The following is a 123,784-nucleotide window of genomic DNA, read 5'->3' as shown; positions in this document are numbered from 1 at the left end:
TTCATACAATAAATTGTATAGTCTTTTTAACTTATCAACTCAAAATTCTTTCATGAACACTTGCATATACTGATTTTAAATGAGATAAAATTGACTATAAACTTATCTACTTCTGTTACCTTTTTAAACAGGCCATTAATCAAGTTATCAATCACTTTAGTGCTTAGTACACTCCTGGGGTTTCTATTTTCTCCATGTAGGGTTCTTTGTGACCCCTTTATATCTCAAGAGAGTTAACTACTCCCTCTTTTATGAAATCGACAAATAATCTTACACCTTTGCAAACATCTCTGCTACTGTCAACATTAAACATATCAACATTTGATGTCTCTATAGAAATGTTAAATAAGATAATTGATGTTCACTACTAGAAATATCAATCATCTGAGTGGTGACCGAATTACTATAATTCACATTTAATTCCAGCATACTTGTTTTTCTTTTGACTTTCTGTGAACATTTAATATTTAAAGAATCTACTTCAAAATGTTTTCTTTATGAACTGGAAAGTGCCTCAGTGATCTCACCCATGCTCCGTGCTCAGGGTTTTTTGAAAACTGGACCATTACACAGAACATTATTCAATGGGTTTTGTGAGTGAATTGAGAGGCAAGCCTATGCAGGAAGGCTGCAATTTGCCTACAGACTTCCTGGGGGGGCGATGTTTACAGAGCAAATATTGAGCACACACTACCTGCTCATGTGACTTAAATGACTGGTAGTTAATTCAGGCAAACAGCAATTTGTTAGTCCTGGTGTAAGATGAGCTAACCAATGTCCCTTCTGTTTTTTAAATGAAATAAATAGTCGCTGCATAGGCTGTGGTAGCTTTGCACATATCATGGGGCAACAGAGAGTAAAGAAAACCTACTAGTCAACATTTTCTGGATGTGTTTCTGAGGGTTTGCATTCCAGGGAAGAGCCTTACATAGTAAAATCTGCTCAAAGTTTATTGGAAAAAATAATTGAGCCGCTGAAAATACAATATTAGTAATAATGATGATAAAAATACTGGGGAATGAGGCTTATCAACTTATGTGCATGATGTGCTACAATATAGCATGATGAATCCCAGTACAAATAAAATACACCAAGAAACAATTTTTTAACATAATAATGATGTGTTTTGGAATTGGGTTATCAATAAAACTCACAAGATATGATTAAACTTACACAGCACCAAATTTATTCATCCTTAAGAAAAGGCACAGAACAGGAAGCACCACCTTGCAAATCACAGCATCCCAGGGACAGCAGGAAAGCAGACCTTGCTCGTTGCGCCCTCTCATGGCCGGATGTGATATCGCACCGTTTGTGGAGGCTGGCGTGTGAGGCCGGTCATCCCAGGAAGGCAAAGGAGTCTGAAGATTCTCCACTTAAAGGTCCTGGTAGTTACACAGCCTCTGCGAGGTTGGATACTTCACTCCAGAAATTCAGAATAATGGAATAAACAATCCTGACTGGGATGCACAGTTGGTGAAGGAACTTTCTGGACTCATTAACCGCACATGGCAATCCATGCAGTTAACTTACCTACTTTCAGTGTCTGTGCTGCTAAAAGTTTGATTAGGTTCCAAACATTTAGGCTGCAGGAATAATTCACAACCCAGATTTTAACCTTTTCTGGCCACGAGCAAAAAAGCCTAGCAATATGCAGACTTTGTGTGAAATGAATGGAAAAAACTAACAGGTTATTGTCTAACACATGAGCAATAGCTAATCGGGGGAAAAAATCTCAGCAGTAAAATGTAATGTTCTGCTGCACTCAGGCTTGGGGGTTCTTCTTCCTGAAGCTTCCTTCTCAGGCCAGTACCATCCTTATCAGTGCCTGGAAGCCGCCACGCCGGGCTCACCTGACCACACTTTCTGGTAATCTACTCTTGGTCCCTCCTTAGAGTGCATCAAGCCGTCAGTGATAGTTAATGGGAATAATAAGGTGAATGTCTTCACTTTAGCAAGATCTAAAATTCGGAAAATTAACCAGTTGGCTGAAAGACACATAAGAGCCTGTCCTCCAATGTCAACGTAGGTTTATCCCAAACTCATCATTCTGTCCAGGAAACACACTATTTCACGCTGCAGTCTGATTATAACCCTGCCTCACTAGCCATGCGCACTGTTGAGACTTACAGATTTTCTTCTGACCAACCAACATCCTTGTCCTGGATCCGGTAGCCTAAAAGTGAATTAAACAGTGACATCATGAGTGACGGGCCCCGTGGAACCCATCCTCCATGTGGTCGTGGTAACCTGAGTGCCAGCCTTGCCACGCCGGGTCCCGTCATCTCCCAGGATGTCGTGCTCACGCGTGAGGGTATGGGTCAAGGGCAGGTTCCGCAGCTGTAGTCGCTGGCTAACAGAGGGGACACTCTGCTGTGCACCAGCACTGGATATGAAGAGTGCAGCTTTCCAAGAACTGGCTCAGGGTAAGTGTGGTTCCTTTTATACTTCTCCAGCAAGGACGCTCGGGTTAGCAACGGAACAGGTGCCTGGACCCCCGAGGCACATGCCGGTTTCTCCTCATCGCCTGGAGCAGGGCCTTATCTTCCGTCAAATACAGGCAGCCCAGTTTGAGCGCCAGGTCCGGGGACAGAATGGGCCCGTGTTTGTTTTCCTGGTGAGAGGGCGTGAAGGTATCCAGCAACTGTAAACCCGGGTAGATTAAGGCTTGGGCCTTAATTTTATCTTTGAATTCTGGATCATTCTGTGGCTGAAAAAAAGATAATAAAATATTAATGAGTCAAAGATTTTCAAACTGGAGGAGGAGGAGGCAAATTTATGAAATGGATTATAAATATGGTTGTGAATATTCTGATAACATTTATATCCTATTTTGGAGACGTGAAAAGTTGGCATTCCACTTTTATCAGTAAAGAAATCACACAAGTACACACATACATTCACATATGACCACTAAATGGAAATGTAATTATGAGATTCTTAGAGAAGATGACATGGTATCTATGTTCAAAAACCATTTTCCCTAAATTAAGCTAAATGAGAAGAAAGAATAAATATCATAAAAAAAATACTCATGATAAGACTCACATAGTAACCAACTCAAAAGGAAATGTACCAGATGAAAGGAAATATTCCTGATATACCACTCATCTTCAGGACAAAAGTCCTGCAGGGCGACGGAAAGAGTACTAGGTCATGAAACCTGGAAGACCAGGGAGGAAGTGGAACTGGGTGCATTTGGCCTCCGTCCCTGAGCCCTCAGCTGGGAGGTGGCTCCTTCCTCCTTTCCGGCCCTGCACTCTGGGACTGAACCTAGGATTCGGCTCCAGGGGAAAGGCCTCAGGCCTAGGTCAGCTTCCGTGGCTGGATGGAGGGATGCCCTCTTCATTCTTCCCAGGAGATTTTTAATTCCTCCATTCCTGACACTGAGCCATCATAACATCTACCTGCCTTTCTGTACGTCATCTCTTTCTGTCTTCCTACCTATCCATCATCTTTCCATTTTACCACTATCTATATGGAAAATGCATATATTTATTTTGTTTTATATTTATTTATATGCTATTTTTTAAAAAATCATATATTTATTTTTCATTATGGGGGGGAGTGCCGGGGATTGAACCCAGGGCTCCTTACCCACTGAGCCACATCCCCAGCCCTTATTTTTTATTTGGAGACTGGGTCTCCCTAAGTTGCTTAGGGCTTTCCTAAGTTACTGAGTTTGGCTTTGAAATTGCGATCCTCCAGCCTCAGCCTCCCAAGCCACTGGGATTACAGACATATGCCTGGCGTTTATATATTTATTGATGTTACATAGCATACACATTACATGTTCTATATGGGATTATATATAAAATATGTGGAAGATACATTTTTTATATAGCCTGTATCTGCAGCAATGATAAAAATGAAAGAATAATTTCATTATTCATCCTTCAATTCTTCAAATAGGATAACAGCATATCATCTTTGTAGTCAGAAAAAAGTGTTTGAAAAGCAGTCTCAGACATACGCCATGCAAGTTCCTGCAGTAAATTCCCTTGGCTGCGGAGAAAGCCCTGCCGAGTTTCCCTATTCTGGTGCCGTACAAACCCAAAGAGGACGAACCAACCAGAAGGCAGGGGACCAAAGAAGCAGGGGTAGGACAGGGCAGGGAGCCTGGGGAGGCCCGGGAGTCCTGGAAACACAGTGGACATGCGTGCATCACCCCAGGCACAGCTAGCAAGCCCCTGGGTGCAAGGAGAGGCTCTGCTGGCTGGGGCGCTAGTACGGGCACAGTCAGAAAGAGAGACGCAGCACATCGTGACCTCCCCCTTGTGTTGGTGCAGAACTGAAATTGTTCAGTTCGTACCTCGCTATCTTGTCTCCAGGACACCCTTAGTCACTCTGGATAAGAAGGGCTGATGCGACTCAGGACAGGCCTCCTCATCTTGAGATTCCCTCCAACTCCATCGACGCACACTTGGTGCAGTTCGGCTTGCACGTGGAAGGTCCCTGTGCTGCTCCTCATGGAAGCAGCGTGGTTTTAACCTCTGAGCGATTTGGTTGATGATGATACTACTCAGTCTCATCAACAGTTGGTTTATAAACACTGAGTTAAAGGCTAATCCCCCGTGGGGCTGGCTGCAAGGTTGTGTGGCAAGCACGGTCAAGGGCTGGTGTGCTATTTATGTTGCGTTTGTAAGAGTTTTATCATGGTTCAGTGACGGGGGGGGGGGTTTCTAAAGACACAAAATGACCCTCCTAGAGAAAGGTGACACACACTAGTGTGCTCGGGGAATAATCTCCAAACAGCTAAAATCTCCAGAACTAGCACAGGCAGAGCTCCCACACAGGCCGGGACTGAGCGTGACTAAGTGTCCGACCCCCAACCCACCCTCCCGCTGCTCCCAGCCGGCCAGGCTCTCCTGGGTCGCCCGCCCTCCCCCAGTGCTGGAACCTCTTCTGGACTCCCCGCTTCAGGTTTGTCACTGCTGAAGGTTTGCCCACGAGGCAAGGACAGTTTTAGTCCATGACCCAGAAGACACCGGGTCTCCAAAGCTCAGGACCCAGAGGGGCTGTGCGACGGTGGAAAGAGGAACAGCACTTAGGTGCATTTTCCTCTGCCGGTTTTGAGGTTGAGAAGCGTGCATTGAATGGAGTTTATTTGTCAATATATTACTTAGCGCCAGTTGTTGGTCAACCACACACAGCAAGATTTTCACGTGAGTGCAGTTGCCTCTCCTGTCTCAGTTGTGACGCTTCTATATGAGCATGACATGCCACCTAAGTGCTACGTCATGACACTCCACAGGGCTTAACCCATCAGTTACCAGCATCCCAAATTCCTGGCAAACTTTACAATCAGGGAGAAAAACAAACTCTCTGTCATATCACGTGGTAGTTCCTAGACATGAGTGGGTTTTTTCTTAAAATGAGTGAGAACACTAGAGCCTTCCATAGTGTTACATTTCATCCTCCTGATGCCTTTAAAGCCTTGTCACCTTAGGACAAAATGACATGGGGACAGAAGGTAGTTCTGGGGGTTTGTATTTCAACATTTCACAGTTTCACATATAAGCCTAATGCAGCTATCACAGCTGAAATTAAAAGGCTCCCTAGTGTCGTGAGTTACACAGTTGCATGAGTTACAAGCACACACAACACAGAGGACCTACCAGCTGTGTCACTTTTGTGGCCAACGCGCCCCTGGAACTGCCTCCTGAAACTCAGATTCGGGTGGGATCCACTCCATGTTTTGCAAGAATTTCGTCTTGAAGGAAGAACTTCACCACAGAAATGGCGTCTTCCAGGGAGACTGGGACCCAGTCTGTAGCTGCAGGAAGGGAGCCCAGGGAAGGAGACAGTGGGCTTAGACCCCCCAGGAGGGGGTCCAGGTGTCCCCAGGAACCCACAGAGCCAGCTGGCAGGCCCGGTGTGAACCCTCATCTCACCACCCAGACCTGGGCTTGCTTCTGCCTTCTGCTTAAAATAAGAGCAACTTCTGGGGTGGAGGCCCCAAGCTGCTGGGTCCCCAGAGCCAGGGAACCGGGTGTCCTTACCTCTAAACACATGAGTTTTCAGCAGCAGATCTTTCAGTGTGGATTTCACGCTAGACACGCTCTGGCTTCCATGACTTTCTCAAGTAGCTGACAACTCAAAAATTAAAAAATTAAGTATAGCAAGGTATCATGCTTAGTCGTCTCGAGTTCATTTGTAAGACAGATACTGCAACATGTCTTAATACGTAAGTGTCTGCTGCACACCATCACAGGAGCACAGCTCACTGGGACCTATTTTCTATTTCTATCTATTGTAGTGATCTTAATATTTGTAAGAATTGGTGAATTATTTCCATGCCATGCTGAACACTTAATATTGTCCAGAGGGCCCTGGCAATTTTGTTATGTTGTATCTGTGTCCAAACTGCCCTAAATAAGTGTAATCTACAAAAAGTAACATATCGAAAATGTAGCTGCTACATTCAAATGTTCCTAGGGTGAGGAACAGCAAGTATCAGAAGTCACTAACAGAGGTCTTAACCAGGAACAACAACTATCACCATGTGAAAAGTTTATTTAAAATGACAGAGTGTTGTTTAGTTTAAAGTCATAGAAGGAAAGGGAGAACATTCTTAGTGTCGTAAATCAGAAATTGCTCCGAATCACAGGGCTCTTCAGGTTGCTACAGAACAGTGGTGGGGGTGGACAGCACTGATCCCACCAGAACATTCCGCCTGGCCCCATCACACTCCTAGTCAGCCAAGAAACTCACTGTGTGTTCTTCACCCAGGCAGCTGTCTCTGTTTTGCATTCTGAAATTGGTAGAAGAGGTGGAAAAGTTCTTCGTCCTCAGGGCTGGAATTTCAGAAGTACAGAGTACACCTGGATCAGAAAGTAATGGGCACTTGCTGACCTTTCTGGAAAATGTCTGGAATTTGGGGGAAAGTCATGTGAGGCTAAGCGCTCTCATTTTGAGAATGCTTGAATCTCTCAGGTGGTCCCACCTAATGCTCCTCCAACCAGGAACATCTCAAACTTCATCTCTTTTTTCCACCACCTCAAAAAAATCCCAAACGTGTAAGGGGAAACTGAGTTCCCCCTTTCCAAGTGTCTGAACTGCGGATTAAATGGGTCCTTTGAGAACCTGAATTTTATGTTTCCAGGTTGTCACAGCTGTGCTGGCAAAAATGCTTCCCCTCGGGTGCCCCCAAGAGGTCCACTAAAGTGGAACTGAGCCCCTCGGAGGAGGTGTGGATGTTGTATTGTTAATAAAAGTTCATGCAAACCCAGGTCCCAGCGTCAGCCCCTCCTGAGGCCCGAGCGGCTTGCTTGGCGTGACAGCTGGGTTGTGGGGGCAGGGTGGTGCCCCAGAGGGCAGTCGTCTCTCACTAGGCTCCAACGACAGCATCCAGCTGGTCAGCCATCCATCTATCCAGGGAGTCTTAAGCCAACGGCTCTGAAATGGAAGAAAGGAATTCGAATGTGCACCCCATAAAGGAGGAGCAGTGGACACACCTGTTAGGGCTTGGATGTGAGGTGTCCCAGGAGCGCAGGGCGAGACGAGGCAGGAAGGCTCAGCGGGAAATGACTGGGCTGTGAGAGCTTCAGCCCAATCCTGCACTAACCCCTGCTGGGACTCACCAGAGTGGCGGGGATGGCTCTGGGTATGTGTTTTGTATCTGGAGAGCGGAGACCTCCTCTCTCTACTTCCTAATGGTGTGAGCAGCTTCCCTCTGCCGTGCCCTTCCACCCCGAGGAATGGAGCTTGCTGTCTGTGGATTGAAACCTCTGAAACTGTGAGCCCTACCTAGACCTTCCCTCCTTTACAGCTGTGCTGGTCGGGTCCTTCAGCCACAGCAGCAGACAGCTGACTAGAACGCCACCCGCCTTGTGAAGTCAGAAATCCAGGCCGAGTGGTTGATGGACTCCATCCCCACCTCTGCTGCCAAGTGGAGGGACGCTGTCAGAGGAGCAAAGCCTTCCTCGCCCCCAGCTCTATGCCATCCCTAAGCAAAGTCTGAGAGAGGACATCAGATTGTTCACACTGGGGGAAGAAACCAGACATGCCCCTTGGCTCATGTGGCTTCTGCAGGATACTCTTCCAGGTTCTCTGTCATGCATGCCTCGAAGGATGTCCAGATCTATCGTGCCCTGCTGCTTGCTGCACTGGCTTCACCAGGAAACTGCACCCATTAACAAGAGCGACGGACACATTCCTAACAGACACACTGCACTGTCCCACGGTTGAATCTTAGGATTCTCAGTATTTGCAAAACTAAGGAGAAGGAGAAAGTATGTGCCTTGATACATAACTGATACCCTCATTACCATGGTATCCCACAAAACTGATGGGAATAAGCCAAAACTCTCAAGTTGAAGATGATTTTAGCTCCAGTATTAGGATGTTCATGGGCTCACAGGTTCGACCAGAGTTCATTTTTTCAGGAACTGTTAGTCAGGACCCTTTTCCTTTTCAATAAAGAGACAATGGTTTACCTAATTCCAGGCATACTTCTCAGTGCAATTAAAATCAGCTTTTTTTCTTTATCAATTTCTCTGATATTTACATGAACACGTTCATGTTTAAATATCTTGTATATAAATTTTAAGTTATCTTTCTGGATAGAGGTGAAAATTTAAATTTTAGTCTAAATCAGGTGACAGGAGATGCCTGCTATTCTAATTCCTTATAACGATCATGAACTAAATCTAATGAGGGTGTGCTTAAAGGAATGGAAAGATTGAGAATGTGTAGAAGGGTAGAATGTGGGATAAAATCCAACTAGAAATCAATGTCAAACACTGATTCTATCTGAATTCACTCATTCAAAAGGGCATTAATTGAGCATTCACTGGATAAAAGGTAAAGACGTGATAACTAATATCAAATGGGAAAGGAAAATGTCTTCATCATAGGAAAAAAGTGGGTTCAGAGACAAAGGCTCCTAAGAATGCGGAGTTCAGGGAAGTAAATGCAGTGAGAACAGCCAAAATAAAACTTTAGAGAGGAAGAAGGGTAGGAAGTCAGGTGCCATAGGAAAATAAGAATGTGGGTGTCTAAGCTTGGATGGCAAACTTGAGACTTCTTCGTCAACAAGCGGCGGATATTGTCAAAGTTTGACAATAATTTATATGGTCAGCTTTGCATATAACAAAGGTTTAATCCAAAAGAAGGTGACAGAGTTGAAGAACTGCAGTGAACAAGCAGAGAAGAAGCAACGGAAAGAAATCCGAACGATGAATCATTGACTTCATTTGTGACAGGGAAGAAATCTAGAAAACAGGGTGGGCAGAGCAGGTGATGAGATGGGAGCTGAGGGACCGTGTGACTGAGCTGCCACTGACAGACACCAGCCCATGCGGGGACAGGGTGTGACTGAGCTCCTGCCATGGTGATGGACGCCAGCCCGGAGTCTGGTTTGTGGGGTTTCTGGGGCCCGCACTGTCCTAGATGTTTGTTTGTTTCCTTCCTTTTCTGTGAAGCTCGAGTGCGAGTTAGACGTGACCCAGTCTGAGTGCGCCCGGGCCTGGGCTGAGCGTGCGGTCCCACTGAGCCGCTGACCTAGGGGTTCTGAGGCGCACTGGCCTGCTCAGCCTTGGATTTACTGAATTGGGATTCAGGAATCATGTGATCGGTGAAGACGCGGAGCCAGAAGTCAGCTTCAGGCGCGGGGCAGGGTCTGGGAGGAAAGTGCTGGGGTCAACATGGAAGCACAGAATCAGACCCTGAAGACGGCGCACAGGGGGCACGCCCGTACTGCCAGCCGCTCAGGAGGCCCAGGCAGGGATGGCGAGTTCAAGGCCAGCCTCAGCAAAAGCGAGGAGCTAAGCAACTCAGTGAGACCCTGTCTCTAAATATAATACAAACAGGGCTGGGGTGTGGCTCAGTGGTCGAGTGCCCCTGAGGTCAATCCCTGGTACCTCCAAAACAAAACCCGAAGACGGAATCCTGGGGAGCGTGAGTGTTATGCAGTGGAGAAGGACAGCCCGTTTGTGGGTGGGCAGCTTTGCCTCTGCTTTGTTGACAGAGGAAGAAGGAGGTGGAAGGAAGGAAATGAATTCTGTCATAGGAACCGAAGGAGCAGAGCCCTGGGGTGAAGCAGAGGGCAGGGGCCATTTTCCAATTCCAGCTCAAAGAACTGCTCTGAGAAGCAGAAACGGACCTGCGGTGTGTACCAGGGAGACTGAGGAAAGGAAGAGTGGCAGGCAGTGGACAGAGACGTGGGTCCAGGGAGGTCGGGGTGGAGAGGGCCACGTGGTCCAGAGTCCACCGAAGCGCACATCTGGAGGGGGGAGGCTGAAGGGGACGAGGCTGGAGAGACCGTGATCCAAGCCAAGTAGAGGGCTGACCTTCGCCACAAGCTAAATCATGGCTTTGCCTAAGTCATGATCAAAAAGAAGTGAATCAGTGGCCACTGCGGCGCGGATCCCTTTAGGGAGATGCAAGATGGACGGGGTGCAGGGCGGGGTAGGCAAGGGGCTGACTCTCTGGATTCACATCCTAGATGGCCGATGGGGGCAGTTGGGAGCCTGTGATCATCACACCCATCCCGGGGTGTGCAGGCCTAGCGAGAATCGGCCACCAACTGAAGGCAGTAGCATTTTTTCACATTTTGAAATGTTAGTAGATAAAGGAGCCAAACTTCTGGATATAGGAGTTAGGCTGCAGGTCCTCTCAGGAAAGAATCTTGTTGTTTGTTTCCGACATCTTCTAAGCACGCGGCTCAATGGCCTGCAGACTGTGCCGTGCGCTGACCTCCTGATAGGCATCTGTGGTCTGAAAGCGAGTGTGTGTCGGCCACTCCACTGCATTTCTTGGAATTGTCTTCACATACTGGATGGGCACATGGATTTTAAGAGAGGAGCTGATTCCTCCGTCCTATTTTGTCTTCCCATTTGTCTGTGGCCAAGTCATGCGTTGGATTGTAAGTCAGCATTATTGACGCACCGGAGTCTGCAACGTGAACGTGCGCTCACAACTACGAATCACGCCATTTCTGATTTGACACACACTGGATTCACTTGAGTTTTTTCTGAAAGTGAAGTCAGGTTCTTGGCTAACTTGAAACTTTAGTTTCCAGGTTACCGTTTGAACTTACCATTCCATGCTATCCAGGGAAGTTTATTTGATAATAAACTTTATAAAACCCAAATCTCATCTAATGTTTTTATTATTTCATTTGCCAAACTGTGTATGAAGCGTGTATGAGCCATGATTGTTATAATCCACAATATGTCTGTAAAATGCACCCACAGAGTCACACAAACAAATACTGCATAAACAAATGGTCAGTCAATTTTACATATATGCACAATATGTTTTAAGATAAATTCATTTATAAAGTTCAACCCACGGTCATATAAACAAAATGCATTTACTGCACCTTCCCAAGACAAAGGCACCGCCATGAAGGAAAATCACGCTGGTCTCTGATTTCCGACTTCCTTTCTGGCAAGTACAGAGAACGTCACTAAAGGCCGTGTCAACGACCGCAATGTTTTCATCTGAAATTGGTTTTGTAACATCCAGCTTTGTGACTGTGAAAAATAATTCTTCGTATGTCATAAGATCTGTGCTTTCAAACCATGTAGCCTATCAATACAAAATAAAACGAAAATAGAGAGAATCGTCCTGGAGAAGAGGGCCGAGTGGGCCAGGCAGGGGCCTCGAACCCGGCTCAGTCCAGCCATGACGCAGGGCAGCAGAGCCGGCTGGGAGGTGAGGGACACAGTCCAGGCAGAACTCAAGCCTGGATGGTTAGAGACGTGGGGCATGGAGTCTGGTTACTGGGGCAGAAAATAAGGACAGAATTCCTTGCCCAGAACCCTGAGCAGGACGGGCTATGCGGAGGGGTAACAGAGAAAGAGGGGGAGGAACAGCCCACAAGTCACGTCCTTATCGGTAGCTAAAAGGGAAAGCAAACCAAGTTAAATGGCACAGCAGCAGAGACAACGAGCGAGAGCTCCCGGTCTAGACTGAATGTGGGCTGAAAGCCGTGCTGGGCAGGGCAGTCGTTCTGCGGAGCCCTCAGCCAGCTGGCCTTCCTAGAGGAAATGAGATCCACGCAGCCTCCCCACCTTACACAACGGACACCCTCCCCAGGCACAGGGATGAGCCAGCCCCCAAGAGCAGCAGCTGGGGTGGAGGAGTCTGTGCTGCAGACCCACGGGGGGTGCTGCACCTGTAAAGATAGAAAGAGCCCGCACCTGTGTAAACAAAAGCCTCTTCCCTAATTGCCCTCAAACCCCTCATAAAAGCTGCAAAGAATCTTCACCTCTTATCCGTAAAGGCCAGGCAGCTGACCTTGCCGGTGCCAAGGCAAACTTAAAAGATAATGATAACACTCCTCTCGGAGACTCAGAACTTAAAATAACATCATATATATAATTTTATGTCAGCCAATTAAAAAGAACACTGTAAAACTTTTCGCCTTTCATTATAAATAGGCCTATTGAACAAAAGCTCGGGGCCTCTTAGCATCACCGGGTTACTGTGTGCGCAGAGGACCAGGCTCGAGCTTGCCAATAAATGACTCTTTGTTGCTTGCATTGATCGTGGTCTCTGATGGTCTTTGTGGGGTCTCGAGCCGCTGGGCATAACACACCCACAGGCCCACAGGTGCAGTCAGCCACCCAGCAATGGGATAGCACCATGACAAAGAAGCTGGCAGCGGGAGCAGGTGCTCAGCGTCCCCAGCAGCCAGTGACAGCCCTGAGCCCTGCACCTCCACCCCCCACAGAAACAGCCAGCAGGTGCGCACCCTCCAGACATGGGGCCTGGGCCTCTGCGCTAACAAGCACCATCTGGCGAGAAAACCGCAGCACCCCTGAGCAGGGCCTGCGAGTGCAAGCCCGTAAGGCCTGCGGTGCAGGAGGCCGGCGAGTCAGATGCCAGCAACGGCAACTCAGCAAGACTGTCCCAAATTCTAAAAAAATTAAAAAATTAAAAAGGCTGGGGCAGTAGCTCAGTGGCAGATGCTAGTGGATTCAATTTCCAGGTCAGGAAGAAAAGAAAGAAAACTGTATCAACCAGGGAAGTACTTCCTGTGCCCCAGCACCTCTTGCTTCAGGAAGGCACACGAGACAGCACCTCTAACAGGGAGTAACCTGAGTAACCTAAGTCACAATGAGGGACCATCTCCTCTGACCCTCCAGAAAGCCAGCAGCACCTGGACACATCGAAAATCGAGAGGAGCCTACCAGAGTCATATCAGAGGTGAGCTGGGGTGCTCACTACCTCTCAGGAAAACTTAGAGGAGAAGTGTGCATCTTCTAAAGGACCAAATCCTGGTGAAATCCAGATCGGGAACTCCAGGAAACCTGCCCACCTCAGCAAGGAATGTCAGTATCTCTCACGTCAGTCTTGACCTCACAGCTATGACTTTACAGAGTTGCCAGACGGTCCTCTACCATTCAACCTTGCAGGCCTCAGCCCACTCAGCTGCTTTGCTTCCAACGTTTTAAATGATGAATGGAGCACCCTTCCTGCCCCTGCCTGCGGGTCTCAGGTGCCCCTCTTGGGCCCGTCGGCATTCCCTGTGTCGGCTCAGACACACCGCACATTCTCCTTGGTCTCATCTTAGTTTCCATGACTTCTTTGTACATTTTCTTTTCTCTTTCTTTTGCTTCTTGGCCCATTGCTTCTCTTCCCTCCTTCCCAACCCCTACAGAGCGTAATAGTAATTTCACTCTCTTTAACCACTGATTTCTAACCTATGGAAGAACATTACTACAATTTTACGCTTGGACTAGAGGAATCGTGAAGAAGTCTTCAAGTTTTTCCCCCTAGGGTTTATTAGCATGTGGCTTTGTTCTAAAGTGATTGCAGTTAATCGGATGCAGTATCTCGTCTCAAGTGGTGCTGGATACAGGTCATAGCAGAGGGCACACTTTGGGAGTATTGATATTTGAATATTCACCACTTAAGAGAAAGAAGCTCACTAACTAATAATTGCTTCCATAAAAGTAGAAGAGATCATCATCCAGCACATTGGCATATTTACCAAAAAATATGAAAAAGCCAGGGAACCAGCTGCCCCGGATCTCCCACGATGCTTTGAAAATCGATCCAATCCCAGTGGAGGAAATGTTAGACAAAGAATTCAGAAAGTCCATACCTCACGTGTTCAGTGAGATAAAAGATGGAAGGAATGAACGTAGAATACAGGAGTGAAAGATCATTTCAATAAAGAGGTAGAGATTCTGAAAAAGAACCAAACAGAAATCCTGGAAATGAAAGACTCAATACATCATATTAAAAATTCAAGTGAAAGAATCACCAATAGATTATACCACATTGAAGACAGATTCTCAGGCTGAAAAGACAAAGTACATAATTTTGAAAGTAAAGTTGACAAAAGAGAAAAGATGATAAGATACCATAACAATATTCAAGAAATCTGAGATAACTGAGACAAACTCAAGCAGTCACTGACAGAAGAAGGCACCAAAATGCAAATGAAAGGAATGCACAATTTTCTTCCATGAAATAATTTCAGAAAAAAATTCCAATCCTCAGGAATTAGATGGAAATGCAACTGCAAGAAGCATTTAGAATCCTAGGGATATAAGACTAAAAAATCATTTCTAAAGCACATTATAATTATAATGCCTAACAAGGATGGAATTTTAAAAGCTTCAAGAGAAAAACAGCAGGTTATGTTTAGAGGTAAGAGGTAGATTTCCTTCTGATTGCTCAGCCCAGACCCTAAAAGCCTTGGAATAATATATACCAACCCCTGAAAGAAAACAGCTGCCAACCAAGATTGCTACATCCAGAAAAACTATCCTCCAGAATTTAAGATGAAATAAAAACCTTCCTTGATAAGAAATCATAACCTCTAAGCCAGTATTATAAAACAGATTTGAGAAACAATATTTTATTGACAAGAAGGGAAAAATAAATATCAGAGCCAGCATAAGGATGAATCTCACTTGAACACTAGTCAAAGGAAAATTAAGTCTGAGTTAAATATTAGAAATAAATCAAAATGAAAGGGAATAAAAATCATCTATATAATTGTAGTGGGAAACTGACCCAGGCCTGGATATGAAGTACACTAAGGAAGCTGTCTGTAAGAATGTGTGCCTGAGAGAGGAGAGAGTTCCCCTCCCACCTCTAATTAGGTGGGAATTTTTCAGGAAAACTAATTAGCACCATTAACTCCTTCCTTTTGGAATGTAAAGGACTTTTCCTGGGACTTAACCACGTCCCTTTGAAGTGTAAACGCCCCTGCAAGGCACACAGTCATATATCAGTTTTTTTTGAAACCTTGTGCCCAATTATGTACTGTTTTAGATTAGAACATTTGTGACACTAGACAGCCTATAAATATTGTGAAAAACTAGTGAGGGGAATTTGGAGTGCTGATCTCCTCTGGGCCCACTGGCGCAAAATAAAGTTTGTTTTCTCTCACTCTTTGAGTACCATTTGCACCTCCTGTGTGATTCCCGTAACATAACAACACAGTATAAATGGTCTAAACTCACCCATCAAAAGTCAGAGATTGGAAGAATGGATTAACAAACAAGACCCATTCCTGTGTTGTTTACGAGAAACTCACCTTGCAGGCAAGAACATCTACAGGTTGAAGGTGAGAGGACAGAAAAATACATACCATGTAAATGGAGACCAAAAGTCCATAGGAGTCTCTTCTTTCTTATCTGGGAAAGTAGATCTCAGTCCAAAATTAACCAGAATATACAAGCAGGTCACTGCATACTGGTTAAGGGAGTCACTCAACAAGAAGTAATGATTGTAAATATTTATGACCCAAATGTCGGTGTACCTATGTGTATAAAGCAAATCCTACTCCATGTAAGTGGAGTATGATACAATAATATACATACCTCTCTCACCAATAGATCTTCAGACATAAACTAAGTAAAGTTTCTTCAGAAAAGAACAACAACAACAAATACTATTATTCAAATGGGCCTAACAGACCTCTATAGAAGATTTCATTCATCCACAATGAAATCCATTTTCTTCTCAGCTGCACATGCATCTTTCTCTAAAACAGACCATATTTTAGGACACAATGCAAGTCTTAGAAAATACAAAAAAAAGAGATAATTCCTTGCATCATATTAGATCATAATAGAATTTCTAAATTGGAAATCAATAACAATATAAAATTCAGGCAGCATTTTAATACATGAAGATTTAATAATATATGCTTTAGAATGAGAAATGGGTCATAGGAGAAATCAGGAGAAAAATCTAAAAATTCTTAGAAACAAATGAGAACAGAGATATAGTATATCAAAATCTCTAGGGTAGTACAAAGGCATTTCTAAGAGGAAAGTTTGTATCATTGAGTGTCTACATTTTTAAAAACCCAGAGAAATAAATAAATAATTTAATGTTATACCTCAATACCCTAGAAAAGCAAGAACAAACTGAATGCAAAATCAGTAGAAGAGAGGAAATAATTAAAATCACAGCCTAAATTAAAAAAAATCGAAGATAAAAATTACAAAGGATCAATGCAATAAAAAAGATAAACAAGAAAAGATAAATAAGATCAATAAAAACCTTAGTAAAACTAACCAAAAGAGAGAGAGAATGCAAAGCAACAAAATCAAACATTTCTGAAATCTGGAGAATCTTTGGGGACTATTTTGAAATTTAATAAAATCTAGAAGATATTGACAAATTTCTAAACACATACAACCTACCTAAATTAAACCATGAGAATATAGAAAGCCTAAACAAATCAATATCAAACAATCACATCAAAGCAGCAATTAAAAGACTTACAACAAAGGAAAGCCCAGGACCAGATGGATTCTAAGCTGAGTTTTACCAGACCTTTATATAGAGCTAATGTCAATCTTCCTCAAATAATTTCATAAAATAGAAAGGAGGAGCTGAAAAAATAGCTCATGTCGGAGAGCGCTCGCCAGCGTGCACAAGGGCCGTGGTTCGAATCCCCAGTGCCTCAGAGGTAAAAAACAAAACTAAACAAAAAATCAACCCTTTAAAAAAATAAATAAATAAATAAAGAAAGAAAGAAAGAAAGAAAGAAAGAAAGAAAGAAAGAAAGAAAGAAAGAAAGGAAAGGAACCTTCCCAAATTCATTCTATGAAGTCAGTTCTATCCTCATACAAAAATCAAAGACACATGAAGAGAAGGACACTACATGTCAACATTCCTGATGAACATCAATACTAAAATCCTTAACAAAACACTAGCAAACACATTCAAAAACACAGTGAGAAGGTTGTACACCATGACCAAGTGGGAACCAACCCAGGGAAGCAAGGTTGTTTCAATGTATGCAAATCACTAAATGTGACTCACCATAGACGTAGAGCTAAGGAAAATTAGCACATGATTATTGCAGTAGATGCAGAAAACACCTTTGACAAAATCCAGCGTCCATTTGTGTCAAAAACATCAGAGAAATGAGGGAAAGAAGGAACTTATCTCAACACAATAAAAGGGTATACAAGACAAACCCAAGGGCAATGTCATATTGAACAGAAGAAAACTGAAAGCATTTTCTCCAAAATCAGGAACGAGACCAGGGTGTGTGCCCTTGCCACTCCTACACGCGACATGGCTGTTAAAACTCTAATGGAGTAATCAGCAGGAGAAGGAGGGCAGAGGGCTGCCAAAAGGAAAAGAAGAAGTCGAATTACTCTGCTTGCTGGTGACAGGACCCTACATCTAGAAGGCCACTCAGCTCCAGCAGAAGACATCTAGTGCCGATGACAAAGTTCAGTAAAGTAACAGGGTACAAAATCAGCACAAAATGGTCAATAGCTTTCCTATACTCCAATAACAAATCTGCTGAGACAGAAACTAGGAAAACTATCCCATTTGCAATACTCAGAAAAATAAAATAAAATACTTAGAAGTAAATCTCACCCAGGAGGTGAAAGAACTCTACAATGAAAAGAACCCTGAAGAAAGAAATTGAAGAAGGCCCTGAAAGATGGAAAGACCTCCCATGTTCTTGGACACACAGAATTATATTGTCAAAATGGCCACATTACCAAAAGCATTCTCTAGATTCTCTGCAATACCCATTGAAATACCAATGACAGTCTTCACAGAACTAGAAAAAATAATCCTGAAATTCATGTGGAAGAGTAAAAGACCCCAGGTGGCCAAAGCAATACTGAGCCAGAGCAATGACATTTGTGGGGTCAGAATATCTGATCTGAAATTATACTACAGAGCATAGTAACAAAGCATCAAAAGAGACATGAGGACCAATGGAACAGAAGACAAGACACAGATACAAACCCACATAGACACAGTCACCTGATACTCAATGAGGTGCCAAAAATATATGTTGAAGAAAAGATGGCCTTTTAAGCAAACAGTGCTGGAAAAACTGAGTATACATGTGTAGAAGGATGAAACTAGATCCCTACCTTTCTCCCTGTCCAGTACTCAACTCAAAGTAGATCAGTGGCTTAGGAATTAGAATAGAAATTTATGACTGCTAGAAGAAGACATAGTGTCAATAAGTCAACATATTGGCACAGACACCAACTTCCTTAACAAGAACCCAAAAGCTCAAGAAATAAAGCCAAAAACCAGAAAGTGGAATGACATCGAATTAAAAGTCTTCTGCACAGCAAAGGAAATAAGAGCATGAAGAGAGAGATTACAGAATGGGACAAAATCTTTGCAAGTCTCTCCTATGACAGGAAAATAATATCCAGAGTATACAAAGAGCTCAGAAAACTTAACACCAAAATTGAATAACTCAATCAATTAATGGGCAAAAGAACTAAACAAATATTTCTCAAAAGAAGAAACACAATGACTCACAAATATATTTAAAAAAAAAAAAAACTTCAACATTCCTAGCACTCAGGGAAATGCAAATCAAAATTGTACTGAGACTTCATCTCACTCTAGTCAAAAAGGCAACCATCAAGAATACATTAATAAATGCTGATAACAACGTGGGGACAAAGGTACACACATACATTGTGCAACCACTCTGGAAAAGATGGAAATTCCTCAAAAACTAGGACAGCATACACCATGTCACCTAACTGTACCACTCCTTGAAATTTATCCGAGAACTAAACTCAGCATAGTGCAGTGATACAGGCACATCTGTGTTTATAGCAGCTCAGTTCACCATAGCCAAGTTATGGAACCAGCTCAGATACCTGTCAACAGATGAACAGAAAAGAAAAACGTGGCTTATATACACCATGGAATTTTACTCCGTCATGAAGAAAGATGAAATTATGTCCTTTGCTGGTAAATGGATGGAAATGGGGACTATCATGCTGAGAGAAGTAAGCCCGACTCAAAGTCAAGGGCAGGATGCTCTTTCCTCATATGGGGACTGTAATGTACAAAGCAGATGCTACTTACAATTACTTTACATAAAACAAAGAAGCAAATGAGACCACAGTCAACAGATGCAAACCTCGAAAGACTTTTGAATCACTCTTACAATCACCCTCCATGAGGTAGAGATGGACTCTCGGAGATGAATGAAATAGCAGCTATTCTAAAGAAAGAATTTAAAGGTGTTAAAAAAAATAAAACCAAAAGTGAAAACTTTAGAACTCGAAAAAAAATGTACTATCTAAAATAAACAAATTCACTGACAAGTGCATTCAATAAACGCAAACCGAAAATGACAGAGAGAAGACAAAACTTGAAGACAGAGCAAAAGAAATTATATCATCTGAAAAAGCATAAAATGCTCATTGAAGTAAAATGGAGTGTGGCTAGGGTAGCTAGGTGAGGAGAATCCTGGGTGTACCAGGCATGGATCCACGGTGAGGACTGGGCTTGAGCACAGAACACTGGGCTCCCTTCATGTCACATGAGCACACTCTGTGATGACCCGGTGCCTCTTGGCCTTCCTGGTCCCCAGTAGAAGTCTGCTCTTCCCTGTAGTATGGTATTGTGAGCCTGTAACCTGAGCAGTGGCCTGGCTGTCGCATTAAGATGATTGGTTCTCACTCCATATATAAACCACTGCACTTCCTGAATAAATTGAGTCTGCGTCACAGAACCTGCTCCCGGTGTCTGAGTTAAGGGGCACCGTCCCACTCACTCCCTTCCCGAGAGGCCGACCCTCATCTGACAACAGCTAGGGACTCATGGGGCAACACCAAAAGGCCTGGCATTTGTTATTGCCAAAAAGAGAGAGGGGAGAGATGGGAGAGAATGGTACAGAAAATATACTTCATGAAATAAGGACTGAAAACTTACCAGATTTGCTAAAATAAATATTCAAAGACCCAAGAAGCTTGCTAAAGATCAAAGGATAAACTAAAAAATACACTCAGAAAAATCACAATAAAACGGCTGCAAAACAAAGACTTATGGGTCTCTGCAAGCATGCTCGCCATCTCGTAAATGTGCCATTTTAAAGTTAACCTCGACCTTCACAGTCCCTTCACGGAGCAGGTGCTGATCACCTTTCCACTAAGAAATTACCAGCGGCCTCTCGACATTGTCGAGTGACGTTTGGCAGCACATGCCCTCCTGTTTCATGGCAACCGTGCAATATATGCATTGGCTTCCTCATTTTGCCATTGAAGACACTGAGCCACAAAAAGATTAAGTACATTATCAAGATCTAACTGGTTTACTTAACACCAAATAAAACAAATAACCCAATCAATAAATGAGCAAAGGAACTGAACAGGTACTTCACAGAAGAAATACAAATGGCCAGTATATATATGAAAAAATGTTCAACATGTCTAGTAATTAGAGAAATGCAAATTAAAACTATTCTGAGATTTCATCTCACTCCGGTCAGAATGGCGATTATCAAGTGTACAAGTAACAACAAATGTTGGCAAGGATGTGGGGAAAAGGCACACTCATACATTGCTTGTGGGACTGCAAATTGGTGCAACCATTATGGAAAGCAGTATGGAGATTCCTCAGAAAACTTGGAATCTAACCACCATTTGACCCAGCTATACTACTCCTCGGTTTATACCCAAAGGACTTAAAATCAGCATCCTACAGTGAAGCAGCCACATCAATGCTCATAGCTAAGATATGGAACAAGTCCAGGTGTCCTTCACAGATGAATGGATAAAGAAAATGTGGTACATATGCACAATGGAATATTACTCAGCCATAGAGAAGAATAAAATTATAGCATTTGTGGGTAAATGGATGAAGCTGGAGAATATCATGCTAACTGAAATAAGCTAAATCCAAAAAACCAAAGGTTGACTGTTCTCTCTGATATGGGGCTGCTAACGCACAATAAGGAGCGGGGAGGGAAAAATAGCAGTTCATTGGATTAGACAAAGGGAAGTGAAGGGAAGGGAGGGGAGATGGGAATAAGAAGGAGCAGAATGAACGGGACATCACTTCCTGTGGTCACAGATGAACACATGACCAGTGTAACTCCACGTCACCTATAAGTCCAAGAACCGGGTCCCATGTTGTGCTCCACGTATGTGTAATATGTCAAAATACCCTCTGCTATCATGTATGTCTAAACATATCTAATAAAAGTAAAATCAAGGTCTAACTGGTGTCAAAGCTCGGCTTTCCCCCCTCTCTTACCCTGTCTATATTGAAGGTGTTACTTCAGAGTATTAATTTTCTCCATGCTATTGTATCAAGAACTGTGATGGCTGTTTATCTGACATGTGTTACATTTGATTTCTCCTGGGAGTTGCTCGAGTTATTGAGTCAGGACGGTAACAGACGGCTCGCCCTTGAACAAGTGCAAGCTGATCGACCACTACCATGACCATGTTCGGACCTCTCCATATTTCATTTCCAACACACGCATGTGTGTAGATGAGCACATGGAATCGCTGTTAATTTAGATGTGCCACATCATCCTATTTTGCATTTGTCAAAGAAAGGGTCAAATTCTACATGTTTTCAGAAAATGTGTGTATTGACCAGGAAATAAGTATTGGTCACTTTACAGACTAAAGATGCAGGAGCAGTCTCTCTGTAGGTGACTTTCTCTCCTATTGTCCAGTGAACAAAGTGAGACCCTTGAAATTAACAGAAATGAGCAAACCGTGTCCAGGATGGCTCAGTAACTTTGAACTTCCAGAAGGAGATGCCCAGGAAGGGAGGTGGAGGGCTCTGTGGTCTCTCCCGGCAGCCCGGAGGCAGCCTGTCCTCCTGTGCCACTCTGCTCTCCTCTCTGGGCATCTATTCTCCGTCGCTGTCTTCTCCCTACAGCTTCCTACTGTCGCTATCCTGCAAGTCCCCAGATGGCAGCGTATCCTGGTGTGGTGTCTCGGTGTGGAGTGGACTTCTCTGACACTGCACACACATCATCTGAAATCTAGCAACTGGCTGCTGGAGGTGGGAAGGGCAGCGGCAGGTCTCAGAGTGTGGTCTCCCAGCCCTCGAGGGTCTCAGGCACGGTCAGAGGGCACTTGTCATACCGCCACGCTGCCCACCTCTTAGGAACATCTAATTTCCTCATGAGCACAGCCGGGATGTTCCTGAAGTTCCAGGGCGTGGACTCTCCCCACAGACCAGCTGCAGAGGCAGACAGGAGAACCCAGCAGCCTTCCAGGAAGAGACACGTTAAAAAATCTGAAAGGAGGTCACTGTCTTAAAGTTTTTCCTATTCAAAAAGTACATTTTATTTTAATAAAACTATATTGCTTAGGTTAACTTATGGGTTCATCACATTACCTTCAAGTGAATTAATTCTAATGAGGCTAATTTCTAATGCGTTCATATTGACAAATGTAGCCCACACAAAGAAGCTCTTTTAGGTCCTCGGTAACTCACAGAATATAAAGCATTTCTGAAACCAGAAAGTTTGGGAACTACTTAGAAAAAGAAAAACATTAAAATAATAAAAGCACTAAATGTGCATCCAAATGTACATAATTCATGTATGCACATGTAAGCTTCAGGAGAACATGTGAGAATAGGTTATATCCAAAAGGTCAAATACCTCAAACTATTTAACAGTTTCTCAAAATTTCCTTTCAGACAATATCATTTCTATAATTCTTATGATATATGGTCATAATCTTTAGATACAGATTCTTAAAAATTTTGTCTTCCTTTATTTCATATAGATTCAAATAAACATATTAGTGATTAATTAAACATATTAATGGTTGATTTATTCTTAAAGAAAACCAGTCTCTTTTAAAATGCAACTTTAACAAAAATTCATTTATACTTAAGATAAGGCATCCCAATTCCCCAGGAAGAAAATGGCCGTAAGTGAAATCATTTATGATAGCATCCATGATCCCTACTTTCCAGGGTTCTTCAGTGTTTTCTGGCATGGGTGTGTAAATATAATGAGCAAAGAGAGACAGGACAATCCGAGGCACACAGTCTTGCACCTGTAGCACCAGCTTGAGTGGTGACAATGTTATGTCACCCCACATATACTGAGTGCTGAAGAGCAGGACAAAGGTAGACAGTAAACTCTCTCCAGTAGAATGGACATTGTAGCAAGAGGACGAGCACTCAGTTCCAAGATCCACGGTGACCACGGCGACTGGTTCTGCAACTGTCCTTCCTGAACCTGAATTCACAGTACGTCCACTCAGCTATGCATCCACGCCAACCACACCAGATGCCAGCAGCCAGCAGCCAGCAGAAGCTCTTTCCCCTGTGACGTCAGCTAACACGCTTCACTGGGGTCCTCAGCAGAGCACAAGAAGAAACAGGAAGCCCATTTTTCTGATAATCATTTTGCAAAGATTAATGACAGCAAGTTAAAAACAAAGCATAACCAGTTAGGTCACAATTCATCAACCCCAAGGCTTACGTCTAGGGAACAGATTACTAAGAAAATGAAAATCCACTGTGATCCGTTGAGCTTTAGACACAATGAGTGGAAACTGATGCTCTTGTCCAAATTTCAAGATTAATTCACCCAGTCAAGAAATATTTATGCAGTGTTCATTTTACTTAAGCTTGAAAGTTTTTTGATCTGCATAGTTATATAATCATGTGGAAAGTATGTATTCATTAAGCAAGTATTTATCACATCCTTCAATATTCTAAGTTCAGTATTAGGCAAAAAAGGACACAAATGTGAGTAAAACCAGGCATTTTAAACAATCTTATTTGTTCTGATTAGTTGTCCACGACAGTAGAATGCATTCACACACTTTGATAGAGCTACATACAGGGAGTGTAGTCTCTCATTTTTCCGATCGTACATGTTGCAGGATCACCTGGGTCATGCAGTCACACTGGCGCAGGAGGTAATAACCTGTTTCACTCTGCTGTCCTTCCCACCCATACCCTTCCTCTGTCTTTCTAGTTCCCATCCTCCGAAGGCCACTTTTGCAGGTTTCCTCCTGGACCAGGCTGGAGGCTCCTCCTGGTTCCTCCACTCCGTTTTCAGCAGAAGCTGCGGCTGTTGCCCTTGGTCACTCCATGTTACCCCTGCCATAATTTCTTCTTGCAACACTTCTTTATCATCTATCTGAACACAGACTGCCAGGAAGAAAGGTCACCCTTCTGAAAAGAGCTACATGGATAAAAAGGGATAAGAGGATTCGGAGGCTGAAAACAAGCCGACGACGAGTCATCCGGCGTGTGCGCAATGGAAAGCCAACCCAGTCTGAAATATCAGCCAGCTTTCACGTGCTCTTCCTGCCCTGTCTTCCCCGCACAGGCGGGACTTCCAGGAGCTTCACTGGCCCTGTCTTTCCTCCCATCCAGGCATCTAGACCTTCCCCTCCCCATGTTTCAAGGATAGAATATATCATCAGGAAAGAGGAAAAAAAACCCAAAAAACAAAAAACACCTTTCCTTCTGCCTTCTGAAGCTGATAGTTATGTGACTAGGAAGGGCTTGACTTCAGGAAACAGGGAGCTGTGTGATAAAGGCTCTGGAGGCGGGGAGTGCAGGGCTGCCTCTTGCGTGGCGTGCTAGGGAGGGTGGCGGCCAGCCAGGCTGAACAGCACAGAAGAGTTCACACTCCCAGGGTTTGCCCACCAGGCTCCTGCTGGGAGAGAGTGCGAGACGGCTCAGCTTTAGAAACCAGATGTGCAAGGAAGTCCTCAGCGATGCCACCTGGCCACACCCAGAGGTACCTGCTCAGCTTAGAGCGATCATCCACTTGCTGTAGCTGCAAAACAGGGGTAAGGATGTGCTGTTTCTTTGTTAAAAAAAAAAAAAAAAAAAAAAAATTAATTTATAAGATTCTTTTAAACACAGTGCCTAGTATGTATACACACACACACACACACACACACTAAACCAGAAGCAGACCCACACACAACTCAGATATTGGAACTGATAAGAGCAAAAATATGTTAAAATAATTATTTAAAATATATTAAAGAATTTGGAGAAAACTGAGCCAAGTATACAGCACTGGTGAACTCACCATATGAAGTGAAAGTTAATAAAACAAGCATCCATTCTGATGTTTAAAAATCAAATTGAAATTAAGGACTCATGGGTACACTCACAAAAAAGGAAAAGCATGGATGTGAAGCCAGGAAACACAGGTCACAGGAAAGTACCCCAGTTGAATCCTAGAAAGACAAAGTGATTTCCCAGGTGAGAAAGCCTTAGAAATGAGATAAGTGGCTCAGGGTTGGAGCACGTGCCGAGCACATGTGAGGCATTGGGTTCGAGTCTCGACACTGCATATAAATAAGCAAATAAAATAAAGGCACTGTGTCCATCTACAACTAAATAGGTTTTAAAAACAAGGAAGAAATGAGATCAATGTCCAATGATCTAATACATGTTTGACTGGAGGAGAGAAGAAATGGGGGAGGAGCAATATTGAGAGAGTTAGTGAGTGATTATTTTCCAAAATTGATAAAAGACATAAACCCATAATTCAAGCAGCTCAGTGAATTGCAACCAGTGCAAATGCAAAGTAAACCACATCTAGGGTCACCCCAGCTGTAACTCCTGAAAAATAAAGATAAAGACAGAAATCTCACAGTGAGCAGAATCCCAGGATGCCCGCCCAGGGCTCCTAGCCACCGGTGGATACACACCTTTTCCTATTTATTCAGTTAAGCACCAAGCTAAGTACAGCTGTGGAGAAGCTTTGCAGATACAATTAAGTTCCCTAATAGGTGACCCGAGACAGGGGGAGTATGTGGGTGGGCCCAGCTCATCACGCAATCCTGTTAAAGCAAGGAGTTTTCTCTAGCATGTCACAGAAGGGCTGGCCAGGGATGTGATGGGGAAGGAGACACAGCAGATGGGGAGTCCCCAGTTGCTGGCTGGAGTGCGAAGAGACTCTCACATCAAGGACGGTGAGCAGCCGGGACACTGAGCGGCTCCCAGTCCAGAGCTTGTGAGAAACACAGCAGAAAGCCCTGGGCCGTAAGGCGCCTCCCTCGTGCGACAGAGGGAAGGAATTCTGGAAATGGCCTCGTGCGTTTGGAAGACGGAGCCCGAGAAAGCTGCTGGCTCCAGCTGGCACCCTGATCCAAGGCCATGGAAGCCCCAAGGCCCTGACCTGTCCACATGGCCACCTGACCAAGGTCCCCAGAACCTTTGGAACAACATGTATGCTGTTTTAAGTCACGAGGTTTGTGATAACTTATTCCACACCATTTAAAATGAATAGGAATCTCAAAAGAAACTGGGGGGTGGGGGGAGGAGAAAACCATCATGTTACTGGAGGAAACAACATTAAAAGATGATGTTCATATTAAGCAACAGACACCAAGATAATAAAATGATATCTTTAACGAGAGAAAGCAAAAGGAGTTTCTCATAGAAGACATCAGGTATTGAAAAGAATAGCATCCAAGGAAGGAAAACTAAAGACATTTTAATACAAACAAGACTAAGCCAATTTGGTACCAGCAGAGAACCAAATATAGGAAAGCAAGAAATATAGGAAAAAGTTCTTCTGAAAACAAAAATAACCCCCAATGCAGACCACAAGTGGACCTGACACGGGCCAGAATGGGCTTACGCAAGACAGTTACATCCATTCCCACCACGTTCCTCTCACCTTCCACTGGAGAACTTATTCAGTAAAATAAGTCCGAGAGAGAGAGAGAGAGAGAGAGAGAGAGAGAGAGAGAGAGAGAGAGAGAGAGAGAGGTGGCATCAAGATTGTGTAAACCTAAAGACAGGAAAACCTAAAATCAGGAAAACCTAAAATCGTGTGTAAACCTAAAATCAGAAAAATGAAGTGAATTTAGCAAGCTCAAAAATGGCAAGGCAAAAATGATAGAATTTCAAGGTGAATTAGGAAATCAACTATTATAATTAAGATTTGTAATTTCTGTTAGTAATTGAAATATCTAGCAGAGAGAAAATAAGGATGTGATCGAACTAAACAACACTAGCAATCAAGTGATATTTGTGGAGTACTTCATCCAATAATAGCAAAATACATATTTGTCTGAAGCTCACGTGGAGCATTTACCAAGAAAGACCACATTCTGGGTCATAAGCAACCTTATCAAATCCAAAAGAACAATGGGAGTTATACAGAGTCTGCTCTTGGATCACAATGGAATTAACCTAAAAATCCACAACAGGATGATAGCTGAAAAATTCAACTACTTGGAGATTAAATAAGATGCTTCTAGATGCAGGTGAAACCATAAAACAATTTTGAGATAAATGAAAGGAAAATACAACATCAAAATTATGAAATGTAGCAGAAGCAGTAGTTATTGGGTAACTTGTAGCATTGAGTGCAATGTGGTACAAGAGAAATAGCATTAGAAAACTAGGTAAAGAAGAGCAACATAGGACTAAATTAGCAAGCAGGAGAAAAAGTGAAACAAGAATCACAACAGAAATCAACAAAATTGAAAATCAGAAAAAAATTGAGAAAATAAAGAGAACCAAAACCTTGTGCTTTGAAAAGCTCAGTAAAGTTCAGTCAGACCAACCAAATAAAAAAGTGAAGGTGCAAATTAATATCAGAAATGAAAAGGGGTCATCACTACTGACCCCATGAACATTAAGAGGTCAATAAAGGAAAAATACAAAGAACTCTGTGCCCACAATTGGATAAACTAGAGGAAATGAATCAATTTCTTGAAAGACCTGAACCCTCAAAATTCACACTGAAAACAAAGATAGTATGAATAGGCCTATGCATTTTTATGATACTGAATTAAAAATTAGTTGCTGTCTACAAAAGAGCACTAAACCCAGATGGACTCATTTGTGAATTTTACAAAATATTTACCAAAGAAATGGCACTAAATATTTTCAATCCCATATAAACATGGAAGGAAACTTCTTATTCATTCTGAGTTACCAAACTAATACCAAATACCAAAATCAGACAAAGGAATTATGAAAATAAAATTATAGTCAGCATCAATTATGAACTTAGAAATCTTCAACAAAATATAAGCAAATTAAGTCCAATAGTATACTTAAAAATTATATACCACAAAAAAGTAAAATTTATTTCAGATATGCAAATCTGACTTCACTTTAAAAAATCAATTACTTAAATCCATGATAGGAACAAACAAAAGAAGAAAATTACATAATGATATCATTAAATGTATACATGTTTGATAAAATTTAATTGTCATTTATGATAAATATCTTGGCCAACTAGGAACACAGGGCAACTCTTCAATTTGATAAAGACCATCTATTAAAAAAAAAAAAAAAAAAAAAAAAAAAAAAAAAAAAAAAAACATCTAGTATCTTGCTTTAGTGATGAGACAGTGGATATTTCCCCTAAGACCAGGAAGAAGCAATCATGTCCTTACTCTTGAGTCCTATTTAAAATCCTACTGGAAGAACTAGATAATACAATAATAAATGAAAAGAAAGGTCTTCGCGTCGGGAAGGAAGAAATAAAACAGTCTGTGTCACAGACGACAGGACGGCCTCTGTAGAAAATCCTGGAGTGGTGACCAGAAAAATCAGGAAAAATGTAGAGATTTTAGCAAGCTCCTAAGATAGAAAAAGCGTACCCCAAAATCAAAGCCAGTCCGGCCGGAGTCCTGGCGCTCCCCAGGCCGCCCGCTGAGTCCCTGCGGAGAGCTGGAGAAGCGGACTCCACGTCCAGGGCGATGGAGCCGCCCAGAGCCTGGGTCTCCTCCTCATTTGCTGTGCGGCCTGCCAGCCGCCCCTGGAAACCCCCCGGGTACACCCAGAAGAGGACCACGCTCTGTCCCTCCGCTGATCTTCAGAGCAACGGGCGGGGCGCGCGTTTCTTAGCAGGGACAGGGAACAGAAAGAGGGCCACTCCCAGGGGACAGCGAGGGTCCTCTCGGAGAGAAAGACGGGGCGCTCCTCCTGCCCGCAGAGGCCTCTCCAGAGAGCTGGCGGGTTCACCTTCGACTGTGACTGGCAGCACTGCTTGGGGGTGCCCCAGGGACAGGTGTTGGCGCTCAGTAGATTTTAAGGAGGTCGCGTTCCTGTTTTGCCTCCGCCGTGACCACCAGCCCTCAGCAAACGTGCTCCCTGAGGGTCGAAGGTTGGTTGCCAGGCTGATTGGGGCTTGTGTGAGGTTGTGCTTGTAAGGAAGGGTCCGGGCCACCTGGTGATGTGACACGGTCTTGAAACAACATCTTTCCTGAGGAGATGCAGCTCTGGCTGGGGGAAGTAGTGACCGCCCGCTCCCCATCTTCCAGTTCTGCCGTCAGACCAGCTCCCCTGTGGTCCTCCTGCTCTCACCCATTCGTGGCCAACGGGCTCCCTAAGGTTCTACACAGACTCGCACTCACACATGCTCACACCCACACACCCACACACCTACAAATATGCACGGGCACACTCACACATGCTCACACACTCACTCACATGTCCACACTCACACACACACACACACACACTTAAAAACATGCACTGGCTCACACACTCACACACTCACACCCTCACACTCACTCATATGCATGCACATGCCCACACTCACATACACACTCACTGATGCACATGATCACAGACCCTCACACACACATGCTCACACACTCACACACATACCCACTGACACACACATGCACTCACTGATACACACACTCACACATATGCACACACATGCATACTCACACACTAACACACACTCACATGCGGCTGGACCCAGCTGTGTCTGTGAAGATCTTCTCTTATCTGAGCTTCACCTCAACTAAATACAACGAGAGATGAGTAAGACCTTCAGAAGCTGGACACTACTGGTCCCTTTTTGACTTTTGGTTTATGGTTGTTTAGCTAATTTTGCAGTTTTATCATTTTGGAGTGGAAACCAAGGTCCTCATTTCATCTCCCCCTGCCCAGGGGCTGAGGATCGGACCCAGGACCCTGCACGTTCTGCCTCTGTATTGAACACCTCACTCCATCATTCCTGAAATTTCGTCTTCTCCCTCACTTGGAAATATTTTTAAAATATCTTAAACAATTTAAGATTTAATGTGAATTTGCCAGGACAGTACAGGGAGCTCTGATATACCCTGCTCCAGTAACCCTTTTTATTAATTTATTTGTGTGGCACTTACATGTGATTTAATGTGGAAACCTTAGCATGCAGTGGAGTCCAGACTTTTTTCCAGTCCTAATTTTTACCTAATGTCTCCTTCTGTACCAAGATACTATATAGGATACAATGTTACATCATCATATCTATTAGTTATGTCTTTTCAGACTTTTATTAACTGAGACAGTTTCTCTTACTTTTCTTTAGTTTGGATGGCCTTGCTGTTTTAAGAAGTACAGGTTGGGTGTTTGGAAGGGTGTTCCACCATTGAGATTTTTCTGGCATTTTCCAGAGGAGCAGCTTAAAGGCCCCAACAGCCTGGGATATGAGAAGAGCGAGGCAGAGACAGGGAGATGTCTCAGTTTGCAATTCTCCAGGCTCAGGCCTGACGTCTGTGCTGATACTTTATTCTGGACATGACACATGTGTGACCAGGGTTAATACTGAGGGACAGAAGATCAGCCCCATGGCTTGTGGAAAGCACAGAACATACCCAGGCTCCTGTCTCTGTCAGGGGCCGTCGGAATCATTGACCTTGGACTGAATGTAAGCCTTAACTTGCATTTCTCACTGAAATGAGAGTTCTAAACTGACGGGGTTTCACACACTGTCAGTGTTTTATAGAGCATGAGAACCATCCAGGGCAGGAGGTGATCAGTTTGATAGGCTCAGCTGATAAAATGCCAACTCCAATGAGGGCACCAAGCAATCCGCCAAATCCTCACCACACCTGCCCTCCCCCAGCCAGGTCAGCCCCACCTTCTGAAGTCACGTCAAGCTCTCCTGCGGCCACACCTGTGCTCAGTGAGCTCTCTGCGCCTCCCTCTCCGCCTGGCCCCGATTCTCTGCTCTTAGTTCAGGCCTCACCTCCTTTCCCTGATATCTGCAAGAAATGGAAAGTTCCTAATTTTCTGTCAAAATTATTTTTCATCATAAATAAATTCATCTCTGTGTTTTAAGCTCTTTGTAATCCTAGAATTTCTTCCTTTTAAACCAATCTCCAGTTATGTGCCAATTTTTTCTGAAGAAGTCTTTTGTGTCCCTGAACTGGGCACAGGACTCTCCGGAGCTGTTCCTGGTATTCCGTGATGTGGGTACTGCGGGCAGTTTCTCACCTGCATTCCTTGAGACGTCCAGTGTGTTGGTCTACGTCCTCTTGTGTCTGGGGATACTGGCACTGGGTCTGGAAAGTCACAAAACACCTCGAGACCCAGGATCATGTCCTCTTCGTCTTCACTTTCATTCTGGCAAATTCTCCAATCACCTAATTGACTAGCAGGGACTGACAGTTAATTGAATGTGGGTTCAGCATCTGCTGGCAGCAGTCAGTCGGGTCTTTTTTGCTCCTGGGGCTTAGCCTTTGCCCAGTTTTGGAGCTGTCCCCCAGGGCTGCACCCCTGCAACAGAATGTGGCCCTAAACTTCTGCCTTTCTATACTAGTGAGTAATGCAGTATCTCAAAATGAGCTCAAATTAAAATCTGTAGGGAAGAAAGTTCTAGGTTACTATTGGTTTTCTTCTTCACTTGAATATAGGCCCTGAAATTTGCCAGCACCTCCTTGGCTCTATGACACCTTCTACTGGATTTCTTTAGAACATTGGGCATGTTGCCGCCTGCAGCAAAGAGACCGCGGGGAAGAATCGGAGGCGGACTGGGAATGAACTACTTCAATTTTGGGCTGCTTTCTTTCTTGCTTGCTTGCTAGTTTACAGAGGAAGAGAGGCTTGCTTAGAGGAAGAGAGGCTTGCTCGATTTTAGAGGAAGAGAGGCTTGCTTGCTTTTAGAGGTAGAGAGGCTTGCTTAGAGGAAAAGAGGCTTGCTCACTTTTAGAGGAAGAGAGGCTTGCTTAGAGGAAGAGAGGCTTGCTTGCTTTTAGAGGAAGAGAGGCTTGCTTAGAGGAAGAGAGGCTTGCTCGATTTTAGAGGAAGAGAGGCTTGCTTGCTTTTAGAGGTAGAGAGGCTTGCTTAGAGGAAAAGAGGCTTGCTCACTTTTAGAGGAAGAGAGGCTTGCTTAGAAGAAGAGAGGCTTGCTCACTTTTAGAGGAAGAGAGGCTTGCTTAGAGGAAGAGAGGCTTGCTCACTTTTAGAGGAAGAGAGGCTTACTTAGAGGAAGAGAGGCTTGCTCACTTTTAGAGGAAGAGAGGCTTGCTTAGAGGAAGAGAGGCTTGCTTGCTTTTAGAGGAAGAGAGGCTTGCTCGCTTTTAGAGGAAGAGAGGCTTGCTTGCTTTTAGAGGAAGAGAGGCTTGCTTAGAGGAAGAGAGGCTTGCTTAGAGGAAGAGATGCTTGCTTAGAGGAAGAGAGGCTTACTCACTTTTAGAGGAAGAGAGGCTTGCTTAGAGGAATAGAGGCTTGCTCACTTTTAGAGGAAGAGAGGCTTGCTTAGAGGAAGAGAGGCTTGCTTGCTTTTAGAGGTGCTATGCTTTCATAGGTCTGCTGCCTCTTAGAGGTGCGTCCTGCATCCTGCGTCCAGAGGCACGTTCTAGAGGTGTGTCATAGCGGTGCGACCTATGTCCTATCAGAGGTGCTGCTTATCATAAGTGCTTCCTACAGGTGCGTTCTTTCCCAGCTGAAGAGAATGTCTTAGATACTCTAAGGCAGCCAATCAGCTTAGAATCAGTAGCACAATTGGAGCATGGGTACCAATCACGAATGAGGAACATCTGTTGACCAAAGCACTAAAGAGACATCAACCAATCAGGCAAAAGGTCATGAGATCACGCCATGTTAACACTGATTATGCGCCACCTCTTGGCCCAATGCCAGCCGCCATCTTAGAGCTCTCCTCAGGGCATAGTTTCTAGAGTTGCTTGCGGCAAACGGATTGGTTTTGTTAATGCATTCGGGATCAGTATGAGGTGAAGTTCCCTTCTAGTTCATTACTACATCAAAATCACAGGCTCAGGAAGAAACAGGGAAGGAAGGATATTGTCTTTGTCTCTCTCTATTGGAGGACCTTGTGGTGTGTTGGAGGGCCTTAGTAAGGGTGTCCTCAGACTAAAAACAGTAAGGACCCTGAACAGAATGAAGAAGGGACATTTTGGAGTGGCATCAAAGTGTTTTTCTACTGAAATAAGTAGATTTTCAATTTTATTCAGATACTAACATTAAAATGACTGGTATTTACTAGTGTCTTAACATGGAGATGTTGATTTCTGTGTCCTGAGAGGGAAACAAATCACTTCCACTTATCAGTCCTCACTGTTTCCTACCTTAATATTTAGCGCCAATGAAGTCTACTCATAATATGACATTTTTAAATAAGAAATCTGTTTTATTTTTTAAATATTTGGGAAAGTGTGAGCTAGTACATATCTGAGGTTTCTTAATTTTATACTACATATTTAAGATATGAATTTTATCTCAGTTATATCAATTACCACTATGGATACCCACACTGTGGCTCTTTCTTTTATATGGTGTAGTTAAATTACAAAAGAGTTCTAATCTTTTTCTTGTTACTTTATGTATTTCAGTCCTTATCTGAGAAATCTACTTGGATGCCATAAAAATATTTTTCTATATTTTTTTTATAGAAGTTTCAACTTTTATACCCATGAATTAACTAATCTAAAATCAGGTTTTATGTATGTTATGTGTCCTGTTTTTCTCAAGATAGTTATCTATTGTCTCTGTTCCATTAGAGATTTTTATGACTTATCTGTTATGACTATATCATCCTATATTTCACATAAGAATATCATGCTTCTGTGCTCTCAATTCATTTCCATGTGCCTAAATGCCTACATTTGAATCAATGCCTCAAATTTTGATTAATGTAGCTTTCTTTTGTTTTGATATATCAGGAAGTTCCCCAACCTATACTTAACTACATAACATTATCTTTTCCAGACTTGACCTTTTGTCTCTCATCTAAATTTGAAATAATATTTTTGTGTTTTATTATAAAAATGATTGATATCTTTCCTTAACTTCATTGAAATTATAAATTATTTGGGGTTACATCGACAACTCTCATATTGTTTACCAATCCGTGAACACAGTATGTCTCTGCATTCATTAAGGATTCTTTAATGTCTTTCAATAACATTTTATTACTTTTCCCATAAATTTATATATTAGATTTTGTATTCATTTATTTCTGGATATCCTCCATTTCTTGTTCTCTTTTAGCTATTAAAATGATAGTCTTATGTCTCTTACAACTGCATTTATATTATTACATTTTGTTATCAGAAGATTCTTTGAATTTTTCTGTGAATAATTATGCATGAGAAATAGTATTTCTTCTTAGTTTACTTTTCTTTAGTTTTTTGCCTTAGTGAAAACTGTCTAGCTCAAGACCTCCAAAGAAATGCTGAATACAGAGTGACAGTGAAGAAACTTGCCTACTCCTGATTTCAGAGGAAAAAGTTCTACGAAATCTCTTTTTGGAAATAATAGAGGAGTGCATTTTTTTGCTAGTAATGCTGGGTGGCTTAAATGACCAAAATGATCGTCTCATGATTCTAAAAGATTTGAATCTGAAATCAGAGTGTTTGACAGCCTGGATCCTTTTGAAGATAATGAGGAAGGTCTGTTTCAGCACTCTCTGGATGGTCTTCTCCCTTTTCTTTATATTATCTTACTTTTGTGTGTATTTCTGTGTGTAGATCTCCTCCTTTCTGAAGATGTGGATTTACACTCGTACTGGATTGGAAAATACATGGTGAGCTAACTTCAGCTAGGTTACCTCTGTGAAGTCCCTACCTCCAAAACAATTCAAATTCTATGGTACTGGAGTTAGAGCTCAGAGTAGGTTAGCACATGAATGTCCTTCAGCACTTCAATCTAGTGAGTCCTGTTTCCTCCAAGATACATAGCCTGGGCAGGTGACCTTTGGGGTCACTCAGCTGTGGTGCAGTGAAGCATGTACTGAGTCCATGCTGATGGCTTTCCTAAGCCTCAGGGATCAGCTCACAGTGAATCTCAGGCTTCAGTTGTCCCTGGCTTTCTGTGTGAATAATACACCAGCTTCCTGTAAATCATCGCACCACATGAGCTTTCTGTCTCAGCAGATTCTGACAGGTTGATAACCAGTATGCAGCGAACCTGCTTCAGAAACTGGCCCAACAGTTGGAGTCCTGTCCAAAAGAACAACAAGAGGGATAAAACCAGCCAGCATCTGACCAGAGCAGACACACCATCCCAGAGGTCTAGAAATAGACTATACAGAGATCAGTGATTTATGGAGAAAGAGAGAGACATGAGTCATTCCCCACCATGGATGTGAAAGAGCTGTCTACACAGATTGAGGCAGAAAGAAAGGAATGTCAGACAAAACATTCAGCTTTTGGTTTTTGAGGATTGGCTTATTTTGTTTAGCATAATATTCTCCAGCTCTATCCATTTACCAGCAAATGCTATAATTTCATTCTTCTTTAAAGCTGAATAATATTCCACTAAACATATCACATTTATTTTACCAATTGGATGCTAATCCATAATGGGGGAGCCAGGAAAGAATAGAGTTACTTTAGATTAGGTGGAGGTAAGTGAAGGGAGGGGAGGGGCCACGGGGGCAGGAAGGATAGTAGAATGAAACAGACACTATTACCTTATATGCATATGTAACTGTTTGAATGGTGGAATTCTACATCATGTATACCAGAATGAAAAATTATACTCCATTGTATATGATGTATCAAAGTGCATTTTACAGTCTTGCGTAACTAATTAAACAAACAAAAATTAATTAAAAAGGTGGGAAGGAATGTGTGGCAGTTGGTTGCCTCACTGGTTGCCCCCCTCGTTCTTGAGAGCTGTGTACTCAGATGGCGCTGAAGGCGCCTGACAGGGAAAAGGAGTGGGCAGACCACCTGCAGCATCACCAGATCAACACGTAGGGTGTGTGCCTTCCTGGGAAGGACCCAGGGAGACAGAGCGGGAAGACTGACCACCCTGGTGGCTGGGCCTGCCTGGTGCATGGACCTCGGGGAAGGAAGCAGGACTAGAGTCCAGGTCTCTGGGCTCCTGGCAGAGGCCTGGGACCCTCCATTCATGCCAAGAGACGAGGAGCTCACTCATTTCCGGAGTTCTTGCAAACTGGGGCACACATGACAGATTTCCAGGTCACGCTAAAGGAAAAGTTAAGCTGACAACATTAGGAGTTTGGAGAAGAAAGCAGGCACCCATGGCGCTTATCCACTGAATCGTTGGAGCCCTTGGTCTTTGGGCACTGTGGACATTGGCGTTTCAGCTGCTTGTGGTATGAAACCTCTCCCCTGCCTGAGGGGCATATCCCGTCCCAGCTGGAAATTCAAGCCATAGCCCTGGAACACTTTCACCCAAGCTACCCCCACCCCAGGGGTGGTTCCACAAAACCAGTACTGCAAGCCAGGCAAGTTGATGCGACTGTAATCCCAGCTGCGTGGAGGCTAAGGCAGGAGGATCTCCAGTTTGAAGCCAAAGAAGTGCTCAAGATACAGTCAAGCGAAATTCGCTGGTCCTGGCAGCCCCACTAGTGAGAAGTGGGACCAGCCCCCGCAGAGCCCCGTGGGTGGTGGAAAGAGCATGCGGTCTCCTTCTTTCTGACCTTCGTCAAAGGGAAGGATGCAACCTGCAGCTTTGGCAGGGCTCTGCTCAGCAGGACTTGAAGGACGATCCTCAGGCTGCAGCCTGCGCCTTTACAGCCTTTAGCCGGCAGCCTGATGGAATCACCCGGCCTGCAGGCTCCACGCTGTGGATCGGGGTCCATGGACTCGCCCACCTCTCCAGCTCTGGACACTTGGGTCACCAGAGGCAGCCATCAGATATGTCAGTTTTGAAGGGCAGCTCCATCCTTGCAAGTGGACACTGGCAGAGGGGGCATCATGTAACTGAGGCGCCACCTGCCACTTTAACTGGCCTATCTCGTTTGTAATCACTTGGTGCTTCCAAATCCCACTAACCAGAATGGACGGGTGAACAGAGCTCAGAGGAAATGCCCCACTCAAGATCTGGCTGTGGAGAGCGGTGACAGAGGATGGGAGCGCAGTGACTGAGATTGGGGTCCCTGATGACCTCACGGCTGTGGCCTGCCCGGTTCCTGGGAATGTTCCTGTGCAAGGACACAGGAAGCCTGGCTGCTGTGGCAATGCCCTGCATGAGGAGGCTGTGCAAGAGTCCTATCAGCTCTGACCTTGCTCTCAGGCACACAGCTCCCGGGAAGGAAGGATCTGTTATGCTAGAAACCACAGTGTTTCACCAGCTCCGCTTCTCCGGTTCCTGCCTGCCTTACAGTAACTTTAAACAATGGACGTTCTAGAGAGTAACACAGCTCCTAACAGTACACTTTGCACCTGTGGATTGCAACCGTGGAAAAGCTACACAGATGTCCTGGTCTCTGCAACCTTCCTGTGTACAAAGGATAATGGTTGCACAGTCTTTAACCTGATAATGAGACATATATGAATAAAGATTGCTGGCGTAACTCTTTAGATCTGCGTCTCCATCAGGCTCCACCTGATCCCAGCTTCATCTTCAAGGTCTATGTCTGTCAATCTTTACTTTCCAGTCCCTCTTTGCCCCTTGCTGGACCTGAGAGATTGGTCATGCTAGTCGTGACATCTGACCCTAATATGATCCCTGGGGAACTTGAACTGGGGACTAGGTTGCTGCCAGGGGCCCAGCAAAGAGACACACCAACTGACGATGTGGCATAGTCTACACAGTGCTGCCAAAGACAAGCAGCAGGTCCACAGGGCTCAGGCTCCATCTGGCCAGTGGATGGCCACCTGCTGCTGATGCAGGACATGGGCCTTCTGCCCAATCAGCAAAGCTACGTGCAGTGGACATAGTCATGCAGGTTACCCCACCCCAGGTCTGGCTTCATTTCCACCCACTCAGTGGATACCGCCCACATGCTAGCCAGCTGGCCAGGCAAATGGCAATAAGTGGCTAGACTGTTAAGGGACCTCCTGTGTGGGGACAAAGCTCCTGCTGTCCCTCACTCCCAGTCCATGGATCCTGATCCCGATCGGCACACCTTGCTGTGGGTGCAGGTGTGGGGACTTCGACAATGAGGAAACCAGCACACAGGGAAGAGCTGCTCTCAGCACGGACACTAAGTGGTCCAGGAAAAGGGTGACCAAATGCATCAGGGAAGCACTCATACGCTGAGACACTGCGACACGATCAACACCAGTGACAATGACCCTGGAACACCCAAACAGATGGAGTGACACCACGCACAGGACCAAGTGATGCTGAGTGTCACTGCAGATCTGAGAAGGACCCCATTCCTGAGCACCTGCTCCTCCCGCGAGGCCAGGTCCCGCAATGAGCAACACCACAACACCACTGGCCAAGGAGCATCTGCAGACCACACAGACCGCCTGTGCGAGGCGCCCCACAGGGCGCGGCCACACGGTGGCACGTGAAGTCGGGTCAAGGCCGAGTGTGCACCTGGGAGGGAAGCCAGCCTTGAGCTACGAAGCATTTCCGCTGTGACAGGAGCCGATCGACACTCTTCAAGTACAACGTCACAGTGGATGGAAGCTCACTATCGGCAGCTGTCCCTGCAGTGTGACTGCTCCTGAGCCCAGGTTGACACCAGCGTGTCCAGAAGAGGCCCCCACATGGGAATGACCTCTCCTCATCAGCGCCACCACCCGCGTCTCCTCCTTTCTTCATTCTTCTATCCACACACTGTCCACACCGGGAGTGCCACACCAGGATCAGTTATGATTAAGGGATGGACTGGACACAGTTGTCTACACCAGGAGTGCCACACCAGGATCAGTTATGATTAAGGGATGGACTGGACACAGTTGTCTACACTAGGAGTGCCACACCAGGATCAGTTATGATTAAGGGATGGACTGGACACAGTTGTCTACACCAGGAGTGCCACACCAGGATCAGTTATGATTAAGGGATGGACTGGACACAGTTGTCTACATTAGGAGTGCCACACCAGGATCAGTTATGATTAACGGATGGACTAGACACAGTTGTCTACACTAGCAGTGCCTCACCAGGATCAGTTATGATTAAGGGATTGACAGGACACAGTTGTCTACACTAGCAGTGCTATACCAGGATTGGTTATGATTAAGGGATGGACTAGACACGGTTGTCTTCACTTTATAAATGCAGAATATAAGTTCAGAAAAGTAACTTTCTTTCCCAAGGAATGCAATAATTGCTGCAGCTCTGATTCAAAACTGATTTGGCTGCCCCTCATCCCATCCATCTCTCCACTGTACTCTAAAACGACGATTTACACTGGGTTTCTCTGGATTGCAATCTACTAAATGCACGTCCCACTTATTTGCAAGTTCCCATTCAGCACATTAATGTGCTAATCATCCATTTTTCTTGTATTTAGATGTGATTGAAAGTTCGTGCTGTGATGTGGGCGTTCCACCCAAGCACGCTCTAGCTGAGCAGGAGTAACTGCAGGTCTGCGTTTCGAAGCCCTGCAGCACGCCCATCATCTCTGCTGACGTCATGCTGACAGACGGGATCGCAGCCCAGGGCAGGTGCGTCTGCTGGGGTCATCAGTGTCCAGGATGCTGTCCTGTTACAGGAAGTCCTGGAATCAACACTCTCCTCTCCGTAATCGGGGTCACTGTGGACGCCGCTCCTTCTCTAGTTTTCAGGAGGTGAGTCGCGCTAGTGATCAAACTCAGGGGATATCGCGATCCCACGGGCTTCTGTGGTTTGCACCCCCGTTTCAGGAAACGTTTCTTCCTCTGCCAGTCACCCCTGTGCAAAGCTCCTGCAGAAGTGAGGAGTCATTCTCACTTTCAAGTTAAGGTGGTATCACTTTGGAACCAATTGGTTATAAGCCAAAATAAATTAAGGCTTCTTCCTTAATTTTTTTTTATGAATTTTATGTCTTTATTTTAGGATCACTCTTTACCAGTAAACAAATCACACTTTTAAAAAAAATTACCTAATGCGAATTAGAGATTTTCAAAATACAGGATTTAATTTCATTCTAAGCATGAATAAAGTTATAAAAATTGGTACCATAATAAATACTTTTACACTTTTCATAGTATGTTTCAGGAAGTTGAAAAATATCAAGATTACTTTAATACTACATGAAATTTGTAAATGTATTGAACCAATGTATGAAGTATATATACACATGCATATGTGAAGATATTTCAAGGTATATTTTAGCAATATGATTATAATAAAATGTCCTGGTTACTGCCACAGTGGTTCTCCTGGGGTGTCCTGGTCACGCCCACAATGGTTCTCCTGGGGTGTCCTGGTCCACCCACAGTGGTTCTCCTAGGGTGTCCTGGTCCACCCACAGTGGTTCTCCTAGGGTGTCCTGGTCACTGCCACAGTGGTTCTCCTAGGGTGTCCTGGTCACGCCCACAGTGGTTCTCCTAGGGTGTCCTGGTCACTGCCACAGTGGTTCTCCTGGGGTGTCCTGGTCCACCCACAGTGGTTCTCCTAGGATATCCTGGTCATGCCCACAGTGGTTCTCCTAGGGTGTCCTGGTCACGCCCACAGTGGTTCTCCTAGGGTGTCCTGGTCACAGCCACACAGAGCTGGCTGGCACAGGGCGCTGCACTTGGAGAAGAACCTGGAAGCAACATCAGACTGTGGGCATTTTGGCAGGCAAGGACCAGGACTCAGCAGGTCTGCCGCCATGACATCTTGGACTTCCATCGTCCTCCTTCACCAAAGCCCACTCTGCTGTAGACGGTCTGCTGAGGCGGCAATGTGTCCTTTCCTCCTATCACCGCATATGGGCACCACCCCATCCACACTCGTGTATGAGGGACTCAAACCAGTCCTGCCTGGTTGGCAAGGTTATTGGAAGGTCATATACTGAGCCCTTCAGAGGTGCTGGGGAAACTGTAGCTGCTGATCTCATGGGAGGGCCGTTCAAGGTGGCTTCAAATGGCCTGGGCCAAGTTAAGAATGGGCCTCCTGAGGAACAGGGAAGGAAGTCACTGCCTGGTCCCCATAGAGGGAAGGAGACGGCCACCAGCGCTGGCCCTAGCGAGGGTCACGGGCTGGTCTGCAGCGCCCTGGCTGAGAAGTGCTTCCAGGGAAGTCTCTGATCTGTCAAGAACCCCTCACACCTGACAGTCCTTAGGAGAGGAAGCAGATGCCCTGAGGGGAGCCACGTTAGATTCTTCACGTAATTTGAGAATGCTTCGCCTAAGACCAACCTGGCCTTAGATCCTCAGAACTGAAGAGCTACCGTCGCTTATGATCGACTGAACTGCTGATCCCCCAAGGCAGGCGTGTGGGCTTGGAGGGAGGCCAGTGTGATCACGTCGTCCACGTCCATTCCACTGATGGGAAGTAGCTGTAGATCTTCCAGGCGCGTAGGAAGAACGTGACAGTCTTCTTCCATTTCTGGCGATTGGAGGGCAGAGGATCGGGAGGCAGCTGACCTGTGGCCTGATGCAGCTCAGGCTCACCGGCAGAGCCGGAGAAGCAGCAGCCAAGGTCCCAGCAGCGCATCCTGGGGAGAAGGTCCACCAGCGATGAAGCAGCCTGATCGCCAGCTCCTCCCAGCAGTTCTGGACACTCTTCACATTTCCACCATCTGCTCTCTGGCTCCAAGCTTCCCTTCTGGTCAGCAAAGGGTGACAGTTTTCTGTTCCCACATGACGTTAGTCCTGTCACCTGGCCACTCAGGGCCCTTCCCTGCTTCTCCATCACCCTTCAAGATTCCGGGCTACATTCACCTCCTGCAATACAGAATAGAGAAGCTGCTGTCCAGAACCCCAGGTCCACAGTCTGTCACAGACCTCGGCTTCTGGTGGTCAGTCTGACGGTCTGCAGACACTTCAGAACCTGGCGCATCAGGACTCTTGACGTGTAGGTGTGAAATCGGGCCCATCACTACGTGGCCATGACTCTCCTTCTTTTCTGAACTCCCTACGTTCTTCACTTAGATAACTCTGGGCAACCCTCATGATTTTTCTTGCTTGGTAACTATGCCTGTAATGGACCTTTCTACTCGCTGTGAATTCCACGAACTCTCACAGCGTCTGAGTCACTACTGTGTCCCTCACTGGTTCTATCATTGTGGAATTTTTAAAAAATATTGTTTAAAAAGGATGAATTAAGTTCTTTATATATCCTGGAGATTAGTGCTCTGTCTGAGGTACAGGTGGCGAAGATCTTCTCCCATTCTGTAGGCTCTCTCCTCACGTTCCCGATTGTTTCCTTTGCTCTTCCTGGAACCAGAGAGAGGGAGTCACACTTGTCCTGAAGCCACTTTCCATGATCTCCTAGGACACGGAGCCAGGCTCTGTGCTGCCCTTAGCTGAGTCTCAGGACCTCGGTCCTATAGTCGGCCTGGCCTTCTCCAGGGTAAGGCAACATGGCATGATAATAATATGGTGCAGGGGCCGATTCTTAGAATATGTGCCTCCTGGTAGGATTTAGAGTAGGGTTGGTATTATAAAAATGCAATGAACTGCTTTAAAACATCAGAATTAATTACCAATTTCAATACAAAATCAAAACATTGCAGCTATAAAAATGTCGTAAAGTGTGTAAATGCCACACTAACTAGGACTGCCATTAAATATAATTTTCAGAAAAATGTGAAATTATGACCCTTGTGAAGATATCAAAATGGACATGTGCTGGGGACTTGGCTTTAATTCATTCAACCAGCGACCCAAGTTGATGCTATGATTTCTTTAAAAAAGAAAAAAGGATCAAAATGGCCACTATAAGCAGAGGGGCAAAGAGCTGAAGGTCAGACCCCTGCAGGAGTGGGGTTAGCAGGAGATCAAAGTTGTAGAACTTTTCAGGACAAAACAGGCCAGAAGCAGATGACCTAGGCATGGGTGTCCCAGGCCATGTGTCCAAGCAGATTGTTTTCTTAGTCAAAAGGAGGACAGAGGAAGGCAAAGTTCTCCTCTTAAACCACAGGAGTGAGTTAGTGAATTTACCCATAGATGCAGGAGATGAGTGGATCGACCAGCAAAGGACTTCAGGGGTTCTGTGGTCAGAGCACTGAGAACAGCACAGCACGTGGGGCCGATCTCAGAGGCAGAGCACCGTTTCCAAGGCGTACCCTGTGGCCGGAGGGCGTGTGAGGCGAGCGGGTGGCCTCTGTGTCTGTGCCCAGCTGAGTCCGCTTGCTCACACCGCAGGGTCAGCCAGCGTGCCTGGGCTGCTTCTCTGTTATTAATGTGACGGCCAAAGATCAGACTAGCTTCTTTACAGGAAGCGAGTTCAACGAGGAGAAGAGAATGAGGGCAGATTCGGCCCTCCATGCACTGAGGACCAGGAGCTCGGGAGGGCGGGTCCACAGGGGACCCAGACCCTGAGAGGTGGCCAGGAGCAGGGACACAGGACGCCAGAGTCCTGCAGCCCCCAGCACTCCCGGCTCCTGGCTCAGCCCACATGCCACCTGGCCCAGGCAGCTCTGCCGCCTTCAGAGAGAGCCAGAGCCAGTGGCCTGCTGCAGACTCAGTGAGGGACAGCCTCTCCTGGCAGGGCTGGCGGCTGCTTGCTCTGGCTGGGCTTTGGCTTTGAGGGTGCTGGGCTTGCAGAACTGCGGGATGGGGTGCGACTGGGAAGACCAGGCCTGCGGGTTCTGGGGCTTGGCCGGGAGGTGGGTTTTGGTTCCGAGTGTGGAGCAGCGAGCTCATCCCTGGGCTCTGTCAGCCTCTCCCTCACAGGAGCTGCCTGACACCAGGGTTCCGTGGGTGCTTGGGGCCCCACCAGTGCCTCTTCCCCGCAGCCTCCTCCAGAGAGGTCAGGTGTTAGCTGCTCAGATCGGAATCAGCTTTGCGATGGGGCCACAGAGTCATCCAGGGTCCAAACCAAGGGGGTCCTGGAAGCGAAGGGGTATCTTTCACAGGCCGGGCAGCAGGAATAAACCAGTGACCCAGGCGAAGAGGCCCTGTCTGCGGCGCACACTGCTCCCCAGTCCCTCAGGCGGCCCCTGAGTCCCTCCTTGCCCCCCGCCACCTTGTCTGTGTGTGCACGTGGCGCACCGTGCTGCCTGCACCTCACCAGGCTCTTGGGTTCCTCTGGGCCTTTCATCTGGCCTGGAAGCTGCCACCTATTAACCTCTCTCCAACACACCTGGGGGTCACCTGCTCAGCTTTCAGTTTACTTCTTAAGATGCTCTGGCCTTATCTATGACAACGTTTTGTGATTTTTCTCAGTGAAATTAACAAAACAAAAAAAAATTTTAAAAATCTGCACAAAGACGTACACATGCATGTGAAGTCCTCATATAGCCTCGGCGTCTAGTGATAAGAACAAAGTTATCACATACGCATCACGAATAAGCTTCTGGTCTTTCTCATTTGATAATAACACTGAAATAGAGATTTTTGTTCTCACACTGACATTTGAAAGTCTTCCTATGATTGTAGATTCTGGGTTCTAAATAGTTTCTACCCATTTCAATTATGTTTTCATGCTTGAATTGTTTAGATTTTTACAAGCTTTACTTGCAATATGGCCAGAGAATATGGCCAGGGTGTTTCAGACCTATGAAACCTCTTTCCAATGCGTATTTTTATTAATGATTTTTATCAGTGCATTAGAGTTATACATCACGCCGATGTGTGTAGGTAGGCACAGAAGCCACCTGGTCCAATTCAGTCCACAGTATGTCCACTTTCCCTCTCCTCCCCGACCCTGTTTCCCTTCCTCAATTCTACTGGTCTTTCTTCTATTTGTTTACAAATTTTTTTTTTTTAATAAAATGAGTGCTTTATAGATCTATACGAAGGTGAAATTCCCTGTGGCATGTCCACACGTGTGCATGGGCAAGTTCGGTCAGTTGAATGCACAGTTCCTCCCTTGGCCTGTCCCTCCTTCTCGCCCCCAATCTGCTTGCTCTGCTTCACTGATCTCCTCCTGTCTCCACAGGATCCTTCCTCCCTTCCTAGCTTCTGATTTTGTTCTCACTTCCTCATATGAGAGAAAACATTTGACTCTTGATTCTCTGGTTCTGCCTCCCTTCACTCAGCCGGATGTCCTCCATTTCCATTCATTTAACAGAAAAGGCCCTACTTCCATTCTTTGTTGTGACTGAGTGAAACTCTACGGTGTGTATACACCACGTTTCCCGTATCCATTCATCTGTGGATCTGGGTTGGTTCCACAACTCGGCTATTGTGCAATAAGCGGCTATAAACACTGATGTGGCTGTATCATTACAGGATGCTGATTTTCCATATTCTGAGTATGTACTGAGGAGTGGGATAGGGATCTGAATTTTTTGAGGAATTGCCATACTGCTTTCCAGAGTGGTTGCACTAATTTGCAATCTCACCAACAATGTAGGAGTGCACACTCCACATCCTTTGAAACACTTATTATTTGTGTTCTTGATAATTGCCTTCTGACTGGAGAGAGGAATTCCCAGTGTAGCTTAGATTTCCATTTCCCTAATTGTCAGAGATGTTGAACATTTTTTTTCATATATTTGTTGATCATTTATGTTGTTTCTTTTAAAAACCGCCTGTTTAGTTCTTTTGCCCATTTATTAATTTTTTTTTATATTATTCCACTGATTGATTTTTGGTTTTATTTCTTTCCTTTCAGGGCCTTGTTAAGGAAGTTGGTTCCTGGACCACCATGTGGGAATGTTGAGCCTCTATTCTCTTCTAGCAGTTGCAGAGTTTCTGGTTGAATTCCTATTTCTTTTGTCCACTTTGAGTTGACTTTTGTGCAGGGTGAGAGGTAGGAAACTAGTCACATTACTCAACATATGGATATCCAATTTTCCCAGCGCCATTTGTAAAAATGACTGCCTTTTCTCCAGGGTGCTTGGCACGTCTGTCTAGTATCAGAAGACTGTGATTATGTGGGTTTGTCTCTGTGTCTTCTAGTCTATCCCACTGGTCATCATGTCTGCTCTGGAGCCAGTTTCATGCATTTTTATGACTATAGCTCTGTAGAATAATTTGAGGTCTGGTATTGTGATGGTTTTAGCATGGCTCTTCTTACTCAGCACTGTTGGCTCTTCTGTAAATGAATTTTAGAACTACTCTTCCTAGTTCTGTGAAGAACGTCATTGATGTTTTGATGGGAGTTGCTCTGGATCTGGTTTTAGCATGTTTCTTACTCAGCCTGTTGGCTCTTCTGGTAAATGAATTATTTTAGAACTACTCTTCTGTTCTGTGAAGAGAACGTAATTTGATGTTTGATGGGAGGCTTGCTCTGGATCTGATAAAGCTGTTGGGTGTATGGCATTTGATTTCAGACAATATTAATTGGGTTATCAAGAAAATGTGATGTGTTTCCATTTGTAAGGTCTTGTTATTTTATACCTTTGAGGGTTGTGCAGTTTTCATTGAAGAGTCCTTCTCCTTGTTTTGAGTAATTCCAAGACTGTGGCAGACGGTTATTGTGAGGGAATAGTTTCCTGATTTATCGTTTCTTTTCCACAGATATGATATTAGAGTTTAGGATAGCTATTGATTTATGATATTGATCTTGTGTCCTGCTACTTGCTGAATTTATTTATCAGCTCTAGAAGACTTCTCGTGAAGTTTTTGGGGGTCTTTTAGATAAAGGATAATGTCATCTGCAAATAGAATTTGACTTTTTCTTTTTCTATTTGTATCCCTTTAATTTCCTTTTCTTTCCTGATTTCTCTGGCTAGAGTTTCAAGGACTATGTTGAATAGTAGTGCTGAGAATGTACATCCTCATCTTGTTCCTGATTTTAGAGGAAATGCTTTCAGGTTTTTTCCATTCAGTATGATGTTGGCCTTGGATTGTCATATATAGTCTTCACAGTGTTGAGGCAATTTCCATCTATCCCTAGTTTCCTAGTGATTAAAGATAAATGGGTCCTGAACTGTGTCAAGTGTTTTTTAAAGATATTTTTCATGTTTCTATTTATGCAGTTAATTTCATTTATAGATTTGCACATGTTAAACCAACCTTACATCCCTGGGATGAAACCCACTTGATCATGGTACACCATCTTCCTAATATTTTTTTTTTTAAATGTGGTCTGTCAATATTTTGTTAAGGATTTTTGCATCTATGTTCATCAGGGATATTGGTCTGAAGTTTTCTTTCCTTGATGTATGTTTGTCTGGTTTTAGTATCAAGGAGATATTGACTTCATATATTAAATTTGGCGAAGTTCTCTTATATTTCATGGAATAATTTGATGATAATTAGCATTAGTTATTTTTTAAAGGTCTGGTAGAACTCAGCTGAGAATCCATCTGGTCTTGAACTTTTGTTTTATTTGGAAAACTTTTAAGACATGTATCAATTTCATTGATATTGGCCTTTGAAGAATCAGGATTTTGCTGATCACAGGCCTGTTTACGGTTGGTTATGTTCCTCTGTATTTCCTGTGAGTTGTCATTCAGAACCCAGAGGCTCAATTAGGCTCAGACTCAGTTGCTTTGGCAAGAATGTATGTGTGGAGCTTTCTTTCCTCAAAAATGATACAATTGGTTCATGCTAGAAGCCACTGACTTTCTTAGCGGGATGTGGTGGCACTGCCTGTAATCCCAGTGACTTAGGAGGCTGAGGCAGGAGTACCACAAGTTTGAGAGCAGCCTCAGCAACTGAGCAAGACCCTAAGCAATTTAGTGAGACCCTGTCTCAAAATTAAAAATAAAAAGGAAAAATGGTTGCTGATGGGACTGCAAATTGGTGCAGCCACTCTGGAAAGCAGTATGGAGATCCCTCAGAAAACTTGGAATGGAACCAGCACTTGACTCCTCAGTTTATACCCGAAGGACTTAAAATCAGCATACTAGAGTGATACAGCCACATCCATGTTTATAGCAGCTCAACTCACAATAGCTAAAGTATGCAACCAACTTAGGTGCCCTTCAACAGATGAATGGATAAAGGAAATGTGATATATATGTATATGATGGAATAATATTCAGCTTTAAAGAAGAATGAAACTGGCATTTGCTGGTAACAGATGGAGTTAGAGAATATCATGCTAAGTGAAATAAGCCAAACCTAAAAAACTAAAGGTTGAATGTTTTCTCTGATAAATGCTGAAGCTAATTCACAATAAGGAGGTGGATAGGGAAGGATAGAGTTACTTTATATTAGGTAGAGGGGGGTGAAGGGAGGGGAAGTGGTCTGGGGGAACAGAATGATAGTAGACAGAAACAGACATTATTACTTCATGTGCATGTATGACTGCATGACTGATGTGATCCTGCAACATGGACAATCGGAAAAATGAGAGTATACTCTATTTACATATGACTATCAGAATGTGTGAATGCATTCTACTGTCATGTACAACTAATTAGAACAAATAAAATTAAAAAAAAAAAAACAATTAACAAGGGCAAAAAGTAAATTTAAAAAGCCACTGACTCTCCAGGTATAAAATACTTCAGAGAAATGGCAAAATATTTTAGTTCTATTACTTTGCTGAAAATTTTTATACAAGGTGATCATCTACTTTTCAAAACAATGAAGTCATCCCTGTTAGCAACCAATTGATTTAAAAATAGTGTAAGAATCCAAGGCAATCTTCTTGGTTAATTCTTTATTAAACAGTTGCAGTGTCCCCTCGCTGGACCTCGGGGAGCTCAGCGCTTGCTTGGAGTTCGGCAGGCAGGAGGCTTCTTGCCCTCTGGTGCGTTGGCACTTTCCACTCTTACTTTGTTCACTCCCTGGAACAGATCTGGGATTATCCACTTGTCTGGACATTCCTGCTTCTGTTCATTTACTGTTTCTCTCTAGCGGAAACGGTCTTTCAGTACCACAATCTGAGCGCTGGGTCTTTCCAGTAACCCAAACTAGGAATTTTAGATGAGTGCACACTTTTAAAGATAAACTAACTTTTGTTTCATTCTGATATTTCCAACTCAAATTTGGGATACAGGGTCTTTGATTCTATTTTATAACATTTTCTTTTCACACTAAGAATCCAAGAAACTGGGCTCTTAAGAAACACATAATAAGAAAACGAGGATACTTCCCAATTTCTAACAGACCTTTCTCCTCACCTTACGTAGTTAGTAGACTCAGAAAACCACAGGAATACTGTCATCGCCAGTTTTGATTACTGGAAGCCGTTGAATTGTCTTTTTGCTATTTCCTTTGCTCTCCACTGTTCCCTTACACTTTCTCTAAGCCGTCAGATAACACGGCCCTGTGTGCCCCATCCTCTTCCTCTTAACCGCCATCGGACGCACTGTATCCAGTGGTGTCAATCAGAGCTCTTGTCGAGGTAGCTCTGTTAAATTTGGCTGCGTGAAGCTTTCCCTGCACTGCTCTTTAGGAAGTGCTCTGAACGCAGCACTCGGAGCCGAGCCGCGGTGGACACACCGGGTGTCGCCGGGCTGTTACGTTCCCCACTCTCCCTCAGGATGTATGTTTTATGTTTTTTACTGCATTTCCTGTTGGCGCAAAGCGTAACTACCACAGTCTGACAGTGATCTGATTACTTGCCTCCCTGGACACAGATCTTCCTGCCTGGATATATAAGTAAATTCTTTCATATTTACGTAGCACAGTGACTTTATAAGAAGTTGTCCTGGTGTTGATCATTCTTGTAGGATATTCTCAAATATGCACTGTGGTCTCCCATTATGTATTTCAACTTTTCTTTTAATTTCAGGAAGGTTTCCTATAATGGCTTTTAAGATTGTCTTTCTGTGGCCTATCTTTTGGTTTCATGACTGCTGTTGTCCATATGCTGACTCTTTTTTGCTCACCTTCAAAATTCAGCACTTTCTCGTTAATACTCTATCTCTTTCTAAAGGACATTCTATTTCTTCTTGAGTTTCATTTTCTTTCTATTAATAGTTGGCTGTGCTTATTTGTTCCTTCCATTTATTTTAGTGTTCATGTCTGTGTTTAATTTCATGGTTGCTATGCATGAGGTCCAATCTCAACATTGTGAAATATGAATATGGTTTTCCTTAACGGGTGACTTTTCTGAACAGTTCAGGTACCTTTTCTGAAGTCACAGTCACTTGCTGGGCTTTGTGGTGTCCTGCTCTCAGATGTGTTAAACTCAGGGTCCCTCCTGGATTTATCCGGACCTCCGCTTCTGCTCACTCCCTGGTCCAGATCCTGCTCAGCTTGAGTTTTGCTCACACTGCTCTCTGAGGCAGCCAGGCCGAGTCAGCCAGCCTGTCTTGGCCTGGGCCTGGGCAGAGCCAGCGTCTCACCTCTCGGCTCCACTGCCGTTGGCCTGCGCACAGTCCCTCCCAACCTGCATGCTGCCCTCAGTGCGGCCTGTGTTTCCAGGGACTGCCTATGGGCTGACTTTATTCCCTGGCTCTTAGGCCTATCAGGTGGCCTCTGCTCTGCTCTGCGTTCTCCTTCACAGAGGCTGATCACACGCAATTCTTAGACCTTAAAGGTGTATTGCCACTCACATATATTTTGTTATTTTGGGTGAATACCCTGTCAACTAGTTTCGTTGTAAACTTTGGTGATTTCAATCTACTTTTAATATCTAGTTTTTCCATTTGTTTCTACATAGATACCTGATAAGTTTCCCAAACTGACACTTGTAACATCTTTCTACAATCCCTAATCTTTTTACTTTCTTTTTAAATATTTTATATTTTATTTGTCCGAATTAGTTATACATGATAGTAGAATGTATTTGGACATAATTTCACTTGTATGGAGTGCGACTTCTCATTCTTCTGCTTGAACATGATGTAGAGTTACATTGGTTGTGTAATCACATGTGCACATGGGATAGTAATGTCCAGTTCATTCTATCTTTCCTTTTTCCATTGCCTCTCCCTTTCCTTCATTCCCCTTTGTCTAATACATAATACTTCTATTCATTTTTAACCTGCCCCCATTATTGTGAAATTGGCATCCACATATCAGGGAACACATTCAACCTTTGGTTTGGGGGAACTGTCTTATTTCACTTAACATGATATTCTCCAGTTCCATCTATATACCTTCATATGCCATAATTTCATTCTTCTTTATGGCTAACTAATATTCCACTGTGTATATAGACCACATTTACTTTATGCATTCACCTGTTGAAGGGCATCTAGGTTGGTTACATAGTTTAGTTATTGTGAATTGAGCCACTATAAACATTGATGTGGCTGCATCACTGTAGAAAGGAGATTTTAAGTCTTTTGCATATAAATTGAGGAGTGGGATAACTGGGTCAAATGGTGGTTCCATTCCAAGTTTTCTGAGGCATCTCCATATTGCTTTCCAGAGTGGTTGCACCAATTTGCAGTCCCACCAGCAATATATGAGTGTACCTTTTTCCCACATCCTCACCAACATTAATTGATGCTTGCATTCTTGATAATTGCCATTCTGACTGGAGTGAGATGGAATCTCTGTGTAGTTTTGATTTGCATTTCCCTGATTTCTAGAGATGTTGAAGTTTTTTTCATACAGTTCTGGGTCATTTGTGTCTCTTCTTTTGAGGAGTGTCTGCTTAGTTCTTTTGCTCATTTATTGTTAGTTTTCTGGTGTTAAGCCTTTTAAGCTCTTTGAATATTCTAGATATTAACTCCCTGTCAGAAGAGTAACTTGCAAAGATTTTCTCCCATTCTGTAGACTCTCTGTTCATGCTCTTAATCCTTTACTTTGCTGTGCAGAAGCTTTTTAATTTGAGTCATCCCATTTATTGATTCTTGGTTTTATTTCGGGAACTTCAGGGGTTTGTTACGGAAGTCGGAGCCTGCATCAATATGATGCAGTGTGGCACTATGTCTTCTTCAAGCAGCTGCAAAGTTTCTGGCCTCATTCCTAAGTCTTTGATCCACTTTGAGTTGACTTTTGTAGGGTAAGAGATAGGAATCTAGTTTTGTGTATTTACTCATGTATATCTAGTTTTCCCAGCACCATGTGCAAAAATGGCTTTTTCCCACTATATATTTTTGGTGCCTTTGTCAAGTATCAGATGACTATAACAATGTGGGTTCATTTATGAGTCTTCTGTTCTATTCATGGGTCTCCATGTCTATTTTGATGCCAATACCATGTTGTTTTTGCTATTACAGCCCTGTAGTATGATTTCAGATTGGGAATTCTGTAGCACTCTTCTTGCTCATGATTGCTTTGATTATTCTGGGTCTCTTATTCTCACAAATGAAGTTCACGACTGTTTTTTACTAGTTTTGTGAAGAATGTCATTGGTATTTTGATGGGGATTCCATTGAACCTGCATAGTGCTTCTGCTGGTATGGCCATTTTGACAGTATTAATTCTGCCTATCCAAGAACATGGGAGGTCTTTCAATCTTCTAAGGTTGTTTCCAATTTTTGTGTTCAGTGTTCTATAATTTTCATTGAAGATCCTTCACCTCCTGGGTTAGGTTACATTCAAAGGGGTTTTGCCTCACTTAGTTTTTGAGATTATTCTGAATGAAATATTTCTTTATGTCTTAGCTGAACTGCTGTTGGAGTGTAGGAAAGCTACTGATCTGTGGGTGCCGATCTTATTCCTACTGCACTGCTGAGTGAATTCATCAGCTCTAGAAGTCTTCTGGTGTGTTCGGGGGTCTTCTAGATTCAGGACCGTGTCATCAACAGAACCAGATCACGTGACTTCTTCCCACCTGTATCCCTTAACGTCCTTCTCTTGCTGCTTTCTCTGGCCAGGGTTTCAGGAATCATATTGAGTAAGAGTGGTGAGAGTGGGTGTCCTTGGTTTTTTCCTGATTTTAGAGAAAATGCTTTCAGTTTCTCTTATTCAAGATGACGTCAGCTTGGGTTTGTCACGTGTGGCCTGCACAATGTTGAGGTGGGTTCCTTCTATCCTTGGTTTCTTCAGCATTTTTAATATGCTTGGGATTTTATCAGAGGTCTTTTATGTATTTATTGAGATGATCATATGATCCTATTTAGGTGGTTGATTACATTTGTTGGTTGGTGTCTTTTGAAACCACCTTGCATCCCTGGAATGAAACCCACTTGATCCTAGTGCATTATTTTCTTGATGTGTTTTTGGATGTGATTTGCCCACATTTGATTAAGAATTTTTGCATCTGTGTTTATCAGGGGTTTTAGTCCTTGATCTGTCTTTATCTGGTTTTGGTGTCAGGGTTATACTGACTGTAAATAATGTATTTGGGAGTGCTCCCTCTATTTCAATTTCATGGAATAATAAAAAAAAGATTGGTGTTAGTTCTTTTTAAAGAACTCAGCTGAGAATCCATATGTGTCTGTTTAGATTTTCTCCTATCTTCCTGGTTCAATTTGGGCAGGTCACATGTGTCTAGAAGTTTGCCAACGTCTCTTAGATTTTCCATTTTTTTGGAGTATGATTTTTAAAATATTTCCTAATGACACATGGATTTCAGACGTGTCTGTGGTGCTAGCTCCTTTTTCAGCTTTAATTGTGTTTATTTGGGTCTTCTCTCTCTTTCTTTTGCTTAGTTTGGCTAAGGGTATATCAATCTTATTTATCTTTTTGAAGAATCGATTCTTTGTCCACTATCTTTTCAGAAAGACAATAGATTTTAATATTGGTCTTCTACTATCATATCCTAATTCACTTGTAATTCCAGTGGCTATTTTGCACATTCCCGGGTTTTTTTCTACACAGTCTTATCTTCAATCACTAGAGACAGTTTTATTTCCCCTTGCCAATCCTTATGCCTTTTCTCTCTCCGTTATTGGTGCACCATCTGTGGCCTCCAATGTAATGTAGAATATGACTCTTTTGTTTTGAATTTTATAAGGAAATTGTTCGATATGTCCTCAATACATATGATGTTAGCTGAAGGGTTTTCGTAGCTTTTATCAGATTGAAGAAGTTATTTTTAGTCCTAGTTTGCTGATACTTTTACATAAATGGGTGTTGAATTTGCCTCATGTTTATGATGCATCTATGAACATGATCATGTCATATCTCTTCTTTATTCTTTTAAAGTGGCAAATTGTGGCTATCAACTTTCAAATGTTAAATTATGTTTAATTCCAGACATGAGCCTTGCTTCGTTGAATGAGTTAAAATTTTTATGTATTTCTTATTTCAATTTGATGAAGTTTATTAAAGATTATATGTTTTTGAGATATTAATACTATTATTAATATTTTAAACTCTTTGTCAAGACTTCTACTAGAAAGATTCTACCAGCCTCTTATAGAAGGTTCTTATAGAAAGGTTCTACTGGCCTCTTTAAGTAATTCGGGATCCATTCCAGTTACTGTCTTTACTTTTCCTAGCTGTTTTGAGGTATAGTTGAACAGATGATAATGATTTGATATGCATAAACACTTTCAAATTATGACCTCAAGATGACTAATTGTCATTTCCATCACTCACAGGGCTTCTGGTGTGTTCTGTGAGGACGAGATGCAAGACAGACTTTTTAATAGAATTCCAAGTGGTCAGTATAGTATTATCAGCTGTGATCATCACCCCGCACGTTAATTGTCCTCTAGAGCTTGTTCTTGGAGCGTAACTGAACCTCTCTGCACGCTGAACAGCATCTCCCTGCTTCCCCACCCTCCAGACCCTGGGGCCCTCATTTCCCTCTCTGCTTCCATGAATCTGACTCTTCTAGGAAAGTCTCACGTGAGTTCTATTTTCTGGCCTCCCTTCAACAGTCTGTCCACTTTCATATTCTTCATGCGTAGAGTTCTAGAGTTCTATGTAAATTTTCTTAGGGGAAAATTAAAAGTGGATATCAGTGTTGAAGAGAAGGTTTGCAAACCATTACATTTGTTTATCCCAACTCAGGTTTCTTCCAACCTTAACTAATTTTCTGTGTATTTTCAATGTCTCCTCGTTGAAGGATCTTGCTGGAGCGAGTCAGTGGCATAACTATCCTGTCGTATGGTTTAGAATGAGGTGACTCCCCAAAGCTCACTTTGAGAAAAAGCAAGAATGTTTGAAGGTGAAATGATCAGATGATGAGAGTTGCTGACCGTGGCTAGATCTGCCAGGTGGTGACCCTAGCAGGTGGAGGTGGGTGGAGGAAGTCACCACTGGGCAGGTGCCTTGGTGAGTGGGCCTCTCTGCCTCTTGGTGACCTGCTCTGAGCCACTGTCCTCCCCAGATATGTAATTTACCTCATCAAGATAGAGTTTCAAAACATTGAGAAAGGTTTTACAAGTTAAAAAACGCTTCCTCAAATGCCCTTGTTTAATTTTTCTGCTGTGATAAATTTTGCCACATCTGTGTTGGCTCGTCTTTCCCTGAATCCACCATTAGTTTTTTTTTAAATCTTTAAAATTTTGTTCCTAATGTCTCCTTTGCGTTCACATCTACATGTCATGCTAGGAGGGTCACTACACTTGGGATGCAATTCTGTGTGTTTTGATGTCATGCAGTTTTCCCACAGTGGAGGCACAGAAGAGCTCTGTGCCCCAGGAAAGTCCACGTTTCCCGTTGCGCTCGAGCTATGCCTTCACCTCGACCCTCTGACCACGCGGACCTGTCTTCTCCATCAGTTCACCTTGCGAAACTCTCCCAGGTGGGATCGAGTCGTACGCAGCATTAACTTCCTTTTTTACTTTCAATGTCCTCATTTTCTTGCTGCCTTTCCCTTGCAACTTATCTGCATTCTTTACACCCTTTTATATTGATCATTCTCCTGTCTGTTCTAGTTTACTCTTTTTTTTTTTTTTTTCCCAGTGCAAGTATAGAACCTGGGACTTGTGCATGGTGAAACTTGACCCCTGAGTTATACCCCCAACCCAATCGTTCCATTTTGTATGGATGTCATTTGTTCGATGTGGCCATTGTTCATTGTGTGTTAGTAACTAATTTCTGAGTTTTATAATCCTGGTTTGTGCTACTCTCTCACATTACAGTCCATTCACTTCATGACTTTGGCTAAATTTAAACAATTTCAATATGGTTTTCCTCACTGTGCTTACAAGGACTGTAGGGAGGTCATTTGCTTATTATTGTTTGCTCGTTAAAATCTGGAATGATATTTGAGTTATTATTTCTTGGTGTGTTTATCAGTGCATCACAGTCATACTAACAGTGAGGTTCACTTTGACATACTGACGCAGGCATGGAATATAATCTGCTCCAATTCAGGTCCAGCAGGTCTTCATTTCCTTCTCTCCTCCCTCCCCCGTTCCCCTTTCATGACTGTACTGGTCTTCCATTTATTCATTTATTTTTATTTAGCACTTTATTATGTATAGATATGTGTATACATGTATGTATTTTTATTTAGCACCTTATTATGTGTATATATGTGTATATGTGTATATGTGTACGTATATAAAGGTGGACTTCACTGTGGTACATTCATGTGTGTACATAGCATCAGTTGCTTAATTTCATTTTGCAGTTCCTCCCTTTTCCCATCCCTCCATCCCTCCTCCTGAGACCCTTCCTCTATTTTCGCCCCTCTATTTTCGTGGGATCCATCCCCTTCGTTTCCCCCCTTTTTGCTCTAGCTTCTGCATATAAAACATTTGACCCTTTACTTTCTGATTCTGGTCCCCTTTACTACCTATTCATTTTATGTATATACATGTGTGTGTATATATGTATGTGAAACCTCTCGGCACAGTGAGGATGCACACACACACTCACACACACATGCTCACACATACACACGCTCACACACGCTCACACACACAACACACACACATAGGATGGAAAAAGTAAAAATGGGGGGAATGGGAAAATATTTTAAATGAAAAATTGCTCTTATTTCTGCTGAGATGGTCAAATGCCTTGCTTAGCACCGCTTGGATCGGGGTTGGGGTGGTCAGGCCGGTCCTGCCGTTCTTCCCACCTGCTGCCCGCTGGTGTGGCCTGGGCCTGGAGCTGGTGGGAGGCTCTCAGCTTGCTGCCTCACTGCAGCATAGGACAGACCGGGGCTCTGAGGGCCAGAATCGCGTGCAGACAGCCTGGACTGCTGCGCAGTGGAATGGTCGGCGCTGGCGGCTGGAGTTTGTCCTCTGGCGCTTTGTGAGGTGTTGGGGATGAGCCCCACACCCCCTGTTGCTGGGCGATGCTGACCTCTGCTGGGCGTCTGTGTCTCGGGGTCCTCCGGAAAATCCCACGCACAGAGTGGGGGATCTAAGCTCCCAGCCTCGCACAGTCCCCGCCAGGGACCTGGGTCTCCCAGGCGGACCTGTAGTGCAGAACGCAGGTCCACAGGTTCCTGGCCCTCCCTGGCTGGTTGCAGGAGCCACCAGGACAGAGCCTCCAGATCCCCAGCCTGGAACGCCCTGGGCAGAGCCCTCTGTGCGCAGGTTTGGGCCAGGCACACTGAACTCCACCTCAGCGTGTGCGGGGACAGGCTGGCGCTGCCCTTTGGGAGTTGGGGCCTCCCAGCTGAGAGCCCTCTGCCCCAGCAGGGGGTCTGGTCACTTCTCACCCATTGGCCTCCAGCTGTGTGTGCCTCACACAGGATCAGCCTCCTTCTGCACTCGCCTGCTCTCCCAGACGCGTGCATTCCAGCGCTGTCCTCTGCCTGTCCCCACCCGGCCGCAGTGGGCTGGGCAGCACGTCGGCGGCGCGGTGCTTGATTTCTTGTCTTGCATTTGAAATGCTGCCTTCGTTTCGCTGTCCGAGGCTGAGTTTCAGCGAACCCCTGGGTGTTCGCCATGCTGAGAAGCAAGACGGGAGAGGGCGCCCTGTGTCCCCGCCGTCCCTCCCTCACCCGGGGATTTTCTGTCCACCCCTCATGTCCACTTTCAGAAGGTGGCCATGGTTTGGGGTGTCTTCTGACTTCGCGGCTCCCGAGCTCCATCTGCTGCTGGTCCTGTGGCACGTCCCCTGCTGTCCCCACGACTTCATCTGGGCTCAGCTTAGCCCGTGGAGCCCTGCGCTCTGCTGGAGTCCTGTCCTGGAGGAGCGGTCAGTGGCGCTGCCAGGACAGGAGGCCAGACTGCTCCGCCCCTTCAGACCTAGCGGCCGGCTCGCTGTCACCGTCGGGGGAAACCGCCGTGGCGCCTGCTGTCCTGGAGGGTGGCAGTGGCTGGGTTCCAGTCTGTCGGGTCTCCCCCTCCCTCTGCTTCTGCGCCGGGTCCCAGGTTCTCTGCGCGGGGCTCCCGCCCTGCCGGCCCAGGGTTGGCGCATACCTTGCATTTTCCCTTGTAGTTTGTGTTGTCCCCGGTTTGTTTTTTTTTTCTTTTTCCTGTTTCTCTGTGGGTTCTTCTGGGGAAGCCAAGGAATTTCCAAAGGTCCATGGTGAAATTTCAACCCATAATTGTGGTAACTGAAAACCAGACAAAAACTAGTAAATCTAGAGGATTTTTAACATGGTCAAGTTCTGTTAAGGCCACTTTCTGGGATGCAGACTGTTCCCTTATGTGGAAAAAGAGCCAGGTCACTCTGACTTCTTATAAGGACACTAATCCCATCGTGAGGACTCTGCTCTCCTGGTCCGGTTACTGCCGGAAGGTCCTACCGCCAAATGCCATCACACCCGTGATTACGTTTCCACATGCGCATTTTGGGGAAGCCCTAATATTCAGTCCACAACATTCCACCCTGGAGCTACATGAAAAATATAAACAGCCCATCTCAACAGCCTCAGAAGTCTTAACCCACCCCAACATCAACTCTGAAGTCTAAAGCACAAAGTCTGATTTAAATATCATCTAAATCAGATACGGGTGAGACTCAGTGTGTGGTTTGTCCTGAGGTGAATTTCTCTATTGCAAATCAGTGAAACCAAACAAGTTCTGTGTTTCCAAAATAAAATTGTTGGACAGGCATAAGACAGACATTCCTACATCAAAAGGAAGAATAGGTGGGAAGTTGAAAACAGGTCGCAGGAGGTGTAAGACCTCACAGGACAGGCAGCGCCAGTGCTTAAGGCTGGGACCATCCCCTTTGGCTCAGCCCTCCAGCTTCTGGGCTCCGCAGGGTGGCAACATCGCCCACAGTGGTTTTCACAAGATGGCCCTCAGCATCCTTCTCTTGGTCCCCGCCCCTTACTGTCTCTCAGATGGGACTCCTGTCTGAGTTGACTGTCTTGGGCTGGGGTCCTATGCCTGTAGCCCCCAGAACCTCCTTCCTTTGAAATCTACTTGGCAGCCACATCTTCTCTGCCCAAGGGCTCTGGGTCTGTAATGGATGACAGCCCGTGGTCTGGAATCACCCTGGCTCCATCCTTCGCCGGCATGAGAATGATACCTAGTCTCATTGAGAAGTCTGGTCCCTGCTAATCTCCCTATCAAATGGGAACTTGGGCACAACCTTAGCAGTCTCATAGTTTTGCAATCTCGACCAGCTGAGAGTTTTCCAGATCTTTAAGATCTGCTTCCTTTGTGCTTACCAGTTTACTTTTAAGAAAAATTTCTCGTCTTGCCTTTACTACAGGCAGTCAAGTGGGACCAGCACACACCTGGCACAGTTTGCTAAGAAATATCCTTAGCTAAATATTAAATTTCCTTAACTGCAAGTCCACCTTTTGCAAAATACTAGAACGCAAGCATCGTTTAGCTACCTTCTTTGCCACTTTACAAAGGAATCAACTTCTTTTCCATTATCCAGTGACATTCCTCACTCTGTGTGGAGGGATCCGCATTAGAATGCTCTTTACCTCACATATGTCTATCAGCACTGTTTTCATGATCACCCAAGTCACTTCCAGGAAGACAGAAGCGCTCTCTGCTGCTTTCTTCCATCCTTTCTAAGTCTCACCAAAATCACTTTGACTGTTCTGTTCACAACACTTTTTTCCTTGCACCTGCCTCAGAACCTTTCCAGCCTCCCCTGTTGCTCCTGCAAGTTTAGCCATTTGTTACAGCAACCGCCCACTCTCTGTTCCAATCTGCCTCAACCTGTTTGGATTGCATGATGGTCTGTTGTATGTGCCAACTTTACTGGGCTAAAGAACACCCAGAGAGTTGGCAAATCATGTTTGTGGGAATGTCTGTAGAGGTGCCTCCAGAGGACACGAGGATTTAGATCAGTGCCCTCAGAGAAGATCTTCTTTCTCTAAAAATGTGACCTCACATTATCCGATTTACTGAGGGTCTGAATATAGGAAGCAGTAGCTGAAGGACGCTTCCTCCCTGAGCAGGACACCGCCTCCTGCTCTCAGGCATGGGCACTCCTACCTCTCTGACCTTTAGGCTCCTGGACTCATATTGCTCTTTCCAGTTCTCTGTCTTCAGATTCAGACTGGGGACTGCCCTGTCATCTCCCTTAGTTCACAAGGCTTCAAACCCAGACTGAGTGACACCACTCAGTTTTCTGTTTTTCCAGTTTGCAGATGAGAGATGTGGAATTACCTGACCCCCATAATCATTGGAACCAATTCCCATTTAAAAGTCTCCTATTTTGTGTCATCTGTTTTATCCATCATCTGTCAGTCTAATACTATTCCTGTTTTGTTAGAGAATGCTGATAAATACAGGACGCTATAACAAAGATGCCCCAGGCTGAATGACTTATGCAACGAAAATTTAGATCTCACAGTTCTGGAGACCAGAGTCCAAGGTCAAGTTTCCAGCAGATGCAGTTTCTGGCGACGGCTCAGCTCTTGTTCCATAGCTGGCTGAATTCTCACTGTATCCTCTCGTGGTAGAAGAAATGCTCTCCAGTGTCTCCTTATAGGGACCCTAATCCTTTCATGTAGGCCTTATGCTATGAACCAATCACCTCCAGAGGGTCCAACTGTCATTGCCTTAGGGGTTCCTCTCTTAAAATGTGAGAACAAACATCCATCATGTATTACATGTGTCTACAACATTATAGGGACATGACTGGATCTGGATTTCCACTTATTAATTTTTAGAGTGTTAGGTATAAAGATCCTCTGAACCAGAGGATCCAGGCAAAATCATCAGCTTTGACCACATGCAATGGTAGACCCACTGGTCGTGTTGGATCTTACATTCCCATGCTGATATGAGGACCAAGTGATACAATATATGTAATGTGAAAAGAGACTTAAGCCACATTGCACCTTAAACTCAACATACATTATGCTTACTCCTCAATAAAATCGTTATGGTGCTTGTCTATCTGAACTGTTGGATCACGTAGCAACCCAAACTACCTGTATTTGTGATGCCGCACCCAAAAGAGCGTTTCTGGTTCCTGTGGCTCTTGACCTCTTCTACCTAGAAGTGGTGCCTGCGACTTTGTACCAGACCTCTTTGGCTCGCTAGAGTCCTGTCGTCTTGCTTAATTGCAAGGAATCCAAATATTTCACAGTCTGCTTCTTCTGCTGATCCCGAGTGTGGGCTTGGGTTAGGGTTATGAAGCAGAGCTTTCCTGACATGACATCAGATCGCATTCAGGGAAGGGACACTGGGAATGAGGAGGCTTTTGGCTACAGGCTCAGGTTCTTCTTCCAACCTTCTGCGTTCAGAGCTAATGAAGTGCGAAAGTGCGCTCGAGTAAGAACACCGAACAGCAGCAGTGCCTGGATCCAGGTGGCAGGAAGGTCCTCACGTGGAACCAGGTGTATTCACAGAGCCACAGGGAAAGAGGAGGCTTCCAGGGGTTCCTTATGAACCCCAGAAATCAGTCGCTCACCGTTCTGAAGGCTGGGAAGTCCAAGATCAAGGCACCAACGACTCATTGCCTGGTGAGAGCTTGTTCGGAAGCTCCACGGATGGTGGCTTCTGGCTGCATCCTCTTGTGGCAGAGGGACAAAAAGCTTGGTTATGGTCTGGATGTGAGATGCCCCGGCAAAGTGGCCGTGTTAATGCAGGAGATCAGAGGTGAGATGATGGACTGAGCCGTCACCTCATCAGTCCTTCCTAGTTTCCACGGACTCCTGGGTGTGACTGTAGGAAGGTGGGCATGGCTGGAGGAGGGGTCCCTGGACGCCTCGAAAAGGTGCCTCTGCCCTGTTTCTCCTCCCTCTTCTTCGTCTCTGTGCTTCCCTGTTGCCAGGAATGGAGCATCTTCCTTCCACCCCTCCTTCCCTCCTGATGTGCTGCCTCTCTTGGACAGAGAGCAATGGAGTCAGCCGTCAATGGACTGAGACCTCTGAAACCCTGGGCCCCAAATAAACTTTCCCTCCTCTCAGTTGTTCTTGTTGGGCACTCTGGTAACTACAATGCAAAGATGACTAAGTTCCCAAAAATGCTTTCATAAAGGCCCAATCCCATTCAGGGGGGCTCTGCGTGATCTCTTCCAAATCACTTCCCAGGGTCTAATCCTTACACTCAGCTGGAGGAAGGTAGTTTCAGCACAAAAACTGTGGTGCATGAACATTCAGACTGTAGCAAAGGGCACATGGAACCAGTGAGCAGAAAGTGTCTTTGACACTGTTACTTGGATGGTATGACTTGGCTAGCTACTTAAGCTTCTTAACCTCAATTACTTATCTGTAAAAAGAAATTAAGGGCCTAGGTCTGGGGAGGTTTTAATGTGCTCCCATAGAGGTCTGGACCAGCTTGTTCAACTTCCTGAACTTTCCTTGGTCTCAGTTTCACACTCTCCTGTGATAATGATACTAATTAGGTGATAATTTGTGTGTGCATGTGTGTGTGTGTGAGTGTGTGTGTGTGTGAGTGTGTGTGTGTACCACCTGGAGTACAGTAAGTGCCAAAGATTGTTACCTATCACCATGATTATAATTTTTGCATAACTAAAGTTATTGATTGGTAATTGTACTTGTGACAAGAAAATTAAAGGAATATATAAAACCTGTGGTCATGGCTGTCCACTTTGTAAAAGCTCTCACTACTTTTTAAAATATTCTGTTAGTCATCCACTGCTGTAAGGTTTGATATTGATGCAGGTACTGGCATTCTTACATTGTCCAATGGCCTTTTAGATACATAAAGTATTATGCACCTGCTGCTAATGCAACAAATGTTTGCTTACTAACTACCTACCAACATACTAAGGCTGATGCATTTGACAAAACTTTGCAGACAGTGAGTATTTTTTGTTTCACAGAGTTCTTCTTTGTATGCTGAGTGGAATAATTTCCCAACTGCCTATGCAGTAACAAATTAAACAGTGGAATTTTGTGGAGGAAGGAAGGCTACACCTTATTATAGGATTTATTTTTAAAATGACTATGGAAGTGCAATCTGAGCAGTGATATTTGTATTCAGGAAGTTCATGTGACATTTTATGAGAGGGAGAGGTTAAACTTCAACATCTGAATGTTTGAAAATATTTTTTATTTGCTGTGTTGCCCAAGTAGAAAGAGCAGAAGGAAAACATGAGGAAAACCCATTTTGCTTCTGATTGCAGGAGTCCTTGGGGCACATTATATTTATATGCCTCTGCTGGATAATATTGAGGAGCCCTGGAGACCAGTGTGGCTGAACACACAGGGGAAAATGGTAACAGATTTGGCAAGTTCAGATTTTTATTAGCTCTCTGAACACTTGACAGTTTAATTGAGAGAAAACAGGGGCTCAGGTGTGGCTCAGTGACAGAGCATCTGATAACCCTAACTCTAACGCTAACCCTTTGGAGTGGGGCACAAACACAGCTCATACCCTAAAGCCTGTTGTTGTTACAGTGTTTCCTACCCCACAACGCTTGTCAAGCAGAGGGAATTAGGAAGAAAGGTGGCGACATCTGGTGTATTCAGAGTCCTGGCATCAGAGGCAGCAGTATGACAAAGCTAAAGTTCCGGTGAGATGTCAGGGGGCAGAGCTGCTGTGTGTCCGCCTGCCAAACCACAGCCGGCCAGCTTTCCCCCTGCTGAAGTTCCATGTTGCTCTGCCACAGTGCGACTGTGCATATCAGCTTATAGTTACTTGCTCAAGAGAAAAAAAAAAAAACCCGGGAAACTTAAAAAAGTGTATATAATTTCTGTTCTGGAAATTTTGCTCTTGAAATTTGTTTCCTGATTTGCATATTTTTGAATAATTGTAAGTGCAGAAGCTTACAGGTTGAAAATGGAGAATGGAAGCAAACAGTTTGTACTTGCAATAGTAAATAGTGCCAGTGCTGCCTGAGACAGCAAGAATACCCATAATAGTCGTGCTTCCAGAATGAATAATTTTTAAAGCATGAAAACATTTTAAGGTATGAAATTTAGCAATGACGAATTGAGCACACCGTGGTTAGTTCATATTTGGAAATGTAATCTTGTGTTCATCCATAGGGAGATTGGCACGGGAGCATCTGTGCCCAGGCTGATAATTACTCAAGGGAGAACTTCACAGGCCTGGTGTATATTTGTACAAAGGGCTACTGATGTGGTGACCAGGCAGCAGGAGCCCACTAGCCTTGTCACCTCAGGGGTGCCGAGGTTTGTGACCCCTCCTTCCCCGAGGCTTTACTTGGAAGTGAGTCCACACCTAGACTCCTTCCATGTTCTCCCGCAGTAACTTGCTCCCTGCATCAAACAATGTGAAAACCAGTCTTGCTCATGCCATACATTTTCTAACGGACCAGAAAAGCATTGACAGTATATTTTAAGGGTGATAGATGGTCATTGGGACTGGAAAGCTATTTTCAGTGGCACTGAGCTGACTGTCCAGCTCCTGACTGCACTGGGGTTTGCTGACAAACAATACTGTGATCAACGTGCGGACTTATCTGTCTTTGGACCAGTTGTGGCAATATGGCATTTCTGAAAACTATTTTCCACATTTATCCCAGATAAGAAGGGTTATTTTAGTACATTTCAAGTTTCTTACCTTGAGTTCTTTTTCAATAACACTACTCTTCTCATGTATACTCTTCATTTTTTCCTGCGTCTGACATCTATCTCCTAACCTCTCCCTTCTCTCCCTTAATCCCCGCTCCCAACGCCTTAGCTTCCTTGAAGGTCCAGTGTCTGACCTAAAAGGTTCATAGCTGGTGAAGGACAGGGACCTGCAGCCCCCAGGGAGAAAAGAACAGTGGGTCCCAGGGAGAAGAGGAGAACCAGGGGCTCTGGCCGGCACCACCTCCCAGCCACAGGGGGCTCTGGCCTTGCACAGCGGTCCCCTGACTGCCAACCACACACTCTGCGGTGATTCAGTCTCACTGAACCCTACAAAATACAGACTCCTGTCGGGGTCTTAAGCCCCCTTGCCCTTCTTGACCAGCGGCAAGGGAAGGGGACCCTCCCCAACAAGGTCAGACCGGGATAGGTAGGGCCGACTGACCGCCAGCTCCCGGCCCTCCAGGTGGAGGACAATCAGACGCATCAGGGAGACCTGTCACAGCAGGAACTCGTTTATTGAGGAAGTCACACAGCTTTTATGTAGGGTGGGGGCTAGGCGGGAACCAATCAGCTTAAAGGTCAGCAAGGCAGGGGGTTCCCGCAGGGGAGAGTCCCATAGGACTATGTGGCAAGCACGAGCTGATCACATTGGTGGAACTGCTGTTAACCAATCCCTAACGGTGGTCGGGTTTATCGTCATGAACCTTTGAAACCGCCTTTGAGCCTTGATCTTGCTCACTCGCAGGGAGTAAGGAGTCAGCCTGAGTCAGTTAACGTGCCATTAGTCCCAACAGACTCCTGCTGCAACCAGCGGGCATCTTCCTCCTGAAAACGGGCCCCTCCGCTGCTTAATAAGGCCTGGCCCATCCTTCGAGGCCTCTCCCCCGGTCGTTTACTTCTGCTTTCAGCTGGAAGGCAATTTCACATTTCTACCTTCCTGAACTACACGGAGTAAAACTTTAATAGCAAAACAAGAGTTCAGACATGGGTTCCCAACTTTGAATTCCCAGAAAATCAGTTTGCATGATTCAAAAGACCTTACAAATGAAGATTTACCCAGCAAGGCTTTGTGACTTCATTGAGAGGATACAACTGTTAGAATGGCAAGGATTTTCCTGATTATTCGATAATTAAACTCAATACTAAAATTGATCATGGAGCACAGATGCAGAATAAAGAGAGTGGGCGATCTGAGGAACTCCACTACTCAGCTGCCATTGCCTTATTCATGGCGCTCCACTGGAAGGACACTAGTTGAAGAATCGGTGAGACCCGGTCCCTTGCCTCCCCCTGGACATACAAGGCAGCATTTTAAGTGTTTGTGTTTTATATTTATTACACTTCTAGGTGGAATCCACACATTTTTGAGATCAGGAAAACTACTTGCTATTTCATTAGCATATTTTATAATTTCCTTACCCAACTCGCTTCCTCTCTTTAATTCTTAAAGCAAAAATCATTGTTCATGAAAGAGAACACCTTGAGTTCAGTGACGTATGTAGTAAAACAGAAGGAGCTGTAGCTGGATTTGACTAGACTCACAGGGGACCTCCAGCCTAAGTCAACATAAATCACTTTTGTAGCACACCTATTTTAATATTACAGGGTGAGTTTATTCTGAAAAATTAAGGAAATAGTTATGAAGCTGGAGGCAAAACAAGGAGATGTGAGTGAGAACTGACTCAAGTGAGGTCAGTAGCTTATCCCCAGAACTGGAAGACGTGGCCCTCGGACAGGGAATGAGAAGCGATCATCCTGCAGATGAGACAGGCTCCGTGGGATGGTGAAGTTTGGGGTATTTTTTGAAAGGACCTAAAGAATCCACTCAAATATTTTTAATCCAGTACCCAGGATCTCACTGTTCTTTATCAGATTCCAAATTGCCCACACCAGACTCAGAAGGATAGTCAATTTAACTTGCAAAGTTGGGGTTTATTTTCAAATCTGTTGGTCTGACAGCTGTAAAAGATTCTTTCAGAGCAGATGTAGCTATCGTGGACGAGGTCATAAATTGAATACCTAAAGCCAAGATGAGTTTATATTTCTTCTTTCTATAAATTTCCCATTTCAATTAATTAAGTAAACTCACTATTTTCCACAAAATATTTCATTACAACAGCAACTTGATCTCTCAAATAGGCCTGCGTTCAGGAAGGAAAGACAGCAGCTTCGTAGCCCGTAGCTCGGAAGCATAGCTGGGCTGTGAATCTAAGCTATTCCACTTGGAGACGTTGCACATTTGGTTCTTTTTCATCCAGTCTGATAATCGCTGCCTTGTTGTTGGAGAACTTGGTCTATCATAGTTGATGTCGTTGGAATCATATATATCATTTTTATTTCTTTTCTATGTAGCTCAAGTTATTTCCTTCTATTTCTTTTGATTATCTACTGTGTAAATAAATGTGTGCTCTAGTTCAATCCTCTATTAGCTTTTCAAATATTTTCTTTGAATTTGAATTATTTTTTAGTGGCAGTGCTATGAATTAAAATTTCAGTCTACTTTTGGCTAAAAACTAAACTATGATAAAGTATGGACACTTTCCTGTAGTTAAACCCCATTTACTGCTTCCTTTCTCAGCTGTCAGGGCTATATGTTTATGTCTACGTAGCCAATAAATAGAGTAGTTAAGACAAAAAGACAAATACACAGATATACACACAAATAGGTTGAAGATAACAGAATGAAAATGATATACCCTGGAAGCAATAGCTGTGAAAACATCTGGGAGATGTTATAACATAAGACAAAACAGATGTTCAAATATATTTAGAGACGGAGAGGGACATCTGTATAGTCTTACGTCTATGAACACATTTTACCATTTCTATGCGTCTCATTCATTCCTGGGGATTTAAATTACCATGTTCTATCATTTCCATTCAGCCTGAAGGACTTCAGTATTATATAAAGGGTATCGCTTCATTTTTATTTATCTAGTGATGGCTTTGTTTCCCCTTTATTTTAAGGAGTACTTTTTCTGAACTTATACCTAGAAAATTTATGAATGCATTTTCCCCTAGAATTTTGTATGTGTTATTCCCTACTGTCTGGCCTTCATTATTTTGTATGAAAAATCAGTATTATCTTTGAAAATAGAAATTTTGTTAATCATGTATAAATTAGGTATCTATTTTTTTATTTAACTTCAAATTTTCATTTGTCTTTTTATTTTTTTAAATAATTTATTTATTTTGATTCATTGTAAACAAATGGGGTACAACTGGTTTCTCTGGTTGTACATGAAGTGAGTCATACCATTTGTGTAATCATACACGTACATAGGGTAATGATGTTTGTCTCATTGTTATTTTTCCTTCCCCCATCCCCCCACTCCTTTTTCCTCTATACAATCCATCCTTCCTCTATTCTTGCCTCCCTCCCACCCCCCATTATGTATCATCATCTATTTATCAGAGAGATCATTTGTCCTTTGGTTTTTTGGGATTGGTTTATCTCACTTAGCATGATATTCTCCAACATCATCCATTTGCCTGCAAATGTCATAATTTTATTTTTCTTTATGGCTGAGTAATATTCCATTGTATATATATACCACTGTTTCTTTATCCATTCATCTGTTGAAGGGTATCTAGGTTGGTTCCATAATCCGGCTATTGTGAATTGAGCAGCTATGAACATTGATGTGGCTGTATCTCTGTAGTATGATGATTTTAAGTCCTTTGGGTATAGGCCAAGGAGTGGGATAGCTGGGTCAAATGGTGATTCCATTCCAAGTCTTCTAAGGAATCTCCACACTGCTTTCCAGGGTGACTGCACTAATTTGCAACCCCACCAGCAATGTATGAGTGTACCGTTTTCCCCACATCCTCTCCAACACCTGTTGTTGCTTGTATTCTTGATAATCGACATTCTAATTGGGGTGAGATGGAATCTTAGTGTAGTTTTGATTTGCATTTCTCTTATTACTAAAGATGTTGAACATTTTTTCATATGTCTGTTGATTGCTCATAGATCTTCTTCTGTGAAGTGTCTGTTCATATCCTTAGCCCATTTGTTGATTGGATTATTTATATTCTTGGTGTAAAGTTTTTGAGTTCTTTACAGATTCTGGAGATTAGTGCTCTATCTGAAGTATGAGTGGCAAAGATTTTCTCCCACTCTGTAGGCTCTCTCTTCACATTGCTGATAGTTTCCTTTGCTGAGAAAAAGCTTTTTAGTTTGAATCTATTCCAATTATTGATTTCTGTTTTTATTTTTTGTGCTGTGGGAGTCATGTTAAGGAAGTCTGGTCCTAAGCCAATATGACAAAGATTTGGACCTACTTTTTTTTCTGTAAGGTACAGGGTCTCTGGTCTGATTCCAAGATCCTTGATCCATTTTGAGTTGAGTTTTGTGCAGGGTGAGAGATAGGGGTTTAGTTTCATTCTGTTGCATATGTATTTCCAGTTTTCCCAGCACCATTTTTTGATCAGGCTATCTTTTCTCCATTGTATGTTTTTTGGCACTTTTGTCTAGTATGAGAAAATTGTATTTATGTGGGTTTGTCTCTCTGTCCTCTATTCTGTACCATTGGTCTACCTGTTTTGGTGCCAATAGCATGCTATTCTTGTTACTATTGCTTTGTAGTAAAGTTGAAGTTCTAGTATTGTGATACCCCCTGCTTCACTATTCATGCTAAGGATTGCTTTAGCTATTCTGGGTTTCTTATTCTTCCAGATGAATTTCATGATTGCTTTCTCTATTTCTATGAGGTACATCATTGGGATTTTAATTGAAATTGCATTGAACTTGTATAGCACTTTTGGTAGTATGGCCATTTTGACAATATTAATTCTGCCTATCCAAGAACATGGGAGATCTTTCCGTCTTCTTAGGTTTTCTTTCATTTCTTTCTTTAGTGTTCTGTAGTTCTCATTGTAGAGGTCTTTCACCTCTTTTGTTAGATTGATTCCCAAGTTTTTTTTTTTTTTTTGTTTTTTGATGCTATTGTGAATGGGGTAGTTTTCCTAAATTCTCTTTCAGAGGATTAATCACTTATGAATAAAAATGCATTAGATTTATGAGCATTGATTTTATATCCTGCTACTTTACTGAATTCATTTATGAGTTCTAGAGGTTTTCTGGTGGAATTTTTTTGGCTCCTCTAAATATATAATCATGTCATCAGTGAAATAGGGATAGTTTGAGTTCTTCTTTTCCTATTCATATCCCTTTAATCTCTTTGGTTTGTCTAATTGCTCTGGCCAGAGTCTCAAGAACGATGTTGAATAGAAGTGTTGAAAGAGGGCATCCCTGCCCTGTTCCAGTTTTTAGGGGGAATGCTTTCAGTTTTTCACCATTTAGAATGATATTAGCCATGGGCTTAGCATAAATGGCCTTTACAATGTTAAGGAATGTTCCCACTATCCCTATTTTTTCTAGTGTTTTGAGCATGAAGGGGTGCTGTATTTCATCAAATGCTTTTTATGCATCTATGGAAATAATCATGTGATTCTTAACTTAAAGTCTGTTGATATGGTGAATGACATTTATTGATTTCCTGATGTTGAACCAACCTTGCATCCCTGGGATAAAACCCACTTGATCTGGTACACTATTTTTTAATATGTTTTTGTATGCGATTTGCTAAAAATTTGTTAAGAATTTTTACATCTATGTTCATTAGGGATATTGGTCTGAAATTTTCTTTCCTCAATGTGTCTCTGTCTGGTTTAGGTATCAGTGTGATATTGGCTTCATAGAATGAGTTTGGAAGAATACCCTCCTTTTCTATTTCATGGAACACTTTGAGGAGTATTGGAATGAGCTCTTCTTTGAAGGTCTTGTAGAATTTGGCTGAGAATCCATCTGGTCCTGAACTTTTCTTTGTTGGTAAGTTTTTGATGACTTCTTCTATTTCATTGCTTGAAATCAATCTATTTAAATTGCATATGTCCTCCTGATTCAGTTTGGGTAGATCATATGTCTCTAGAAACCTGTTGATGTCTTTGAGATTTTCTATTTTGTTGGAGTATAGATTTTCAAAATAGCCTCTAATTATGTTTTGTATTTCAAAAGTGTCTGTCATGATATTTCCTTTTTCATTCTGAATTTTAGTAATTTGAGTTTTTTCTCGCCTTCTCTTTTTAGTGTGGCTAAGGGTTTATCAATTTTGTTTTTCAAAGAACCAACTTTTTATTTTGTCAATTTTTTCAATTGTTTCTTTTGTTTCAGTTTCATTGATTTCAGCTCTGATTTGAACTATTCAGCTCTGATTTAACTATATAGTAGTCTTCTACTACTTTTGGTGTTGTTGAAAAAGTCTGTTCTTCTTTTTCTAGGGCTTTGAGCTGTAGTGTTAGGTCGTTTATTTGTTGACTTTTTCTTCTTTTATTGAATGCACTCAATGAAATGAATTTTCCTCTTAGTATTGCTTTCATAGTGTCCCAGAGTTTTGATATGTTGCATCTTTGTTCTCGTTTACCTCTAAGAATTTTTTTATTTCCCCCCTGATGTCTTCTGTTATCCTTGCATCATTCAATAGTGTATTATTTAATCTCCAGGTGTTGGAGTAGTTTCTGTTTTTTATTTTGTCATTGATTTCTAATTTCATTCCATTATGATCTGATAGAATACAAGGTAGTATCTCTTTTTGTATTTTCTAGGAGTAGCTTTGTGGCATAACATATGGTCTATTTTAGAGAAGGATCCATGTGCTGCTGAGAAGAAGGTGTATTCGCTCATTGATAGATGGAATATTCTATATAAGTCTGTTAAGTCTAAATTATTGATTGTGTTATTGAGAGCTATGGTTTCTTTGTTCAATTTTTGTTTGGAGGATCTGTCCAGTAGTGAGAGAGGTGTGTTAAAATCACCTAATATTATTGTGTTGTGGTCTATTTGATTTCTGGAATTGAGAAGCATTTGTTTGACATACATGGATGAGTCATTGTTTGGGGCATAGGTATTTATGATTGTTATGTCTTGCTGACTTATGGTTCCCTTAAGCAGTATTGAAATGTCCTTCTTTATCCCTTCTGACTAACTTTGGCTTGAAGTCCACTTTATCTGATATGAGGATGGATACCCCTGCTTTTGTACTGAGTCCGTATGAGTGGTATGTTTTTCCCCATCTTTTCACCTTTAGTCTGTGGGTATTTTTTTCTATGAGATGAGTCTCTTGAAGGCTGCATATTGTTGGGTCTTTCTTTTTAATCCAATTTGCAAGTCTGTGTCTTTTGATTGATGAGTTCAGGTCATTAACATTCAGGATTATTATTATCATATGATTTATATTCCTGGTCATTTTGGCTTTTTTTTTTTGACAAAGTGATATATTTTCGTCTAGGTATATTTGATGGAAACTTTTTGACTTTCTGCCCTTCAATCAATAAGACATTATAAATTGACTTGGTTTCTCCTTTATTTGGCTATTCCTTTAGTATAGTTCCTCCCTTTGCTGACTTACATCATTGGTTTTCATTCCTTCCTCATGGAACATTTTGCTGAGAATGTTCTATAGTGCTGGCTTTCTATTTTTAAATTCTTTTAGCTTTTGTTTATCATGGAAGGATTTTATTTCATCATCAAATTTGAAGGTAAGTTTTGCTGGGTATAAGATTCTTGGTTGGCATCCATTTTCTTTCAGGGCTTGAAAAATGTTGTTTCAGGCCCTTCTAGCTTTTAGGGTCTGGGTTGAGAAATATGCTGATATGCATACTGGTTTCCCCCGAATGTAATTTGATTTTTTTTCTCTCACAGCCTTTAAAATTCTGTCTTTATTTTGTATGTTAGGTATTTTCATTATAATGTGCCTTGGTGTGGGTCTGTTGTAATTTTGTACATTTGGTGTCCTATGAATCTTATATTTGATTTTCCATTTCATTCTTCAGATTTGGGAAATTTCCTCATATTATTTCATTGACTAGATTGTTCATTCCTTTCATTTGTTTCTCTGTGCCTTCCTCAATCCCAATAATTCTTAAATTTGGCCTTTTCATGATATCCCATAATTCTTGTAGATTCTGTTCATGATTTCTTACCATCTTCCCTGTTTGGTCAACTTTATTTTCAAGATTAAATATTTTGTCTTCAATATCTGAGCTTCTGTCTTCCAGGTGTTCTATCCTATTGGTTATGCTTTCTATGGAGTTTTTAATTTGGTTTATTGTTTTCTTCATTTCAAGAATTTCTGTTTTTTTTTTTTTCAAAATCTCTCTTTACTGAAATGATTCTTTGCTTCCTGCATTTGCTTTTTTAACAGTTGATTGGTGCGATCATTCAATGTCTGCATTTGCTCTCTTATCTCATCATGTGCTTCCCTGATCGTTTTGATTATGTACATTCTGAACTCCCTTTCTGACATTTCTTCTGGCATGCTGTCATTAGATTTTATCGATGTAGCATCTAGGTTTGTTTGGGACATTTTCTTCCCTTGTTTTCTCTTTTGCTCAGTTATCTTCCCCTCTAGGAGTGCAAATCTGAGGTATTACAGTTTCCTCCCATTGACTTATAGTGTCCCTGAAGGTTTCCAATAACTCACCTCCTAGCCTTCAGTAGCCTGAAGTCTTGGAGGAACTTGATAATGCAGTGACCCAAAAAGGATGCTGCCCCTCAAGGGGTGGTGGCCTCCAGGTGGGGTATATTCCCTGCCAGTGGGCAGAGGTGCCTCCACGTACTGACAGATGGTCAACCACAGGGGCATTAGACTGTGGGCTGGGGCCCGGCTGGTCTGGGCCTGGGTCTCTGGTCCTACCTCCCCAGCGTGGAAGTCTCACCTGGCAGCTCTGTGCTGCTCTTGGCTCTCTCCATATTTCTTCTTCTTAAATCTGTGGTGAGGGGGCAGCCACGTGAAGTTGAGGTTGCTTATCTCTGACAGGTTCTGGGTGGCAAACCAGGCTGTGACTCAGAGGTCTAGGGGCAGGTATCTGTTTTTAAAGGAATACACAGTGACACACTATGATATGCATTTTAAGTATATCTTATCACTTAAAAATTGTAATTTAAAAATTGTTATGATTCCAGGATACAGGTAAAGAAGGAGCAAGTCAAAGCGATATTTCTTAACAAAGATAGTATTTAAACCTGAGATTTTGTCTTAGGAACCCTTATTATTATTCACTTTGGTAATTAGAATTAACTAAAAAATCTAATGACAGCAATTTTGTGCTCAAGATTTCAACTTTAATTTTATTTAAATATTGTCTTTTTTTAAAAAGAAGATTATACTCTGTAATCAAATGCCTTTAATCCCAGGGATGCAAGATTGATCCAAAATATGCAAAATCAATAAATGAAATATATGCTAATCAATAAATGAATTTACCACCTAAGTAGAGTTAAAGCTAAGACTCTCACGGCCTTGCAGGCCACGGCAGGTGCTGCCGGTGTCTTAGGGCACATCACGCATCCCGTGGAGGGACAGATGCAAAGCTGAGCCATCACCCCCAGGACAAATGGAGCCCAAGGCAGCATATCGGTGACAGCAGAGCACATTGTCAGTCCTGCAGGCTGAACTTCAGGAGGTGCTGGGTAGGGCCTTTTACCTGTGTATGAACCACAGCACGTCCATACCCTGCAGGTGAGGCCCCTACACTGCCCAGTGCTTCTGACGCTCAGAGCTCTAGCTACGAACCCTGCGTGGACAGCGGTGGCTGTGGACCAGAGGCAGACACTGTCTGGTTCTGTATTGGTGCAGGCCAGTGTAGCAAGTGCTGAGCTACACACTGCTGGTTGATGGTAGCTGTGACGCACCCACAGTGATGCCCACCGACAGCAGTGCTGGGTATGGGGGCGAGTTCTGTGGCAAGAGCTCTGGGAGGCGGCCACCAGCAACCGGTGGCACAGGGCACGTGGCAGCCATGCCTCTGAGTAGCCGGGGAATGGTGCAGTGGACGCTTTGGCTAGGGTTCGGTGGTTGAAAGGGGCACCTTCCGCTGACGTGGCTGGCCTGCACTGCTGCCTGAAGCATGCAGACAGGAGAACCAGCTGAGCATTGCCCAAAAGCAGGCCTGCCTGGAACGTGGAGCCTCCTGGTCGGGTGCCTGCCAGGCCTGTGGAGCGGGTACTCCGGAGTCTCCACACCCTCCATGCCTCAGAGGCACAGCCAGCCTGGTGATGTGTGGACGTGTCTCTTCAACACGATGGCAGGCTGGCCCTTTCCTGAGGTGGAAAGGGCCATGTTTGCCTTAATGGCCGTTGGTGCAACCTCACGCTTACTGTCCACCTCCCTAATAGCCCTGTGAAACAGGGTGCTTCCATTTGCACCCTGACAGGGCTACGACTTTGTATGGCCTGCCTGTCACATAGAGAGTGGTCAGGTCAGCCATTCACATGTCGGATGTGCAGCGAGGGGAAACTCAGGTAGGGACTCAGTGGAAGCGCAGGCCTGGACACCCGCAGGCTGCAGGCCTGGTAGAGATGAAATGGCCACCTACTAGGCCTCAGGACTGCAGCTGGCCCACTGTCCTGGAGGGTGGGCGTAGCCCCCGTGGGCAGTGTGGGCCCTGAATGAGCACCACCCATGAGGGATGAGCTCCTGTGGGGCTTTGCTGCCCGGCTCAGTGGCCCCAGGACAGTCCAGGAGCCCACAAGCGTGCTGTACTCAAGGATGGGTTTGGGAAGCAAGGGGACGTTCTTCTGCCTGCTCCCACTGGATTGAGTCGAAGGAACTGTGGATTGGACATGGCCCTGGATGATGAATCCCCCCCGCATCGGGTGACCCTGTTAGTTCCACGGAGGAAAGGCTTGTACTGTGACCTCCATGTGGTGCCATGGGTGACCAGTGAATGTGACTTGACCAGATCCCCTAGGGCGGACACAGATTTCAAAGGAGGCATTTGTTATTTCCCTGTGGCTGAGTGTAAGTGCCCTTGTGCTGGTGCACACGGAGTCTGCTCAGGTTCAAGACCAGACTAGAAGGTAGTCTCATGGCCACTGCACTTTCCCAGGACTCGAGGCTGACATGCATCCTCCTGACAGATGTGACTTGCCTCTAACTGCTTTCTCCTTTCACCCAGAGGTGTGTCCTCACCAACACCTTTGTGACTTGGATGCACACCTACGCCAGAGTAGCAAACACCTCTGCCTGCCAGGTGCACTGAAGTGCCTGCGGGTTCTGCCGTCTACCCTGGCAAATCCAGACTGCATCCCTGGACGAGTGGACATGCTGGGAAAGACATTCATTGCTACCCGAGTATGGGCTGGAACTGGGCTGGTTTTCAGTAATGCCAGGCAGTCCTGCTGGGCAGCGTGTACTGTTTTGTGGTCTGTGGATGCAGGGCTCTGCCCTCCCTGCTCGGGGTCATGGTGGAGGACACCAACCACATAGATGGTATGGCAAGGAACCCTAAAACGGTTGGACTGTAGAGCAGGCCCAGGTGGCTATAGTTAGGCTCCCTCACCGGGGCTTCTGGTGAACTATGTTTTTATATGTAGCCAAGGTCCCCAAATCAGGTGTTCAGGAGCATCTGTACTCGAGGTCAAGAACGTCTGCTTGTGAGCATGCGCTCTCTGTGTACCCTGTGGGAACCACGCTTCTCTGTCTGGGCTTCTATAAAACAGGCCTCTGGAGGGACTCAAGCCTAGGGGCTTCTGCTGCCTTGGAATAAAGCATGTCTACCATCCCAACTGTGCCTTGTGTCTTCTTTCACCTGCCAGGATCCCAAACCCGTTTCCCAAAGTCTGAGCCCCTAAAGGACACCAAACGACTGCTTCAAATGCTTCTGATTTACCTAAAGGCCCAGGGCTTTCTGGAGTATTTGCAATGCTAAGTATATCCACCTTTTTCTGAGTAAAATTTGAAAGCATCATTATAAAATTCATGTTTCTTGACTTCTCCTTTGTTGTAATTGCTTCAGAAGATAAACTAAGAGGGATGTGTGGAGAGAAGATTGGTATATATAATTTTGACCACTAGGTGTACGATACAGTTTTTATTGTATGGTCTATATTGGCACATGGAGAGTGAAATCTTGCCGAATGTAGCTAACAGAAGGGATCGAGCTAGATAGTGGTCTACACGATGTCAGAACTTACAAAAAAAAGAATCTCAGAGATTGGCTGCTGTGAGTAGCTGCTAGAATTCCTGGGGACAAGTGGACAGGAAGGAAGAAGCAGTGACTCAGGAGCCAGGTGTGCAGAGGGACTTCGGGCCCACGTGGCTGCTGCTGATCGCACCTTCTGGGAGTGATGGACAGGCCCTGCCCAAGTCCAGAAGGATGCTGGAGCCTGCACTGTCTGACTGTGGTAAAGGCTTCTGAGGGAGTCTGAAGTATCAACTCAACTCTTCTCCTTTGCTGTCTTCCACTCTCCTGCTGGGGCCTACCACTGGTAGAAATTAACAGAATTCAAAGGTAACAAATTCGGGAAGCATAGCTTGCAGAAATTCATCTCCACAATGAAAGAGAGGAATGTAGAACGGTGGGTTATAATCAGAGCTATAGAAATGATATTGCTCACTGTTAAAAATTAAAGTAAATATAAAATGTTTTTGCAAATCGAACACACAGCCAAACAAATAAACTTGACCATGCATCACACTGGTAGCATTACAGTGCAGGATGAATTTCTAGAGGCCTTATTGAGTATCTGACTCAAGTAGATGAATTTAAGGCAGGAACATCCTTTGCTGATATTACTGATTATAGTGATATTTGTATTAATATTTTGAGAATTTATATTTTTATGTAAAGCAAATATGAGATAATATCAGCAATCAAATTTTCATGGTACCAGTATTGAAAAACTACAGGTAAGGGGTGGTAAGACAAATGAAAATACAGACCATCTTGTTCTCAAGAGAACATTGAGGAACAAAGGTACAATTTCACATTTAAGAAACAGAGTTTCCCTTAGTAATATGAAATAATAACAGCAGAACAGGAAAATGAGCTGTATGCTTTTGGTCAGTTAATCAAATTTTATGAGTGGGATCTGAGCAACTTTTAGTATGTGCACAGTGTCAGCTCATCAACCCTCATGAGGAAGATTAAAGGAGACAACCAAACAATATTGTCGATGCTAGCGATCATCGTCACTACCGGAACTTTATTTACCTGGAGGAACGGGATGACTGGAGTCCTCAGAGGACAGATATCAAGTGGCTCCCTCAATGGTAAAGCCATAATCAGGAGTCATAGGAAGGTCAAGCCCAGCGCAGTGGCACATGCCTGTAATCCCAGCCACTAGGGAGGCTGGGATAGGAGGATGGAGGAAAAAAGAAAAAAAGCCAGCCTCAGCAAAAGTGAGGTGCTAAGCAACTCAGTGAGACCCTGTCTCTAAATGAAATACAAAATAGGGCTGGGGAGGTGCTCAGTGGTCGAGTGCCCCTGCGGTCAATCCCTGGTGACCCCCCTGCCAAAAAAAAAAAAAAAAAAACCCATGCCATGGAAACGGTGGTGATGACCACAAGTGTGTTGCATTCATTTTAAAGTCTTCTTTAGTATTGTCACTAATTGCTTTTATAGCCAAAATGAATGCATAGGAGTACCAAAGTGCCCATCAAATTTCATCCATGTTCTCAGAATGCTGCTTTAAAGATGAGACATTTGAAGTGCTTTAAAGTTTTCAAAATTTTGTGTGTCATTTTTCTGTTTTGCAACATTAGTACATGGGATTTCAGTAATATGAAAACAAACTGTCCACTTGAAAAACTACATGTAATTGTAGAAATTAAGAAATCGAGGGGAAATCTTATGGTGTCAGACTTAAACATCGTTGAGTTTGTGTTTTTCTAATCTGTACTTTCTAGCTCTGTATACTAAAATGGCTTAGCATCAGTACGAATAGTTACAAGGTTTTCTCTTCTACTTTCATTCCCTGCTTAAGGAAATCAGGTCTTCTTGAAAAAAAAAAAAAGTGATTAATTGCAGACCTTGAGCAAGAAAGATGTATTAGAAGCAGAAAAATGATAGGGTAGAAAACACACAAATGTGTCCACAGCACGGGCGTCAGCAGCGTGGGATGTCATTGTTATTATTATTATCTTCTTTTTGTTTTTTCCATTGTAGAACACACACACACACACACACACACACACACACACACACACATGCAGGGCCTTGGGGGACCACGTCTCTAAAAAGCTTTGACCTCTCTTAGTTACCTAAATTGTTCTCGCTCTAATACTTGAAGTTATATGACCCTGGTCAAGTTATCTAGCCCTTTAAAACTCATTTCACTCATTTAGAGGAAAACAATAATATCGATCCCATAGACTTTTCATTCAGACTCATTTAAAGTGTGTATGGAAGTCCCTTAGCATAGGGTCTGGATGGCATGATAAGTAATCAGTAAGTCTCATTATGACTGTTATCATTACTATCATCATTAGTTTTCATAACGCCTCTCAAGAAATTATCTTAACTAATTGCCAATATTTCTGCCCCTGCAAGGTGGTGTAAATTCTGTAGAGGTGAAAACAATGGCCATTTTGTTTCCTAGGCTCTCAACACTTCAAAAACTATGTTCGCAGGGCAGGGGCTGGAGCTCAGCCCTTCCCTGGCATGCATGAGGTCCTGGGTTCCAACCCTACTACCACAAAAAAAAAAAAAAAAAAATAGAGTAAAAGTATGTTTATTGGTCTTCCCACATTCCACGATGAGCTCTTTTACAAGATTCTGCATCCCGTATGTGTCCTGTGGATGATTTTATTAGAATTAAAGAACGTTTTTCAGCACGATTGCTCAACACACTTGCCAAAACAGATGAGAGTGGATCACTGACACTTTTGCCAGGTTTCCTGTCACTCATTAAACACTGAGCTTTCCTGTCACTCATTAAACACTGAGCTTGCTCCCACTGGGATCGGTGCTGGGTCACCTGGTGGGGCCTCCTCAGCCAAGCGCACACCTTCCCATTCAGAAGGCAAAGGGCAGCTCCTGAGTGGAGCTGCAGAAACTGGCCGGCACAGCTCCGCTGCAGGCGCCGCTGGGGAGGTGCTTTCCTGTTCTGAAGACAGCGAGGCAAACAGGCAGCAGCATGGGAAGAAGGGCGTGGTGCCTCCTGCTCCTGGGGGTCCTGGCTGCATATTATATCTACACGCCGCTCCCAGAGAATATGGAGGAGCCGTGGAAGCTGATGCTGATTGACACATCTCTGAGAACCTTTGTACATTTGGTAAGTCTGCAATTTGATGAATTCTGACTGGCACGTGCCACCACTTGATCTGAAGAAGTTAGATTTACAAGATTCTCTTCTTTTGATTGAGTGATTCATCTTTTAAAATTAAGTGCTGTGACTTTTGACTGTTCATTACTTAGAAACACAGCTTGTTCTTTCCTGTCGTATTTCATCTATTGCAATTCTCTTCACGAACATCAAGAACAGTAAGCGAGGGGTCACTTGGGTAGGCATCCTGAAAAGACGATTCATTCAGGTAGCATTAAGTCAAGACGCTGGCTGTCCTTTGAACTGCTTACCTTGGGTGTGAGCTGGTATTTAAATCTAAAAAAGAAACCAGGGCTGTCTGCCTGTGGGCAGGGCTTCTCCACAGACTTCCCTGTACTCTCCTTCAGGTTTCAGGGTACAGAATGAGGGTACACACGGGTTCCCAGCGAAACCCCACACAGGCAGCCTCGGCGGCCGTGTCCAGGGTGGCCCTGATGGACATAATGTGCAGAAATGGAAGGGACATCCCTGCTGTGTTAGAGGAACTGGCTCCTTGCCAGAATGGCTGGGTGCCCCAGACAAGGTAGAGCCCCCTCCTGCACCCCAGGTAGGTTTGCCCATAGTTTTTCATTTTTATTTCCTTTATTCTTAAAGTTCTGTTTTCAGAACATTTGCTTCTCACTTATTCCACTCTTGAAATCTGTCAGGCACACAAGGATCAGCGTGGGAGAGAAAATAAATTAAAACCAAATGAATGAATGGTTTCAGATCCTGAGAACTGCCTCGAAAGAGAGGAGTGAGGGGAAAGCGGAACCGGGGCGGGCGTTAGGAGCAGGCCCGTGTTTACGACCAGCGGAGCCCATGTGAAGAGGGGTCTGCCTCTCAGGAACCACGGGGAGGATGTGCAGAGAGAGTTCCCGGCAGAGAGCCAAGCGCAGACAGGCCCGGCTCAGGAAGTCATGCAAAGCATCCGCGTGTGATGGGAAAAGGCTGTGGTTTAATTTGGAGAGCTTAGGTGTCATACCAGGCAGGCAGCCCGGCCCAGGTAGTGACAGCTGATTTAATTCCACATGTAACACAGAGCCAGCCAAGTTTCAAGAAGGGGACATTTCTTCCTGGTATTTGGTCTCTCTGTACTATAATTCATGACCTTTGATATTTTTCATTGAGTTATGCTATTAATAATTTTTATTATTCATTTAAACAATCACATGCATGTTTTTGAAATTTTTTCTTCCTCTTTGGTAGTCTTTGGGTTTTATTTTGCCTTCTACCCGTGATTTATGAATAAAATATATTTGCAGAGTTCCCAAAGGGTGCACATTTCAAGTTATTGTAATGTATTTTCTTATTCCTGAATTACCTGTTGTTTATTTGTTTGTCATGATAAATTATGCTCCAATTCATCTGTCTTTTCCTGATTCATTTGGCTGGCTTCCCTCAAATGCCTGGCAATCTTTGAGTATGCATTCATGTATTTTATTAAAAATTGTGCTATGAATCAAGAGTCAAACTACAGGGTTTAGAATATTTGTGATGAATGATTCCTAGCTGTGCAATCTGGGGCTGCTTATTTAACTTCTCTGGGCTCATTTCCTCACCTCTGGAGTGGGTGTGATAATATTACCTGCCCCATGCAGGCAAGCTGTCATTACTGAGATTAAAGTGAAACGGAAAAGAACCAACCCTTTTTTTCTGACCTGACCCCATGGTATACTTGCTTATCATGTTTTCTTCTCAGCCTCCTGAAGGGGAATCTGTGTTGACAGTGTGGTAGGACCTTCCTGCGTCCCTGACCATGACCCTGATGTATAACAGGATGAGATGTCTAATCAAACTATTCTCCCATGTAATCAAAATATCTGTCTCTACAGGGTCTTTCTGACCTACATGTGCCTCAATTCTTCTCGTGAGTTTCGCCTTTATAAACCCTGTACTTCCAAAATTCAGGCGCTGGGAGTTCTTTGGGGCACTAGCCTGCTCCCAGCCCCGCTTGCCTGGCATGTGCATTAAGGGACCTTTTCCGCTCAGTCGGGCTCAGTATGCGTGCTGGTTTGTGACTGCAGGTGGCTTCCCCCTTCCTCTCCTCCATTCCCTCCCTCCCAACCCGCCTCCCAGGCCCTGGGCCTCCAGCCTTAGAGCCCTGCGTTGCCCAGCTCCATAGCACCTCTGCTGGAATTGACTCTTCCTTTTTAAATTTTGTTGGGTTAAATTCTTATGGGACATGGCCTCTCTTTCAAGAGTGGTTAAAATCGTACCTCCTGCTGGCTGACCACATGCAGCTCTGTCACCGCAAGTAGGTGATTTTGCAAGGCTTACTGATCTGGCTTTTGCCTTTACCTGAGAGGTTCCTGGGAAAGGGATTCGTCCTGTTCATCTCTGGAACCCCAGAGCTTCGAAACAGACTCACTTTACGGCATAAGGACTAACCGGATGCCTTTCTTCCTTTTGACAACTGCTGGAGGCTCGGCCTCTGCACTTCTGTTTCTTCTGAAAGGACAAAGGAGATCCTCGTGCCAGGATTTGGCCTCTTTCATTTGAGCTAATTAGGGATCAGTGCAGATGTACATGTTCATAAATCTCTTTAACGTTTGGAACTTGAACTCCAAAGATGTGTGTGAATTTCATTTTTAGGGGACATTTGTCGAGTTTCTGGGACTTTGCCACTTTTTTGATTTGTTCATGAGCACAATGAGCCTTCGAGAAGCCCCACCAACTTCAGATGAAAACGTCACCGTGACTGACACGAAATTCAACAACATTCCTGTCCGCGTGTACGTGCCCAGGAGGAAGCCGGACACCCAGAGGAGGGGTGTGTTTTACATCCACGGAGGAGGCTGGAGCTTGGGAAGTGCTGGTAAGTGACACAGCTGGCGCACAGCCTTCTGTGGGGACATTACCATCTCTCCCGAATGCTCTTGCTCTGACCTCCTGGCAAAGTTTTGCTCTTGCTTGAAGCTTCAAATTCCCCTTCCCACATCTGCCTGTCTTCATCCGCCCAGGTGGATGTGGAGGTGAAAGCTCTCCTATCTGCTGAGCCACTTTAAGAATCAAACTCTCTCCTGCTGTCACCCCCATGGGTATCACAGGCCCTCTCACGGGCTAATCCACTCACTCACACAGTTACGATCCTAAGAACTCTGAGGGAGTCTTTGAACTGACAAGATTCTTCATGGAGCTTATTTTCAAACCTGCAATCAGTTGATATGTTAATAATTCAGTATTATAAAGGGAGAGATGTAGGATATCATAGGCCAGAATCATCAGAATTGTGTGCAAAGATCTCAAATCTCTTGACACATAGATTTGTAGTAAAAAAAAGAAATATATTTAGAAGTGAGCACACTGAGATAAAGGTCAGAGGACTGAGGAAGGCACTCAACCCACTTAGTCCCAGAGTACGCGATGTTCACCTGTTTACCTTCAGTGAACATGGATCAGCGGACGTGGAGGCGGGGCTGGGTCTCTGTCAAGAGCTCTGAGCTTCAGAGGAAGAACACCTTGGTCCAGATGAGAGTGCCACCTTAGGCAGATGTGGGACGTAGGCAGAGAGAACCTGCAATGGGGCCACCGTCCTGTTTCTGCAGGACGCCCGGGAGGGTGAGCACAGGGCCCTGAGACTCTGGTCGCGGTGTGGGGGTGGTTCTGAGGGTAGTGCACCTTGCATTCGCTCCCCATTGCTCTGAAGGCAGCACCTGGACAGGTCCCGGAACAGAGAATGAGCCCAGGGGTCAACATAACGACCCTCCCTTACCTGTCCATTCTCACGTCCTGCTTTTATTTCAGCTTTAAAAAACTACGACCTGCCCTCAAGATGGACAGCAGAGAGGCTGGACGCTGTCGTCGTATCGACCAAGTAAGAGCTGGGCTGCTCTGTCACGGCTTTGGGCCTTCAGGGCAAGCCTCTCCCCACTGCCCTGCCTGGCCCTGCATTGTGTCCTCAGAGGACACTGAGCAGGCCACCAAGAGCAAAGGAGGGACCTATCTGATTAGCACTGGGGAAAAGAGTGTGTGTGTGTGTGTGTGTGTGTGTGTGTGTGTGTGTGTGTGTGTGTGGCTGTTGGCCAGGAAGGAAAAGATGAAAGGAAAGAGTTTTCTCTCAAAAGTTTAAATTGCATTATCCGTGGACATAATGACTTTCGCTGCATCACCTTTTGATTCGAGTTCCTAGTCTTGAAGTTCATCTTCAAAGAATATCATAATGGTCCTCCCTCAGAGGGTCACTGTGAAGACCAAGAGATAGCAGCCCTAAAACGGACTTCCCTGGTGCCTCACCCTGGAGGAGGCTGAAACATTACACTTCACTCTCGAATCGAACAAATAAAGTCAGGTAGTGTAAAATGGTATGTTAGAGCAAAGATCCATGTTTGAAAACAACATTCACAGCCAGTAAAATCGGGAGTGAACTAGGTAGACTCCTGCCAGAGCCTACAGCTATTTAAAAGAAGGAAAAGTTGAGAAATAGCATTCTTGACCATTTGTCAAGTGAAACCCTATTACCAGACAGTGGCAGCACAGGAATGCTCAATTTGTTTGTAAGTGACCACTAATAAATACAGTAACTAGAATAGTACCTTGTAAAACGTAATTGGGAATCCAATCAACTTTACCTTAAAGATGGTTTTCTTAATGACAAGTTGGGCAAAAACATGAGATGTGCCTGTGTTTGATTCATGGGGATAACTGATCAACCTCAAAATCTAAAAGATACAGTCTTACATTTCATGCAAATTAATGCCTTGCCTTGAATACACTCTTATACTAAATGCCAACTCTCACTCCAAAAAGATGGATGATTTTGGTTCTATGAAAATTAAAATAGCCAATAAGCACAGGAAAATACGTTACACATCAGTAGTCATTAGGGAAGAGCAAGTCGGACCCACGGGAGATACCGCGTGGCACCCACGAGGGTGGTCACAGCAAAGGCAGATGCCAAGAAGTGCTGCTGAGACCCTCTGCACCAGAGGGGATGCAGAGCGGGCACTTGGGGAGATCGCCTGGGACTTCCTCAGACTGCAGACTACGGCCCCTGCCCGGCGACTCCAGTGCTAACAACATACACAAGGAAAGTGGAAACGCGCTCAGAGCAGCATCGCTCATTCCTCGGTCTCTTCCATCCACCAACGTGTGGGTAGGTGAGAGCAGCATGTCCACACGACCAACACGGAGTCACTACCGGGGCGGGCTGTGCCTGCACCCGTGGGAGACGTCATGCCAAGTCAAAGACCCGGGCTCAGAAGCCACCGTAGTGGAATTTCCAGAATAGACAGATCTTCAGAAACCAGAAGCAGATTAGCCCTGGCCCAGCGATGGAACCCAGGGGTCAGGGAAATGGGAAGTGACTACCCACGGGGCAGGTTGGTTGCCTCTCATCCTGTCTCTTCTCTTTTTTTCTTTCTTTCTTTCTTTCTGCTAGTGATGAAAATGTCTAAACTCGATGCAGAAATGGTTCACAACTCTTTGAATATACTGAAAGTCACTGAATGACACAATTTAAATAGGTACATTTATAGTAAATTTATTAATTATATCTCAATAAAGTGATTATATTAAAGTTAAGAACTTACGTTATTTAAAAGACATTAATACAAGTCTTTCATCATCTGTATTTATATGTGTGTACATACATAAATGCCAAAACACATATTGTTTTTTCTTATCTAAAATACAAAAATACTAGGGGGAGATACTGGGAAATGAAATTGACTGAATTATGTACATGTGCCAATATGTCAATGAATATTATTATCATGTTTAATTATACAGCACCAAAAATTTAATTTAAAAACCAAAAGTTTTAAGTACCATATACATAAACGGAATGAATATTAAGTACATGACACTAAATTGTACTTCACTTAACTCTAGATCTCAACTGACATTATACGATGTAACTGTTAGTCATCAATATATTAGGATAACACTGAACAGCTTTTGTATTTCATTCCCTTTGATTAAAATATGGTTTTGTTTCAAATAAAAGTTTAAAAAACCAAAATATATAAAAACCTGACTTTAAAAGACAGCTTACCGAAAAGGATATCCAAACTGTCAATAAACAAAGGAATAGTTAGTGTACATCAGGGAAACACCAATCAAATGCATTAGGTGTACTTCTATCCCTGGAGCTATGGCTGAAATGAGAAAGACGGACGACCAGAGGCTGGGAAGAACACACATCAGCAGCCTCTTTTATGAACCTGTGGTTTGAGAATACCCTGGTTAACTCCTTAGCAAAACTTTTTGACAATATAAAGTAAGGCTAAATATATACATATATTTAAATATACATTAAAACTCCATAACCATCAATGCAGGTATATGTCACCAAGAAAGACATACTGGAATGTTCAGAGCAGCACTGTTTGTGAGAGGTCCACCTGCAAGCACTTCCTCAGAGCCTTTTTAAAATACTTCTGCTTTGGGCTGGGCGGTGGCTCAGTGGTAGGGCCCTCGCTTTGCACGTGTGAGGCACTGGGTTCCATCCTCAGCACCACATAAAAATAAATATATTAAAGAAAGATATTGTGTCTATTTAAAACTGAAAAGTATTTTAAAGATACTTATACTTTATAAAATACTTATTTATGTATCATCTATTTATTTGTGGCAAGATCTTGGAACAGGACACCTACTTTCTTAAGGAGCTTTTATGCGACCAGTACATCACAGCTGACCCTGTGTGCATTGAGCCCCAGAACTTCCCAGGCTGCTCGGCTGAATCCACCAATCAGTAATGCTCATTTCGCCCTCTCCACAGCTGCTGGAAAGCAGCATTGTACTCTTTGATTTCACGAATTTGGCCTTTCGGATGCTTTAGACTAGTGGAACCGTGCAACATCGACCCCTCTGTGGCTAGCCTATCACACGCTACTGTGAAAACAAGCTGCGATCTATCCACACGGTGCAGCACTGTGCAGCACCCAGCAGTGCAGACGAGGCTCAAAGGCATGCTGACCGCTGACACCCAGGCACACCCGTAGGGGTGCATGCCCACCAAGGGCAAAAGCAGGCGCAACCAACCGGTGCTGTTGTGTGGCTACCATGGAGTCAAAGAGAATAACTAGAAGGTGTGTGGGCGCTGGCAAGGTCCTGCTTCCTGACCTGGGTGCTGGTCGATGGCTGTGCTCGGTTTGAAACCTCAAGAGTTGCACACTTTGGTGAACTTCTGGTGTCTACACTATACTTTCATAAACTTTAAAAAGTGACATGAAAATCATGTTTTCTCTGCATAGCTACAGATTAGCACCTCAGTATCGCTTCCCAATCCAATTTGAAGACGTATACAATGCCTTAAAGTGGTTTCTGCAGAAAAACATCCTTGAAGAGTACGGTGTGGACCCCAGGAGGATCGCTGTGTCTGGAGACAGCGCAGGAGGGAATCTGGCTGCCGCGGTGACCCTACAGGTTTGGTGCTGGTCATTTCTCTGTGTTTTTTAAAATCAACTGCTTATAAACAGATTGAATACACATATTAAAACACGTCTGCAAATGTAAAGGTAGTATTCTTGGGAAACATTAAAGAAAATATTGAAAACAAGCCTCAAACATCACTATGTCAATTTCTACTCCTGTCACAGATATTTCTTACTTAATGAAATGAGAGTTTTTTATATAATTCCTTGATTAAAAATTCTATATATTGCATCAGTAAAATAATATACTAGTTAGATGAATGACATAACATGAGTCCAGAAATGATTTTGCAAACCTTTCAGAGATTCAGCTATACTAAGTAATCTTCAGTAGAGTTGTCCTCTGTTGCTGGAATAATCACAGTAGTTTTAGAAAATCATTAACACACTCCCAGATTCCTATGCTGTTTACAAACCAGAAATATGAAGATGTCGAAGGATTTCTTTGCATACATATGTAAAATCAGATATATTTGTCCATTACTTAATAATGATAACACTGTAATAATAGTAAATAGCCTTTTAATTCCATACTATATGTAGAATAGATTCTGTTTTTATACCAAAGGAAACATTGCTATTAATTGTATAAAATCTAAATTATTTTTCAGTGCAGTGGTGAGAAGAAGGGGAAGCTATCTATCAACTACATCTGTACTAGTTTAGATTTTATTAGCTGACTTTTAATTATAAACTTTGAACTTAAAGTAATTTAACAACAACACCATTATTCATGTTAGATAGATTTATATAAATGTTTCAGCTTCTAGAGTCTATTGAATGCCATTTTCAGAAGGAAAGACTGTTTTATTTGGGTTTTACAGTGACCATAATATAAAACAAGTATTTGATACTGTAGATTTCTAATCAAACTGCGGGTTTTTTAATGTAGTCAAAAAAGCCCTTCATTAGATATCAGGAGATGTGAGTTTTCTTGAGATGCAGCAACTTCTAGATGTCTTGACTGGGTCTTTTTATCTCTCTAAGCATCCATTTCCTCATTTACAAGGAAAAATGAACTTTCAAAAGTTCACACAATTGTTTTGAAAACCACACACATAAATTTATATTAAAAATATCCATCAACCTCTAATGATATTTACAAATGGTCTCCAAAATATCCAAAAAGGTATTTCATCACTATAGTTAAAATATAGATACATATCCACAATGCGCCAAATATTTCTATACATCCAATGTCTATATTTTATATCAAAGTTTAAATATATATTTTACAGCCTAATATGAATTTTGGAAGCTTGTAAATGTACATTTTAAAGTATATAATTTCAAAAAATAAAACACCTTGTGAAAATCCTTTATGGATCACTTTTTTGGCACACTCTGATACTTGCACCTTCCTCTCTTCAGACGACCCATCTTTACAAAGGTTAGTGCATTCGGCTTGAAATAGAAGATGAGTGCAAACGAAAGGAAGCCTGCCCAAATCTCCTAGGGCCACCTGCCACTGCTGCATCAGGGCCAAGTCAGAAGTCCTTGTTAAGGGACGCTTTCTCTGTGCGGCAACCCTGTGGACACACTAGTGGACGGGTCGGCTTTTATATTAGCAGAGAGGGAGTGAGGCGACACAGAGTTCGCTGTCACTCTTGGAGGAAAGGCACCACATGAACCTACCAGGTCTTGTTGAGATTTTTTGCCCTATAAGGATGAGAGGCCGGTGGATTTCCGAAAGTCCAATACATGCTTTAACTCAGGAGCATCTAGTTCTAGAAACCCATGATGAATATTTGCAAGTTTGTCGAGATGGTATATTCCAGTTATTACTGAAGTTGTTTTCGAGACGATTCATTTGCACACGCTGTCTTGTTACAGTTATTTCATTGCTTTCAAATGAAAATAATGAGCGCTGCCGATCTTAATTCTTCCTTAGCTCTCCGACGACCCCGAGGCCCCGCTCAGACCCAAGACGCAGTCTCTGATTTACCCGGCCCTGCAGGCCCTGGATATGGACACGCCCTCGTTCCGGGAGAACGCACACGTGCCCATCCTGCCGCGGTCTCTGCTGGTCCGGTTCTGGAACGAGTACCTCGGCGGGGACAGGGCCGTGGAGCAAGCCATGCTCTGCAACCGGCACGTGCCCGAGGAGGCGGGCCCCCTGCTGGGGCGGGTCAACTGGAGCTCCCTGCTCCCCCAGCGGTTCCTAAAGGGACACGCTTACCGGGCCCCGACCTTCGGGAGCTCCGAGCTCGCCAGAAAGTACCCCGGCTTCCTGGACGTGAGGGCGGCGCCCCTGCTGGCGGATGACCGCAGGCTGCGGGGCCTGCCGCGGACCCACGTGGTCACCTGTCAGTATGACATCCTGCGCGATGAGGGGTTCATGTTCGTGCGCCGACTGAGCGACGCGGGGGTCCCGGTGACCCACAGCCACGTGGAGGACGGCTTCCACGGGGCACTGTCTCTCCCGGAGCTCAAAATTTGCTCCAGGATGTTGGATGAGTACTTGAGTTGGCTAGAGGAGAATCTATAGGAAAACAGACGCGCCATCAAAGTAGACCGAATCTCGGAAAACCCGCACTGGGGGATTGGGTCTTTCTTGGAATGGTCCACTTCAAGTTCACAGGTAGTATGATTCTTCCTGTGATGGTCGCTTTACGCTTCTCTTTCTTTCAGAGGTTTCAGCCTTTTTTTTTTACATTGTTTGGTGCTGCTTCTGACATTTCTCCTCTTTAAGTTACTAATCTTACTTTTTGAATATCTTGTGTGTGTGTTGGCTACTATGTACAATTGCACGAAGATAATATAAGAAAACATTGCCATTCAGAGAAAGGTCAAGATTTATTCAAAGAACATTTAGGGTTTGAAGCACCTCAGGTGAGGTGAACTGAGGGCCAGTGTCCTCAGCACAAAGCCATTTACTTCCACTGCCAGTTGCTCCTCTCTGAAGCACCTCTAGAATCCAGGCACCAAAGGCCTCACTGTTCAATACTGATAATCATGGCAGTACTCTGAGGAATTAGCTGCTTTGTGTTTGGGAGAGGGAGAGAAGTTGGAGTTCAGTAAAGACTGAAGCAATCTTTAGAGTGGACAATGACTTAGTCACAGGCAAAGAATATAGATGTGCATGTAGCCGACCAGCAATAGAAAACCTACATACAATTAATCTGTGACAAGCCCCTTTGCAACGACCTTGAGCTTTGTAATGCATCCCAGTTAGGAGGAAGCACCGTCCCAGGTGTTCCAGAAAGGTGCAAGGAGCGCCATGCAGTCACAGACACCAGACTTCCCTCTGTCCCTCGCCACCCTCAGTGCATGCTTTTGTGTTTATACTTATAATTATGGCCCTTCTGAGGAACACCTGAACAGTCTAGGCAGAGAGGGGGTAAGCAAGAGATGCACAGCCAATGCCACTCCATTTTATCAGGAAAATGGTAGCAATTCTAGAAACTCTAAACCATAGATTTGTTATATTTCATTTCCCAGGACAGTGCCACAAGAAATTTTGCAAAACAGAGTTTTGTAATTCGGAAAATTATAGATTCTTATGTGAAGAAATAAAATAGTAAGAGGCAATTGACAGAACATGCCACGCACAGCAATAGCAATACCTTGTTAAATAACAATCATGGAATAATTACTTTCTGAATAAGTACGTGGATAAGTTGATATTTAGCAGGAAATGCAATAAATAAGAATATAAGTTGGATGTATGGTTCCAAATTTCTGTACTGATTACAAACACAAAAAATGTGTTCATGGCTTTGAAATCAACTCATGAATTATCCATGGCTGGTCCTTGATATCTTTGCATCTTGCCCTTCTCCGTGGTAGGACATGATCACTTACAAGCAAACAGCTTTTGAACCAGAGAGCTGACCACTCAAAAGTCATCTGTAATGTTTTCACACTAAACACATAATTTTCACAATTAAAGTCATGAGGGCATAACTCAGATCAGAGAAGCACGCCAGAGAGTCAGTTTACTTTGTTATAAAACTGACATTTCAAAAGCTTGACCTATGTCTTGATAAGGGTCATAACATTTTTAGATTAGCTATTTTTAATGAGATAGAGTGTGATGATACAGTTTCATCAGGGTGACTGCTTTGGGAGAAACCCCCCAAATTCCAATGATTCAGCAATCCCACTTTCAGGTGTTTTCTCAAAACAAGTTGAAACAGGTCCACAAAAAAAAAGACTTCCACAATTATGTTATTTCAACAAAGAATTAGGGGATCCCCAACATTCTGTACTTTCCTTCTCTTCAAATCTAACAATTGAAAATGAGAACCTGAGGATTCTGCTTGCTCTTTTTTTAACACCACAGAACACATGTATCACGCGGTCCTCACTGGACCTGAGTGGGTCGGGGTTTACTCCTGGCTGCACGCCGACCACTCCCTCCACCTCCAAACCCAGCTGGTGGCACGTCTTTGTACAACTCTGAGTTGTACAAATAATAAATAATGCAATAAATAAGAATATAAGAATGATTTGTGCATTAAGGGTTGTTCAGAAAGCAGAGGAGGACGAAGAAGTGGAAGGAGGAGTAGAGGGGCAGGAGGAGGATGAAGGCAGAACACGTTGATCATGTGACCCTTTATAGAAAAGCTGATGCAGGCCACACCACTGCTGCCGTCTTTGCCATCTACACAAGGAACCTGGGTCTCCACCTTGTGCCTCAGAAGATCCTGTGTCTGAGTTTCTGTCCACATCTCACTGCCACATGACAGTCCCAGGATTGATTTAGATAGCCCAGGAGGCATCTGGCTGGCAACTCTTTGGCAAGCTTCCTCTAAGAATCTTGTTCCCACCTTGAATAAAATACATGCCAGAATGTGTCACGGCCGCCAGTGTGCCTCCTCCGTGATCTCAACACAGAGGCCCTGTTCACGGGTCCTCGTTCTGGGTGATATTTTAGGTGAATGGGACTCGAGGTTCCTCGGCCACACAACATTTCGCTCTCCTCCCCGTCGTCCTGTGATTCCTCTGCTCCTTACCAGAATACCTTCTGTGGTCAGTCAGAGTGGCCCCACTCCTGTGCATACCGTCCACGCTCTTTCTCTACTGCTTCGTGGAAACTCTGGCCTTGAAGAAATCCATCTCTCTGCTGACTCTGCACAGGAACCTGTCTAGCTACACATGATGGAGGAGAAACCAGAAACATGCCAGTCGGCAGAACTCGGGTGTGTGCCTCATGGTATTGAGCAGTCATATTGCGGGTCCCTAGGCATCAACTCTTTTGTTCTAAAAGATACTCACATATCCAACGGTTCTTTGCTGTTGTCTTCATATGATGACCTACTTTTCCATTTTACTCAGAAAATAGAAATCATTGAAGAAACAATTGAAGAAAACTTTCACAAACGCCCACCCCACATTGACTTGAACATCAACGTGCTCACTAGTACAGCCTATCTCACCTCCTGTTACTGTATGTGACCTAAGTGTCTGTGTTTCACGTTTGAATTGTCTCCTCCATGTGTCAGGTGGCTGCATCCTGTTTGGATTCCCAGGAGTGCTATGGTAATTATCCCCTTTTAATCCTACATCCTGAGTTTCTCTCTCTCTACTGGATTGTCCCCATCAACAAACAAATATATTTCTCTTTTACATATCTTTAAAAACAACAGTGAAACTTTGTCGATATCATTTTCTTACCCATCTTCCTCCCTACATCTCTACTTTCTTTTCTAGAAATATTCTTGGGAAGAGTCTCTTATTCTTGTCTCTATTACCGCTCACTCTGTTCTCTCTCATATTCTTGTCATCAGTCTTTCTTCAGGAACCATCAAAATTGTCTTAACAAACAATGACTCTACCTGGCTACTTTGGGGTCCATCCTAATCTTCTAGCCCTGGAAGCAGAACTGGACTAGTGCCCCTCTGCCTCTCCACTTAGCTCTAGAGTCATCAAATTCTCCAGGATTCCCTTCTACTTCTCAGGCCTCTCCTTCTCAGTTGCATGCACTGTCTCTCTGTCCCTTATCTCTTCTCAAGGAGAGGTCTTCCACAGGTGTGCCTAATGGCCTGTGTGCTGAAAGCTCCTACTCATAACTAAGTCCAGATGGGACCTGGTCAGTTCCAGACTGGTATAGAGCCACCTGCCTACCTGACCATGCTGAGATGTACACAGACAACTTAAACTAAAACGTCTGAGTTTCTTCTGGAAGTAACTGCCTCTCATAGACTTTCTCATTTCTGCAAATGGAAAGTCCAACATTCCTCTGGCAGCTAAGGCCCAAGAGAACCTTAAAGCTGAAACTTGGTTCTTTTCCTTCTGTTAAACACCGATGCATCAGCAAATTCTTTCAGTTTTATCTCCAAAGTATTTGGAGAACTCAACCATTTCTTAACACTCTGCTGCTAATATTCTGGTATCATATGCCATCATTTTTCAGTTTTAAGATTCTTATGGCTCTCTAAGTAGTCCCTGTGCCTTTATCCTCCCCTCTTAGAGACTGCTCTTAACGTACAGTAAAAGATGACCTCTTCAAGATGGAATTCAGGACAAGTCTGCTCAAAATCCCCCCAAGCTCCTCACCCTGGGTGGGTTGAAGACTGTGCCCTGCTGGGTCCTGCCCACAGTCCAGGCTAGTACTCCCCAATTCATTTCTTACCCCGACTGCTTTCCCTTCTCCTCCAGGTCTGGCCCATCACATCCTCTCCTCCAGCTCAGGGATTCTGCCCTGCTGTTCCTTGGCTGTTAGCACCCTCCCTCGGAAAACCCCTCCTCAGGCAGGACCATCTCTCAGGCCGTCCCTCCACACTCCACTCCAACCATGTCCCACCTGCTCTGGCTCATGACCCTGCATAGTGCCTGGCCTGGCTTCAAACAGGTCCAGTGGAAAACCACCTGCTTAATCATTTCATGGGATTTATCACTCAATGTAATGATCTTGTTTTTTTATTCATTAAAATTGGCAGTGAGTAGTAATCATTCTAATACCTTATTATTTATTTACAAGAAGATAATTACACATTGAGATATATGTCATTTTTCAGATTAGCACATAGCCAGAAGCACAGAGTGTCTTATCTACTAGCTAATTTACTTTTTCTCATTAATAGCCCCCATTTTGTAAGTGAGAAAACCAAGCAAGTAATTCAACTGACAAATAAAGAAAAACATTAGCAAGATCTCAGGTTAGAAATTCCTCCGAGAATTCTTTCACAAATTGGCCACAGTCAAAGACCAGACTTTTGGAATCTTGCCTGCACGGTTAACATAAGGGCAGGTGTTCGAGTAGGCCCGTCAGTCACAGCACTGGGTCCTGTGGTCTGCACTCATGGAAACAACGCTCCTGGGCGCCCTTTTCCATTTCAAAACAGCAAGCGGAAAGGAATTCCAGTTCACGGAGCTCTCTGCAGGGGGCTGAAGGAGCATGGGTTCTCCTCCCTTTGTGTATTGACGCCTTCAAATGTTTTGGAAGCAGAGAGAGAAGTTAGCCTGTGTTCACAAAGAAGAAATGGAGTTACTTCAGTACCTCCACTCACTTTCTATGAAAAGGAAGTCTTTTCAGGCCACAGTGAGGAAATTTTCTCAAGTTTTCTCTAACAAATGTTCTTTGGATGAAACAACATTTTGCTAATTTTACTCTGTCAATGTTTCTGTTTCTCGTATGCACATATATTAGCAATAATCCCAGTTGTAGTTTTTAATTTGCATGATTTTAAAGAACAAGATATTTTGCTGAGTGTCCATGTTGAAGGAGTCCATGGGGTGAATGGGACTTCTCAAACTTCCATTGCCATTGCCCAGAGAGCTTATTTATGGGCTCCAACCCATTATTTCTGATGCAATAGGTCTGGTTTGGGATCCAAACATTTATATTTGTAAGTTTCTGAGTTATCGATGCTCCTGGTCCAGTGATCATGTGTCAGTGGTATTGATCTTGGTTTTTCTTCAAGTTTAGTGTAAACAGAATCATTGGAAAGGGTGATGCCATTACTGGATCTTTCCTTCCATCAGAAAGATCCACAGGGGGTTCCAGATAAAAAGTATGTTGGAATAAAACCGATCAGGTGGCAGAGAGACAGGAACGTGCTGACGGCTTCAGCTGATGGTCAAAGATAAGGATTTCGTTGTCTGGACAGAGAGAAGGGAGGAGGTGCCCGGCTGGGGAGAATGAAGGAGGCTGAGCACTTGCCCTGACTCTGAAGCCTAGACGGAGGGAGCGTCCAGTGAGGAGGCCAGCGTGGGAAAGTGGGAGAAGCGGTGCCGCCGGAGCCGGAGGCAAAGCCACGGAGTTCACTTCGTCCCTGGCATCTTCCCTGGACAAGGAGGGGCAGGAAGCTGGCGGAAAGGAGGTCACGAGGAGCCCGGACACCAAGCCCAACACTGAATGAGTACCCCAAGCCCTTGGGATCCACAGAGGACTTAGGCCTCGCCCGAGAGATGCTCCTGGTCATCCCAGGAAGCAACTGCAGGCACAGAAGGGCAGAACCAGGGCCTGGCTCCTCCCGCAGCCCCACAGCTGTCAAAGAAGGGACACAGGGGCTTCAGGAAGCAGGAAGAGGTCAGCTCTGGAAGTGCCAGGAGTGGAGCAGCGGAGAGAAGCCCCCAAAGCCATTTGCTCCTCCCTACTTTCCTCTTCTCCGACCTGCGCCTTCAGGCAGAATGGTGGGATCCAGGCCTCGTACCTGGCGTAGTGCAGTGGTCTCAGGTTGCTATCACCAGGGACCTTCCAGGGAGTGTGGAAAGCCACTCGTGGAGGTCAGATCTGAGTCCTTGGGGATAAGACACAAGAACCAGTCTGTTTTCTAGCCCTTCATGAGACTTGGGTGTGTAGAGTCAAGAAACCCCTCCAGGAGGAGGAATGCACCTTCTCCCACGCAGAGAGCCAGCTCTGTTTAAAGGTGCAGTTTCCCACCTCTGACACTGCTCACCTAGAAGGCACTTCATATATGTCTTGCCTTACGTAGGGACTGCGTGTCCTCGAGTAGCCTAGATAGACGTCATAGAACTGAATGAGTACATAGATATGTGCATACACAGTTTAGTTCTCATAACTTCATGAGCACTTGGCTATTTTAGCCAATATTTGCCAGGAAGGAAAAGAAAGGAGTGGCAATTATGTGGGTTTCCAAGGTCACATGGCTAATCAATGACAAAGCAGGAAGTCGCCCTCAAAGTTCAGTTCCCAAGGCTTTGGGAGAGCCAAGGCTGTCCTGGGCTTACTTAGGGAGGGTGGCCAGGAGAGGGGACTCAGGCATGGAAAAGAGATGAAGCATAGAACAGCTAACTGCCTGGGTTATCTTGGGTATATCTCCAAGTCCCTGGCACAGCCCCTGAATCCCCAGCCCTGCTGGGCAGCACTGAGCTCCCAGCATGAGCTCTCAGGACTCCTTCTGCACACCAAGGAGAGACTGGTTAGGGCCAGAGTCAGTTCCAATAGCACTTCAGCATCTCAGCCCTCCTTGCCCCCAGGCCTTTAGGGTTGGGAATTGTGATAATATGACACTGGAAATATCCCATTTTGGAAAGCTCGAGACCCCTTAAACTCAAATCTCTTATCCTAGGCTGTAGAAGCCTAAAAGGAGGCTGGAGCCGGCCTCCCACTCACTCACCTGCTTCTGTACAGCAAGGAACATTTTCAAGGTTCCGAGGACGAGGCGTGTCCACTCAAAAGGCTCCCTCTCCGTGGACTCCCAGGGACTCCCTCTGGAGGGAGGGTTCCTTCTCCTGGGTGAAACCCTGCTCTGCAGACTCTGGAGGCAAACATGCTCCTCATTCTGTGTCTTAATTGCACAGGATGCGTCTCTTCCTCCAAGGCAGGTCCTCAGGTTTCCCAGAGGTCTGGGCCCACCATCCCATCTTCATCTTGACTCGCTCTTTGGTGTCCCCTTACTGTGCAGCCAGGTGACTCAGCAAGCCTGCAGTCCCTGTGCTTCCAAAAGCTGAGAGACAGGATCTGACTATTTCCGGAAGGCATTCCAGCTGTGATTCATGGAGCTCAGCATTCTTTTAGACTGATCTGCTAAAGCTAAAAGTCAATTCTTCTGATCCTGGTGTTCCCCGAAGTGTGCTCCCTAGTGATGGAACTCCTTTCCTACAAACCCGCTGGTCCTGAGCGGCGCTCACTAGACTTCAGCTTTAAAGCCGAGGTCTGTGCAGGTCACAAGGTCGGAGAAGGCGTTTCTACTGTGGAAAGTCGGATTTCAGTAATGATTTTCTCCTACGCTCGCCGAATCTGCAGGCAGAGATGCGTGGTGTCTGCTCATCGATCTGATCATCATTTCATGACTCTTAGAATCTTCATTCTGTGAATTGATTGCCAAGTATACATTTTAAGTCTCAAATGAAAGAAGTGGCAATGAGATTGAATGACACTCCCTGCAGGTAAGAGGCATCACACATGGCCGGGGCTTGCCTACTGGACAGAGCAAAGGGACAGGGAAGGGACAGGGAGTGCACAGGGAACACCGTGCTTTCAGTGACACTTGAACATATTTCAGTATGCAGGTTGTTAGGTGACTGACATGTCTAACTTAACGGAATTTTTTTTTCATTTATTTTTATTGTAAACAAATGGGATACATGTTGTTTCTGTTTGTACATGGAGTAACAGCATACCATTTGTGTAATCATACATTTATATAGGGTAATTCATTCTGTTATTTTTTCCCTTCTGCCCACCCCTCCCACCCCTCTTTTCCCTCTATACAGTCCCTCCTTCCTCCATTCTTGCACCCCTCCCAGCCCCCATTATGTGTCATCATCCGCTTATCAGTGAGATCAATTGTCCTTTGGATTTTTGAGATTGGCTTACCTCACTTAGCATGATGTTCTCCAATTTCATCCATTTGCCTGCAAATACCATAATTTTATCCTTCTTTATAGCTGAGTAATATTCCATTGTATATATACCACAGTTTCTTTATCCATTCATCAATTGAAGGACACCTAGGTTGGTTCCACAGTCTGGCTATTGTGAATTGAGCAGCTATGAACATTGATGTAGCTGCATCTCTGTAGTATGCTGATTTTAAGTCCTTTGAGTATAGGCCAAGGAGTGGGATAGCTGGGTCAAATGGTGATTCCATTCCAAGTTTTCTGAGGAATCTCCACACTGCTTTCCAGAGTGGCTGCACTAATTTGCAGCCCCACCAGCAATGTATGAGTGTAACTTTTTCCCCACATCCTCTCCAACACCTATTGTTGCTTGTATTCTTGATAATCGCCATTCTAATTGGGGTGAGATGGAATCTTAGTGTAGTTTTGATTTGCATTTCTCTTATTACTACAGATGGTGAACATTTTTTCATATGTTTGTTGATTGCTTGTAGATCTTCCTCTGTGAAGCATCTGTTCATATCCTTAGCCCATTTGTTGATTGGGTTATTTGTGTTCTTCATGTAGAGTTTTTTGAGTTCTTTATATATTCTGGAAATGAGTGCTCTATCTGAAGTATGAGTGGCAAGATATTCTCCCACTCTGTAGGTTCTCTCTTCACATTGCTGATAGTTTCCTTTGCTGAGAGAAAGCTTTTTAGTTTGAATCTGTCCCAGTTATTGATTCTTGCTTTTATTTCTTGTGCTATGGGAGTCCTGTTAAGGAAGTCTGATCCTAAGCCAACAAGTTGAAGATTTAGACCTACTTTTTCTTCTATAAGACGCAGGGTCTCTGGTCTGATTTCAAGGTCCTTGATCCATTGTGAGTTGATTTTTGTGCAGGGTGAGAGATAGGGGTTTAGTTTCATTCTGTTGCATATGGATTTCCAGTTTTCCCAGCACCATTTGTTGAACAGGCTGTCTTTCCTCCATTGCATATTTTTGGCACCTTTGTCTAGTATTAGAAAATTGTATTTATTTGGGTTTGTGTCTGTGTCCTCTATTCTGTACCATTGATCTACCTGTCTATTTTGGTGCCAATACCATGCCGTTTTTGTTACTATTGCTTTGTAGTATAGTTGAAGTTCTGGTATTGCGATACCCCCTGTTTCATTCTTCCTGCTAAGGATTGCTTTAGCTATTCTGGGTTTCTTATTCTTCCAGATGAATTTCATGATTGCTTGCTCTATTTCTGTAAGGTACGTCATTGGGATTTTAATTGGAATTGCATTGAATCTGTATAGCACTTTTGGTAGTATGGCCATTTTGACAATATTAATTCTGCCTATCCAAGAACATGGGAGGTCTTTCCATCTTCTAAGGTCTTCCTCAATTTCTTTCTTCAATGTTTTGAAGTTTTCATCGTAGAGATCTTTTACCTCTTTGGTTAGATTGATTCCCAAGTATTTTATTCTTTTTTGAGGCTATTGCAAATGGAGTTGTTTTCCTCATTTCCCTTTCAGCTGTTTCTTCGCTTGCATATAAAAATGCTTTAGATTTATGCGTGTTGATTTTATAGCCTGCTATTTCACTGAATTCATTGATGAGGTCTAGAAGTTTTCTGGAGGAGGTTTTTAGATCATGTCATCAGCAAATAGTGACAGCTTAAGTTCCTCTTTTCCTATTCATATCCCTTTAATTTCTTTGGTCTGCCTAATTGCTCTGGCTAGAGTTTCAAGGACAATGTTGAATAGAAGTGGTGAAAGAGGACATCCCTGTCTTGTTCCCATTTTTAAAGGGAATGGTTTCAGTTTTTCTCCATTGAGAATGATGTTAGCCTTGGGCTTAGCATAAATAGCCTTTACAATGTTCAGTTATGTTCCTACTATCCCTATTTTTTCTAGTGTTTTGAACATGAAGGAGTGTTGTATTTTGTCAAACGCTTTTTCTGCATCAATTAAAATAACCATATGATTCTTATCCTTAAGTCTATTGACATGATGGATTATGTTTATTGATTTATGGATGTTAAACAATCCTTGCATTCCAGGGATGAACCCCACTTGATCGTGGTGCACAATTTTCTTAATATGTTTTTGGATACGGTTTGCCAATATTTTGTTAAGGATCTTTGCATCTATATTCATCAAGGATATTAGTCTAAAATTTTCTTTCCTTGATGTGTCTTTGCCTGGTTTGGGTATGAGGGTGATATTAGCTTCATAGAATGAGTTTGGTAGGGTACCCTCCTTTCCTATTTCCTGGAATACTTTGAGAAGTATTGGAATGAGTTCTTCTTTGAAGATCTTGTAGAACTCTACTGAGAATCCGTCTGGTCCTGGGATTTTCTTGGGTGGTAGATTTTTAATGGCTTCTTCTATTTCATTGCTTGATATTGATCTGTTTAAATCGTGTATGTCCTCCTGGTTCAGATGGGAGGAGCACATGTCTCTAGAAATTTGTCAATGTCTTCGGTAGTTTCTATTTTGTTGGAATACAGATTTTCAAAGTAGCTTCTCATTATGTTCTGTATCTCAGTGGTGTCTGTCATGATATTTCCTTTTTCATCACATAGTTTAGTAATTTAAGTTTTCTCTCTCCTTCTCTTTGTTAGTGTGGCTAAGGGTTTGTCTATTTTGTTTACTTTCTCAAAGAACCAACTTTTTGTTTTGTCAATTTTTTGAATTGTTTCTTTTGTTTCAATTTCATTGATTTCAGCTCTGATTTTAATTATTTCCTGTCTTCTACTACTTTTGCTGTTATTCTGTTCTTTTTCTAGGGCTTTGAGCTGTAATGTTAGGTCATTTAGTTGTTGACTTTTCATTCTTTTCTGGAATGTGCTCCATGCAATGAATTTTCCTCTTAATACCACTTTCATAGTTCCCAGAGATTTTGATATGTTGTATCGTCGTTCTCATTGATCTCTAAGAATTTTTTAATCTCCTCCCTGATGTTTTTTGTTATCCATGTTTCATTCAATAGCATATTATTTAGTCTCCAGGTGTTGGAGTAATTTCCCTTTTTATTTTGTCATTGATTTCTACTCTCAGTCCATTATGGTCTGATAGAACACAAGGCAGTATCTCTATTTTTTTGCATTTCCTAAGGGCTGCTTTGTGGCATAACATATGGTCTATTTTCGAGAAGATTCCATGTACTGCTGAGAAGAAAGTGAATCCGCTCGTTGATGGATGGAATATTCTGTATATGTCTATTAAGTCTAGGTTCTTGATTGTGTTATTGAATTCTATGGTTTCTTTGGTTGGTTTTTGTTTAGAAGATCTATCTAGTGTGACAGTGGTGCATTAAAGTCACCCAGAATTATTGTGTTGTGGTCTATGTGATTCCTGAAATTGAGAAGAATTTATTTGATGTACAGGGATGCACCATTGTTTGGGGCATAAATATTTACTATTGTTCTGTCTTCCTGATTTATGGTTCCCTTAAGCAGCATGAAATGTCCTTCTTTATCCCTTCTGACTAACTTTGGCTTGAAGTCCACTTTATCTGAAATAAGGATGGAAACCCCCGCTTTTTTACTGAGTTGTGCGTGGTAGGTTTTTTCCCATCCTTTCACCTTTTGTCTGTGGATGTCTTTTTCTATGAAATGAGTCTCTTGCAGGCAGCATATTGTTGGGTCTTTTTTTTAAATCCATTCTGCCAGTCTATGTCTTTTGATTGAGGAGTTTAGGCTATTAACGTTCAGGGTTATTATTGAGAAATGATTTGTATTCCCAGTCATTTGGCTTATTTTTGGTTTTTAAGTTGGCTTGGTTTCTCCTTTGAGTGGTTTTTCTCTAAGGCAGTTCCTCCCTTTGCTGACTTACATTGTTGTTTTTCATTTCCTCCTCATGGAATATTTTGTTGAGAACATTCTGTAGTGCAGGCTTTCTATTTGTAAATTCTTTTAACTTTTGTTTATTATGGAAGGATTTTATTTCATCTTCAAATCTGAAGGTTAGTTTTGCTGGGTATAGGATTCTTGGTTGGCAACCATGTTCTTTCAGAGCTTGAAATACGTTTTTCCAGGCCCTTCTAGCTTTTAGAGTCTGGGTTGAGAAGTCGGCTGCTATCCGTATTGGTCTCTCCATATATGTAATCTGATGCTTTTCTCTAGCAGCCTTCAAAATACTATCTTTATTTTGAATGTTAGGCATTTTCATTATAATGTGCCTTGGTGTGGATCTGTTGTGATTTTGTGCATTTGGTGTTCTGTAAGCCTCTTGTATTTGATTTTCCATTTCATTCTTCAGGTTTGGGAAATTTTCTGATATTATTTCATTGAATAGTTGTTCATTCCTTTGGTTTGTATCTCTGTGCCTTCCTCAATCCCGATAATTCTTCAATTTGGTCTTTTCATGATGTTCCATAGTTCTTGGATATTCTGTTCATGATTTCTTACCACCTTCTCTGTTTGGGCAACTTTATTTTCAAGATTAAATATTTTGTCTTCATTGTCTGAGGTTCTGTCTTCCAAGTGGTCTAGTCTTTTGGAGATGCTTTCCATTGAGTTTTTTATTTGGTTTATTGTTTCCTTCATTTCAAGAATTTCCATTTTTTTTTTTTTTTAGAATCTCTATCTCTTTGTTGAAATGATCTTTTCCTTCCTGCAATTGCTCTTTCAGTTTATTAGTATTATCATTCATTGCCTGCATTTGCTCTCCTATCCTTTGCTTTGCGAATCATCTTAATCATGTATAATCTGAAGTCCTTTTCTGACATTTCTTCTAACATACTGTCACTGGATTCTATTACTATAGAATCTAGATTTGTTTGGATCATTTTTTTCCCTTGTTTTTTCATGTTGTTCATGTATCTTCCCCTCTAGCAGTGCAGATCTGGGGTATTGCAGATTTCCCCCTATAGGCTTATAGAGGCCCTATAGGTTTCCAAAACCCTTTCTTTAAGGGGAGATAAATATTAGCAGTGCCCAATTCAGACACTATGCAATCCTAGACCAAATTTGAACAGAATGAGTTCAAATATTATCTTCAGTAAAACAAACAAATTTGCAATAAGGTCTGCAGTTTGAAATGGAGGACAAAGAGGATGCAGAGGGATGTAGAATTAGGCTGTTAATGGCATAAGAAAAGAATATACAGAAGTTCTAGAAAATAGAAAGGGTGAGAGTGTAATCAAAAGAAATTGGATGTTAGCATGCAAAAAGGGAGAAAAAGACTCTGAGGGAACAGGTAAACAAAAGGAAAAGAAAGCAAGAAAAGTAAAGAAATAAAAACTTAAATTTTTTCAATAAGGAGAAAAAAGAAAATCTACAGTCATATAGTAATGAAACCTCCCAGAGTTTAGTAGCCTGATACATGAGAGGTACCTTACAATGAGCTTCATTGTCTCAGGATGGGATTTGCCCCACCTAAAGATCGGAGCTACGGCTTCCAGGATTATCCAAGATGGCCGCTCTGGTTCCAAATGTGTTGGCAAATGGGGAGCTGCAGCTCAGGGTGTGGCTGTGGTCAGGCAGGGGTCCTGGAGGTCGGGTGTGTTTGGTGTGGTTGTGGGATCCTGGAGGCCGGGTGCAATCAGTTGGTCTGGGGTCCTGGTGGCAGGGAGCAGTCAGTCGATGAGAGGGCCCCAGAGGCAGGGAGTGATCAGTTGGGCTGAGGGATCCTGGAGATGGGGCTCAGTCAGTCCGTCCAGGGGTCCTATGGGGCCTGGCTGTTGTCTCAAAATGGCGGTAGCAACGTGCAACCAAACCTGCAGATACTGTAACAATGAACTTCCAGGCAACAGCAGGCAGCTGGCACTCCACTGGCGGTCGGTGATCAGTTTGCTGACTGTTGTCGCACGATCAGGAGGTGAACCTAGTGCATTGGGTGATGGACAGGTGTAAGGCAGGCTATGGACAGGTGAGAGGCAGGCAAATGGCGGATGATAGGCGACTGACAGTGAGCAATCTGCACTCAAAAAAGGCGTCGATATGCTGGCAGACTGCAGGTGATCACAGCAGACAAATGGGGTAAACAGCAGGGTATTCATAAGCAGCAAAAACTGCCTTACCAAGAAACAGATATCCTCTGCTTGAAACCCGAGTTACGGAGCAACAAGGAAGGCAGCCTCCCTCTAGTCCGCCATCTTGGATCTGCTAACTTAACTAAATTTAAAAGTAATATAGGCTAATATATCAGCCAAATCTAGTTTAGAGTAGATCAAATGGTCTAATTTAGAGGAGATCAAAAGATCCTTTGAATTTTCCTTAAATTATTAAGAATTAATGCAAATGTGCATTTTCTTGCCTTCCTGGAAAATAGTTTTCAGTGGCTTAATCCCATCATGATCACACAGTGGTCATAACTTCTAAATACACAATTATACACAAGTATAACACCTAGCTAAAAAAGACAGCTCCTGTGAGAAATTTTTCCCAAGTTACCACATGATCCTCAGGTAAACAAAGAAGGGTCATAAGTTTCAAGCTACAAGGCCATAATAAGTCTCCAGGGAATGCAAGACCTCCAAAACATTTATTGTTAAAATATTGATCTATGTAATAGTTATGAAAATAAATAAGACATTAAGAGTTGGGGTTAATATTATTCAAATTTTCTCCAGGAAACAAAACATAATAGGGTAAATTAATTCATGAAAAATAGTGGAATGAAAACCTTGACCATTTATTCCTCCAACATAATGTATGCTTTCAATACAGTTTTTCTTCTATCTCTGGGAAGACAATAAGAGAGAAAATATGTGCAGTAAAATGGGTTTAGATTTTTAGTGCTGTTTTCCAATACTATGCAAAGAAATAGTGAAATTGCTTTCAGAGTCGGGAGAAAATACGATACAGATTCAGTTAAAAGAAAATAAATATTGTACCTTTCCAGCAGGGTTAAAAGTGATTACAGATGAAGGATTATTCCCTCCTTCGTTCTTAGTCTGCCCCCTTGTGGTCTCCGGAAAACTGATCCCAGCCTGAACTAAAAATGGTAGTTATGTAACAGTCTTACAGTACTCATACAACGTCATTTAAACATTGTTTTAAATATGAATTTAGAGAAAAATGCCTAAGCTTGCTTAACAAAAAATCAAGTAAGAAATAAAAATCTCAAAACTTTCTCTGAAAAAATTGAAGAAAGTATTGCCTTTAATTCCTAAATTTTAAGCATGAAATTACCTATTTAAGTTATATAGATTATTTTTATATATACATATTATATATAGAAATAGTCTGGTTTATTAATTATATAAACTGTATAAGCTATTACCCTATAATAGTTATAACTAATTATATAAACTCTACATAATTCATATTTATTTTTATGAACTTCATAGAAATTATCAAAAAGTGCTATCTGAAATGACAGAGGGGACTTTTTTCATCTATTTAATATCCCACGAATACACTGTGGAAGATAAGCTGAGCTTGTTACCAGAAGAGGAAGAAGCCGTTGGCTGCGGTAGCTGGTTGGAACTGGAAGTTGTTTTGGTGGGGCTGCTGCAAGCAGATCTGGATCCCAGGCAGCCGGTGCTATTTCCTTAAGTGCTAAGTGACAGTTGTTACAGGTTATAAAAGGGATCCAGTGATAGCTGCCTCTGGCCCCTTCGGGTAGCTAACACCTGAATATTGCCTATGCATTTTAAGTGCTTGTATTTTGAGTACTTAATGTAAGTGATCTCTAAAGTACTACAATTTTAATCCATGTCATGCTTGACTTAGCTTCTATTTCTTATTCCGTGTTTCGTTTTGTCTTCTACTTTGGGCGGAGTGCTTCCAGGAAAGCAGCGAAAGGGTGCTGTTGCGTGTGGATCTTTAGCTTTACCAGCTTGACTGGGTATGTGGAAACTTGAACAAAATAAGTAAGAGAAAACCAAAATACAACCTTACTGCACTGTCAGGTTCCCTGGCAGAGCCCCGAGGTTCAGGGTGGCCCCGATCTTTAAATACAATTCAGTTTGCTGTTCCAAAAGCAAAGGAAAGCCAGATGGGTCCAATTTATGTCATGCATACATACAAGCACACGCAAGCACAGTATTTCCACCAGGTCTTCTGCCTGCACGTGCCTGATGATCCTGGCAAGGGCCCCTCGCTCCTTTGGACTTGGTTTGCTCACCTGTGGAACAACAGTGTAGAGCTGGTGGGTATTTTTGAGCTGAGATCTACAGATCTATTCTAAGTGACGTAATTACTCTGGGGAAATGTGTAAGTATTTTTTCCATACTTATGATAACCTACACATCGGTGTAAACGATGAATGATTTGGACCCCGCCTTCTCACTGCCTGGCACGCCTGGCACAGCTAGCAAACGGTGAAACCAAAACTTGAAGCAGAGGCTTTGCATTGTCAAGGGAGGGTCTCAGTACACAGCCAAGCAAATCTCGGCAGCTCCCAAAAGGTATTTTTGATGGTAAACTCGTGCTCAAATTTGAGAAACTTTCTCAAATTACTTTCAGGGTTTAATATTTATTTTAAAATATAATATTCACTTGATTTAAATGGAGCTGCCAGCAGAAGGCAGCATACTACCAAGGAAAAAATTGATTTTGACCTATGATTGTTGGATGCTTGACTCAATCAGTGCAAACGAAGGTTAGACATGGTGTCTGAAGTCCAGGGTAACAGCATTTGCACAACAAAACGGTCCCTGTCCAGGAAGGACTGGATCAAATCTCCAGCACGAAGATGGTGAGCTGTAGCTCTTTCTCCAGGTTGTGAAGAAGGAATGCCATAAACCCCGAGGGACAGCAAAAGCCCCCAATTGAGAGAGTGTCTGTGCCGTCAGAGACATGCCCATCAGGAATGCCAGTGTCGCCCGGGACGCCTTCCCCAGCACCGCGTGCGCCAGGCGGGTGGAAACGGTGCGCCCTGCGCATGACGCAGTGGAAGCGGAAACCTGCGTTCGGGCAGCCGTGCATCAGAACAGGTTGCTCGCGGTCGGTCGCAGCTGAGCAGGCTCCGAGTGAGCAGGGGTTCAGAGTACCGACTAACCGCTGGGGAAACACAGGCTGAGGGAATAGGCAGAAGTCGAAACCTGGTGTCTACCCCCAAGACGCATTTAAGTTGCTCGGGTTGTTACAGAGATCATCTCCCAACACCAGTGATGACTGCAAGCTCTGTCTCCGTTCATACAGAGCTCCAGATCCATCAATTTGTTACGATCCTGAAAAAAAATCAGAATTCAAAAATTGTTAAGTGCAGTTTTTCTTGCTTTTTGGAGCCAAATAGTTATTAAAACTAGTTAATTGCTCTATTGGTTTTACTTCCTTGATCTGATTATTTGAATTTAATTTAATTTAATCTGATAATTTATGTATAACATTATCATACATGAATTACCCAAATATTTAATGGTTATAATTTTTCATTGAACAGTTATCACTCATTTAAAATTCTTGATCGAATAAATATTATTGTGAAATATGTCATTTTTCTATAATGATTTATGTATGTTTTATTTCTGGATATATGACAGAGGGGATATGCTTCTAATGAACATTGAAATTATGACTTTAATTTTAAAAAGGATTTTATATTTCTTTACAGAAGCATTTTAAAATTCTAAAATAGAGTTGTTTGGCTACATATATTCACTCCTGATCAAACATAGCCAAGACAAAAACAAAAACTCAGATAAAAAGAAGACTTCCCATCTGAGTTGGGTCTATCCTCTCCTTCTTAACAGTTATGGAAAAATAATCAGCTTGAACAACTTCGCTGGAAAGATGCAATTAACCTAGAGGTCAAAACAAGCAGGTGGACAGGTCTCACATTTTAGTATGACACTAGCACAAATCGAAGAGAAAACAAACAGCTCTCTGCTCTCAAAGCACAGGAGAAGCAGCAGCTGGCTGTGCCTTCCTGAAGCCATCTGTCACCCACACGAGGGCCTGCCATGCAGTTGCAGAGAGCGCCATGCCATTAACTGTGTGAAGGTGAGACAGAGCTTGCCTTCTCTCTTCTGGGACTTCTGGCTGAGTCCTACTAAATCCATAGCACACCCTCAGACCTTGTCCTTTGGCTCGTAGGAATGTCTCCATAATTTGCACAGAAACCTTGTGATTATACCATCTCTATGTGTCACCTATACTATTAATTTTGTCGATGTTTTTCTATTAATTTTTTATTAAATTAAGTATTTATTCTTAAAAAGCAAACTATATCATAAATAGGAAAGCATCATCACCTGCCATTAGTGTAACAGAACCAGGGTACTAATAAATGCAGTCTGAATGGTCTTGCTTATTAATGCTCTGAGCCAGCAGCTTCATGTTCTCCTTTTAAAAGAGGTAATAGAAAGTATTAGAGAATATTAGATACTTGACTAGGTTGATCATGACATTAGTCACAATAGCTGAAATATGGCATCAGCTTAGATGTCCAATGAAAGATGAATGGATAAAGAATAGATGGATAAAGATATGGTATAGATACACACGGTGAATTATTTATCATAATGATGAATGAAATGCTGTCATCTGCAGCTAAATGGATGGAACTGGAAGAATATACTCTCTCCTAAGCTAAAAAGTCAGGCTAAACATAGAAGAGTGATTAACAGAGGTTGGAAAGTGTGTGTGGTGGAGGGTGGATCCAGGGAGGTTGGAGTGTATCAGTTCGTGCCATTTGCATTGTATGGAGATAACACACTGAAGCCCACTAAAGTACAATAAATACCTGGCAGTCAAAATAAAATAATTCCTGGGTATTTTTACTGTACATGTTAGTGGGATTCTGCGTGACATTTCCACACGTGCATGTGGTATGTGCCGATGGGATCCAGCCTCCTCTTTCCCGCACCCTCCCCCGCCTTTCTCAGCATCTGGTATTCACTAGTCTGCTTTCAGGTTGGCTTGTTTTAGCTTCTGTGTGAGACAGAACACGTGGTACTTGTCTTTCCGTGTCTGGCTCATTTTACTTGACAGAATGTCCAGGAGTTCTACCCATTTTGCTACAGATTACAAGACTTCATTCCTCTCTGCAGCCGAATGGTTTTCGGTGTGCATGCATGACACCTTTCCTTCATCCATCGGTCTTCCGATGGGCAGCAGGGCTGGCTCCAGGTCTGGTAGACCAGTGCTGGGGTGAGCAGACTCTCAGCTCCCTGACATGCTGATGTCATGCCCGACTGCAAGTGTACCCAGGAGTGGGACAGGTGGACCACATGCTAGTGTGTCTGCCGTTTGCTGAAGAACTTCCAATCTGGTCCCATCATGTCTGCAGTAATTTACATTCTCACCAACAGGTGTAAAGTTCTTTTTTTCTTCACATACTTGACAGCATTTTAAAGATGTTTTCATAATAGCCATTGTAAGTAGGGTCAGATGGGCCCTCACTGTAGTTTTGATTTGCATTTCCCTGAATACAGAGCATTTTTTCATATATTGTTGGTCATTGGTATTGCTCTTTCTGAGAAGTGTATAATGAGATCATTTGTCCAGTTTTTAATTGGATTATATGTGTTAAGTTTTTTTTTTGTTTTTTTTAGTTTGACGTATTCTGGATATTGAACTTGAGTCAGATGAACAGCTGGCACATATTTTCTCTTGTTCTGTAGATTGTCTCTGCTCTGTCCATTGCTTCCTTTCTGTGCGGCTTTTGGTTTGATGTCATCTGATTTGTCAGTGTGAAGTCGTATCCAGGAAATCATTGGCCGTGCCCACACCTTGAAGTGATTCCCTGTGTCCTTCCGATTATTTCTGAGTGTCAGATCTTTAGATCTGTGACCAAGTCTGAGTTGATATTTTGTACAGAGCGAGAGTCTCCATCTTCTGTGTGGGAATCTCCAGTTTTCCAGAATCCTTTATGAAGAGGCCGTGCTTTCTCCAGCGTGTGTTTTGGGTCCCTTTGTTGAGAGTCCATTGGCTGCAGGTGTGTGGGATTTGTCAGAAGTCAAAACATGAGAAACCACCCCTAAATGGCCTTCACAATAGTGGCCTGCTTGCTCACTAGGCCTGGGGGTCAGAAGACTCTCCCGGGTGACCCTGAGGCTCCCTGTGCATTTCCCTCCTGAGCGATGGTCTGCCGAGTAGATAAGCTCATTACCCAAAGCCCTCTGTGCCCCTGCGGAGGAGAACTGACTGCCCAGCTAGGGCTGTCAACTCACGCTAACTGATCATGATAAAGAGTGATAAGATCTCACTTTCTGAATAAAATTCTTAACAGGCTATCGATTAAATTCTATTTCCTAAGGTATTTTCAACATTTTATTATAAAGATTTTCAAGCTCTCACTAAGATTTTATTTCAACTTTCTGTATTTCACTTCGTAACGCACCAGGCCTGAGATTTCCCTGTCTTACATGCTCTGGTCCAGTCAGGGAGCCAAGAACACATTTTTTTTTTTCTTGATGAAGGAAACCAAGCAATAAACCATGCTTTTTATATCTTGGAGAAACATTCGTGACAAAATTACTTGTCACTAGAACATTTTTAAACATTCACTATGGTTTGTATCTGAGGTTACTGCTTCTTTTTGTCCAATTAATTCCTCTTTCACTGTTTTCTCAAGTTCATTATTTAATGATGCCATCTCTGCTCTTTTCTATTTCTTAAGTAGTTTTGCATTTTCAGTTAAAAATAATATTTGCTTTTTTCCATTATTTTCTATTTTATGAATTCTCTCTAGTTCTTAATCTATTTAGAGTTATCTTGTTTTATCAGTTAAGCTAGTACTTTATTTGGAGATTCAGATGAGTTGATTTCTCTTGCTTTCACTTTTGGTTATTTCTTCTTTCCCTTTTTTTCTTTGTGTTGGTTCTTTTTAGTTATACATAACTGTAGGATTCATTCTGACGTAATTATAAAAGCCTGGAAGGTACTTTGTTCTCCTTCAGTCCCCTGACTCCCCTCTCTTGCCCCCCCCCCACCTTCTCTCTACTCTTCTGCTCTTTCTGCTGTTCACTTGGAGTTCTTTGAATCCGTGTCTAGTGGAGGTGCACGGTGGTGAGATGCACGGTGTGTGTTCACATGTGCACACGGGAATGGGGTCTGAGTCACGCCCAAGTCTCTCCCTCGCCCACCCCCCTCCCTTCCCTTCATCCCCCTTTCTCTACTCCACTGATCTTTCTTCTATTTTTTTTTTTTTTTTTTCAAATCCCCTCTCCCTAATGCTGCCGCCTATCAGAGAGAGTAGCCCACCTGCGACTTTTCGGGACTGGCTCATTCCACTCGGTGTGATGGTCTCCAGGTCCACCCACTTACCACCAAATGCCACCATGTCGTTCTTCTTTTCGGCTGACTTCTGCTCTTGCGTCATTTCCTCTCTCTGGGTCCTTCTCGGGCTCTTTGGAGGGAGACTCTGCAGCAGCAGCAGCAGCTGTGATCTGTCTGATTTACTGGAGGAGACATCAAGGTCAATCCATGAGCCCTCAAGGGAGATTTGGAGACAACGCGTACCTTCTGTGAAAGTTTGTGTTTTCATTTTCAGATTTTTGTCTTTTCTAGAATTTTAATAGGATAATATTTAAAACTGAAAGACTTTTACAGTGAACACCCAAACGTAAACAATTTATTTTCCTGTGCCTGCCTCCTCAGCCCCTCTTCACGACCACCCTCTGTCCATCAGTCCGTCTCGGGTCTCACACCTCACACCTCAGACAGCTCTCTCTACCTTCTGGTGCGTGTTCCACTTGGCAGAGGACAGGGTTTATTTGTTTCCGTGCTGTCTCTGAGGTAAGGTTCATATACAATGGAATGCACAGATTCCGTACGTCATCCATGGAGTTCTGACAACGACACACACTGGGAACCCCAAACCCTACTCCTGTGAAAATACACTCCCTCCCCCAAGCTCCGGCCTGTCTTTCTAGTATGTTCTGACCCCATGTCTACAGAAGCAATCTTTGCTCTGACTGTTCAAAGCACAGTAGGCTTGTATTTTCAGTTGTCAGAATCTTTTCACATGCCCTAGGTTTCATTAGTGATAAAATAATCATTTGGTTAAAATACTGTTAAAAAGTTTCAAAAATTTGTTCTAATTAGTTATACGTGACTGTAGAGTGCATTTTGACACAGTGTACAAACAGAGCACAACCTCTCATTCCTCCAGCTGAACATGAAGCAGAGTCACACCGGAAGTGTAGTCATACATGAATGTAGGGTAGAAATGTCCCCCTCATTCCACCACCCTTCCCACCCCCACACCCCTCACTCCCCTCACTCACCTCCGCAAAGTTCCCTCATTCTTCCTTACCTCCCCGCTACCCAAAGGACTTAAAATCAGCATACTACAGTGACACAGCCACATCAATGTTCACAGCAGCTCAACTCACAATAGCTAAACTATGGAAGGTGTCCTTCAACAGACAAATGGATAAAGAAAAGGTGGTACCTATACACAATGGAATATTACTCAGCCTTAAAGAAGAGTGAAAATACTATTAAATTTTAATAACAAATGTCAAAGTGTTTTACAGTCAAGAGGAGTCAAAATGGCATATGCTATCTGATTTGACTCTCCCAGCAACCTTATTTCACAGACGAAGAACTTGAAGTGGCCTGAGGAGGAAAATATGAATCACAGTCCAGATCCGGTCCCAGCGTTTTAACCTCCAGAGCAGAGATTCCCCCACTATTTCACATATTTTTTCTAATCTTATTATGCTGCAGACGGAGAGTGCGTAGGTGATCACAGAATGTGAAAACACAGACGACATCTGGTAGATGTGCCCGCGTCCTGCTGAGCACCTCGCATGGCAGCACGCGGGTCACGGCTGCCCCCCACTGAAGAACTACGGAAACTTACCAGCCAAACCGCAGGCCATGTCCTTTGGTTTTAAATGTGTGAGTTTAAGGAGTTGTCAATGGATTTTATTGAATAATTTTAAAGAATTAACAAATGCATAATAAATATTCATATTATTTATTTCCCTGAAAGTTTAGCATTGCTGCAGACTTTTTTAGTATTAAAATTTACCTTTCTGTAATGGAATGACTCCTCCAGATTATAAACTGAATGCAATATTGAAGAGAAATTCTAGCTACAACAAATAAGAATGCCATTTTCAATTTGAGATTTTTCATATATTAAGGTCTAGAGAAGAAAAACAGGGTGAAATTAAATGTTTAATTTGGCCTAAAAGTAAATTTAATAAGTTAATTTTAATACGCTTTTTTACACTACCTTGCAACGTTGGGTTAGAAGAGATGATGAATTTTCCCTAGGAAGGTGTGATCCCTTCCACCTAAACACAGAGTGTTGAACATATATGTGCTTCTCTGCCCTTTGAAGAAACAATGCTAATATAAGTAAAGATTGGCATCACCTAACTCTACAAGGAAAAAAGAACAAAAGTGGAAGAAACAGGGCTGTACAAGATTTGAAAAAGCAGAGCAGTACATGTCCATGAGAAGCAAGAAAACCTGGCCACAGAAAACCAGGGAGACTCAAGCTTGAGACACAAGAAGCTGCAAAACTCAATGGTTGGTTAAGAAATTAAAACATAAAGAGTTGGTGTAAATATCTAAATTTATAGGAACTCACATTTTAAACTTCAGGATAATTTAAATTAAGTAGTCGCCCATCTTGGAAGCAGCAGGCTCATGGAAGGCAGGTGACAGCGATAACAACCAAACACTGAAACTTTACACCCTGAACCAGGAATCCTTCAGGCTCCTTCCCTTTTTGGTTCTAAATACATTGGCAAAAGTTATGCCAATTTCAGCAAAAATTGTGAACTATTTGAACTACTCAAAACAAAGCCAAAGGTTAATATGTGTTGATCTTCCCTAAATGACTTAACCAGCTTAACCACTGCTTACCATAATATAAAGTGAAGTTCACTGGTTAGCTTAACAATCCTCCATTTGTTTTATGTGCATTGTTATTGAGTCTAAACAGAGTTACTTGACAATTGAGGAAAATTTCCACTAAGAAAACAGATTGGTGTGCAAAAGGAGGAAATCAGGAGAGATAAGTCATGAAGCAGAAAAGAAACTTGTAAAACATATAATCAGTATGTCACTTACCTCGAAAGAAGAACTGATATCAATGATACAAGAACAGGATAAACTAAACAGAAAACAAGAGGCTGGAGATGCAGCTCGGTGGTAGAGCAAGAGCTCAGCATGAGCGGTACATGGTTCAATCTCCAGAACTGCCTCACTGGCCCTTCAAAAAAGAATAGAGAACCAGAAAAAAATACCTTGGAAAATAAATATATGGAATATAAAGTAGCATAAGTAAAAAATTCAATGGAATCACCTTATCACAAATGTAGACACAGCAAAAAAGATAACCACATGGAAAATAACAGAGAAAAGATAAGAAAACTTGAGAATTAATGCAAGAGTTGTACCAGCTGAATAAAAGGAATTTTAAAACGAAAAAGTACGGAAGACAAGTGGAGGAAAAGAGAGTATTAGTTTGCGAGGGCCACCATTATCAATTACACCTACTTTGTGATGTAATGATGAATTTATTTTCTCACAATTGTAGTATCCAGAAGTCTGAGATCAAAGTTCAAGGGGGTTGATTTGATTCCCAGATAAGAAATAGGCAGCTCCTGAGAGTTCTGAGTAGGAGATGACCTTGATAAGATGTTGCTATAATGCTCAGACAGCCTGGGGATAAGAGTGAGATGCAGGAATCTTTTTTACAATTATTCTAGTAATTCAAATATGAGAAAATAACAACTAGAAGGTGGGAAAAAATGTGAATGAGTGTGTGATGAGCGACAGATGCTTACAAAATGCTAACTCAATCCTGGCTCTGCCGTTGTCTGCCCCCGTGGTCCCGGGTCCTGCTGCACCAGGCAGACCGACATGCCCCCTCCCCTGTGTCCCAGGCTCCTGGCTTCCTCTGGCTTGGTCGTCCTTCTACCCACGCAGCCTGGGCTCCCTGGAATCTGCAGCCACGTGTGCCAGTGAACACGGATTTGGTGTCCTTCCTATGCACACCCATGCCAGTGAGAAGCTCAGGCCTGGGACACTGTGTGTGTCCTGGCTGCCACGTGCTCAGAGGTCTGACTGCCCTAGGCCTCCCAATAGCCTCCTTCTTCCTACCCTTTCCACCTTTTCTCTCAGAAATCACAGCTGGTCACAACGAAATACCTTTAATCTTGAGCCTCGAACTGTGCCCTGAAAGTTTCTTACATCTTGCACAAACTGGAACAGATCTGTTGTCAAGGGCTGGTTCTCCTGCAGCCTCTGCAGTGCACGCATCCCGAGCACCCGTGGGCGGAAGCCGGAAGTGTCGTGTGGCTTCTCAGGACCCGCTTCAGACCTCCTCCTCCCATTCTCTGCGACCCTAACACTGCCCCTCCTGTCCCTCCACTGGGCTCTCAGCGAAAGGCCTCTGCGCTGCCACCCACGCCCCTTGCAGACGGCGCCTCCGGTCGCTGATGCGGCCCACGCGCCCGGGGCCCTGGCATCCATGCCCTCCCTCTCAGGGCCCAGCCCTCCACTCCTGCGACGCCCCCTTCTCCGCCGCGCCTCAGCCGCTCTGCTGCCATCGACCCGCCCTGCTCCGGTCCTGTGGACACCGCCCTCAGGACTCTGCTCCGGGCGATCCATCCCCCTCCCGCGCGTCCAGACCTCCTTCCCGGGTCTCCGCAGCTACAGTCCTCCGGCCTTCCCAGGATCCCGGGCCGGGAGCCTTGCTCGCCTCGCGCCGTCCTCGTGCGCTCTCGTCTTTCCTCCTAGATTCCGGGCGACGCTGCGCCCTGTCCCGATGGCCCTCCTTACCGCCCCCTCTCCGGGCAGCCCTGACGCTGAGCCGTCTCTGGGCCTCCCCCCTCACAGGCCTCCCCGCCTGGAGAAGCCCACCAGGGCCTCCTGCCCCCTTGCCCGGTCTGCACGGGCGCCCCTGCTGCCGCCTCCTGCCCGCACGTCCGCTAAGTGTGACAAAAACTCAGAAGCAGACAAGAGAGCTCCCGGTGCCCCGCCGCTCCGCCTGTCAACGCGGGGCACCTGGGGAACCGCGCTGCCGCCCTCCGATGCGACCCTCGCACGACCCCGCCCGCAGCTCCGGGCCCCAGCGCTGTCCCTCTGTCCTGGAGCCCGCCCTCTCTGCCCCAGGCCCTTCCCCTACCAGTCCCATCAGCCAAGCGGTGGTCAAGCTCCACGTCCCTGCACCATGCCCGGCTCTGCTTCCCGGCTTTCTCAGTTTCCTTTGCTGATTTTTCCTCAAATGTCCAGGGACTGGCACGCCTCAGGTTTCAACCCGCGACCTCGCCATTTTCTAGAGATAAGCTATTCCTCAGATTTTTTTTTTTGGGGGGGTGGTGAGTATTGGGGGCTAAACTCAGGGACACTCGAGCACTGAGCAACCTCCCCAACCCCGATTCGTATTTTATGTAGAGACAGGATCTCACTGAGTTGCTTAGTGCCTCACTTTTGCAGAGGCTGGCTTTGAACTCACCATCCTCCTGCCTCAGCCTCCCCAGCTGCTAGAATTACAGACGTGCATCAAGGTACCTGGCTATTCCTCAGATTTTTAAAAGATGGCTTACGTACTATCTGCATCCTGGGGGCTTGCAGATCTATATATCATGTCTTTTTCTCTCCCCTGGACCCTAGAAACGTGTGCAATTGGCAATTTGATGTATCTAACACAATGAAATGTAACGCAGCTCCTCTTCGACGCCTCCGAAGCTCAGTAAACAGAATCCTCCCTCCAGTCAGATGCTCTGAAAGCCTTGCATTGATCTTTTATCCCCTTTCCTTCATGTATCACGTCTGATCCCTCAGCAACTCTCATTGTTTCACTTTCTTTTTTTTTTCTTTTTCATTTATGATGTTTATTTGAACAACATATATACATATGTATGATAATAGGCTTCACTTTCAAAATTATGCCCAACAAATAATTTCATTCCTCATGATTTTTTTCTTTATTTTCTTTTATTTTCCTTTCTTTTCTTTCCTTGGCAGTGTTGGGGTTGAGAACAGGGCCTCACACATGCCAGGCAAGGTCTCTACCACTGAGCTATATAGTGAGTTTAAACATGTTATTTATTAACCAAATGTGATTTCATGATCAGGCACTGAAAAGCAATACTAACAGCAACAGATTTATTATTTTTTAGAAAATTAAGCAGGACATTTACTACAGACTTTAAATATATCTCTTTTTTCCCCTGCAGAGATAAGAATCCAACACAAAAGTTGATTTGAATATTTTCATAGTTGACATAAAACATTTGGTTGAAGTTCCCATTTGTTTAAATAAATAAACAGAAATGTGGATTGCTTAAAGTTGGTAAGATTTACTAGTGTGGACCATATGTCACTTGACACTCTCAGCTGATATTCCAAAGGATTTAATTCTAAAATCAAAGAACAAAGAAAAATACTTTCAAAAGATGTGACAGAAAAAGGCACCGAAGATCCGGTCCGTTCTCTAGTGTACCCACATAGTTCACTAACACCTGCTGAGCTCTCATTGTGAGGGGCTCTCTGGAACCGAGACCAGGACAGTATCGTTGACTCTGTCCATACGGCAGAATGTGTTGTGGCCCCACAAGATACAGACAAGTGCTAAGAGAAGGCTGAGTTGGAAGGCTAAGAATACAGGACAGAAGCGCAGACAGGGAGGCCAGGAAAGACGCTTCCTCTGGATAACGTCGGCCCTCTCACGCTGGCCAGAAAGCACTTTGTATGTGCGGGCCCATCCATGTCTAAAAATACTGCTGCAAAATAAATCAGAAAGTGGATCATTATAAAGCGGATAATGGACTTCAGTATGAAGCTAACCAAGAGCCAACATCAGACGAGTCACAGCTTCAGCCATCAGTGCAGTGAGAGCAAAAGTGCAGCTATTACATGCTGATCATTCAAGTTAAGTCAACAGGATCTACGGTCGCGATGCATCTGACACCTCACCCACCCACACCGTCGCACACACGTACGCGTGGAGACTCGGGCAGCCAGCCATCAAGAGAAAATGTTTACAGAGAGTAAATGCAGTCTGTGCTAGTTAGTGAAGACGAGGGCACAATCGACTGATCGATCTGAAATAGAACCCAAGTTGCTCAGGGGAAAAAGTCAACAAAGAATGAAACTCAAACTGTGAAAAGAGAGAAGAAATACAGCACCTGCCACTGTCTCCAAATGCCTCCAACACCCGGGAAAGTGTTCTAAATTGTGCCCCTTCTCAGTAGTTTATTAGCAGCACCTGTAAGTGTTTTTAAGAAAAGGTCATATGCAGTGACCCTTGTCCTTTAGGGGCCCCTAAGGTATCCAGGCCCAAGCACTCAGCCCAGCCAGGCACTGGGGCAGCAGGGCCGTAAGGGGTTCTGCCTGGAGACAGGGAGGCAGGAAATCCCAGCAGAGCTGAGCCCTGGCTGTTCCTTATCACCCAGTTCCTCCCTGAAATTGGTCAGGGTGGGGATCGTCAGGAAGCTGGGCATTGGAGGATCAGCATCAGAAGGGGAATGACCTCGGCCAGCCAGGTTCCCCTGACCCTCGGGTTGTGCAGCTGCTAATTCCCCGTCTGGCTGGGCAGTTCTGCAGTCCAAGACAAGTCCAGGGCAGAGTGCCTCCAAACAAGACCCAGGTCTGCCTTCTACCACTCAGCTCACTCTGCTCAGTCGCTTAACTGCTCTGAGCCTCTGTTTCCTTACCTATCAAATGTGGATGCTATATTTAATTTGTTTTCTCATTTTAGAAACTGAAATAAAATAATATATGTGAAGTTCCAGCAAGTCATAAAATCAATAACTCCTCCATTTCCAAGAACTGACTGGCAGCCAGGCGGGTGGCACATGCAGAGGCTGACGGGCACTGCAAGCTCTAAGCGAGCCTGCAAAACCGGTGAGGCCCGCCTCAGAATAAAAACAGAAAGGGGCAGAGCGCTGGCTCCTGGGCTCAGTCCCTGGTGAAGAAAAGACCAAAACCCTGCCTGGAAGGAGAGGTAAGAGGAATCAGTCACCTCTCCTGTCCCTTCAGAGAGATGACAAGGTGACTGCAGTGCCAGGGATGCGGGTGGGACAGGAACAGGTGCAGGAAGGGGGAGCCAGGTTCTGGACTGGGACCAGGACTGAGGCGCCTGTGTACAAGGGGGACCTTCCCTCGCTGCTCCACCCCATCCCTTCCTGACGAAAGCCACCTCCCCGGGACGTGGCCACGCGACTCTATGCCTGCCCACCACTGTAGCAAGACCCACCGCAGATCCGGCTGAAAAGCGTGGTCTTGAACAATTAGAGCAGTCACTCAAAAGTGAGAAATTAGGCTAAGGGTGAGGAGCGAAAGGAAGCGCAGGCCTGTGGTAAGAGGAGCATGGGAGGCGTGGGGAATGAGCAGCCGAGGAGCCACCGAGGAGCCCGTGGGGGAGGAAGAGCAAGATGGTGGTCATGAGCTCTGCAGAGAGTGGCATGGAGCCACCAGTACCAAGATGGAGCCTCTTTTGTGCTGAGACAGAGAGGAAGGAAAGAAGGAGGGAGAGAGGGAATGGAAGAAGGAAGGAAGGAAGGGAGAGAGAGAGAAACAACTGAAATGAAGCCAGGAGGCCCAAAAAGGAAGTGCCCTTATGCACACTTATTCCTGTGACAAGAATTACTACGAGGACTGTCTGAAGCTGCAAGATTTCAGATAAACTGCTTGCACAAGAACGCTTGCCTAGCAACAGCTGTCCCCACTGAGGAGGTGACCCCACACCCAGGGATCTTTTTTCCAAGCGCTTACATGGCTTTCTCTCTCTGGCTCCTCCCACCCCTTCCTTCAGAAGCTTTCCGTTTCCCATGCCCCGACCTCTTGGGATGCACTTGTGGTCCACCACAGAACACGTATCCAGATGACAGCAGCTTGCTTTTTCCAAACACACTCTTTGTTTTGAAAAATTCTTCTCTCTGTAGCTCATTAACTTGATGACAGATTCCTGGTTGTAGAAAGAAGGGGGATCCTGCCCCGTCCAGCGTGGATGAGGGAAAGGGTCTCTGTCGGAGGACAGTGCCAGCTCTTGATCAGTCTCTAAGAAACTGATCTAATTAATAAACACAAGAGCCAATGATCTTCTCCAATGGGAGGGGGTGTGACGGATGCAGCCTGCCAAGATCTGGCTTTGGACAAGATGGGGGGCCCACCTTCCCTTCGTTCATAGTCGCACAGATGAAGGGGGCCCAGGGGGGCTTCCTCTATGAGGAACAGGCTGGGAAGCCATTGCTTAGAGAGTTAGCATTTCCTCAGGGGTCAGCCACCTCTGCACAGGCCCCCCTGCCCCAGGCTGTCTGAAACAGTCTCCGGGATGGCCAGCTCCTGGAGTCAGACCTCCAGGAGGTCAGAGCGTGTCCCACGCTCTGCCGGCCTGATCCTGCTAGTGTGGAGGCTCCCACACCTGATACATGCCTACCGAAGACAGACTCGGCAGATAAATGGCGAGTTAGACAAGACTTAGACAGATGCTAGCTCCCATTCGTGAATTGCTCCATTTTGAAGTTCCGGTTTTTGCTGAGGCCTCACACACTCGCATTCCTATTTGTATCAGGGACTGCATCCTTACCATCAGCCTCCTTTGCAACTAGATGTGGACTAACTAGAGTATTATGGGGGAAATCATCTACTTAGTGGGTGTTTTCTGTTTTATAAAAATCCCCAAACAACTCTAAAACAGTCATTTGTACATGACCAATAAAAACCACAAATGAACAAGTTCAGCAAGTTCAGGGTAACGATACCGAGAAGAAATACAAACTGCGATCACGAACTGCAATCTCCAGTATGTCTGTCCTCATCTCAGAGCTGACCTACATGACAAGTCACATTTCTTTCATGGATTAAGAAATGGCGTCCCTTAATCTAATCCACTAGAGAAAGCCCGGAAGTCTCATCACTAAACAGACTCTTCGGCTTTTGCTCTGCAGGCACGAGTAACGAAGGGCCCTTGGTGTTCAGTAGAGACCACACATCAAAGGACCTGAAGTAGAGTGCGCTTGGGAACCAAGATCCACCAAGGATTTCGCATTTTTCCGAGTCCTGTATTTAGTCTTCCACAGATCAATTAGTCTTCAAGGAAAGGTGAGGGAGATGGGGGCTCCCAGTAAAGTCTCACTGTGTCCTTGGGGCATTTCCTCTCTAGTTCCTGAGTAGCAATGGAATTTCAAGAAAATATGCTTTTAAGTGACATTTTTAAAGCAGGCTTTTTTTTTTTTTTTTTTTTCCTGTTGTCTTATCTGTCCTTCCCTGGGGACAATTGGTATGGTACTAAACCATAACAAGGATAATTTAAACATGTCACTAATTTATCTCTTTGTTACCAAGTATATGTAGGAGGTAGCACTTTTCAATGTATCTGTTTATGGAAAGGGGTGGATAATATGCAGCAATTTATCATACAAAGACAAGTGTGTTGCAAATCACACTTATTTCTAAGGATGTTGCCAAATACAAGTAGTCAGTCTACCATGCAGATCTTTGGCTCACATAGTTCAGCAAGCCACCCTGCTTTGCCTTACTTGGAACTCAGTTTCGAGAGGGTGAGACTAGCCACAGAGTTCATGTCCCCGGAATGAAAATATCACAGAGTTGTCAGCTGTGGGATTTCAAGACATATGAGGTCAAGGAAGAGCTCTCACAGTACACGGGGGCATAGCAACTGTGAAACACAAGAAAGTAAACTTTGGGGAAAAAATAGAGAAATAAAAAATTCAAGCAAATAATATATCCATGATACTGTGTGAATGCCATTGTTAGGAAAAACTTAAAAAGATATCCCAATACTGCATATTCAAAATTACAGTCCTCAGTGAATTTTCACCATAGATGTTATTAAGATGCAATTTTTAGCCTGTAACATGATCTCTCAGGGATTTTTAAATCTCAGAGGAAATATTCAGGTCCAAAACATGCATTACAAATAAGTCCAGTCTGTTTAGCATAATTAACTGTACTCCCAAACTGGAAAAGCACTTGACCATGTGAGACTTGACCCCTGGTACCCAGGAAGTGTGTGGCGACTTCTGTGCGTAGACGCGGAAACATTGCTTCAGAGGAGTGATAATTAGCTATTTCAAAACAGCTTGCTCATTTACTGCAGGTCTGAAGTTCCTCTGTTTTGTGTTAAAATATCGCCTAACATCATTTTTGCAAGGCCACGACCAGGTCGGTGGGCAGCGATCCATGCTGCTGCCATCTGTTATCACAAGACTGGCCTGACTCATGGTGGGGAGGTTGGAAACACAAAGCTCTTGGCCCCGGTATGTTTTCAAGAATGTCGCAGCAGGGCGTTCCAGAGGCAGGGATTGCTTCCGTTCCAGAAGCTGTGAGACTCAGGATGGGCTCCGTTTAGACCTTCAGGGGAAGAGCTGGTCCTAAGGCCCCTGTTATTCTGACTCCCTACGATTGTGCCAGGATACGTTCCTTGGACATAAGGAGCAGAACTTTCTTCCCAGGCCTGGGGATGGAACCCAGGGGCGCTCTACCACCGAGCTCCATCCCCAGCCCTTTTTACATTTTATTGAGACAGGGTCTCCTGAGGCTGGCCTCAGATTTGTGATCCTCCTGCCTCACTCACCTGATTTGCTGGCATTACACCTGTGCACCACCACACCCAGCTGCAAAGAAGCATTTCTGAGGGACACGTCCCCCTCTTACGTGGGCACCTTCGTAAGCACAAGGTGCAACAGACTTTTCTTAGTTTACTTCAGTCAGCTCCACAAGGCACTTGTAAAGCTTTTATGGTCCAAGTTATCAAGACAACTCCTTTTACATTTCATTTCCTTCTCTTCACAACACTTGCGCAGTTTGAAATGAAGCACATTAAACTGGCAGAAATGTGACAGCAGTCATATGAATGATTTGGGTACAATAAGGACCATCAAGAAAACGTCTCATGTGCTGGGACGACTGCACGCACAGCCACGCGTGACTTCACTCTAGACAGGTGGAAATCAAGATGTGCACAGGCAGTTTCCCTCTGAGGCTTGTGCAGTAATTATTTATGCGATGACGTAAATAATGCTCTTAAATTTCATGATGTGAGCAGGAGATGCAATATCCAGTCATTTATCACTTAGCTCCTAAAAGGCATTGAAACAGAATCATTACCCCTTCGGACTCAATGATTCTAATCATGAGTCATGTGTTCTCCTTGTAAAGAACATGTGTTCTTCTGTGTTTAGCTGATCAATGTGTGACAGCAAGGAGTAACAGAATAAATTCACACTCAACATTTATTTCAGAGTTTTCTCTCCCCGTCGGCTGTTTCGATCTCTCTGTATCAAGATTATTAAAAATGAAATTATCATAGTAGTCAGGAGTGAGGGGATATGCTGTCTTCTAATTAAAGGTGTTACATGGACAAAGAATGTGATCTCCTTCTGTCTTGGGGAGGCCATGACAGCTAGGGAGGGTGCCACGGGCCAGGGTGCTTCAGGGAAGAGGAGCGGGGAGAGACCACCCTCCAGTACTCCAACAATCATGCATACATTTCTTGTATTATTTAACTCACAAGATTTAGAGTATGCATACACGTTTCCTCTAGAAATTCCTGGGATATAAATACAATGAAAGAAATTCTGTATCATTTCATAATATGAAAGAGACTATTTTTTAGCCCCACAAGAAGTTTCATTACTTAAAATACAACTAAAATTTCCACTTGTTTTTTCTCAGGATCCTCATCAAGGACTCACTTTCTAACTCACGTCTTTAATTTTCCCTCCAAATGACTCTTGGAAAAAGATAAATGTTGCAATTAAAGGTGAAAAGATATTTGAACCTTTTTATATACAGAACAACTTTCTTGTTGCATTGGCATATTTTGGAAACTTTTTAATGTGCTTTTTAGACAGATTATAACATAATGTGGGAGCAAATATAATGCTTAAATAAAATCTACTTATAATGCTTAACTAAAATCTACTTAACCTATGCATTGAGGTTTTTCCAAGTAATTTAAAAACCATTTCTCTTCTCAACTACATCTCTGCTTTTTTATTTATGTAACAACATTTACAAATGTCTATCGGGCAGTATTTTTTTTTATTTCAAAGACTGAAGCAGTCAC

At 43.7% G+C, this 123,784-nt stretch overlaps 1 protein-coding gene and 1 pseudogene across 2 annotated transcripts; one reads left to right on the top strand and one right to left on the bottom strand.

Moving 5' to 3' along the window:
• Positions 1 to 2,326: 2,326 nt before the first annotated feature.
• On the bottom strand, positions 2,327 to 74,498 carry LOC306637698 (annotated as a pseudogene). Its single transcript has 4 exons — positions 74,394 to 74,498; positions 73,414 to 73,517; positions 23,154 to 23,243; positions 2,327 to 2,710 (listed from the first exon to the last, which is right to left on the bottom strand). The product of its transcript is annotated as an uncharacterized misc_RNA (transcript).
• A 4,973-nt stretch (positions 74,499 to 79,471) lies between these two features.
• LOC306637742 (arylacetamide deacetylase-like) lies at positions 79,472 to 90,293 on the top strand. The gene is made up of 5 exons (XM_079100522.1): positions 79,472 to 79,753; positions 82,379 to 82,601; positions 83,531 to 83,600; positions 86,983 to 87,154; positions 89,054 to 90,293. The coding sequence occupies exons 1-5, from the start codon at positions 79,616 to 79,618 to the stop codon at positions 89,648 to 89,650; spliced, it is 1,200 nt and encodes a 399-aa protein (XP_078956648.1). The 5' UTR covers positions 79,472 to 79,615; the 3' UTR covers positions 89,651 to 90,293.
• The last annotated feature ends 33,491 nt before the right edge of the window (positions 90,294 to 123,784 follow it).

This window comes from Sciurus vulgaris (assembly GCF_902686455.1).
Source record: "Sciurus vulgaris genome assembly, chromosome: 10".
NCBI lineage: Eukaryota > Metazoa > Chordata > Mammalia > Rodentia > Sciuridae > Sciurus > Sciurus vulgaris.
The sequence above is the reverse complement of the archived record's forward strand: the minus strand, read 5'-3'. Positions and strand labels throughout refer to the sequence as shown.

Excerpts from the sequence above, each read along its gene's own strand:
- LOC306637742 (XM_079100522.1), top strand. The coding sequence starts at position 79,616 with ATGGGAAGAAGGGCGTGGTGCCTCCTGCTCCTGGGGGTCCTGGCTGCA. Across the intron at positions 79,754-82,378 it reads TGAGAACCTTTGTACATTTG|GGGACATTTGTCGAGTTTCT; the intron begins GTAAGTCTGCAA and ends TTTCATTTTTAG. Across the intron at positions 82,602-83,530 it reads CTGGAGCTTGGGAAGTGCTG|CTTTAAAAAACTACGACCTG; the intron begins GTAAGTGACACA and ends CTTTTATTTCAG.